General features: G+C 43.4%; 7 protein-coding genes and 1 long non-coding RNA gene across 9 annotated transcripts; 3 read left to right on the top strand and 5 right to left on the bottom strand.

The window, feature by feature from the left end:
• Positions 1-3520: 3520 nt before the first annotated feature.
• On the bottom strand, positions 3521-6082 carry LOC310812851. The gene is made up of 3 exons (XR_014554530.1): positions 5981-6082; positions 5701-5868; positions 3521-3606 (listed from the first exon to the last, which is right to left on the bottom strand). It is a non-coding gene; the product is annotated as an uncharacterized lncRNA (long non-coding RNA).
• Positions 6083-8132: 2050 nt separating this feature from the next.
• LOC310813209 (sodium- and chloride-dependent creatine transporter 1-like) lies at positions 8133-12951 on the bottom strand (the record flags this gene model as incomplete). Its single annotated transcript, XM_083682072.1, has 7 exons — positions 8133-8251; positions 8526-8650; positions 8996-9099; positions 10580-10714; positions 10979-11111; positions 11391-11598; positions 12801-12951. 7 exons carry the CDS (start codon positions 12949-12951, stop codon positions 8133-8135), a joined length of 975 nt encoding a protein of 324 aa, XP_083538198.1.
• A 3515-nt stretch (positions 12952-16466) lies between these two features.
• On the top strand, positions 16467-22946 carry zc3h15 (zinc finger CCCH-type containing 15). Of its 2 annotated transcripts, none has more exons than XR_014554529.1 (10): positions 16467-16614; positions 17291-17392; positions 17710-17818; positions 18010-18162; positions 18330-18427; positions 18538-18723; positions 18925-19071; positions 20197-20334; positions 20718-20881; positions 21732-21748. XR_014554529.1 is itself a non-coding variant. In XM_083681560.1 (10 exons), exons 1-10 carry the CDS (start codon positions 16537-16539, stop codon positions 21893-21895), a joined length of 1308 nt encoding a protein of 435 aa, XP_083537686.1. In that variant the 5' UTR covers positions 16467-16536; the 3' UTR covers positions 21896-22946. The 2 variants fall into 2 exon arrangements, 1 of the variants encoding a protein (XP_083537686.1); XM_083681560.1 differs by having other exon boundaries at positions 20749-20881; positions 21732-22946.
• A 1567-nt stretch (positions 22947-24513) lies between these two features.
• On the top strand, positions 24514-49466 carry itgav (integrin, alpha V). The gene is made up of 30 exons (XM_083681558.1): positions 24514-25000; positions 25186-25316; positions 27896-27987; positions 28415-28529; positions 28788-28849; positions 29091-29136; positions 30097-30219; positions 30497-30541; positions 30652-30695; positions 30945-31001; positions 32894-32946; positions 33430-33635; positions 36114-36305; positions 36770-36815; positions 37395-37502; positions 37877-37932; positions 38712-38866; positions 40008-40145; positions 40366-40433; positions 42262-42409; positions 42679-42771; positions 43162-43241; positions 43972-44052; positions 44630-44735; positions 45053-45211; positions 45337-45468; positions 45672-45785; positions 45969-46076; positions 46474-46596; positions 47615-49466. The coding sequence occupies exons 1-30, from the start codon at positions 24834-24836 to the stop codon at positions 47711-47713; spliced, it is 3147 nt and encodes a 1048-aa protein (XP_083537684.1). The 5' UTR covers positions 24514-24833; the 3' UTR covers positions 47714-49466.
• A 247-nt stretch (positions 49467-49713) lies between these two features.
• LOC310812850 (alpha-aspartyl dipeptidase) lies at positions 49714-52718 on the bottom strand. Its single transcript, XM_083681563.1, has 8 exons — positions 52327-52718; positions 51810-51898; positions 51634-51708; positions 51361-51440; positions 51031-51204; positions 50848-50907; positions 49992-50074; positions 49714-49902 (listed from the first exon to the last, which is right to left on the bottom strand). Exons 1-8 carry the CDS (start codon positions 52419-52421, stop codon positions 49836-49838), a joined length of 723 nt encoding a protein of 240 aa, XP_083537689.1. The 5' UTR covers positions 52422-52718; the 3' UTR covers positions 49714-49835.
• Positions 52719-76368: 23650 nt separating this feature from the next.
• On the top strand, positions 76369-81291 carry ihha (Indian hedgehog signaling molecule a; the record flags this gene model as incomplete). The annotated part of the gene is made up of 3 exons (XM_083681561.1): positions 76369-76668; positions 77660-77921; positions 80588-81291. 3 exons carry the CDS (start codon positions 76369-76371, stop codon positions 81289-81291), a joined length of 1266 nt encoding a protein of 421 aa, XP_083537687.1.
• Positions 81292-82864: 1573 nt separating this feature from the next.
• slc23a3 (solute carrier family 23 member 3) lies at positions 82865-89536 on the bottom strand (the record flags this gene model as incomplete). The annotated part of the gene is made up of 11 exons (XM_083682071.1): positions 82865-83067; positions 85112-85207; positions 85407-85574; positions 85892-85997; positions 86137-86390; positions 86635-86818; positions 87551-87650; positions 87815-87996; positions 88305-88375; positions 88914-88981; positions 89355-89536. The coding sequence occupies 11 exons, from the start codon at positions 89534-89536 to the stop codon at positions 82865-82867; spliced, it is 1614 nt and encodes a 537-aa protein (XP_083538197.1).
• A 4934-nt stretch (positions 89537-94470) lies between these two features.
• Positions 94471-105702, bottom strand: bin1a (bridging integrator 1a; the record flags this gene model as incomplete). The annotated part of the gene is made up of 19 exons (XM_083682070.1): positions 94471-94592; positions 94818-94913; positions 95166-95249; positions 95425-95481; positions 95832-96188; positions 97191-97214; positions 97904-97987; positions 98720-98842; positions 99102-99171; positions 100458-100513; positions 100687-100762; positions 101231-101316; positions 101600-101692; positions 102109-102231; positions 102383-102478; positions 103161-103255; positions 103480-103534; positions 104266-104346; positions 105616-105702. The coding sequence occupies 19 exons, from the start codon at positions 105700-105702 to the stop codon at positions 94491-94493; spliced, it is 1845 nt and encodes a 614-aa protein (XP_083538196.1). The 3' UTR covers positions 94471-94490.
• Positions 105703-112500: the final 6798 nt, after the last annotated feature.

Raw genomic sequence — 112500 nt, 5'->3', positions numbered from 1 at the left:
TTTCAACGCAAAACTGACATTGCTGTCAACATCCGCCAAACCTCCTCTTCAGTCATGGAAGCTGTTTATAGAGAACATTTCGTTCCGCTTCCTCAACTGACAGCCACATCATTAGATTAGCATGCTAACAGCTGTGCATTAAAACTGTAATAAACAAGTTCAATATAATTCCATCAGAGCAACGCTTTTGCTGCCTCCTACGCAAAAGTGTTGACATTTTATTTTATAGAAGTTGAGCTAGGAACATGTGTGCTGCTAAATACTGGTGTTAGAGAACTTGGGTAAGTGGATTAGGGGGCAGGAGAGACATCGGTGTACGTCTGGCACATCTGTCATGGCTAAGAGGGGCTAGGTTTGTAAACTCCTCTAAGTGCTTGTTGTAGTGAAGACAGCCTGGGAGCTCAGCACATCAGGTAGGCGACAGCAGCCTCATTTAATTTAGAATAGCTCTGCCCTTGACTGCAGCTCTGCAAAAGCAAACTGCACACCCAAAACAATGTGCTGTGTGCACATGAAACCCTGCCCAAATACCTTTGCCTTTGGATTCTTGCTTCATTATTCAGAGTGCATCAATATTTCCTGGTCAGCCATGGGCTATTTACAGTATTTTCAGTTTCCTTTCAACATCACAATAATTCCCCTCAACATTTTGATGTGTGCAAGGACAAATATCCACCAAAAGAAAGATTTATTTTCTCTCTCTTTGACCATTCCCTGTAGGTTATTGCAAGCTCTAAAAGCAGAGGGTGATTGTCAGCAACGGGGTGATGCTCTGTTATAACATTAGATATGTCACTGCACCCCTGTAATGGTGTAGTGGCAGCCAGATCACAGGGGGACGTAAACACTGATGGCCATTGACTGCTATGCCACTATGTGTCAACGGCCCGGACAAGCTGTCTGTGTGTCAGGGGGGAAAAAAAGATTGTAGCCTATGTGATTTTGTCTGTCAGTCCCTTAATGAAAACAAGCATTTACACCCCATAGGTCTCCATCATGTGTGAAAGGATAATGTTTAAAGGGTCACGCATGTCCTTAAATTTCACAATGTCTTAACTGAGCACTATTATGTGATGGGAATGACTCAACTGCACGACTCGGAGACAAAAACTTAAATCCAAAACTTGAATTCCAAAGGGTTCGATACACAGGTTGGCAGTCAAAGAGTATGCAGATAATCCAGTAAGGGGTAGGCAAAAAAAAGTCAGAAAACCAATCGTAGATCAAAAACCAGGAATACTTCATCAAATTGCTGGGACGTATGACACGAAGGTACAAACACGAACTGGCACAGAGACAGGGGAACACACAGACTAAATACACAGGGAAGGATGATGAGGAACAGGTGAAGCCAATCAGGGCGGGGTCGACGATCACACAGGTGGGAAACACACAAGGGCAGGTGGTGAAGTGTCTAAAACGAGAGACAAGGTGAAGAACACAAAACAAACAGGAAACAAAAAATGAATAACAGGAAACAAAAATAACATAAACTAAGACACAGGGCAAGACGTTACAGGGAATAGTGATTTTGGTTGGTTGAATAGTGATTCTGGTTGGTTGAAGTTACAAGATGCATTAGTATTATGGTTGTCAGATTAATTATAGGCTGCTCGATGAGGCCCTCGTCTCTGACCACAGAAGGATTTGTTTTGTTTTAGGCCAAGCTACTGGTCCAATTCCCTTATTCAGCATTGTAACCACAACGACCTCGATGGGCACCGGCTACCCATGTAAGACAGAGAGAAAGAGGGGGGTTGAGTGAGGTCAATAGATTTGCTGTCTCTGGTACTTTTCCACTGTGGTGGAGGTTAAAACCTTGGTCTCCTCAGAGGTCCTTCCTACGTTGCTGTACACTGTATCTCTCCATTGTGCACATTGTATACAATTATTGAAAAACACCTGTGATCTCATCTCATCTCTGGACGCCACACATCACACCTGAATCCAAGAATACCTAACACATGTAAGAACATAACAATCTAGGATTTAGGTGTTTATAAATGCTCACAGAGGGTAATATAAATGGAATTAAAATATTGTAATGTAACACATTAGCTACCATGTAGTAGTAATGTGGAAATATATCACTACAAACAGGCCCATGTTCAGTGGAGGGACTGCTATATTTGGTAGTTCACGGCGATGTGAGATTATTTTAGATCATAAGAAAACGGAATGTTTTACCCCCGTGATGACACAGTCGTTTTGCCTCACTGGAAAAAAGCTATCAGGTTTGACAGCATGTCATACTGTAAGCCTCTGGATTTTGTCGGAAATATTTTAAAATATATAACGGAAATATTAAAATAGAAAGTGTATAGTGAGAATCTGATGTATTAGATAGATAGATAGATAGATAGATAGATAGATAGATAGATAGATAGAAATTCAGGCATTTTATATGTCTTGTGTCAACATGATGACACCTTGTCACATAATAGTCACTTATTTATTATTTGACTATACTGTCAAAAAGTAGTTCATATAAAAGTCTCTTTCCTCCTCTGTCTCAGGTGGATGGCCCAATGACTCACAATACACTCACTCTCATTCTCCATAGGCACTGCTACATTTCAAAAGAAATGTGACATGTATGATAGTCAGTTATGCCTAACATTTCAGAATTGTCATAACAAATCTTGGTGACACTTTAAGTAAACAGTAATAATGCATTATAATGTGGCCATAAAACTTTAATTATAATTTGTCATAAGCACATATGGCCTTTTTATGATGTCTTACTGCCGTCATTTGTAAATGATCCTGGGATGTCATCAGCCATTTAGAGGCAGTCTAAAATGGCCACATTGAAAATCATACAGTAGCTTTTATGACTGTGATAATAACAATTTGTTAAGCCTTATATATACTTATTATAACATTCAGCATTTCAGAGTGACAGTGATGAAAAACTTTTTTTTTGGGATTGTAGAGCCAAAAGAAGAATATGGCTCTATTTTAATTTAATATTAAATTTAATTTAATATCACATTTAATATGGCTCTATTTGACATTTTTGCTTTTGTTGTTGTTGTTTTCCAATTAGCGAAGGGAAGGCTGGAGCTGACAGATATGTGAGCAGGTACAGATTGGATAAAGTAGTTTGTAGATAACTCAGGAAAGTGCTTAGCCAAAGCCAGACCCTAGTCAATGCCATTTAACAAGATGTGCAGCTAAATCGAATCACTAGTCTACAAAGGCACAGCTACGAGTCTTGAAAGTGTACAGCCAGCCGTTACAAAATGAAGGTGACAGCATTGTTAGTTTGTGGAACATTTGTTGTGGAACATTTGAGGATTCATATCAGACCCATTAATCTATTATTAATCTAAGTAAGGGCTCAATAGCCTATTTGTTTGGATAATACAATAATAGTCAAAATATGATGATAATGATGAGGATAATGATGATGAAGATGATGACATTGATAATGATGTGTTATTTATTAATGGCTGCAGCTGGTCCTAGCTGTAAATGCACACAATATAATCTTCAGAGAGATTGTAGCGGCTCAGACTCCACTTCGTCCTCATGTTGGCCTCCATGTGAAGGCCTCCTAGAGTCCTCCAGAGACAGTTGGTGAGTCACTGACGCCTTCAGTCTCTACACCAGGAGAGAAGAACACATTCATAATGTATCCAGCGTCACTGTACACATGCTTACATATACATGTTAGGCCTGGCAGAGGACCAGCAACCACGCAGCTGTGACTTCATTTGTTATAGAGGACTAGGTGCCGTCACTTAAGTGCCGTGTCGAGCATAAATTGAGAGCGTTCATGCATTGGCCGGGAATCGAACCCGGGCCTCCCGCGTGGCAGGCGAGAATTCTACCACTGAACCACCAATGCTTACATGTCAGAAAAGACAGAGAATGAATGGGGAATTTTGAGGGAGTTCAAGCCTTAATTTTAGCTCGAGACCGTGGTTCAATTCCCCAACTGATCAATTAAATCTTGGTTGTATGTCTTTGAACCAAAACAAAAGTTGTATATGTCTGTGCGTCTTTTTCATCTTCACCATCTCACCATTCCAGTACCATGGTGGTTTCTCTCTGTAACCGTAACATTGTTGTACTGAGATGATTGTCTAAAATGAAAACTGTAAATAATGAGTTCAGTTCACGAAACATAGCTAGTTGGCGTTGAAATCTGTTTCCAGAGTTTCCGTAGTGTAGTGGTTATCACGTTCGCCTAACACGCGAAAGGTCCCCGGTTCGAGACCGGGCGGAAACAAATATTTTCCCTTTCACCAGTGGGGTACAGTGCTGTTACTCAGACACATCCCAAAAGTCTTTTTACCAATACCCTTGATTCTTGATACTTGTTGTAAGTCGCTTTGGATGAAAGCGTCTGCTAAATGTCAAAAATGTAAATGTAAATGTATTGCTTTTACAGTTACACAACAAAACCGAGAATTATGACAAGAAAACAATGCTTTAATTTGATGATAGATTGGTCTCAAAACTAGCACTGTTGTCAAGGGAAAGTGATGAACTAATATTATCTTGTTGCTAAGAGGTAGTTTATTATTTTTTTTAAAGAAAATGCTCTGCTATCATCATTTAGATGCATTGCCATATGTCAGACAACACGACAGTTGCCTCTGCACTGATCTGTCTCGTATCTCGTAGGGGCGGCAGGTGGCCTAGAGGTTAGAGAGGCCAGCCAGGTTGCTGGTTCGATCCCCACCCTAGGAGGGAGCCAGATGTGAGCTGGTGACTGGCATCATATCTAAGGCTCCTACCGCTGCCATTGTGTCCTTGAGCAAGGCACTTAACCCCTAACTGCTCCAGCAGAATATGTCTGCCCTGTGCCCAGAGCTCTGTTCTCCCTTGGGGGTGTGGTGTGTGCAGTGTGTGTGTTGTCTCAGGAGGGGTGTGCACGTGTGAAATTCCTACAATTGATGAGAATTGATTGCATGGCCAAATAAGGAGTCTTCTTCTTCTATCTCGCTCATGGGATCAAAGACACATATGGGCTCATTTTCATTGGGGACATTTGTTCGCTAACACGGAAAGATACAGCTAATGAATATTGATTTGTATTCACGGGTGGGAGACAATCAGTGAGCACCCAGGCGAGAGCAATTCATGAACGGTTGACAGGCACAATTCCGATATATAAAGTTGTTTTGCTCAAAGCTAGCGACATAACATACTTGCTAACTCATACCAGTACCTTCTTTACAACCTAGGCATCATTAAAGTGGAGGTCGCTGAACTAAGCCCAACATTATTAATGAACAGTACATATTTTTGTTGACCAAATGCGACATACAGTATCCCATTGACTTCCAGTAAACCAAAAAAATAAAATGATATTGTCGACATAGTTTTTAGCTATTTCAGGGCTCCAAATGTATTGGAAAAAATCCTATCATGTCAAAATAAAGCACTCACGCCAGCCAGCTTGTCTTGGCACCTCATAGCTGCAGTAGGTGCTAGCTCACATGGGTGCTAGCTAACTTGTTGTTCTCTGTTGTTATTGATACTGCACACCTTTTCATTCTGCAGTTCGAGGTCTCACCCAATGAAATAGCAGTTAAGTTTGAACCAATCAGCGCTCAACTATTGAGCCAAGTAGCCCCTCCTCTCCTCTCCTCCCCCTCCTCTCCCCCCTGTCCAGATCACATAGTGCAAAGCATGCTACTGATAGTACCTGGTGATCTGAGTCAGGTAAATATTAATGCACCTTACCGCCAGAAAAGTTCCTTTCCTACAGTGGAGCTCATGTAAGGCTCCAACAGGGATCCACACAACAGACAGCAGAATGATGATCCCTGCCACACAGTCTGCCCATGCTGGATAGCGGTACGTCTTATAACTAAGCGGAGCATTCTGGCCCAGCCTGGTTACCAGTATAATCTGAAGATAGAACAAACTGATGTACATTTTGTCTTCCACGGACAACAATAGCAGAAATTCACTGCAAACAGTAGTAGACGCTGATCAGTGAATTATCTTGTAGTTGACCCACCACAATCAACAGGGGGGAGATCACCAACCAGCATGCCTTGAAGAAGATGTTTGGAGGCTTTCCCACAATCCTCTTCACCATCATAGATAAGCGCTGCACTCCTGCAATTCAGCAGGAAGTGTATTTAGTAAAAGCAAAGAATGCCACATACATTACCCCACATAATAGTGAAGCATTTTTTTCTTCTTTTGGCTCTACACTCCAAAAATTCTACTATTAGGTTAAAGTAGAGATTCTCAACTTTTATTTGATGATATTTGTGTACACATTGGTTTCACTATTCAGAAATTACAATACTTGTATGCATCGTCCCTTTAAGGTTTCTGGTTCGTTATATGTGTTCTGTCACATAATTTATGCAGTCATAACAAAGCTCTCAATGTCTAGTATTGATTTGAGGCATTGATTAGATTAGATTAGTACAGAGACAACGAAATGCAGTTAGCGTCTAACCAGAAGTGCAAAAAAAGCAGAAAAGTGCAGTGTGAACAATATATACAGGTAGTGCAGTATATGAGCAGTATAAGTAGTGCAGTGTAAGCAGTATATATGTATTAACAGTAACATTAAAGCAGAGTAAATAAGCAGAATAAATATGGAATGCAGTATGAACAGTATAAACAGATATGTACAGTATGTACAGATATGTGCAGTGTATTATCAGTAGCATTATTGGGCTTGCTTTTGAAATCTGATATTGGTGCCTGTGAACATGAGGACAAAAGAGACATCAATGAAAGTCAGGGAAGCCACTATGAGGCTGAAATACTGTACATATAAACAAATCTATCAGAAACATCACCAAAACCATAAACCTACCAAAATCAACAGTTTGGAACATCATTAAAAGGGAAAAAAGCACAGGTGAGCTCAGAAATTGGGAACGGCCTGGTAGGCCAAGGAAGACTTTTACAGTGCATGACCGAAGAATGCTCACACGAATCGAAGAGACAGCCACCAGAGACAGAAAGGCATCGTCTGGTGGGGTTAAAGGGTTGCAGACTACAGCAGTTATTGCATGCAAAGCATTGTCGACCAAATACTAAACATGAGTGCTTAATTTGGACATTTAATTTGATCTGTCCCATGACTTTTGGGCACCCTGAAATAGCATAAAAAGTGTTGTAATTTCTGAATGGTGAAAACAATATATACACAAATACCATCAGCTAAAAGATGAGAATCTCTACTTTAACATAGTCACTGTTTGATTTCAAGTCCAAACTTTTGGAGTGTAGAGCCAAAAGAAGAAAATAATATTCAGTGTTCCATTATTTCACAGTGTCTTATACATCACTGTATAATAATTGCACAGGTAAAGCCTCTTGTCTATAAGAAATGTAGAGTGAAGAAAATGTTTCCATTGAGGAAAGGTTCAGCATTGCCAATCTGCAAGCAAGTGTACTTGTTCTGGAGTGAACATCAGTGAGAAATGTCATACAACAGGACATGATCCTTCAGGCCTGGGGCTGAGGACAACAGAAACAGGACATACATTCATGGAGCTTCTAATGCAGCACTTACCAAATATCCAACTAAGGGTAGCTACTTCAAATAAAGCAATAATCATGATTGATATGCCAACAGAATTGTCCAGCAGCTGGAAGATATACACACCACCCTGTAAAGATGCATGACCAGAAGAGCATATTAAGATTTCATGTCCAGAGTACCTGTAGACATATGTACTGTAGTACTGCATGACGTTATAACACATACACTGTTTAACAATCAGCCATGCATGTCATTATGGAACAGACACCAGGCTTTCTCTTACTTTATGATAAATACAGTGGGCCTATAATACATTTTTTATTGTTGTTCCCTATATTACTCATACACACACACACACACACACACACACACACACACACACACACACACACATACCTGTGTAAAGCAGGGGAGGCCAAGCAGGAAGGTCAGGAGGCAGAGTAATAGGGTCAGCAGCTCCCTATGCTTCCGCACATGTCGACTTTTTGAACCAAAGGTGTCCATTATGCAAGTCATAATGAGCTCCATATGTCCAAACTACATGAGAGAGACAGAAAACTCGACATCTTTCAGGAGGAATGGGCTGTTTGATGCTGTTTTGCTGTGTGTATGTGTGTCTGTGTGTCTGTGTGTCTGTGTGTCTGTGTGTGTTTATCTACTAAACCTGACTATCCAGGCCAAGGCATATCAACATGAAAAAGAAGAGGAAGGACCACAGCTGGGCGATGGGCATGGTGGATAAGATCATGGGGTACACCACAAACGCCAGGCCAGGCCCTGGACAAAACAACAACACCCACCAAATCACTCTGGTGGCAGATCATTGGATATGTGGCAGTCTACTTAATAGGTTTTACTTGTTGATTATCATTATGCAGTTATCAACTCTGAAATCTGTCTCTCTGTTGCACCCTTCCAGTGCTGTGTGCACTTTATGTGTCAATAATAATATGCAACATGTTACTGTGTTGAACTGAAAGCATTAATCATAAACTTCAATGTGTCAGTTCCTCACAGTATTGTATCGTACAACCAGTAACCTTTCCTGTACCTCCTACAGTGAGCTGTTCCACCTCAATGCTCAGTACATGTGCCATGTATCCGATAGCAGAGAATGTGACGAAACCTGCAAATATACTGGTTGCAGAGTTGGCCAATGACACGATCATCGCGTCCCTGGAGGGCAAACAATGGAACCCAAGTTACTGGAACATCCCATTCCAGGTGTTTTATGATCTATTGTGACACGTATCCGCAGCACTGAACCACTGTCGATGTTGTGTGCTGTCATTGAAGTGGAATTCTACCCTGTGATCCAATGGACTTGTTGCTACTTTGAAGAATCTAAAACATATTCTGGTTTGTTTAACACTTTTTTTTGTTTACTACATAATTCCATATGTGTTCCTTCATAGTTTTGATGTCTTCAATATTAATCTACAATGTAGAAAATAATTTTAAAAAAATAAAGAAAAACCATTGAATGAGAAGGTGTGTCCAAACTTTTGACTGGAACTGTACCTGAGGATGTTGTTATTAAATTTGTTATGGCTGGCCATAGAGATCATGACACCGAACCCCACTCCTATAGAGTAGAAGATCTGAGAAGTAGCGTCGATCCACACCTGTGAAAACAGGGGAAAGAACTTGAATAACAATGGTGACACTTTAAAGGGATAGTTCACTATTTTACACTTTATTGTCAGATGGTTCCTTCTGTCCGACTATATGTTGTAAAATAGTGAACTATCCCTTTAACAGTAAAAAAAAATATTACAACAGGAGTTAAACACACCTCAATCTGTACATCAAGCAAGGTTTGGCACATATACAGTTAGGTCCATATATTTGGACTCTATTATTTTTGTTATTTTAGCTGTTTATCAAAACATATTTAAGTTACAGTTGAATGTGTGCTTAAAGTGCAGACTCTCAGCTTTAATTTGTGGGTATTCACATCCACATTGGAGGAAGGGTTTAGGAATTACAGCTCTTTTATATGTAGCCCCCTCTTTTTCAAGGGACCAAAGTAATTGGACAATTGACTCAAAAGCTGTTTCATGGACAGGTGTGGGCTATTCCTTTGTTATTTCTTTATCAATTAAGCAGGTAAAAGGTCTGACTTGATTCCAAGTGTGGCATTTGCATTTGGAAGCTGTTGCTGTGAACGCACAACATGCAGTCAAAGGAGCTCTCAATGCAAGTGAAACAGGCCATCCTTAGGCTGCAAAAACAAAAACATCCATCAGACACATAGCGGCAACATTAGGAGTGGCCAAATCAACAGTTTGGTACATTCTGAGAAAAAAATAACGCACTGGTGAGCTCGGCAACACAAAAAGGCCTGGACGTCCACGGAAGACAACAGTGGTGGATGACAGCAGGATCCTTCACAGGTAAAGAAAAACCCCTTCACAACATCCAGCCAAGTGACGAACACTCTCCAGGAGGTAGGCATATCATTATCCAAGTCTACCATAAAGAGAAGACTTCACAAGAGCAAAAACAGAGGGTTCACCACAAGGTGCAAACCACTCATAACGACTGAAGACAGCTGCTGCAAAGGCCTGGCAAAGCATCACAAAGGAGGAAACCCAGCATGTGGTGATGTCCATGGGTTCCAGACTTCAGGCAGTCATTGCCTGAAAATGATTCTCGACAAAGTATTACAAATGAAAATTGTATTTATGATTATGTTAATTTGTCCAATTACATCTGAGCCCCTGAAAATGTGGGACTGTGTATAAAAACGGTTGCAATTCCTAAACATTTCATACAATATTTTTTGTTCAACCCCTTGAATTAAAGCTGAAAGTCTGCCCTTCAATTGCATCTTGATTGTTTCATTTCAAATCCATCGCCAAATCCAAATCCATCAAATTGTGTCACAATCCAAGTATTTCCGGACCAATGTTCATTTTGTTATATAGAACGTTTTGTTGATATCCCCTTAATCATTGTTTCTGCCCACAGTGAGGCCCTGAAATTGAGTGATTCAATGAGTTGTTGAACTTGCGATGAAACGTCTACAGTATACAGTATAATCAATTTAGGAATGAGATCGCTTAAACCAAGTTGTCCTTAGAAGTGGTTAAATCCACCCACTTGTATATCGGCCAGTTTGTGCCATTTTGGGATCAGGTAGAAGCGGATGCCATCCACAGCCCCAGGTAGTCTGACATTGTTGATCAGTAGAACCAAAAGGATCACGTATGGGAACAGCGCTGTGAAGTACACCACCTGTGTGGACATTGAGGGTATCGTGTCGACACTGACATTCAACACACGGCGAACAGACAGGACAGGGAGTGATTCAATGCAACAGTTCTCTCTGACAATGACTTGCATAATTAGTTGTATTGTATCTGTTGGGTTTCTCAGTGCAAAAATAACAACTTAGTCAGACAACAGTTGATTAAGTGCAAATAAACAGATGACATGCATAGCCTACTGGTAAGAGACACAACATGAATTTGAGAATCAAGTTATGGAGAGGAGCACAACCTTTCCTGTGGATCTGACCCCCTTAAAGATGCAGAGGTACATGAGGATCAACAGCAACAGAAAGAGACCAACTAGTTCCCATCGCATGTGGCCCACGGTCTCTATTCCCTCTGAGATCTCCAGGAGGCGACGGCTAAACACACCAGTATTAAGTCAAGCTCATAACATTTTTAAAATCTGTGTATGAAACGAGGACGAACACTAACAATACTTTCAAACTACAGCAAATATTTGTCAACGAATCAAACTTGAGAGTTAGACATCCTCTTGTGGCTGGACGTTACGTTATGTGATTTTCTGAATGTGATTTGTGTGACCTGAATGACACAACGTGACGATAACATTTCAGTCACACAGTCATTTCAGTCATCACATAACAGGCAACGTTGCTGAGGCTCATGAGTGAACTTACTCAAAGAACTGCTGAGTGGCAAACTGTAGGTGGGTGGCGTTATCAGTGACACTGGAGCAGTTCTCCGGGATGTTCCAGGAGGCGTCACACAGCTGCCAAGGCAGAGTCGCTCTGAACGAGTTGAAGAGGTAATATAAAGCCCAGGTCAGGACAGTGTTGATGTAGCAGCATACGATGAAGGACAACACCACAGAAGCAAGCCCCACTCCTGAAAATCAAGCAGGAAAATGGTGCATACTGCATTCTGTTACTTCACATACTGATACTTCACGTTGACTTCTTGTATAAACAGTAAATGTGACTTCGTCAAACTAAACAGTAAATATGCTACATGCTTTACAGTAAAGTTTACATGACCTAACTTGTTTTCAAATAGAAAAAGATTGTTCACATTCTTCACCCACCTTTCATTAAAGGGCATATTTTGACGAAGGCTTCTAGTGGTCCCATTTGCGTGTACTGCCCCAACGAAAATTCCATGAGCACCAGTGGAATAGCACATATACACATTATGGTAAAGTACGGAATGAGGAAGGCACCTTAGGAGAGAGGAGGGTCAGGGTACTTATTCTAAGAAAAGATATAGAAATGCCAGATGATCATGGCGTGACATTCAAGATTCAAGATTCAAGATTCTTTATTTGTCACGCGCATGCAAGTATACAGTGAAATGCAAAAGTGACAGTGCCACAGAGGAGTGCAACAATACATTTAAAAATAAATAGAATATTATTTTTGTGCCGATCAATTTGTGCCGATCATCAAAGAGTGAGTCACTAACAAACATGTAAAAATTGACTAAATGCATCCTGATATTCGGAAGCAAATATTTGTTAACAGTATAGGACACCTTCCTCAGCTGTATGGTTATTAATGCATTAATGCAGATGAATGCATGGCTTGGAATGTGATTTTAGCCATCAAATCACATTTTTCGTCGTTTTATAAGACAGTTTTTACTAATGCCAATGAACTATCTCTAGGAGTCATACTGTAGGCTACACTTCAAAATGAAGTGGTATGTTACATGATTAGAAATTACTGGAAATATAAATCCTATACAGACAGTGGCTTTAATACGTATCTACACTTGTCCCACTAGCTAATAATTTAAAAGTTCTGCAATGACAAGTTCTACAGAGTTTGCTGCCAGCAAGTGACGGCAAAAATAACAATACGCAAATGAATGTTTAAAAACCAACCCATCGGGGGCGCTTAGTGGCGTCGCACAGTAATGCGCTTACCACGTAATCGCAAGGTTCCTGGTTCGATTCCGACCCTCGACCTATCTTGCATGTCATCCCTCCTCTCTCTCACCCATCCTTCCTATCAATCTCTACGGTCTCTATCCCAATAAAGCAGAAATGCCCAAAAAACATATTTAAAACAACAACATTGGAGCTTGCTTACCGCCACCACCTCTGAAGCAGACGTAAGGGAACCGCCAAACGTTTCCCAGACCAACGGCATAACCCACTGACGAAAGGATAAACTCCGCTCGATGGGCCCATACTTCCTTTTCTCTTGAGAGCGTCTGTCCCTTGTCCGTCGATGGTGTCATTCCGACTCCTTTGCCCTGTATCGCCTGTGGACCCTCTGTACAATGGCTTACAAATAGGCCTATTGTTTCAAGAGTGAATGATTGAAAAGAGATAGTTCTAAATCCACCTGCATCCAAATGTGGTCAGTGCTGTCACGACACAGCCATCACCAAATCATTGACCACCGATGGGGATACGGTAGTGATTCTGGTTGAATAATAAGTTACATGACGCATTAGTGTTACAGTTGTCAGATAAGTTCTACGTATAGGCTGCTCGATCAGGCCCTCTTGTTTTGTTTTTTTGCCCTGCTGGTGGTGGCATTCCCATGCAAGGTCATTAGATTTGTTGTCTGGTATTTTTCCACAGCCCAGGGGTGACAACGAATCATAAGACTCATGCAATAAGTGGAAAGGGATGGCACTAGAGGTGGTCCCTGCAGTCAGAAGACCACAGCCACAAACAATAGCATTCTGTGTCACTGTCATTGCTTGTTTTAGATCCGCCAATGTGGATAATTAATGTGTGTCATTATCAGACTATAATTCAAAGAAGTGGTCCTCTGTGGCTCAGTGGGTAGAGCATGGTGCTAACAACGCTTTGGTTGTGGGTTTGATTCCTGCTGGGACCATATATACTGAAATGTATGCACTCACTGCAATGTAAGTCGCTTTGGATATAAGTGTCAACTAAATGGCATATACAGTACCAGTCAAAAGTTTGGACACACCTTCTCATTCAATGGTTTTTCTTTATTTTTATTATTTTCTACATTGTAGATTAATATTGAAGACATCAAAACTATGAAGGAACACATATGGAAATATGTAGTAAACAAAAAAGTGTTAAACAAACCAGAATATGTTTTATATTTTAGATTCTTCAAAGTAGTGATCTCATTAATCATTCGTATGATATTGTACGTATAGTAATGTACCTAGAACCTGTAAAGATGCCGTGTGACCTTTGTATGAAGACATAAAATGTTAATCTTCACCGTTTCCAGGAAGCACGTTAGCAACGACAGGCATGGCGGTTATAGGCAGTATTAGTAGTAGTATATCGGTTGATAGGTTCTCCGGTATTAGACATTAACTTTGAGTGGTTAAGGTAAGGGTTAGGGTTCGGGATGGGCATTCACTTAGGGTTAGGAATAGCTTTGAAGTGGTTAGGGTACGGGTAAGTTGTCAGGGAAAGGTATAAGCAGATATTCACAACAACAATTAGCAAACGAAACCACAAAAAGCACTTTTGTCCAACTTGTCCAACAGCTGATTTGAAGCTGGGACGTTCGTGTTGCAAGTCTTGGTTATACGCTCATTCACCAACCCCCACCTACCAACGAACAAAGCATTTTTCCTTTTGTATCTCCCTGCCAGTTGACGTTGCCTGCTCTGTAAAATGTTTACATCCTACTGACGACCTACACGTAAACATCTTTTCGTCTTCTCGAAAATGACTTTACGCATGATATAGTACGAAATCATTGATGAGACCAGGCTGAAGACACAGACTGCACACTGTACAGACACATGCCCATGTATCGATGACAGGCTGGGAGCCACACGGCGTGAGCCACAGGCGCCAGTGGAGTGGTGCAGGGATAAGTGCCTCGCTCAAGGACACACCAGCGGTGATGGTACCTAAGTTATATGATGCCAGCAACCCTTCAATTACCAGCTCACACCCTGCCATATTTTTACGGTCGAACTGCCCTGCCTCTCTAACCTTGAGTCCGCCCCATACACCAATTTACAGATTAACATTTGTGCCTAGTTGACAATGATTAAGTTTGCTTACTTCTACAAGTGAGAGCACACCTTCAGAGTACTCCTGAGCTGCAGCCTACTCTTGTTCAACAAGTTAAATATTTAGCAAAGTGCAGATTCATTTTAACCCTCCTAAAAGCACTTCTGACTGCTGACTGCTGTTGTTGAGCGTGGAGCAAGATCCCAAAGCATTTCACTGTGTCTATTACAACTATATGCGATACATGTGACAAATTAAATTGTTTTCAAATTTGATTTGATTTCTGTCAAAATTATCCAAAAGCTGATTCAAACCTGGGACATTCGTGTTGCAAGTCCTGGTTATTCGCTCACTCACCAACCCCAACCTACCACCTACTGTATCAATGACAGGCTGGGAGCCACAGCCGCCGCTGGAGTGGTGCAGGGGTGAAGTGCCTTGCTCAAGGGCACAACAGCGGTGCTTCAGAGTTCTACTGACCTGCAACCTGCTCTTGTTCCACAAGTTAAATATTATTGAAACCCACTTTTTAATCTACCCATTTTAGAGTTTGACATCACTGAAATGCTATTTAGCTTGAGCCTGCATGAGCCTTCATCTAATCCTCTCGGTAGGGGTAATTAATTTATGCAACATTTAAAAATAACGTTTTAATAAAAGGGAAAAAAAATTACACTCAGGTTACATAGATGATATTCTGGGTCAGTTTGCCCCGGTAGCTAAAGTGAGTCTTACCCAACCTTCACTCTCTCTGCACAACATAACAGTATGTTCTCTCTTGAAACATGAACAAAGACTTTCAGTCAAGGAGGTGCTAGAAAGCCTCTTTGACCATGACAGTTAGATTGAGGAAAAGGTGTCTGAGACCGGGGAAAATGTAGAAGTGAGCTCTGACAATGACGTCTCATTCTCTGATGAAGAGGAAACTTTCTCACACCCTGAAAGTAAGGTTTTCATGTCAAATAATGGAAAACTACAATGGTCCCTACTCCCCATCCCTCATGAAAGCCAGGGAAGAGTGCCTGCTGAAAACATAGAAAGGTCCCAGGTCCCACAAGATATGCTATCACATATGTCAAAGACATAAAGTCTGTATGGAATAACAATAATAATAATATTATTATTATTATTATTATTATTATTATTATTAGTAATAATAATAATAATAATAATAATAATAATAATAATAATAATAATAACACAAATCTAGTTATTTTGTATAACCATAGGTATGACTTGATGGTCATTAAATTATAAATCATATTTCCTGAGAATTATAGACATAGGCCTATTGTAAAACTGAAGGGTCAAGAGTATTACAACTGTCATGTAGCCTCAGACAAATATGTTGTCATATCATTGGCAGCTCATGGAGGAGGAGGGTACTTGTCTTCGTTCCAGTGGGCAGGGGGCAGTGGGCAGGGGGCAGGGGACCCCTAAACCCCAGCTAGATGCCAGCTGTGACTCCACTCTGATGCATGTGTTGGTCAATGCAAGGGTTTCTGTCATATCAATGCTCATTCAAGCATTTCATGATGGAGGGTTTATGATACTGTGTGATTCAACTTCAAATGTAGATTTTATACTGCCCTGCTGACTGTGACAACTACCACCATGTATCAGAAAAAAAGCTATAATCTTCATAATTAGGCTATTTGAAATAAGTGATGTTTGAAATCAGTATCATTAATGTAAGAACCAAATCACACACGTTGGCGAGGTACGTCTGCACGTCTGTCCACCTCTGACAGCATCTGCAGCTGAGCTAACTAACATTGCTAACTCAACAATTCATCACATTAGCTAGCCAAAAAAACTGAGCTTGGATTAAATTCTTTTTACATTTTTTAAGCGACATGCCTCCGAAGAAACCAGCTCAACCTGCAGCAGGTAGTAAGAAAACCCAAGAGAAGAAAAAGGAAAAGATTATCGAAGTAAGTGAGGATTAGTTGATGGAAGCTCCATTGTTTTGCTAGCTAAGCTAGCTGCTACTACTACTAGCTATCCAGCCAAAGCCAACCAGTTACCTCGCCTAGGTTACTGTACTACTACTTCGATACAAGGCATCTGATAAAATAGATCATCACTTCAGAAAGGTCTCTCAGACTGCATAATATTGCTAGGGTCACCAGCTAGCTAGCTAGCTAGCTAGCACTGTAACTCGCTGCTGCTTGCTAACATTATTATGCCAAACCAGAGTAGCTAGAAAGCTGACATTAACATTATGACAACTTTCTACATGCACTGATTTCATTTAATAAAACATGCTGATATTTCTGCCTAGAAATTCAGATGCTAGCTAGTCTGCTAGCTATCAAGTCAGTTAGCTAGCTAGCTAAATTATGTAACAGCTACTTAGTTAGGTAGTTAGCTTGCCAGGCTACGGATCTTCTGTCTGTTCTCCCATTGAGGAGTGCAGCCAAGTCTCAGTAACCTTGTTGGTGAAGCTATATTGTCCCTGAAAATTAGACTAACTTATCTGTTGTAATGGGTCCCCCACTCAAATTCGTCAGATCATACTGTAAAGCTATATTAATTGATGATGATGATGATGATGATGATGATAGGTATTCATTATACTCCTCCTGTATGTTGTTCCAAATCCACCAGGACAAGACATTTGGACTGAAAAACAAAAAGGGAGCCAAGCAACAGAAGTTCATCAAAACCGTCACTCATCAAGTCAAGTATGGACAGCAAAATGCAAGACAGGTGGGATCACAAACTTTGTGAGCATATTCATTAAAAAATTACCCAAAAAAGGCTTTTGACCTAAAAAAAAAAAAAAAAAAAAAAAAAATATATGCCATTTAGTTGACGCTTTTATCCAAAGCGACTTACATTGCAGTGAGTGCATACATTTCAGTATATATGGTCCCAGCAGGAATCAAACCCACAACCTAAGTGTTGTTAGCGCCATGCTCTACCAACTGAGCCACAGAGGACCAAAAAAAGAAATAAGGCTGTGACCTACCTGTTGGTCTAATGAACTTGCAGCCAATCATGTGGTCTACATCTACTTGTTGTAGGTTGCAGCTGCTGAGGGTGACAAGAATAAGAAGACTGACAAGAAGAAGGAGCTTGAAGAGTTGAATGAGCTTTTCAAACCAGTGGTTGCAGCCCAGAAAGTCAGCAAAGGTATCAGGAGTTATTAGTAAAGTGAATGAGTTCAATGTAGAAGATTTTATTTATAATTTAGAACCAACCTTATGTATAAGCTTGAAACTACTACACAATGACCGTCTCATTCTCATGAAATCAGTGATGCATCATTTCATTCGTAGAGTAAGTTGTTCATTTTCTACCTGCGTCTTTGTTCTTGTTGTCAGGTGTCGACCCCAAGTCGGTGCTCTGTGCCTTCTTCAAGCAAGGCCAGTGCACTAAGGGGGATAAGTGCAAGTTTTCCCATGACTTGACGCTCGAGAGGAAATGTGAAAAGCGTAGTGTGTATGTCGATGGCAGAGATGAGGAACTGGAAAAAGGTAAAGCAATAGTCACTAACCCTTTTTATGTTTGTTGAGCTTTGGCTTGGCTGTAAATCATGTTATGACTGATATACTGTATAAACAGGTTTTTATCTAAATTGCTTTTCTGGACCTTGGTAGTTGCAATGAATTGAATTTCCCATGGTTATAATTCTGCTGTGCAGATACCATGGAGACCTGGGATGAGAAGAAGCTGGAGGAAGTCGTGAACAAGAAACACGGAGAGGCAGAAAAAAAGAAAGCTCAAACTCAAACTCAAATTGTATGCATTAACACTCCAAATGTGTCTACTGGTGCATAGTGTAACAGTATATTTGATTCTTCAAGAGGGGACCCTATACGGTTGACCGAAATGTTACTTTTCCCCCAAAGGTTTGCAAACACTTCCTTGATGCCATAGAGAACAACAAGTATGGCTGGTTTTGGGTGTGTCCTGGTGGAGGAGAGAACTGTATGTACCGCCACGCTCTCCCTGCCGGCTTTGTGCTCAAGAAGGACAAGAACAAGGAAGAGAAGGATGAAGAGGAGATCTCACTGGAGGAGCTGATTGAGAACGAGGTTGACCTAACTTGATTTAGGGTTAATTAACGGAGTTGAAGAAAGGTTGCACTTTGAGTCATAGAATTTTATATTTTATGCAGTGTATTTTTTGTGTGTGTTGTCTGTGTCGTTTTACTTAATTGTCCTAAGGTGATAAGTTAAGTCGTATTGTGTCGTACAGCAACAGTACTTTATCTGTGTTGATAATCTGTTTGGTAGCGATCCGCCCTCGGACCAAATGTGACCCGCATCACTTTGGAAACCTTCTTGGCTTGGAAGAAAAGGAAAAGGCAAGACAGGGTGGCTAAAGACGAGGAGGACATGGAGAGGAAAAAGGCCGATTTCAAAGCGGGCAGGTCGCTGGGGGTGAGTGGTACTGTTTTTTTAATTTTTTTATTTAACAATGAAAAGGTTATTTCATTTGACCTTGAGAGAAAGATCTTGAATGGAGCACAGTGCTTTAATATACAGTGGCCTGCGTAAGTAATGGGACAGTGAAGCATTTTTTCTTCTTTTGGCTCTGTACTCCGAAAGTTCTACTATTAGGTTAAAGTAGAGATTCTCAACTTTTGGATTTGAAATCAAACACTACTACTTTACTACATTACTCTTGAAATCACATAAGGTTAAAATATAGATTCTCAGCTTTTATTTGTGTACATATTGGTTTCACCATCCAGAAATTACGACACACCTGACTAATCAGAAACACCTGTCAAGCCAATTGTCCCATTACTTTTGGGTACCCTAAAATAGGGGGACTATGCATAAAAAGTGGTGTAATTACTGAATGGTGGAAACAATATGTACACAAATACCATCAAATAAAAGCTGAGAATCTCTACTTTAACCTCTACTTTAATGTGATTTCAAGAGCCGAAAGAAGAAAAAATGCTTCACTGTCCCTTTACTTATGCAGCGCACTGTATATATGCGCTGATGCATGAGCAGACCAGAGGGGGGCGACAAAACTCTCCAAATGTATCTGGTTGTTACTATACTTTTACGACAATATTTTACATTTACATTTATGGCATTTAGCAGACGCCTTTATCCAAAGCGATGTACAACAATACATTTGTTTAAGTGAGTGAATCATCTATCCAACAGTCATCATAAGACAAAGTAATCAATGCTCACACCAGCCATTGACAGTCGTAATGCCAGTAGGCAATTATATATATTTTTTTAATATATTTTATTAGCAGGAGAGAACTTGTACAGGGGGGTAGCAGGGGAGAAGAGGTCTTGGGTTTAGGGTTAGTATAGGGGGGGTAGTGAGGGTGAAGCGGTCTTTAGGAGGGACTGTTAAGATGTAGCTTGAAGAATACAATTCTATACTTTTCCTGGGATAGCAGTCAAATGCTAATTTTCTTTTTTAAGATATTCAGCAGGACTGAATATCTTAATATTCACTGCTATGAGATGTTTAAACCGTGCACTTTGTCTTCATAGGTGTTTGAGTTGTGGGTCTTCTTGTGCTTGTTACAGGTCAGTGGTCGTGAAGTATTCGAGTTCCACCCTGAGCTGGTGGATGACGATGATGAAGAGGCAGACGATACGAAATATGCCAAGGCTGATGATGATGATGATGATGATGGCGACTACGACAACAACATCATTCACAAGGTAAGCTTACATAATAAACAAACTTAAAGGTAGACTCAGAAATATGCCAAGAAATAGCAGGACTACTACTGGCAGATATAACTAGCGTGATACACTCGCCAGCCTTTTTGCCACGTGCCTGTCACGTTCCATTGCTGTGCTTGTGCGCCTAAGGCATCAGAACAAGTTAAAACGTCTTGCTGGGGTGAAGCTGAAACATCACTGAAGTCATACTACAGCCCGTGATAACATCATATTTTGAGTCTGCACTTAATTTAAGTACAACTTGTATCAGAAGCTTTGCCTGGTGTAATTAAAAGTATGTCATTAGAAGGGAGTGAATTTGCCGATGAAAATGATTTGTTTTCTAACATCACGCCATCTTCTCTTTTCTCCCTGCCAAGTTTATTCACTGGCTTTTTGCTGCGCTCACAGGTAGCGGATAATGACGATTTCCAGGACGTTGACGTGGCCAGGTTCATACCCAAGGAGGTAGACCATGCTGGAATTACAGTGGCGACAGCAGACCGATTTACAGCCAAACCTCAGCTGGCAAAAAACACTGAAGGTGAGAGGACCTTAATAGCCATTTGCTGTTTTGCTACATTCAAAAGTAGTCTGGTGAACAGGTGCATTGACCAATTCATGGACAGGCTTGCTTATATACAGTAGAGTGGGTAGCGTACTACCTGAAACGGGGCAGAGAAGGAAGTTTATAACGTGGCTCGAGCACTTTCACAAGCACTTTCACAAGCACTTTCACAAGCACTTTCTATGATTAGAAACCCTCTATTCTCAACCCCTGAGAATGGTTGCAAATCCACGGAGGAAACGTATTTTAATTACGAATGACAACGTTGGGTGTGCATATGTTCCAGTTGTTTTAATGAAATAGCCCACAATGTCTTTTCATCCTCATGAGGCACGCTACATAATGGCTACAAAATGTCTAAAAAAATGTTTTGTCAATGAGGCCTGTGGAAATTCATTGGGTTCACAGTGCAGACCGAACCGAGGTCCCCCTACCGGTTCAGTCCCAATACGTGTACACGAGTACACCCTGTGTATGATATTATCTGCTGCAAAGCATGAGGAACTGTTTGGTTCCAAATCAATCTGTTTTTTTTTCTTTCTTTCTCTTTCTTTCTCTGTCCCCCTCTCCCTCTGTTCCTCCCCCTCTCTTCCCCCTATATTCTCTCCCTCTCTCTCTCTCTCTCTCTCTCTCTCTCTCTCTCTCTCTCTCTCTGGGTGAGCATGTTAGGAAGAAGTGGGGACAGTAGAACATAATCTGATCAAATAATTTCCTGTCAAAATCATTGAATGTGACTGCATAGTCATGTGGGGTCTGCTGATTTTAATTATGTTAATCCGCTGATATTGTTAGCATGTGGCCTTGCTCTCTCGTTCCCGCTCCCTAGACAATAAACTGAGCGAGGCGTCGGGCGGGTCAGAGAATGACGAGTACGGCGAGGGGGAGGAGGAGGAGGACACGGACACCGTCCCTGTGGACGAGGACCTCTTCACCGGAGAGGACCTGGACGAGCTTGACGAGGAGCTCAACACACTGGACCTGGAGGAGTGAGAATGAGAGAGAGAGAGAGAGAGAGAGAGAGCGACAGAGCGAGAGAGTGAGTGAGTGAGTGAGAGAGAGAGTGAGTGATAGAGAGAGGGGGGGTGGGGGACTTGAACTGCTCATTTCAAAGACTACACAAGGCTTGAAGTGAAGGACAGTGTTTCACACAATAACATTTCCACAGTGGAACCACACTCCTCCCCCCCTTTTGTCGCCATCCCAAAAGATCCTTGACGCAGCAGACTTAACAAGAGGAGAAGTTGTCGGACAACTTTCCCTCTTTTTTTTCAAATGAATGTACTTTTTTCTCCATTCGTCTGTCCCCTCTGAAAGCACAGTTAATTGCAGGGGTTTCTCCATGTCGGTCTGCCCTTTTCTGTCATACGGCTTCAAACATGATCAGGAGTGGGAATGTATTTAAAATTAAATATTTATTGGAGTTGGTGTTGGATGATTGATTATGGAAATGCTCAATGTGAAGCGAGGTATTTTACTCCTTGTTTTTAGCTAATAAGAAGTTAATGGCCTAAAGTCTCAGAAGTGTTTCATAAATATCGGGTTTTACGATGGCTGAATTGAACTACTACATCAGTATCTGGATTTCGGTTATGCTGAGCTGCCTGATTTTTTTCTTTCTTTTTTTTTAATCTGTCTTTTGTGTCTTTAATGCTTAATGAAATATAAAGCAAGGTGTCAGTGATGTCATTTAACCTCAAATGATGTTAAAACAAAAACATCTGCATGCCTGTATCAGGATGAGAATGTATATGGTGACTATTTGTGTTGTTGACAAGCAAGATTATCACCACAGAAGAGATGGATCTGAATGAACATGGAAGCTTCGGTGCTTTGGTTGGCTAACTTTGCCATGGAAGGACAGATCCAGGATATATGAGTGCCATCATCACTATTCTGGTTTGACTTCTCCATAGAAAGTACAAAGGTAACAAGATGAACCCGTATCTGAAATGTGTGATGAGTCTGTCCTTGTGTATTCAATTGTTTTAACTCCCCCTCTCGCCATTATTTCAAGATGAATTGTAAATAAAAATATATAAAATATCACTTATCTAATTTCCATGGTCTTTTTTTTGTTTGTTTTACTTTGTTTTGGTTCTTCGTAGTTGACCCTGCTAAAATGCATGACTTTTATTTTGAAAGAGAGAAACAGTGGCCCAGTGTGATCCCACCGTTTCCCCATCAGTAAATACTGTACTTCTGACTCTTTCAACATGGTTATTATTTTTGCACTAGGGCCCATCCCAACACCTAGCACCACCTATGGTGTGGAACAGTTTTGAAATAAGCGACTAGTCTTTTGTCATCAGACAATGTGCCAACGCAGCCAGGACCCAGCACATTCATCCAGTCGCATGCTGGGTCACATGGTTACTAAAACCCTTCGACTACATGCATGAGTGGTCTGGTCTGGTTGGTCACAATACAAAAGACAGATTGTTTTCCGATAAAAGGGAAAGCCCACACTCATTTAATCTCTAAATCGTCATTGGTTCACTTGTTCCCGGTTCCCTAGAGTCCTGCAACAATGCTTATGGAAAGAATCTGCCTTTCTAGATTATAACGGCCATTCTCACTCCATAGCCTCCGTAGTGAATATGTCATTATCTGTACTTGTTTGTTGAATAGGTTCATGCCTCACCCATCTGGAACCACTCTAAAATAAATTCAGGCAAGATTGTGACAATTTGAAGGGTTATGACCATATACAGTACTGATGTCATAAGCTCATATTTACTGCATATTACTCATCTTGGGCTCTCAGAAGATTGCATGAAAACATGCTTGTGGTATTAAACTGTAATTAAATGATCTATAAAACCCAGAGGGCAGTGTCCCTCAAGCGAAACACATCAAACATTCTTTCATTTCTTAAACACCTCCTCCTCCTTACACCATGTTTCCCAGTGGGAGTTGTGCCACGCATTCTTTAGAGCCGACTTCATTCAAGACCACGGGTCCAAGACAAAGCCAAATATGAACAAAATATCCCATGTACTGATTACTCATGTGTTATTGTACAACAGTATGGATTAAGTGGATTGTACAGTCTTAGATTGAAAGATGCCTCACAGGAGTGCTCTGAATCTTCTTATTTGAGATGTCCAAAATAAACGATAACACATGAATTAATTATATTTTACAAATGATTGCATTTACGAATAATGAACATGACTGCCAAACGTGCCCTCATCCAACGATTGAACAACCTCTGCTCGAAATCCTTCTCTGAATGTGTGTGCTTTGTGAGTAATAGAGCGCCACTCCTATAAAATCATCTCTGGATATACTGTAGATTTGGATCCATAAATAAAAAAAGGTCCTGGGCGGGTCCACTGAATACTGACAGATGGATGAGCCGTTTCCCAAAGTCACGTGGCTATCCCGATCCATCATTCCCTTTATGATATTAAAAAAAAGAATAACAAGTGAAACTTTTTTTTTGTACAAATGTATGTCCATGTATACATACACATCGTCTCATAGAATAATCCCACCACCACTAGGGAAGCGACATTCCCATGGGGATGTGTGTGACATTACACGGAAGTCAGCTTTTTGATGATGTTACCGCGCACTTCCTGTACAGTTATTTCAGAACAGCCCAGCCGAGCTCCCCGCCGCTGCCTAAGTTCACAAACCCGATGTTACAGGATTTTATAATCACTTAAGATCTGAACTACACAGCTACTGACCCGTTGTGGAATGCTGTACATGTAAATAATGTGTTCGGGCGCGTTATTGACATGGTGGGTTTTTGATGTACCCTTTGACATGGAGTGCGGGATCTCGGTGGTCCATCATTAGTTTAGACGACGGACGGAGACGCTACGAAAGAGAACCTCGTCGCAGATCAGCGCGATAGGCAGAAACTAGGCGCCGTGTTTCTCCCCTGTCGAGGTCCTGTGTTTTTTACCCACTCGCTAAGATGGAGAGACGTCGCCGCACACTTTGTTTATGTTTGGCGTTGATATTACCTTGTTTGGAATTGTCCTCTTCCTTCAATCTGGATGTTGACAAACCGTCTGTGTTTTCTGGACCGCCAGGAAGCTATTTTGGATTTTCTGTGGATTTCTTCAGGCCAGATGACAAGCAGTAAGATTGACGTGTTACACTGTTTTTGCCACACTTATTCAATGTGCCAGTTTTACTATCATTGCTTTGCTCAGGACAGGGCAGGACAGTGGACACTCGACATCAACAGCAGTATCTTTGTTACATGATTGTGATATAATTGCTGCGAGTATATGTCCTCTCAAATCACTTCTGTTCATCTTCAGGTCAAACATTCTAATAGGCGCTCCAAGAGCGAATACAACTTCTGCTTCAACGGTGGTGGAGAGAGGTGCAGTCTACAGCTGCCCATGGCAAAGTAGTGCTGGCTGTCAACAAGTGCAGTTTGACAATTCTGGTGAGTAAATAGCCCTTACAGTTAGAACATTATTGATTTGACCCATTTCTAGATTGATCCCATCCCCACTACAATTAAATCACTGAGTGGGACACACCCAACCATGTTAGATTTGTATGTTGATTTCAAACACGTTCCAAGTTGACCACCTTTTTTCGCAATACATATTGGGAAAGATTTGCAAGCGTTTCAAAAGATTGGAGGGGAGTATTTAGGTTGTAGGACCGACGGGGAAGGGTTGTGTCAGGACCCATCCAGGAATGTAGGGGGTAGGGAGAGATGGTGTGCAGACATGCTCAGTGTTGAGCTAGAGTTACAGGGTTAGAATGAAAGTTTCATCAGTAACGGGCTTCAGGACTGTCTGTTACAATGAAAGATTCGTCAGTAATGGGCTTCCTGACTGTCAATGATGAATCAGTAATCACTCATTTCCTGTCTTGAAGGCAAATCATTCATTACACAGAGATGTACTCTCCTCTATACAAGTCACGACTATGTATAGATATTTGTGTACATTGCACTACTAACAACTCATTACTACTTTAGTACACTACTACTGCATGTCCTCCATGTGAAGAGTTTCACTGCACACACAAACAGACGATTCCCTTCAATGACCACTCATTCAGGCAGCCATTATTGTTATCTGAGGGGAAACTATGCCGCTCCTTTTTGTGTGTCCCAGATCTCATTGACATTCTGTGGCTGTCAGAGCTCAGCCAAACTTAGACGAAGCAGTAGGCCTACAACGCCATGCCAAGATCCTCTCCTGAACCTACCACAAAGAGCCCACCACAAAGACGCTCATTTGGACTACCGCACTCCGCTCCGAGCTCCCATCTAAGCAGACATACAGTAGCCAGCCACCTCTACGTCTGGCAGTATGAGCCCAAGTCTTTATCTCTAGAGCTTTGTTCATTTGTTATGTTTATTACAGTGCGTTCTGTGCAACTGATAAGTAAAATAATGTATTATACAGTTTACTTTGCCATTCTTTTGAAAAAAAAAAAGAAAAAGAAGAGAGCACTTTCCAAGCCTGAATTGCGTGTGTGGTTGAAAGCAATTCCAAAGTGAAAGTCCATAGTTTTTCCCAACTTTTCCCTCCTTTTGCAAGACATTACATGGCATTGTTTCGCCACAGAGTGTGTCCTAGCCTTGTTGTGATACAGCAAATGATTGCCGTGCCCACAATGAGTCCTTTGTGTTTGTTGTGACCTGCAGACTGGGGCGTGCAAGCTGACTCAGGCTAGATTAGTGGTACAGTCCAAGGAGACCGGGGGAGGAAATTACTGGAATTAGTCAGTGTGAGTTCAGTGGAGGGGCTTTTTCCACTTACTCATTCTGTTATTCCTCTCATGGTCTCAAACCTTGTTTTCTTGCTCTGTCAGTCATGGTAGTCATGGTGTACACGCAAAAACCTAAAGAGTTAGGCTTACAGCTTACCAGTCCTGCTTTAGATAACTGTGATTATATCGTTTTGGAGTGAGGGTGTAATAACATGCACTATAATTCTAGCTGGGTAAGGGTGGTAATATGTGATGACCAGGTGCAGGCTTGTAGAGGCCTTGGCCCCTCTGGGGGCAATCCCCTACTCTCCAGGCCAGAGAGGGGGACAGCTGCTGTTACAACAAAAACCCCACCTTCATCTAGTCATGGTGGGGCAGGAAGAGGGCGTTGTTTTTATCATATCAGGGTATATCATCTCACATAGGCTACTGTATGTGTCTGAGACTTGTCTGTCTGTTTCCTGTCCCCCCCCCCCTCCATATCTCTCTTTTTCTTTCTCTGTCCCCCCTCTTTCTTTCTCTGTCCCCCTCTCCCTCTGTTCCTCCCCCTCTCTTCCCCCTATATCCTCTCTCTCTCTCTCTGGGTGTGTTTATTAGGCTTATGACGTTTCTGTTCAAGGTTCAGCTTGTTCCAACTATGAGGTGTTGAGTCACTTTTTTTCTGGATTTATTGGCTTTAATGACATGGTGCCTCAGCATGCTTAAGACTGAGGTAACCTTCCATTTTATGAGCCCTGTAGGCACTTGAATTCTGCCTGTATAGGCCTTAGCCTCTTCATACCAGCTGAGTTGTACCAGCTGTACAAGCAGAGTTGCTTGTATCCAATTTAGCAATGTCTGCTGCAAATGTTGACATATTCTCTGATACATTTATTCAGTTGTTATCTCTTGATTCCAAGGAGAGCTAGGCTAATTTAATCTTTTCACATCATCATGACTACCTTTATCATATGAGAACAAAGGCCGCATAGGCGTTTGCTTGGCGGGTAGGTGTTAATGGGTGTTGGCTTGGACCAATTTCCTCTATATAGAATACCATTTGATCTTCAGGCTGTCACCAGCAGGACGAGGATGAAAGCCCATCCCTGCCGCCTTCCCCCTAGTAATGATTAGGAATGCCACACATCAATGGGATCAAGCTTGGCTATATTTTTATTTATTTTTATTTAACCTTTATTTACCCAGCAAGTCCCCTTGACCTTGCGGATACACCTGTCTGAGGAATCAAACTCCTAGAGATGTGGCACTCCTGAAGTAATACCTGCTTTCAACACTCTAATTTCCATCTTATAGATGACAGAAAGAATGTCGAAGGGATTCAAATGGAGTTCAAGTCCAACCAGTGGTTTGGAGCCACCGTACGCTCGGACGGTGAACACATTCTGGTGAGTCTCGTGATCATTATGCATCAGTTTATATACAGTAGACCTTTTCAAAGACCAAAACACGCTTTACAATAGCGTTTCCCCTCTGTGTGTTAGTCTAGTTAGGAAGTGAGAGTGGGATATTTTCTTTACTGTCTTGGGTTGTTGTTGTCCTAGGCCAGCGATCCTCAGTCCTGGTCCTGGAGAGCCGCAGTTCTCTAGGCTTTTGCTCCAGCTCAGCAGGGACACACCTGATTTGGCTAATCAAGGTTTTGAAGATCACGTGATTGGTTCAATCAGGTGCGATAAGCGCTGGGCTGGGACAAAAACCTGGACCCACTCCGGCCTTCCAGGACCGGGGTTGAGTACCACTGTTCTAGGGGACTGTCAGTCAGCCCTGCTATTGAGTTGGTATTGATGAGGCGATGTATTGTGTATTTCTCCTAAGGCCTGTGCCCCTCTCTACCAATGGAGCACGTACGGGTTCTCCGAACGAGAGCCCGTCGGAACATGCTTCCTCAAGAAGGGAGAAAGCGTGGTGGAGTACTCCCCCTGTCGATCAAGTAAGTGATGCATCCCTGTATTGACTGGTAACCGTCGATGGGCATGTTTCCCAAAAGCTTAATTGATAATTTTTTCGGTCAATTGCCTAGACGCCTGCAGGTTCTGTGGATTAAAGATGAATGTAGTGCTACAATACCTTTGGGAAGCTCACCGGAGAACAGTTTCCATCTTGTTTTTAATGTACCAATCACCTAGACCAGCTAGAGAAGTTTTGATGAGTACTAAAAATCAGTTTGATGTGTTTTTCTCTCCAACAGACGCTAACACCCCAGAGGGTCAAGGCTTCTGTCAAGCCGGGTTCAGTGTTGACTTTGTGAAGGTGTGTACTGTGTAGCGTTCCACTCAACGAAACATCAATCATCCGTGTCTTTTCTTAAGTCTTTGTTTTGTTTTATTCGTTATGTTTTTTTTTTTTCATCTGTCAAGTAAGTTTGAAAGGATTCTGTGAAAAGTATTTGTTTGCTTCTCCTAGACTGGCATTCAGTTGTTGTTGTTTTTATCCTGTATAAACCTAAACTGTCAGTGAGAAATACAGCTTTTCCTTCATTCTCCCCAAACAGAATAAGCGAGTTGTTGTGGGGGGACCTGGGAGCTTTTATTGGCAAGGTAAGTGATGTAATTGTATATACTCAGCTAACAGGTTTGATATTCAAGGGTATGGTCAGGCATACACATTGTTCTCTGTCTGGCTCTCCTGTCAGTAGAAGCAGCGCACTCCAGTGATTTGGGGAATGTGTGTGAGGCTCCGCTGAAGTGTAGCCTTTGTCAAGTTTGCTCTGCAGTTGAACAGTGAGCAGCAGGAGTCTCTTGGTTGTCATGAGCTGACACTCGCCTGCTGTATGTGTAAACAATATGTTTGGTCGATGTTGTAAACAAGTTCAGTAACAAGTTCTTTGATGAATGGAGCATGGATGAGAAACTATTGTAGCACGATAGAAGATTGTTTGGATGACTTGAATCCAGTATTGTGTAATAATCTAGAAGTTTAAAATAGTTTCATTTATGAATATGATTTCTGAAAAAAGTTCTGTTATGGGAAACAGAGGGTGTCAGAAGGATTGTGTGCTGGCAGGTTGCCAGCTCTGTCTCTGGTTGTTGTTGTGAGTAAGTGGGCAACCCTCCGTGGGCAGGTCCACACTGGCACAGCAGATCTCTACAATGCTGCCTTGTCTTACTGGACTAAACCCTACCAGCCGTTCCAATAAGTTAACAGCAGTGTGAGTGTTTCTGCTGAGTCTGTTGTTGGTTTAGTAGTGTTTCCTCTGGGTGTGCTAATTTCTGCATCCGGAAGAGAGTCAAACAGCAAATCCAGGCCTTTTTCAGCAGACAAAGTTGTTTTTATTTTGGCCCTGGGCTGCTCAGCTCTATACAGTGTGAATTGAATAGGCAGGGGTGGAACTGAAAGCCGTCAACACTTGGACGGGTGCCAACGTCTGCCACAGTCTCGTCTTTACACCACATAGCTTCTGCAGACAAACTTTGCCTCTTAGGACCAAGTTTGATTGGATCTCATCATCATCATCTGTCATGTCAATGATTCTGAATACGGTCTGTCCCTTTCCACAGGTCAGCTGATCTCTGACGATATCTCCGAGATCATCACCAGATTCAACAGCAAGTTCTACACCCCTTACAGTAACCAGCTCACCACCAAGTCAGCCAGCGCCCAGTACGATGATAGTTATCTAGGTAAGCCTCGTTCCAGAATGTTTTTAACTATTGACTTTTTTTGTATTGGATCTACGTGTTCCCAAGTGGTATTTAAGCTCTTGGTTTGGCTCTCCTGTGTAAACCTTTTTAATGGTAGTCGTGAGGTGGATGTGGTTGAGGAGTGTAATGTTCACACATGCTCGTGAACTGTTGATGTGCATCGTAAGCTAAAACGGCTCACTCTGCCTGGCACTATACCTTCTGGGCCATGGACTGTATGCATTTCAATCTTTGTGTTTGGGTCTTTTTCTATCAGGTTACTCTGTGGCTGTTGGTGATTTCAATGATGATGGAGAGGATGGTAAGACTTGTTTATTGATCACGATGTTGCTGTTCGCAGTCCTGTATGGCATTTCACATGAACCCTTTCACCTCCTTTTGATTTCTGTTATTTGCATTCCTTCTTTACAGATTACATTACTGGAGTTCCCAGAGGAGATAAGGCCCTTGGCTATGTAAGTGTTGTGTATTCAGTACTCACTCACACACACACATACTCAGACCTGTGTTCAAATAGTATGTGATTCATTTCAAATACTTGTGCTTGATTCAGTGTGCCTGAAACAATTAAACCAATGGGATAGTCCCAAAAGTGCAAACCCCGCCCACCTGGCACTCTAGGCAGGGTCTATGGCACGTACTACGGACATTATACGGATTATGTAAGGCTTAGCATAACTGTGTCTGATATTTTGTCTTGACAGGTGAACATTTTCAATGGAAAGAACATGGAGTCCATGTTGAACTTCACAGGAGTGCAGGTAAGCCATGACCCTCTAGGCCAGTGGTTCCCAAACCTTTAACAGTCATGTACCCCCTGTCGGTTATTTTGTAGCCTAATTGATATTCTATGAACATTATCCCTTACATATTAGACATTGTGATCATATTATTCTGTTGGATAGGGAGCATGCATTTATTTTTGGTACTGAGACTGCAGTCGGCTATTCAACAGGACTGTTTGGGAAGTTAAATCGCAGATTTATTTCGCGTACCCCCTAGATCGATCCATGTACCCTCGGGGTACACGTGCCCCACTTTGACAATAGTGGCTCTAGGCCATGTCCGATCACGTACCCTCATCTCAGTCATGTGATTAGGGTGTCATAGCCCATAGGGAATGTCATGAGGGGGAATATTGGGAATGCCATGCTGCTGTAAGATCAACTGCCCATGTGTGGGACAATAAAGTTTTCTGAATCTGTGACTGAGCAGTGACACATGGCTAAAAGAGAGGCTGTGGTCCTCAGCTTTCTTTGGTATTTGTTTACGAGGCTGCCGTTCCTGTCCAAACCCAACACTACCACATCTGGAACCCACTGTCAGCAACTAGATAGGAAGGGAAATGCAGGGAGTAGGAGGAGGAAGAGGAGGAGGAGGAAGAGGAGGAGGAGGAGGAGGAGGATGAGGAGGTGGAGTAAAGGGGAAAGGGGAAAGGGGAAAGGTTGGGGTGGAAAAGGATGCCCCCGGGGAGGAGAAGCACTCTGTGATAGCAGGGTGCTCTCTCTCTCTCTCCACTCACATCCGTGAACCTCAGTGACACAGAGACACCCAGCTGTGTTAACAACCTGTAAACATCTAGAAGCCTCTCCTCTGATGGGCCTTGTAAAGATGGCGGGCCGTGAGAGTGGCTCAGAGAGTGCTCTATGGAGCAGTTACAGTGGAGCCAGCGGGATTATAGGACTGCTGACATAATTGATATGCTTTTGTTTTTGGGGCATGCCCAGGAAACCGTACACAGCCCGCAGAGAGGCTATTTGGCTGTGTCCAGGCCTTTTGTATAATTGTTGTTCTGCTGTGTTGCTAACTCTGTTTTAGAGGCACCATACTGTAGATTGATTACTCCAATTAAATTAAATTCAAATGCTTTATCGGCATGACTGCCGAGACAATAACAACTTGGTATGCAACAATGGTATGCTCTGTATAAGAGAACACTCACTGGGCACTTTATTAGGAACACTATACTAATACTGGGTAGGGCCTCCCTTTGCTCTCAAAACAGCCTCAATTCTTTGTGGCATTGATTCCACAAGATGTTGGAAACATTCCTTTGAGATTCTGGTCCATGATGACATGATTGTGTCACGCAATTCCTGCAGATTTTTCAGGTGCACTTTCAAGCTGTGATTCTCCCGTTCTACCACATCCCAAAGGTGTTCTTTTGAATTCAGATCCGGTGACTGAGAAGGCCACTGAAGAACACTGAACTCATTGTCATGTTCATGAAACCAGTTTGAGATGACTTTTGCTTTGTGACATGGTGCATTATCATGCTGGAAGTTGGCATTGGAAGATGGGTAAATTGTGGCCATGAAGGGATGCACATGGTCAGCAACAATACTCAATAAGGCTCTAGCATTCAAGCGATGATTGATTGGTATTAACGGGCCCAAAGTGTGCCAAGAAAACATTCCCCACATCATTACACCACCTCCACCATGAGAAGGCGTACAGGTGTTCCTAATAAAGTGTTCAGTGAGTGTATGCTCTGTGTATAGTAATCCACATGATTCAGAAGACGTTTGGCCCACTATCGAAATACTGCAATAACCCATATGCATGACCAGATAACGGTTTCTGTTGGGGAGTAATAGTCCAAAATCTCTCTGTGATCAGACGCTCATTATTTTCCCCTGTTGTTTTCTCCAAGATGGCTGCCTATTTCGGCCATTCCGTGGCAGCATCTGACATCAATAATGATGGGTAAGTTATAATTTGGTACCCTGCCATACCTCAATTCCCAGTTGGCCAAGGCCTCTCTTACTGTCTGCTCCCTTTACTGTGGGATGTTTGTTAATGAGTCTGGCTTAATTAACGGTTGATCTGCTCAAGGCGATGTGGATGTCCTGTGTTGCAGCCCCAGTGGATCTGTAGAATGAACAGTAAAGATACACAGCCAGCAGCTTGTTGTGTACCAACTGTTCTCAAATGCTACTGAATATTGAATGCTATTAAATGTGTCTGTCTGTCTGTCCCTTTTTCTACCCCCCCCCCCCCACCTTCTCTGTATTTCTCTCTTCTCATTCTCTCCCCTCTGCCTCTGTTTCTCCCTCTCCTCCTCTCTTTCTTTCTCTGTCCCCCCTCTCCTTCTGTCCTTCACCCCCTCCCACCCCAATATTGTCCCCCCCCTCCCCCCACCTTTCTCTCTATATATTTCCTCACCCCTTCTCTTTATCTCTCTCTCAGGATGATGGACATGTTCGTGGGCGCCCCCCTCTTCATGGACCGCGGTTCAGACGGGAAGCTGAGGGAGGTGGGCCAGGTGTACGTCTACATGGGGAAGGGAGGCTTCTCCTTCCACCCCCCCCAGAAGCTAACGGGCTCTGAGATCTACTCCCGCTTTGGCAGCTCCATCAGCACCCTGGGAGACCTGGACATGGACGGCTTTCATGGTACCAAGCCTCTACATTTACATTTACATTCATGGCATTTAGCAGACGCCTTTATCCAAAGCGACTTACAGCAATACATTTGTTTAAGTAAGTGAATCATCTATCCATCAGTCATCATAAGACAAAGTAATCAATGCTCCCACCATGGGCCATAGGCAGTCGTAATGCCAGTAGGCTATTTTTTATTTTTTTATTTATTTTATTAGCAGGAGAGAACTTGTACAGGGGGGGTAGCGGGGATGAAGAGGTCTCTAGGGTTGGGGTTAGGGTTAGTATAGGGGGGGTAGGTAACTAGGTAGGCCTAGTTTCTTCCTCTGGAGATTTTTTTTATTCCAGGGAGACTCCATATGTGTCTGAAATAAGGACCATAGGCGTCAGTAATACCCTCATCAGACACAACATGCACCTTCCGATCAGGGGATCAATCGGTCGTCTGGCTGGCACGCCGTAAAAACCTAGTGGCCACTCGTGGTACTGTTGTAGTTCTCACTTGTAGTTCTGCCCAAAAAGACAATTCCCAATGTAATTCCAATGGAGTCATATTGTTCCTGGGCAAATTAGGTCCATTCCAGCATGACTTTCATGTTCTACAATTACTTTCAAATTCATGCCTTGGCCACCATAGTTTCTTTTATAGCCCAAATCTGACGATAGAACCATTTCTCATACTTCTATAAAGCGCTGATGTCATATGGAAGCTTCTGAGCCAGCCCAGGGGTGGGACGAACAAGCCACTAAGAAGGAGCATGGAAACCTTATGAACCATGCTCGACACGAGCGCGTTGCATCCAGAAGTGCCGCAATAATTGAACACGAACACTATAGTACATAAAATCACATTGTGTGTGCAGTATAAGCCAGTACATGCATTATTCTTTTGTATATTCTCAATAGTAGTTGTAACATGGTATTAGCTATTTATATAAGCTATACTGCAAGATGACAATGTAGCGCACAATAAATAGTTTATAATGACAATGAAGACACTGATGTTTGAAAATGATGGGTTAGGGTTAGACTGTTATGATATGCAATATAAATTATGGATTTGCAAAGGACATCATTTGATGGCAATCCATTACTACAGCCTAAGAGGATAGTGAAGTTAAAGGACAGTGACATTGAAGAGATTGTTATGATTTGGCCTACTGAAGTTTTCAAATTAATAAATGATGACAGTGATGATTAGGCTGTGTGAAATTATAATAATTGACCGTGTCCAACTAATATAGTAGTGCTGAAATATTTATAACTACATATATTATTCATTCATTATTATGAATTTACTGCAATTGCTGCAGAATTTGTGATTGGTCTAGATTATAGATTTGCCCCCCAAAAAATGCATGTATAAAGCTTTGAGAATTTATGCACAAATTTCTTTCATGCCATCTTGTTGTGCTTATAATGCTACTAATTGTACTGTTGGATGGGGCCCAAACATTGGGGCCCAAACATTTATTTCATGAAAGTATGACATTGGACATTTTATGGGACAAACTAAGCAACATAGCCTATTGATCTATGGCCTGGCTACTTATAATGCCCAGGTAATTCAACGTGTCAGCATTAGCCTATTGGCAACGTGAGCCTAGTTGGTGTATCGTCTTGCATCTCAAATTGTAGGCATAGGCATATTTACTGTACATTAGCCTACACCTGGTTGAGTGCACCGAAGTTAGCAGCATTGTTTTTCTCTCATGGCTCTCATGAGTTTGCCAGTCTCCAGGTGTGTTATATTCTACGACAGGTTAATTATAATTATATTATTTCTACATCTGTTTGGTGGAAATATGCTTTTAGTTATGCAGTACGTCATGTCTTCAAATAAATCCATAGCATTGACATACCTGTTGACGCAGTTACAGTGAAATGCTAATCAAGGCTTAGAACTGAGGGACGCTGCATGAGCGAACATCATGGGATCAACAACCTGTCAATCGTGGCAAGTAAAGGGCATTAAGAAGGCTTATGTACTGTAGCCATGTACAATTCAGTGATACAGCGCCCTCGGAAAGTATTCAGACCCCTTCACTTTTTTTTTTTTACATTTTGTTGTGTTTTATAGACTCAATTTAAAATTGATTAAATTAAAAGAATTTGCCATCAATCCACACACAATAGAAATTGTGTTTTTAGAAATTTCAGTAAATTTATTAAAATTGAAATACGGAAATACCTCATGTACATAAGTATTCAGACCCTTTGCTATGACACTCTTAAACTTAGCTAAAATGCAAAAATGTCATCAACAAATCACTCAGTAAGTTGAATTGAGTCCATCTTAAAATTATGAAATGTGCTGAGTTGGTAGTGACATCCTAATCTACGCAGTGTGTAATTGATTCCTATGCAAATCAGAGACCCTATAAAAACAAAACATATTAATTCCAAAATTACATGAACTATTATCCTTGCATTAAGATGGACCTGGCAAGAACGTTCAGGCTTGATGATCTTCCCCTCTCCTGTTCTCAGACATTGCCATCGCCGCCCCGTACGGCGGGCTCAAACACCGGGGGATGGTGTACATCCATAACGGGAGGGCGGGGGGTCCTGACCCCATAGCCTCTCAGGTCCTGGAGGGGCGGTGGGCTTCCTCCTACATGCCCCCCAGCTTTGGATATGCCATGCATGGAGCCACCGACATTGACCAGAACGGGTACCCAGGTACAGAGGAGTTTGTATGTCTCTGAGCAGACGAAGCAGCAGTGTGTGAGGGTTTCGGGTGTTTGTGCCCAGCCAGTGTGGTGTGGTATTTCTGTGCATGTTGCAATGTTGTTGAGACAGAAATTGGCACCGTTACTGAGAGAATAAGGTCTGCTCTTCCTGTCTGGTCCTTGTTTGAAGAGAATTTTTTTTATATATATATATATATATACATATATATGTTTTCAACAATATCAATACTATATATCATTTTATTTTTTTCATAACTATAGATAAACAATATTTTCAACCCAGGTTATTCTAATAACAAAACGTAAATTCTGTTACATACTTTAGAGTTCTTTAGGTGTGACCTCTATGCCACGTAAGTAAGGCTTTAGTTGGCTATTGCTGTTGCTGGGTAACCCTGTGTGTTGCCATTTCTAAATGACTGACCTGTGTGTTTTCTCTTCCCTGCACCACAGACCTAATCGTTGGGGTGTTTGGAGCAGACAAAGCTGTTCTGTACAGGTAGGCCTGCCGTGCCGGCCTTTGATCTTACTGTACACATGCATCCAATGTGCTTTTATGACCAGGGCCCACCTCAACCATCAAATGAGTTTTATTTTAATAGAAAGGAATCCCACACAGTTTATATACAATTAGTGGTGTGTTAACCTTAATGAATGTAATACATTCAACATGGACATATCTAACAGTGAACCAGCAGCCACTGTTTTGGATAAAGGCACCCAATACTACAGCATGTAATGCATGCAGGCCATGTTCCAGACTTGTATATTGATTTGACCTACATACAAACCCATTGTATCCACTGGTGAATTGTTCACATGGCTGAACAGTACTGTTGTGGACAATACAGTCTTTGAAATGGCTCTGAATCAGTCTTTGGTAGCTCTGAATATGATCCACGTGATGGACTTTCATATCTATTCAACCTTGATGTACACCATAGGTTTTAGCCATGGACAAACGTGTGACGTAAAGTTCTCTCAGCCTGTGCTATCCACTGCTACTGTAGATCAGATGGCTGAGTGGTGTGGTTGTGACGGGATGTCTGTGTTCATGTTGTGTCCGTCTGACCCTCAGGGCTCGGCCTGTCATCAGTGTCAACGCGACCCTGGACATCAGTCCTCAGATCCTGAACCCTGAGGACAAGAGTTGCAAACTGCCTGACACCAACACCCCTGTTTCCTGGTGAGTCACACACACACACACACACACACACACACACACACACACACACCAATACACACACAGACACCAACACACACACCAATACACACAGACACAGACACACACACACACACCCCAATACACACACAGACACCAAGACACCAGGACACACACACACACACACACACACACACACACACACACACACACACACACACACACACGGAATGCCGGGGTCTGTGAAGCACTTCTGTAACCGTGCAGAGCTTATGTAAGGCACGTATGAGCTGTTCGCTGTAATGTGCTGTGTCCTCCTGCTGAACACGGGCATGATTGACATTTACTGTGGCGTCTTTGAAATGTTAACGCTTGGTCTTATTTCTGTCCCCGCTCAGTTTCAAAGTGAAGTACTGTCTGAAGGCCAGTGGGAGAGGAGCCCCGGCCTTACTGAGTAAGTCCCACATTGCGTTGGATCCCACGGGGGCAGGAAGCTCTACTTTGAGACAGCGTTGCGTCACGTTGCGGTCCTCACCCAAGCTTTACCTCGCCACAGACACCCTGTCGCCACTGTGTTGCGACACATCCACCAACAGACACACACATTGGCTGTGGCGACACACACACACAGACGGACGCACACACACACACACACACACACACACACACACACACACACACACACGCATGTACGTACACGCACAGTGTAGCTGCAGGGTCTCTGTGTGGGTGTGAGGGTTTTTAAAAGGGGCCCATCCGGCTCTTCCATGGCACCACGGGCTGTTTGTAATGGCTACCAGACCCAGGTTCCACTGTTAAGAGACCACCTACGACGCTGCCGCCAATTTATTACCCCTCTCAACCCTTTGAGCTTTACAGCCTCTGTCCCTACTAATGGGTACTCTCAGGAAACCAGAGGGACAGATATTTGTGTTGGTATGATCTATGACTAGAGTTCTCTTGGAAGTTCTCTGGAAGTATAGTATTGACATTTTTCACATCCTGATTCATTGTCTACTGAAAGCACTTTGCGCGCTCACAAAAACCCTCTGTCACATGACTTGAATTGGCACTCACTTTGAATACAGTAGCTTACCGTACAGTTTAGGTTGCTGTGTCCTGTGCTGTGTCCATACGCTACTTCTATGGTGTCCCCATTGTGCTCCAGTCCTTGGAGTTAGCAAGGCCTCATGTGTACAGTGTGTGTGTGTCTGTCTGTCTGTCCCTCCTCAGATTTCCAGGTAGACCTGGTCCTGGACAGACTCAAACACAAGGGGGCGATCAAGCGCGTGCTGTTCCTCCACAGCAGGACGTCTCAGTACTCCAAGAACATGACGGTGGCCAACGGCAAAGGACCAGCCTGCGAGGAGCAGGACGCCTTCCTCATAGTGAGTGTTCACAGCTCCAGACCGTTAGCCACTCTGCTTTGGCGTTGTTGTTCTTTTTAAATCTGGTCTTTATGCTATTGTGTTTAATTTGGTCCGACAATACGTGTCGTTGTGTATCATGCAAGGCCTTTAAGATGAAATTATATATTATATATGTATATATACTTTTAGTCAGTGTACCTTAGGGAAATCATGCTAGCCTCTTGTGTTACCGTCAAGGCTATAGTCAGTGTTAAAATGCTATGGGCTACGTTAATTAAATCCTTGTGTGAGTCCTTGTGTGTCATGAAAAGCATTTCCAATTAAGTGCATTAGAATTTATGTTAGTCAGTGTACCACCACAGGGAGAGTGTGCTAACCTCGTGTAAACTTCAAGGCTTAAAACAGTGTCAATATGCTATAGGCTGCGTTCATGAAATGTTGGTACTCTAACCTGAGGAAGAGCCGGGGTTCTCTTCTCCTGGATTTGCAGCTTTTGCGTTTTGGGATTTAGCCTTTTTTTTTTCTTCTTCTGTATTTCTGTAGTTTTAATATGAGTGAGAAGGTAAATGTAGTCTTTATATTATCTATACGGTAGAGAATGTAAAGTCTACGTAAATAGTCTATACCAGGTCTATACAATGTCCGCTGTTGAGTGTTTTCGTGTGAAGATCCCCCTTGGCCTGAGCTCACAGTAATGGTGTCCCCTCTCTCCTCCTGCCCTGTGCAGGATGACTCTGAGCTCACAGTAATGGTGTCCCCTCTCTCCTCCTGCCCTGTGCAGGATGACTCTGAGCTCACAGTAATGGTGTCACCTCTCTCCTCCTGCCCTGTGCAGGATGACTCTGAGCTCACAGTAATGGTGTCCCCTCTCTCCTCCTGCCCTGTGCAGGACGACTCTGAGCTCACAGTAATGGTGTCCCCTCTCTCCTCCTGCCCTGTGCAGGATGACTCTGAGCTCACAGTAATGGTGTCCCCTCTCTCCTCCTGCCCTGTGCAGGATGACTCTGAGCTCACAGTAATGGTGTCCCCTCTCTCCTCCTGCCCTGTGCAAGACGACTCTGAGCTCACAGTAATGGTGTCCCCTCTCTCCTCCTGCCCTGTGCAGGATGACTCTGAGCTCACAGTAATGGTGTCACCTCTCTCCTCCTGCCCTGTGCAGGATGACTCTGAGTTCAGGGACAAGATCACTCCCATTGCAGTCTTCATGGAGTACAGTCTGGACTACCAACAGTCCTCTGACAAAACTGGGCTGCTGCCAATCCTGGACCAGTCTGCCCCTGCCAACGTCTCCAAACAGGTACTGATGGCCATGCCTGGTTCTAACCCTAACCCTAACCCTCTCCATAAGAGGACTCATTGTGATTGATTCATCGATTCATTTAACTGATTTGATCACGATACAAAACATGTAGTACCCCCCCCCCCCCATCCCAAATCTCAACACTACAGTATCACACACATTGATAAAACTATTGCAAATCACACAAAATAACTCAAATGGCAATAATGTTTCTTAGGCTCACATTTTACTGGATTGTGGGGAAGACAACATCTGCAAGCCAAACCTGAAGCTGACTGTCAAGAGGTGAGTGATTGTTTACACTTTAAGGGGGCACTCTGGGATTCAAACAATCACAGAGCGGTCTCCCTTGGTACTTTCTTTTGGTGAACAGCTGATGGATAGGGGTGGAGAAATGTAACCACTGTCAAATTCATAGACAGAGCTGTGAATGCAAGGACTGACCATCCATGAATTTAAAATCATAGTTTGAACCATGTTTTGAAGCTATACAGTTTAAAATGACATTGTTTACAAACTGGAGTAAAACAAGCTTATATTTTGGGTTCTGATGGGGTAAGATAGTTGAACTGAAGCTCATGAGGCATTGTTAAGTTACATTCTTCAAGAATCAATAGCTATATATAATTATTTTAAAAGTCCAAAAATGTATGTACCAATCCCTTTAACAGTTGACGAACAAAATGCAATTTATTTCTCAGTAATCATGCTGATAGTTTGAAAAAGGGATAAGAACAAGTAAAAGGAGAAATAAGAAAGAAAAAAAGATAAAAGATCTTTTTTGTTGTTGTTGTTGTTGTTGTTGTTGTTGTTCTTTTCAGTCAGGCTCTGTTAATCCTGTAGTACACAAAAGCTGATATACGGGGAGAGAAATCAGATAACATGGGGAGGGAAAACAAGAATGCATTTACTTTGTTCACTTAAACAGTGCTCTCGTATTGCATTTCAGAGTCCATTTTTTTTAAAACCACGTTTCTTTAGTATAACTGTACCATACTGCCACTACATACTTCAAATGCCTCTTCTCTCCCCTCACTCCCTTCTCCCTTCACTCCCTCTCTAAATCATTTCCCTTACCTTGATGTTGTGTTGATCTTTCTAGAAGAGGGACCTCTCCTTCAGTTTTTCTCTCTGCCTTCTTCTGGGCTTTGTTCTTGTCCCACTCCAGCCTGTTGTCCTCAGTTGTCAGTCTCTTCTCCTCTGCCTCCAGCAGCTTCGCTTGATTCCTCTGTTGCTGCTCAGTTTTGGTGATGTTTTTTTCTCAAAGGAAAGTTAATTCATAAACGTACTTACCAAACACCTCTTTCAACACAACTGAACCAAAATGGGATATTCTATACAGTGGAATCACTTGGAGTTATAGAGACTTTTCCTCCATGACAATGCACTGTGATGCCATATTTATTATGACAATAGCATCACATTGCCCTTAGCCTAGGTAACAATAAAGGATACATTAATTAACATAAAATAATGTGATATTCAACATGATTTAATGCACTTTTAAAGCTTGTCCATGCTTAATAAAATCACAAAAATGGTTAATGGAGAAGTTATTCATGCTATTGATGGGGTGAAAGTGAAATTGCTGCAGAGTAACCTGGAATTTTCTGAATTATGCCATTTGGAAGGTTTATCACTGAAGTGTAAAAATGCTATCATTAGACTTTAAAGTTAAGTCCCAGAAGAGAAGTTCAAGATTAATGTACCATCGAGGTCTGTGATCTAACTCCTGACAGACTTACTTTCAGTGTGTCAGTGACTTAGACCTGACTAAATTAGCTCCAGTATGTCAGTGACTTAGACCTGACTAAGTTAGCTCCAGTGTGTCAGTGACTTAGACCTGACTAAGTTAGCTCCAGTATGTCAGTGACTTAGACCTGACTAAGTTAGCTCCAGTGTGTCAGTGACTTAGACCTGACTAAGTTAGCTCCAGTGTGTCAGTGACTTAGACCTGACTAAGTTCGCTCCAGTGTGTCAGTGACTTAGACCTGACTAAGTTAGCTCCAGTGTGTCAGTGACTTAGACCTGACTAAGTTAGCTCCAGTGTGTCAGTGTTCTGCCGTAGCTGTGATGTGTTACTGATGTGTTTTGACTCGCCTCTGTCCACCAGCGACCAGAAGCAGATCAACATCGGTGACGACAACCCCCTGACCCTGGAGGTGACAGCAGAGAACGGAGGGGAGGGGGCGTACGAGGCGGAGCTCCACGTCTTCCTGCCCCCCCAGGCTGATTTCACCGGGGTGGTCCGCAACAGTGAGGTACACTGCTCCCACATTCCAAATCCCTAATCCTAATCCCAATCCTGCTCCAAATCCCATCCTTATCCCAATCCTGCTCCTAATCCCATATATGTTCTGTTATAGAGAATATGTGAGAGGAGAAAGATGTTTGGAATGAGGTGGGACTGGGGTTGGATCCAGTGCTCACATGTATTCATGTTACCAGGCTGCAGCGGTGACCATTGGACCCATCCTCTGGCCCATAATGATGAGAGAAGTGACTTGATGTCTGTATTTTTCATGTTCAGACTTTGTCCAAACTGTCCTGTGCCTACAAGAGAGAGAACCAGACCAGGGTGGTGGTGTGTGACCTGGGAAACCCCATGAAAGGAGGAACTAAAGTAGGTCATGGGAGTGAAAGTGAACGAGCTCATTTAATGGAATAAGAAGCTACTGTGTTAGACCCCCTTGGGTGATGAAGTGCTTTGCATAGTAATGACACTTCAGAATAAGTGAAAATGAGGATCTAGGATTTATTCATTTAAGTGAAATGTTCACAGTGTTGCAGATAGATGTGTAATGTATTATTGAGGTGACGTGACACCCTCGTCGGCATAACAGACATTGATGCCTGTTTGACACGACTTTTCCGGATGAACATTCTGTAACATTGCAACCCCCCTGAGCAGGCCCCAGCTGTTGGTTTGAGGTCTGTTTTCTCCTCTGCATGATCCAAATGCTTTGTTCTGATTGGGCGTAGTTGTTCCTAATATTGTGGTCTGATTGGCTAGGTGTTGGCGGGGCTGCGCTTCAGTGTCCACCAGCTCTCGGAACAAGACACGTCTGTCAAGTTTGATCTGCAGATACAGAGGTAACATCATTCTAGCTCTGCTGCAGTGGCTTTAAAGGAGGACTTTGCTCAAAAATAAATTTTCAAGTATATCTCTCATCAGTCCACTGTTGATATGGTTCCAACGTATAATTACTTTTTTGCATTACAAGTCTCTTAGATATCCGCATGACAAGCTTATATTTACTTCCTGGAATTGTGAGCTAACAATGCATTTTGTGTGACATTTGAGTGAGCCAATGTTCTTTAATGGTAGGTTAGAACAATCATTCATCATTTAGATCCTTTCTTCATTTGAATAAAGCAGAGCCCGTCTCTCTCCACAAATGTCCACAATGGAAGACTAAGTGGCACTGTGCTCCCTGCTTGTATTGAGATTGGCATGTAAATGACAGCCCGTTGTTCTAAGGAGACCATTCTTCTCCAAACATATTGTTTACTCTACCAACCCCCAAGCTCACACGGCACTTCTCTACAGGGTTATTTTGTTTACCAAAGTAATTGTTGAATGGCTGAGACTAGTTTAGCGCATGTGTCTTGTGGTTAAATTCTCTGGAGGGAGTTTATGAGGCTTTGGCAGGAGTTCAAACTCCTCATTGTCAGACATGAAGCAATAGCACCACCATGTGGACATTTGTAGTATAACACCAACCTCTGCTAAGTCGGGACATGCCGAATGCTTAGTACTGTTGCTTTCTGATGTGTTGGGTTTGTGTTACTCCCTAATTTTCTTGGTACACTTTCCTTGCAGTTCCAATCAGTTCAACAACACCAGCAATTTGGCCTCCAGTATCACCAAACTAGCTGTTCTGGCCAAGGTGGATATTAGAGGGTAATTTCTATTTCATTCACTTTGATACCATTTTTCTGCACATTGTACTATAGAATACAGAGTGATAATTGTAGAATAATATTGTAGATTATTCTTATATTCTTGAAATAGTCCATTTATCAGAGCAGCTAATGAGTTCCTGCTGCCTCAACTCCCAGGTGGGACATTCAGCCAGCCTGCCATCTGTCCCTGGAAGCTGGGTGTTTAGCCTGATTCTCTTTAGTAAACATCCTGACTGAGAAATGGAAGATGCATACAATCTGTGCATCTTCTTTCATAAAAGTCTGCTTAGCACTTAACGATAATAACAATTAAATATTGTTCTAAAATGTTCATGAAAACAACAAATAGACACTGCTGCAATGATAATGGATTTGATTTGTATCGTGCTTTGGCTTTTCCGCCAGGTGCTCAAATCTCTGTACATGTGCCAGGTGCTTATGGGTGAACTCACCTCATCCACTACAAATGTTTAGCACCTACTTGGGTTAGAAAGTGTTTATGACCTAACTCTACGATCCCCTATGGTCAAGTATAACCCGGAAGTGACCCTAACCCTTCGCTCTCTGTCCTGTAGAGTATCAGCCCCGGACCAGATCTTCCTGCCCATCGCTAACTGGCAACCCAAGGACAACCCTGTCATAGCCGATGACATCGGCCCACTGATCCAGCACATCTACGAGGTCGGCCTTGTTTCATCACATGACCTGGTGTCAAAACCTTACACTGACCTTGTCATCAATCTGTATCTGTACATGAATACAAACTGCCAGCACAATTTTCTTTTGCTATTTGCTGGCTTCTTGGAACAGGTCTCCCTTGTAAAACAGATTTTTTTTTTTTTCATCTCAATGGGATCACCTTTAGAAATGAGGAATTAAAGAAATCATAATATTCATACATTCACATCAGTATATTATCATCGTCATTATCATCGTCATCATCAATAAAGCCCTCTTCCCCTTGTGCTGTTGAGTAACCTGTATCGTTTCCCTTTCAGCTGCGTAACCACGGTCCCAGTACGTTCAGTAAGGCCGTCCTGGACATCGACTGGCCGTACAGGTTCAACAACGGCTCTCTGCTCTACATCACCAAGTACGAGGTGGAGGGGGCCATGAACTGCAGCACAGACATGCAGATCAACCCTCTCAATGTCTCAGTAAGTCATTCAACCAGAAATGGCTTCTAAAATGTGAATCATCTCCAAAAAAAACAAGAAAGTGTCTCTCTATGAAGAGCAATAGAGCCTTGGTCTAAGGGAGCGCCGTCTGCTGTCTACTCTAGAACCCTGTGTCAGTAGAGAAGAACAGCACTTCTTCAGGGACCAGTGGAGACAGGAACGAGGGCAGCAACCGGAACCACGTTCACCGCCGAGACCTGGAGGGCAAAGAGGTGGAGGAAGACCTGCAGACACTGGTACTGTACCATCCAATATGGAACACTCTTAGTATTCTAAGAGTATTCCTATTACAGTTCTTTGGGACGGTCATTATTGCCTACTGCTCCACACCCAACCGAAGCACCCAGGCATTCTCACCTATTCCTGTATTAATGATCCGTATGAAAGAAGCAACCGGAAATAGTGAATCATTTTAAACGTGGTGTTTGTGTGTCCTCAGGACTGCTCCAAGGCCAAGTGTCTGAAGATCAGGTGTCAGGTGGGACGTCTGGAGAGGGGTCAGAACGCCATCGTGTACATCCATGCCCGCCTAGGCGTGGCCACCTTCCAGAAGGTGAGGTGGCGCTTCCCTATTGGTGTAGCACGACACTGTTACACCCCCTAGAGGCTAGACAAAACATCTGTAGAACTGTGTGTGTGTGTGTATGTTTGTACGTGTACTCTAGGACATTTAGGTCATTGTAATGTTTTATTGCAAATCCAAATGAATATTGTGTGTGTGTCTTTTTCCATCCAGACCGACAGCCAGAATCATTCGTTCCTTGTGAGATCTTCTGCCTCCTTCAGCGTGATTGAGATGCCCTACAAAAACCTTGTGTCTGAGCTGCCCTCCAACAGTACTACCGTGAGTGTGTTTTCCTCATGATGTATGACGCCCGCTAGACTCCAAATTGGCACTTAGCCACGCTAGGTCTGAGAGTTGTCAATAGATGGAAATAATACAAGTCATATTTCCAGCCCGCCATTCAGAAGCCAAGGTGAGGCTGTTCCCTTATTGCTCAAACCTATCCAATCCTCTCAGATCTATAGGATTGCCTTGAAGGTAGGCAATACTGTAGGTCCCTTAGAAGGGGCTAAGGGGGCGATTTGGAATGCTTTAACCTCTGGTTCTCTTCTCTGTAGGTCTGAGTGGGAAATGTTGGTCCATCAATCTGTTAAACGGAGTGTGGCTGTGATGACCTAAGGTGTCACCTGTACTCAGGGTAAACACGCCCCCCTTGGTGTGATGTTCCTCTCCTTAGGTGAGCCTGACGGTGATCTGGGTGAAGTCTGACTACATCACGCCCGTCCCCGGGTGGGTGGTGGCCCTGGCCGTGCTGTCCGGTCTGCTGCTGTTGGCCCTGCTCATCTTTGTCATGTACAAGGTGAGGCTTTTCCTCCATCTCTCTTCTCTTCCTCTTCTTTACCGACAGTACCAGTCAAAAGTCCGGACACACCATCTCATTTAATGGTTTTTCTTTATTTTTATTGTTTTCTACATTGTAGATTAATATTGAAGACATCAAAACAATGACGGAACACATATGGAATTATGTAGTAAACAAAAAAGCGTTAAACAAACCAGAATATGTTTTATATTTTAGATAAGTAGCCACCTTTTGCTTTGATGACAGCTTTGCACACTCTTGGCAAGGTGTGTCCAAACCTTTGACTGGTACTGCAGACTATCCCGTCTTCTTCTTCTCTTTGACTGGTACTGCAGACTATCCCGTCTTCTTCTTCTCTTTGACTGGTACTGCAGACTATCCCGTCTTCTTCTCTTTGACTGGTACTGCAGACTATCCCTTCTTCTTCTCTTTGACTGGTACTGCAGACTATCCCGTCTTCTTCTTCTCTTTGACTGGTACTGCAGACTATCCCGTCTTCTTCTTCTCTTTGACTGGTACTGCAGACTATCCCGTCTTCTTCTCTTTGACTGGTACTGCAGACTATCCCTTCTTCTTCTCTTTGACTGGTACTGCAGACTATCCCGTCTTCTTCTCTTTGACTGGTACTGCAGACTATCCCGTCTTCTTCTCTTTGACTGGTACTGCAGACTATCCCGTCTTCTTCTTCTTGTCTTTACTCTACCTGTTATTTCCCTCCGTCTCCTCCTGTACTTATTAAAGTGCCTGGGTCATTACTGAAGCGGGAGTCCTATGTTTGTTTGTTCCCGATCCATCCATAGTTGACCCTCAAGGTTTGGTTCATCCCATTTTTGGTTCTAGCCCAGCACTAACACACCTCACTCTCCCAAGTCCTCAATCCCTTAAATCAGGGATGAGTTACCGAAAATCTAACACACACCTATGTCAGGTATGTCAGTACTGGGCTTGGGAACAAATGTGCACACATTGAGGAGCCCCTACTTTAACCAGCTACCCCTCCCCCTTCTATCCACAGCTGGGTTTCTTCAAGCGCGTGCGTCCCCCTCAGGAGGACTGTACGGAGAAGGAGCAGCTGCAGCCGCAGGAGAACGGAGACAGGAACACGGACGCCTAGCGAGGCCTGCTGTGACCCCCCCCCCCCCCCCCCGGCCCTAGAACGTGGCTGCAAGAGCATACAGTGGAGGCCTACAATGGCTGTGTGGGCTATGGCGAGCCATTGACGACTGGTAGCTCTAGCAACAGCCAATTCCAAATTGGCTGAATTCCAAATTGGCCCCTAGCTCCTAGCAACTGCTGTAGATATGAGATGATTTTGACGGTAGTTATACAAGAACAGTATTAACAATATATTTGAGGTATAAACAATATTAATGTATTTCGCGCGAACAAAACAGATGTTTGCCATTTATTCGTACCTCCCCACTCTCTCAGATGTACAGGAGTGCCGATTGGGTCAGGGCTAGGGGGCACAGAGACAGATATAATCCCCCTTTACACTCTTGCTAGTCAAGTTCACAATGTATATTTACCGTTACACACACCTGAGGCCTGGCTCCATATATTTACCATTACACACACCTGAGGCCTGGCTCCATATATTTGGACCACACTGCTGTACCACACAGTTCTGATACTGTCGGAAACAAGAGAGATTGATATGAAATGCTGTGTATCTAAATCTACGTTTTAGATGACTGAAACGGGAGAGGCTTGTCCTGGTTCTTTCTCTGCATCTTGTTGCACTGACTTGCAGTTGTGAATACATGCGTTCAGAGAATATAATAACACAGCATTATAAGACAGAAATAATTGCAATATGAGATGTAACTAGGAGCAATAAGAATACTTTGTCTTAAGACTCATACTTTGTCTGATCAGGACTTGACATAGTTGAAGTGTTGCAATGATGTTGCATTTTTTAAATGATAACTGCCAAGTGTGGATGATTGATATACTTTTTTTGATTTTATGGGTTATATTGAATAGTAATTTGTATGAATTGTTTGTTCAAACACAGATGATTTTAAGTCTTTTCGGGTTCAGGTGGTAGGTTTAGAGGATGTTGGGCTTTTTTTTTTGCAAAAAAACGTTTGTGGGTTTTGAAGAATGTCACTAGGGTTTCAACTGTAATATTGCATTTTCACAATGCTTGAGGTAGAGGTAAGCACATTTCACTGGCAATTTAATATTGTTTGTACTGTATGCTGTGGTCTTCAGATTTGATATCTTTAATTAAACTATAACGTTTATGAATTTTCAGATATTTCAAAGTTCTGTCATTTTCAGCTTGCCCTTATGCTGTTGACAATGGAAAAGGCCTTGACAATGGAAAGAGTCCCCATATATCCAAGTACCTAACATAGCTAAATGCATTTTGTAGTTCACAAAATCACAACAAAGTCTGTGTTTGTATATTTGCAATGATTTGTATAAAAGAACTTCAAGATTGAATTGACCCATATTGGGTTGGCATCAGCATGGGACTAACGTTGTTCAATCGTTGTTTATTAGTCAAGAATCACACTAATGATAACAACGTCATTATTTTACTGGAACACAAATTAATTATTCACTAGCCTCTCAGTCACTGCTTTGTTCTGTTTTATTATTTATCTTGGTGTAAGTTTAAAGTTTAAAGTGGTAGATGTTGTTTCTTTGAGAGTGTAGAATGGATTTCTACATTTGCTCTAACTGGGTGATTGGTCATGTTTCATATTGTTACTTCCTTGTTCATATTTCACTTATTGTTTTCAATTAAAATATTTGCAATTGTGTATGTATGTATTCTTTCCCTCCGAAAAACAAATGTTTCTTCTAGAGCTGACTTCTCTCTCTCATAAATGAAATGAATAAATGGGTTTAAAGTATGTTACAGGTTCCTTGTTACTCTGCATTTTATCAAACAATATTTATGGCACTGATAACACTTATCAGATCAAACTGGCCATGGTCTTGGACACGCAATGAAACAGGGGAGCTGATCGCAGAATGATATTGGAAAAAGTGGAGCAAAAGTGGAACATGCGTCAGAGTCTATTTAATTGCTATGAGCTCAAACCTTGTTAAAGGCATCCTCAAATTGACAATTCAGTACACGTTATTGACTGTTAGCTTGTTCTGAAAGCAGGACAACATTTGTAGTAAAATATTTATTTCCATTTCATGGCAGAAGTCCAAAACCACAAAACAAGGCCAGTCTTCGATGTTGACAATCTGTGACTTCCCTTTTTCTCAGGTCAGTGACACTCTGTCAGCAAGAAGCTGAGATCACTACCGGTTTCATACTCTACTGCTGGCTTTCCCCTGAAACACAGACAAAATGTTATGAGACTCCCAAAATCGTGTCTGTGTGCGTGTGCGTGTTGGAGAGTGTGTGTTGGAGAGTGTGTTACCTAATGAACAGGCGTGCCTTGCAGGTCCCCAGCAGAGAAACTTTGTTCCCCTCGACCAGGAGCATGGAGCCCTCTCTCAGGGCCTGGGAATAGACAATAAATACCACCTGATCAATCATAAATAATACACACTGATGAAACACCCATTAAAGCGGAATTTTGCCCTGTAATCCAATGGATTTGTTGTTTTCATCATTCAATAGTAAACACATTACAAAAATGTGTTTTAAAACGACCTCTGAGTCAAGATATCTGGTGTTGAATGCCCTCATCGGTCCTGATGTTCCAAATTGCCCATTTCATTCAATTCCCCTCTGCCTCCCACACAAGGTCCTTCTGAACAGCACAAGAGCTGGCGCGGACTGCTCTCTGGGAACCACTGGCATGGTAGAGCAGGGTCGGAGTGCAAAAACGCTTGTCTGATGTATTATAACACGGTATGAGACCTTTTTTTTTTTTAGGAAGTAAACACAGACCTTGCAGTTCGACAGCTATGGTGCAGCAAAATGAGCATAATTCAAGATAGTATGCATTATGGATTGACCAGAAATACACATGAAAATGGATTTCTGGTAAACTTCCCCTTCAGCTACCAATACCACTAAATCAATCATCAAAACCAGCCTTGGCGACCCACAACAGAACCGAAGTGTGAATTGAGGTGGTGGTCCTTGTCTTTACGTTACTTTCAGGGTAAAGGCAGCTACGTGGTCTCCGTAAATACATGTGGCTATGCCATTTTAGTCACTAAGGAAGCAAATATGTGATTTTGTAATTTGGGCAAACTATCCCTTTAACAATCTATACCACCTGATGAATCATCAATAACCAGCCTATGGTCTCTCAGGTGACGTACCAGCACACAGGGGGTGTCTTGTTCCTCATGGTACTGGGTGATCCTCTGCTCTCTTGTCTCCTGGAGAGGAAGGAACATGACTCTCTCTGTGAATATATAACTGGTGGATACATCTGAGATTGAAACACTGGCTAACCATGTCACGTCGCTCTCACTGGCACTGGCCTTCTACTCTGTACCCACCCCCATGTGCCTGCTGTTGGGGTCGCAGTCCAGGAAGTGGGGGTTGATGTTGAAGGGCACCAGACCAATGGCAGCGAAGGAGGGCGGGTAGACAATGGGCATGTCGTTGGTGGTGTTGATGCTGACAGTGGACACATTGGTGCCCGCGCTGGAGCCCATGTAGGGCACGCCATCCTGGAACACAAGGCTTCCAATCATCACCAGCTGTCTAACACACGCTGTCTAACAGCTGTATCAGCTCACCACAGTACTTTACACATACAGTACTGTGCATAGTATCAGAAGACTTAGCAGAGTGAAATGTGTCACTCTAGGATCAGTGGCTCTCACCTGCAGAACTCGCTTCTTGATCTCAGACACCACGTTGTTGTCGTACAGAGACTTCAGCAAGCGGAAAGTGTTCCCACCACCTGAAGAGCACAGCAAAAGGTGGAGTAATATGACGACAATCACAGTTTATACTGTATACGATCCAAAAAAGGCTTAAATACCAACAATTATCACGAGCTGCTGATAATATGTCAACATACAAGTAACTACCTGACGTAGGACGTATGAGTTATTGGAAATGTATAAGATGATACATTTGTTGGTACCCCTTACCAATAAATATGCCCTGAGCCTTCCTTACTGCCTCCACTGGATCGGAGGCCTCGTGGATGCTGTCCACCTCATAGCCTAGGAGGCAACAATCAGATGAGTGAACTGAGAATCAACCTCAACAGACACAATCAGTAGCCCAGTCAGAGAGTGTGAATAAACTGTTGTAAAAGACATACCCAGACTCTTGAACTTGTCCCTGGCTGTCTTTGCATACCCATCTCTGTCATGCAGCGCATAAGGGATAAACAGAACCCTCTTCACATCCCTGCAAAAGAGTCAATGTACAGTAAATCTTTCATCGTGATCGAAAGAAGAGATGCATTCTATCAGCCTATGATGTACAATAATACAAACAGTACCGGTAACCAACGACACAATATAAACACCAGTATGCAGTAAAACAAAGAAAAGAAGAAAAAAAAGAAAAGAAAAGCAATAATGCTGCAAAATAATGTTATGTTGGAGGTCAATGGTATTGTGAAATATGATGGCAGTGACATATCGCAGAGAGAAAATAGTATTTAGACACCAAATTGTCTAGCCCCAACTGTTACTACCATATTATGTTTTACACATACAACATCCAAATGTGAAAAAAGAATATGGTGCTAACCAGAGTCAATATCCCATCCTAACTCATTTGAAAGACAGTCTGAATAAAAATGAATAGTCATCAAGTGAAAAGCAACTTACTGTCCGAAAAAATCTTGCATTTGTTGCTGACAGTGTTCCAAATATCCTCCCCCGTAGAGGGTTGAGTTGGACACCAGCAGAAGTCTCCTCTTCATCTCTGTCAAGACCCAACTCTGCAACTAACTGTGCTGAAATGACGCCCAAAAAGATTTATTTAGCCGTGCAGCAATTTCAAAGAAGAGTGAGCGGTCAAAGTTCAAAGTTCTGCTTGCAAATTAAACGTCTGTTTCGCTGACAAATATCTTCTAACAACAGTCTATAAATCGCCTTCACTCGGATACATCTGATAAGTCGAGACAGTTGCGAAATCTTTGCAAGTGGCAACGTTGGGAGAACACACCAGTGGCGATTCTTCTCTGTCATCATGGACAGAATGGAAAGTTCAACTTACAAATTACATCACTGAGCTGGATGTTGATACATTGTAAATGTCTATAGATTTGTTATATTATTTTTGATAAAAACATGGTTTGGAAACATTGGTTTGTTTGGAAAGCGCTGGGTCAGCTGATAAGTCACATGACAGCGAAATAGCTGAGGAAGCACGAGGTACTTCCTCACTCCCACTACAACGCGCCAATCTTCACCTGTCCAACTATTTAATATATATATATATATACACGGCGCATTGTCTTAATCCGCTATCAACCAATCATCTCCAACAACACCTTCTCCCTAACACTACCCTGCCTGCTCAGCAACATGGATATTTCAGAATAAGTTGTTGATGCAGTTATGTCATGAGTGTGCAAACTGCATGCTGTAACATCAATAGAAGCCTTTTCAATGTCTAGAATAACCTTTAAAGATCGTCTTTAAACAGTTGTGATATTGTAAAGCATGACACCAGGATTACTAAGTGGTTAAGGCGTTGGACTTAAGATCCAATGGATGTTAGTCCTCGTGGGTTCAAATCCCACTCCTGGTAATAGATTGTCCTTTGTCCTTCCTGGTAGGAAGAGTCTCTTTAGTTTGGATCAACAGATTTCACCGAACCCTTTCATCGATCAGCTGTGCGATATAGAGTTTGCCTGGCACAATGGCACTTATTGGCGGTTCATTAGCACTCTAAACTAGGAAACACGTGACATTTACGACTTGAAAACTAGTTGTACGAAGATGACATCCAAGTGACTTTCCCACTTGGAGAGTGCCAGTATCAACCAAATGCAAGTCTACAAAAATAGTGTATGTTAATTTTAACCGGGAAGTTCTGAGTTTCCGAACGCCACATTATGGAATATTCTCAAACGTGCAAAAGACGTCCGTCTGACACTCCAGACAGGCTTAAGAAAATCCTCAAAATGTTTCAAAAATACTTCTCAACCCACATGTGGCACCGGATGAGACAGTTTCTCTCTGTTGTGAATTTGCTTTCCAACATTTGGTTTCCAATGACATTATTTGGTTATCATTTTGGGCTTTAGCAAAAGAACATTGTATAGTTGTATATCTGACTTATATTTAACTTTTTTTTTTGCTCCATGGAGGCTTACACCATGGCCTGCCTGCTCTCTGAAATAAATGTGGCAGAGTAGAGGATGCAGGCCAAGTGTCGCAAGTCCAATTATAAATGTTTTCTCTCTATGCATCGATTCTGTTTGTGTGTGTGTGTGTCCGTCTGAATCCTGGTTTTGTGTGTCAGTCCTCAGGCCTTTGTGGTGAATGAAGTGGCACATTGTTGTTCTGGAAGGTGTCCTGTCCAGGACTGTAGCCACTGGTCCCTGACCTTCGCCTGACCCTGACCAAGAGCCGTGTCCGAAAAGGGTAGAAGATGTGTGGTCCACTCCGTTCTCAGCTCCATCTAGTGGACAAACCTGTCTGTAAACTGCCTCACCTTTACCACACGGTTTCAGACTCTGTTTACCAGACTGTATTTACCGGACTGTGTTTAGCGGACTATGTTTACCAGACTGTGTTTACCACGACCACATTCTTTGTCCATTGTTAAAGATGGACTCAGCCATTTGACGCAACCCAAATATAGCGAGGCGACTACAGTCTTGGATTTCTCCAGGGATGTTTTCTGTATTCAATGTATCTATCTATCATGGGCTGAAATACAGTATGTATATGAACATGGCCTTAATGTTTGCATTGAGAGTATCGATTGTAACATGAAGAAATTGATTGACTTTCAAAGAAAGTCAATCAGTGACTGGGTGAAGCAGTGACTGGTGAAAGGAAGAAAGGATGATGCTCAGTAGTTGAAGGTTTAGATACATATATGGTTGGAAAGATAGAAGTAGATATATAGTATGTTAGAAGGTCATGTATAGATGGATAGTTGGAATGGTGTGAATAGCTTAAAAGCTGTAGGAGGAGTATCATGTGGAAGAATTGGAATAATAATATTAAGTATGTCGAAGAACAATAGTTGGACTTCCTTAAGCAAGCCCACCTAATAATAAGTATGTCAAAGAACAATAGTTGGACTTGCTTAAGCAAGCCCACCTAATTACCATGAACAACATGGTTGAGCTACAAGGTGATGATTTCTCAGTGTGCCTAGTAGGCCAAGGAAGACTTCTACAGTGGATGACCGAAGAATGTTCACCATATTTAAGAAAAACCCAAAACAACTGTCCCACAGATGAGGAACACTCTCCAGGGCGTGGGCGTGAATGTGTCAGAGACTACTTTTAGAGTATAGAGCCAAAAGAAGAAAAAAATGCTTCACTGTCCCATTACTCATGCAGGGCACTGTAAATAGATAGATATAGATAGAGAGGGGATGAATAGATGACAGAGGGAAAGTATAGGTCGATCAATTAAATGAAGAGGTCATTCAGTATGGGTTTTACTGAGTAAGTAAAGCAGTAGTGACTGGTGATGGGATGAAAGGATGTGGGCTAGGTAGTTGAAAGAAAGTGAGACAGTAGGATGGACAGATGGATACAAGGTCCTGTGAATGCAAAGGTTTCTTTTCCGGTGGCCTTTTGGAATGCTGATTGAAATTGGTAAAATGCTTAGATAAGGTAGCTTATTGTGCCCCTGTCTAATGCAAGGCAATTATTATTATTTTTTTTATTTCCCGAAAATGTCTGCGATGTGAGTTGTTGTTTATCCATCTGCTACCTTTGAAGCTATGTTGCCACGTCCCCTGTGCCCACCAGTCTGTGACTAGACTTCTACATCATCCAAATGTAAAAAGTAGTACATCTAGTCATAAATGGGGCTACAGGTATAACATGCTCTAAAGTGTTACTGTTTTTGTGTTACTGTTTTTGCATTTGCTTAGGTTTATAATTTCAGAGATTTGGTTTGGTACCTTTATCTTCTCCCTTTCTGTGCTCTAAGAGGTTGTTTGTAGGCAAGTGTAGTTGTAGAATGTACAATATAAACTATGCAGGCTATGTTAATTGGCTCTGATTGGTTGATTGGCTGTACGGTCCATGGTTGGCTCTCACACCCATTGAACTTAATAAACCTCCACAATTCCACTCATAGCTGGCCTGTTCATAGTGGGACTGCTATAACCACCAACAACATCTGAACTGAACATGTGAATGAAAAGCCAATGGTTTTTGCCCCAGCAATTTTAACAGGAGAAAAAGAACCATTTTATTTCCTGCGGTGTGGGTGTTGTAGGGCTTTTTAATGTACACGCTTTTTAAGAGAAGGGTGGAGCAGTATTTAGTAAGGAAGCATTTTATAGCAGAGCTGGTTTGAGGGGCGAGATAGAGTGAGAGAGATGGAGGGATGCGGTCTGGACCGCAGCTGCTGGGAAACCTAAAGCCTGCAGTCTGACCAGGACCACGGCAACAGCATAGTTCCCATTCTTCCTCCAAACCTCAGGCTGGCCACGACACTTCCCTTCTCTGCCTGGTTACAGTGTCTTCCTCTGGGACTTGACTGGGTGCCAAGAAGGGCTATAGGTTTGTCCTTCTGCAGTTCTGATGGATGGCAGAGGAATGTAATGAGTTTGAATGTCCATTGACGGTAATATATGTTTAAGATGCATCCTCTGGTTCCACTTGGTTTCAGTGGTATGACCTTCAAATGCAATAGTAAACAACTATAATTCAGACAGACATATATGCAAATCCAACATTATAAATGCCCTTAGATAATAACACCCTTTGTCTTCAAGATGTCCAATGAAATTAAAACTTTGGACCAAACTCTCATGCATGCACACAGGTTTCTGTACTTAGACCTACTGTATTTCTCTTTTTCCCCCCTCTCAGATTAGGTATCACTTGCACCGTTCTATTATCCACCATCATTGTTGACTGAAAACAATTTTCACCTGTAATGAGAAGGTGCAACCACAGGGGGCAATGCAACCCAACATTGTGAGTGTGCTCCTGCCATGACACAGTCCTAGGCCCATGTACGAGTGGATGCCCAGTCTCTCTCTCTCTCTCTCTCTCCCTCAGCTGTGTGCTCCTGTTCCCATGTGAGCTCCCTGCCCTCTGGGGGCCTGGTGTTTTTCCTGGCCGAGGGTGCCACTACTGCCATGCCCACGACAAGCGGCCATGATGAGGAAATGATAACGGACGGCGGTCAGCAAGGAACTGGCTGTCAGAGCCGTTTAGCGGAATGTCATTCCCGACTTCTTTCTTCCTTTTCCTCCCTCCTTTCTTTCCTCAGTGACTCTGGTTTGAACATACTCTTACTTTCCTGCTGCCTCCTTCAGACAGACCTTGTGTACTTGTTGGGATGTAATAGAGCCTTGCTGGGTTTGTTAAGCTTGTATGTCTGTCTTAAGTCTCCGTCCCTCTTGTACTGTCATGGGAATGTCCATCACACACTTGTGATATGTTGGCATTGCAGCTGAGTCAGTCTACTCAGACACACAGTAGCGTGTTGGTCAGTCTACACAGACACACAGTAGCGTGTTGGTCAGTCTACACAGACACACAGTAGCGTGTTGGTCAGTCTACTCAGACACACAGTAGCGTGTTGGTCAGTCTACTCAGACACACAGTAGCGTGTTGGTCAGTCTACTCAGACACACAGTAGCGTGTTGGTCAGTCTACACAGACACACAGTAGCGTGTTGGTCAGTCTACTCAGACACACAGGAGCGTGTTAGGAATGACAGATGTGAGGAACAAGACTGTTCTTCTGTTATTGCCTCCTAATTCACCTGTACCTCTAGACAAAGGACTGTTACCAGTAACTTCATTTACTCCAGTAAAGGGCTTGTTTTTGAGACTTTCCCCAGCTTTGGAGTCAAGGAGAGGGGGAGGTGTGAGGGAATGGCCCAGTCCGAGTGCCAGGGTGACGCAGCCGACCGCAAGAGAGGGCTTATAAAATGTGAATCATCTGGCACCCTGCTTTTAACCAAACCATGAAAACGCTGGAATGAGAGGGCACTTGATTTAGCCTCTCCTCCTTTTTAACCTTCCTGTGGCTCACAAGCCATGCATGGCAGACCGGATCCATGAAGGGGGGGGGGGGGGGGGGGGGGGGGGGTGCATGGCATTGCAGAGGAAAAAAAAAGTTTGACCAGCGGGTGGCAATTTACCGAGCACTCAACTTTGTTGCCTGGCACACAACCTATATGCTTGTGATCCACTTAGGTCGATATCTTAATGACAAGCTTACATTTACTTCCTGGAAAACTGAGATGATGATGCATTTTGACACAAAACTGCCTTGTATGCCAAACGTTGGGACCATATCAACGGTGGACCGATGAGAAATATACCGGAAAATGTTTTTTGACCAAAGCAAGCAGACCAAAAGCTCTTTCAGTACCAAACCTTTGGAAAATGTTCTGGTGAGACCCATCAGAGCACTGCAAGGGCTAGAGGCAGGAGAGCTGGAGGAAATAGCTGATGGGGGCATTCCACCTCCTGTTGAAGCCAGCCACCCACCTAATGTGCTACTTCAACTGGACAAACTGAACTGTTTGATAGGCCGCACACACGTCCTACAATGGAATGAACCGATTTTCATATGATTTCAGAGATCACCCCGCTTTGCCACTGCTCCTTAGCCAGGATTAGGGATAGAAGATTAGGGGAGAATAATCCGTTTGGCAATGAGAGGAGGGTGAAAGGGTGATGGTTTCACTGTGTACTTTACAGTAGTAGATACTGTACATCTAAAGCCGCGGCCACACTAGTCTGTTCTATCCATTCATTACGGATTGAGCCGATGGTTTTTCTATGGGAGTCGTCCGTTGACGGACAACGGAGATGACAACGGTCTGTGTCCATTTCGTACGTTTTGTCCGTTTTTTTTACTGTTTACTGAAGGACTTGAGCTTTTCTCAGTCCGTTCGTCAGTTTAGCCAATTAGAAACAAGATTGTGTATTGAGTTGCTAGGATGCATTGTTCAGTTGCTAGGCTGTTTCATTGCCCCAATTTCACGCATCAAGTCGTATATTGATTTTATAGGTATGCTTTTTTATCAGTTTTTCTCAACGGACTGCTGTGGCCGGAGCTCCTCTACATTGGATCAACAGGGTTCCTCTACATTGCTGTTGAACTGTTGCCATTCGCAGAGAGGAGAATGGCAGATTCAGACATTCTCCTGTAGGAAACAAAGTCCTCATCAAATGTAGAGCATACCATCACTGAAAACCATTGTGAGCACACTCTTTCTTTCTCTCTCTCTCTCTCTCTCTCTCTCTCTCTCTCTCCCTTGTTTTCTGTCCAAGAGGAGGTTGTTGACAAATTAAGATGTGTCATTTCAATTTCAAGTTTGCTGCATGGCTGCGAGAGCATTCCAGGAACACATCGAGTCACACATACACACACACACTCTTCCAGTGTATAATAAGCAGCGTCCCGACTGTGTGGTTTGTGTTTCCCCATGTGCAATCGTGGAGAAGCCACATGAAAGGACCTCGGTATTAAAGGACAAGTCTTGGTTGGGAGGGATTCTGTCATGCAACAAGAGTGCGTTTTTCACTTTTTTTTCTCCCCTTCTCAGAGAAAATAAGCCACTTCTGTATTAGACAGGGTGACCGCGTTGCACCAGCTTAGATGGTTCTGACCACTGGAATGTTCTGGAGAAGAGGGGCTGAGTCGGGGGAGGGACAGACCAACCAAGTCCAATTAGGGGGAAATTGAGGCAAGACAGGCATTTTTGTCAAGGGAACACAATTCACTGATGGTGTAGAATAAGACTGGTATTGACTAAGCACAAAATGTTGTCATTATATATGTTAATGTTTTGTTTCTGGATTAGCCTATTATGTAAACCACAAAAGATGTTGGTGTGAATTAAGATATTTATTGTTATATCCCCAATTATCTAGTTTTCTAAAAAAATTTTAGGGTTATGTCATTTTGTTAAAAATGTTACTCTCGGGACCTGGAGCCAGGACCAGATCCACATCTTAATGGCTAGTTTATACTATCTTTCACCTGTTATAATCATTACTGTTACCAGTTGTCTGTTGATTGTTGCGCAGTTCAAGTTGAGGTTGGACTATTTCACAGCCATGGTTGCTGCATCTCTCAACCATCAGTGTATCCCCCCCATCCATCCATCCATCCATCCATCCATCCATCCATCCATCCATCCATCCATCCATCCTTCTATCCATCTTTCCCTCCTTCGCTCCATCCATCCATCCATCCATCCATCCATCCATCCATCAATCAGTCTAACCATCCTTCCATCCCTCCATCTGTCCCTCTCTCTCCCCCTCTCTCCATCCATCCAACCATCCATCCATCCATCCACCACCTGTTCACTCTCCCCCTCGGACAAGGGAATCAGATAGACATGCATGGATCTAACAAGAGGAGGAAGAGAGGAGGCCATTATTACAGAGAATCCCAGAATAGAGCTCTTTTTATTACAAGCCGGTCTGGTGGTGGCGGTGGGGGAAATTACAGGGAACGCTTCTCACACATAAAAAAGGTTGCACTGCCGAAACCAGGAACCTCAATAAAGGCTGGATTAGAAAATCCTTAGCTTTTCCCCCTTTTTGAAAAAAAAAATCAGTCCTTTTTTTCTTTTTTCTTTAGGAGTTTTGTTTTATGTCGGGCTGCTGCAGGCTGTTTGGTGGTTTTTCTTCTCGACCCTGCGGCTGGAAAATACGCTCACTTGTGGCATTCTGGGATGCCACTCCTGGACTTTACATCTGCTCAGAGGGAGATGTTGAAAGGCAGAGGAATACCCCATGAAAAAAGCTGCTAATCTAACAGTACAGCTCAGATCAGAGGCCGAGGTCCTCTGTTTCATATCATAATATCACATGTTCTCTAGCGAGGACGCAAACAAGACACTGTGTCTGTGTAGTTTACATACAGTACACAACTTCTCAACTCCAACTCTCAATCTCATATCCAATAGTCTACTATCTTGTTGTATTTGTTTGTTCATTATTGTCTTCTTGGTGCTGTAATGGCGACAGGTGGTGTGGATAGTGCTGACCCTTGTTTGAAGCCTACCTTGCTTATCACCCATACTGTACGTGATGAGACTGTGCATAGTGCTGTTATGATAGTCATATTGGTACGATGGACATAGTATTGATTCATAGGTAACACCTTTGTGTCCCGATAAATGCAGCATATCTAATGTATCTTCTCCATTGAGATACATTGATTATAAATCATGATAATAGGTAATTATCAGCCGGTGAAGGAGATCTGACGACATCATGCCTGGGGTATTCTCCTGGGGTATTCTCCTGGGGTATTCTCCTGGGGTATTCTCCTGGGCAGAGCGAGGCTGGTTGGTGGACATGGTGTGTGTGAGTGGTAAATGGTTAGGAGTCAGACAGTCACAGCGATAGTTCCGGGCATTGCGGGCCCCTCCCTACACGCTGCTAATTGTTGTAATCAGTGCAGTAATGAAGTCTGGCGGTTTTTCCTGCTGTTATTACAGGTCCTGGGCTCCTAAAGGAAATGAGGGGTTGGGGAACGGGAAGAATTCTCTGTGATATGGGGTGTTGCAGTGATTTTACAGGACGTGTGAGGCATGTGCCCTTGTTTTGTGTTGTTTTGACACTGTCGCTAGCTGTTGTTTGCAGTCCAGTGGCGAGCGTGTCCTTGTGGAGTAAACAACACGCTTTGAGGTGATACCTAAATGATTTTGATGATGTCTGAGGGGTAGCTGCTGTACTCTTGACGCTGCTTATATTGTGTCTGGTGTCTGATATAGTACATACACCAACAACACCAACTCTACAATTGTCCAATATCTTCTCTCACCTGTTCACACCTCAGCTCGCACAACATCAAAGCCTCCACATTCAAGACACCTCACTGTCATTGTTTTTATTTGTATTTAAGTGGCTTTCTGTGTTAACTCTGGGCTGAACTTACCTGTTACATAAAGAGTTCTCATGAGCACCTTATTTTACAGTACAGACTTGTTCAAGTATTTACTTTGGAATTACATGGTTATAACTAAAGAAGTACTTGTTTATTTATTTTCTTAGCAAGCACCACAAGACATTCATTTGGTACGAGGAAATAAGAGTGTTATGAATTATTTGAATTTAGTACCAGAAAGTACCCATTATTACCACATATTGTTATTGTAAATACCAGATGAATGCCAGACACGGTATCACTAAAATAAAGTTTACTGAGTGTGACGCACACACACAAACATATTCTATTTTGAATGGTGAACCCTCGTGCTTTAGTCTGGACTAAATGAATGATTCCTCTAAATGCCTCCAAACATCTGCCCTGTGGTGTCCTGTTGATCTATCAACACATTGTTCATTCTCCCGGTCTGAGGCTCTGTGGTGAGTACTGGGTTGCTACTGACGTGGTGTTGATGGTGTGACCCCCGTTCTACTGACCATCATGTAAATAGACAGCCACATTTAGCCAAGCATATTGCTAAATGTCTTTATTCATGGGTGAATTTGTTTTGAAATGAAACATTCACCATCATAGTCAAGCGTGGGAGGAGTATTTTTGGGGATGAATTTCCGTCGTGAAACGATAGATGGTAAATGCAGGCCTGTTTTATCAAGGTTTTACACGGTTGGTTCCAGTCCCCTGTATGGTCAGAAACCCAGTTGAACCTACAGTACCTCACTCTCATCTCACCTGTAAAACCCAACCAACCTACCCTCTCCTATATCCTAACCCTAATTCACACTACAGAGCTTAACTGAGCTAAGCTGTACTGGTCTGGCCTGGTTACGCATCCATCCACCATGGTTTATGTAACAGTGCCGGAAAGGACAATGTGAAAGGAAGACGTAAAAGCCAGCACAGTATGGTTCAGGTCGGCACCGTAGTGTCTGAAGACACGTACTGGCCCCTCATGCATCCCACTGAACTCTGTTGACATGTCTGTTTTAATGACTTATCTGACAAGATACAGGTTAAAGGCCCACTAAAGTGAAAATCGTCGTTTTGGTTTGAATTTTGGCTTCCAGGTCAAATTAGCATCACCCAAATATGGAAAAACAGGTTTCTGTCATTTTCCAGTGCTGTTTATTTAACCATCTAGCCCTGCTACTCTCCCTCAAATTCTCAGTTTTCAATGGGTGTGATTAAAGAGGCTTTGCATTCGTCACAACGACCCGCTCATGTTATACTCAAATAGGATGCATGCTCTGGGTAGTAAAAACTCTATCAAATGAACCAATTTGGTCCCATTTTAGCCGTCACGAGCAGCACACACATTGTCAGCGTCTGGCAGGTACAGATAACAGCCGAGATTAGATGAAACTGGCCCTTTAGAATGTTGTGGTCAAATGCAGCAAGACTCTTCAGAATACGAAGGTAAGAAAATTATGTAGCTAAAGTTAGATCTTGTTGTTAGAGCGAGCACAGTGTTGTATTTGGCAAGCTAGAAAAATTATCTGTTCGCTAACTTATCTTTTTTTTTTTTATTGTATTTATTTTTCGCCAACTTATCTTACTAAAGTTGCTAACATTTTAACGAGTTAGCTTCAAAGGAACTCATCAAAAATGTTATAGCATCCAACTGCAAACAGAAATGCTTTATAAATCCACATAGGAGACATTGTAAGCTGCTAACGAATTGGTTACAGCCAGCAAAAACATTACAGCCAGCAAAAAAAAAAAGGAAAGGCTCATGTCCTGTCAATCAAAATGCAAACTTTCAATCAAAAATGTGAGCAGTCAATCCTGTAGTCTGATGGTTTGAGAAATTGTGATAAGCAAAAAAGCTACTTCTTGCTTCTTTCTGCATTTTAATTGTAAACAATTAAAGTATGTAACCTAACATTTGCCCAGGAATTTGATATGGAACTCAAAGTCACTTTAGTGGGCCTTAAAGTTATAGCCGGCTCATCCCACACCTCTCCCTGTCCCCTGCAACTGTATCCCACTGAGGTTATTACTGGACATATCGTGTCATGTTCTTGGTCAGTTCCTGGTCAGCCTCCCTTTCTCTGAGTCATGTGCTATTGTCTGTTCCTTTCTGAAGCAGGCAGCAGCACACTGCTCTACCTAACCACCACAAGTCAATATTGACCTGGGAGTAATTATGGCTTTCACTGCCACCAGGGCTCTAGTGACCTCTGCAGTGCTTTTTGGGGAAGTGTGCAATTCACATTTTGATTAGAGTTACTCATTGCTTTTACATACATTTACATAAATGTTTCTGTTTTACACTTGACTAGACATTTCTTCATACACGGACATACTGCACTGGCACTTATATACTCATAGACTCCACTATTTAGTGACCCACAAAGAGAGGCAGTAGTCCATGGAATGGTGGTATGTGAAGGAAAGATTCAGGACAGGAACATCCGTTATCATATACCATAACTCAGAGAAGAGTTGAATAGAGTTGTATCGAGCAGTTGTGTAGCTTGTCTCCCTCTGCCTTGTCAATCAGTGGGCAGAAAGTAGTTAAATCTCTCTGTTAGCCATACATGTAATTATAGCTTGCCAAAACGTTACTAAATATGCCCTAGCTGGGTTTCTGGTTTTGTTTTTTCCTCCCCTTTCGCCGTTTGAAGGAGTTCTAATTGGTGGAGCCAGTGTGTTAGGATTAGAGGCTAGGAGTTTGAAACCCCAACACCCCCCGTGACCACACACCCCCACCCCTCCCCTCCCCCTCCACGCAGCATTACTAGAGCCTTTGTGAGAGACGTACACAGCCGTGTACACTACTCTCCTCTCCTCTCCTCTCCTCTCCTCTCCTCTCCTCTCCTCTCCTCTCCTCTCCTCTCCTCTCCTCTCCTCTCCTCTCCTCCACTCTCCTCTCCTCTCCTCTCCTCTCCTCTCCTCTCCTCTCCTCTCCTCTCCTCTCCTCCACTCTGCTCCCCTCTCCTCTCCTCTCCTCTCCTGTCACCATCCATCTGCTCCCCTCCACGCCACATCTCCTCCTTCCCGTAGGTTGTGTTATGTGTATAATCACATCGTTAGGGGGGTTTATGAGGAGCAGTTAAGATGAGGTATATTTGACTGGAGCCAGAGCTGACGACTGTGGCCAACAGCGTTCTCCATTCCTGCCCCCCTCTGATCTGGCATGGCTCTCCTCTCATCCAGGTCCATGTGTGGATGTCTACCTGATTGGTTGATGAGGAGGAGGTAGATAAGAGGAAATAAAGGCCGTTTATGATGTAAAGTATTTTTTGTAAAGGTTGTCATGGTAATGATGTAAAGGCTTTTTGAAGGTTGTTTATGATATAAAGTATTTTTTGTAAAGGTTGTTAAGGTAATGATGTAAAGGCTTTTTGAAGGTTGTTTATAATGTAAAGTATTTTTTGTAAAGGTTGTCAAGGTAATGATGTAAAGGCTTTTTGAAGGTTGTTTATGATGTAAAGTATTTTTTGTAAAGGTTGTCAAGGTAATGATGTAAAGGCTTTTTGAAGGTTGTTTATAATGTAAAAGTTGTATAAGGGAAGTACATGTTTATTATGTAAATGTTGTTCAGATTGTTTATGAATTAAATGTTCTATATGATGTAATAAAGTCTTTTCAAGTTGTTTATGATGTAACAGTTGTTCATGGTGTTAAGGTTTCAGGTTGTTTATGATGTTTAGGGTATTTATGATGTAAAAGTTGTTCATGGTGTTTATGATGTTAAGGTTGCTAAGGGGAAGTAAATATAGTTTATGATATAACGTCTGTTTAGGTTGTTAATGAAGTAATTGTTGTTTATGATGGAAAGATTGCTTACTGTAGGTTGCTTTCTGATGCGAACGTTATTTATGATGTTAAGGTTGTGCATGTTGTTTATAATGTAAATCTTGGAAAAACTATATTTTTGACTGTGTCACTTGTGTGAGGCCACTCTGCCCATGTTTTGACGAGTACCTTTTGGTGTTGACACCCCTCCTCTCCCCCCAGCTGACACAGTAAGGGTGTCTAGTAAAGCTGCCTCAGCCGTAATCCCCCTGAAATCATAGCATAACATTATTCCTCAATATCACAGAGGGACTTATTGCCCAATTAAACTGTGAGGTAAAAGGGAGGCACTGCAGGGCTCTGGGACAGGTGTTTGAGTGCAATCAATCAGATACTTTCAGCACCTCTCCCCTGCTCTCCTCCATAACTAGCGACAGGCCCACTAGGGGGGCAGAGAGCTTCAGAGGCAGGCTGCTGGGTCCGTTATTCTGCCCTCCTGCACTCCACTGGTGGGGCACTTATGGCCCATTCACCTATGCCGCTCTTGCTGAACTGCTAAACAAACAGAGCATTAGAGGACGGACTCACAGGGCCTCTATGAAAGAGCCAAGGTCCTTTTCACCTCTTGAGGCCCCAGCACGGCCCTATGGGAGCTGGGTGATGGGAATTTGCCGTCACGTCACAAGTTTTCCTTTGCTGAATTTGAATAGCAGCAGAATTCAATCGATGAATATGGATTATTCATTCGATAATGGAAGTTTAGTGTCCTTTTGAACTTCCCTCACCAGTGATGCTGGTAAACTATTTGCTATTACTTGGTGGCACGTAGTCACCATTTGTTTTTTTCATGAATTGAATGAATTTTATGAAATCTATTGTTAGCATAAGAACAATTGTGAAAATATGTAGAAAGGCCAATGAATGCACTTGTGTTCATTACTCAATAAACAAATGAACAATAAAATAATGTTTTCATTTCCCAACTGTAAATATTTCTCTGAATATGCCCCCTGCTAGACTCATAGCCCTCCCTGATTAATTTTGTTCTTGCTTTATCAGATATAATTTTTATCAGACTACTTGTCTAATGCCTTTGTGCTTTGCAGCTGAGGTTCTGGAGAGGGCTGTGTACAGTAGCTCCCATGTGCTTACATCTGTATACGTATATCTCTGTGACATTTTTTGACAATGTTAGAGAATGCCACAAAGGACTATTCTCATGTACATGAACGGTGAGAAGATTATTATCTGTTTCTGTGTTCATACAAGACACTGAGGAGAGTGTCCAAACTACCAGGAATCAGTCATTTACAAAGGAAGGAGGTGACATGAGGAGACTCTGAGCAAGGTGACTGTTGACGCATGGCGATGTGAACAGAATGAAGAGATCGATCTCACGTAGATGATCAGCAGCAGCTTTGGCGACTTCAGTACCAATCGGCTGCTGAGACAAGGGGCGACCTTGGAGATGTCAGGAAACAAATTAGTATTTGTGTGAACAAATTATATGGCGACAGGATGAAGGTCTATATATCTATGTCTTTGTTCAGCTTGGGAACAACACTTCAGCTGGACTACTCAGCAAATGAAATACCATAGCTCTGCCAGTACTATGAATGTGACGAAAGAGACAGACAGTTATACAAGTATAGTAAGACCCTGGAGAACAGTCTAAAATAGGGTATCTCTTGTCCACTGAGTTTGCTGAGAGGATATTTCAGAGTTGAGGCGATTGCACATTGGGTTGTAGGGGAGGTCTTGTGAGGCGATTGCAGGGCAGGGTTGGGTTGTAGGGTAGGTCTTGTTGGGGCGATTGCAGGACAGTATTGGCTTGTAGGGTAGGTCTTGTGTAACTGTGTTGCAACAGAGTTCAGTGGACCTGGGGCTGTTTTGAGATCAGCAGTAGAGGACTGAAGGAGGGCAGCTGAGAGGTCGGCCTGGTTGGTTAACTGCCCTCTCCTCTCTTTCTCTCTCTCTCTGCCCCTCCCTCACTCAACAGGTCAAACATTTACACCCTGTCAATGAGTGTTGAAATGGGTTTTCATTGGTATCTGAGTTTTCCATCCTCACACTTGTTATGAATGGGAGCATATTAATGGCTGAATCGACCTAGGTCATCCCTTTCAATCCGCTGCAACAGTTTTGTATTCTTCCTATATTTTTACCTAGGGCATTTGCTGCTATCAGCCCTATTTGTTTGTTTATTGCTATGTGTAGCATTGTTTTGTCTTTGCTCCAATCCCAGACATTAAATTTGATCAGATTGAATCTACTTGTGCATGCCAGGGATTATGTTAGTACTCCAGTTCACCTGTATACAACACTTTATTACATCTATCTGTAACACCTAACATACAGTGCCTTCGGAAAGTATTCAAACCCCTTCACTTTTTCCACATTTTGTTGTGTTATAGACTCAGTTTAAAATGGATTAAATTAACAGAATTTGCCATCAATCCACACACAATACGCTAGAATGACGAAGCGAAAACACGTTTTTAGAAATTTCAGTAAATTTATTCAAATTGACATACAGAAATATCTCATGCACATAAGTATTCAGACCCTTTGCTATGACACTCTTAAAATGAGCTAAAATGCAAAAATGTCATCAACAAATCACTCAATAAGTTGAATTGAGTCCATCTTAATGCAAGGATAATAGTTCATGTAATTTTGGAATTAACATCTTTGTTTTTATAGGGTCTCTGATTTGCATAGACAATGTAAGAGCAACACAATGTTACCCAACATTCTGTCAATCAGTCTATTCACTTCCAATCTAATGTGAAACACCACAGCGCAACAAAGGGTTAACATGCTACATGCCATTATAACACTTCGACTTGGTACAACCCAGAGCCCCTCTCTCACAGCTTATTAATTGGTACTGCCCAGAACCCACCTGCCACAGCAGGACTTGATACCATAGAGATATAATTTTGGTAGTACCCAGAAGAACTCCCCTCTCCCAGCTGATCTTGGTACTGCCCAGAACATTCTCACAGCTGGGTCTAGGAACCACAGTTGGGCCATGGGTGCTTTCACACAGCTGCCCAGCCACCACAGGCCCAGAAACGACGATGTGACACTGCACTAAAAATACTATTGGTAGCAGAATACAAGCATTTTATAAATGCACTTCAATATAAATATTTAAATATAAATGTGTAATGAATTTATTGATATTTGCCTTTTCCAGAGGCTGTGTTTTCTGTAGGGAGTGGTGAACCAGAGTGGCTGTTTTCAAGTGGGTCTCTGGGATGTGGGAATGTGTGCTCTCAGTTAGGGAGCTGACCAATGCCCCATGCAACTGGAGCTTGTTCACAGAAGCTCCCTGATCAATCCCATTCATCTCACCAGCCTTAGTCCCACAACCTTTAAGACTCTATACCCGTCCTCGCTTGGGGTTTCTTTTCCTCTTTGAAAGTGTGTTGTCTGAACGTTTTCATTGGAATGTTCCTTGTGAAGATTTAAGATGGCAATGGTGACATTGAGAAGACGCCCAGAGATAGGACAGTAATTAATCACATCACATACACTTTGCATATTATCTTTGTGGCTGACTCATGTGGACAATGTGGACAATGACAATTACTGAGGCAACATGATTGAAAAACAAATCAGGCCTTTTGGGAGTTTCCAGTATTACTTCCTTTTGATTTCAATCTCCCCTAAAAATAACGTTTGTTCAATGAGATTTTTCCATTTTCCTTCCTCTCCAATAGAATGCAACTCTTATTATCCCGTAGTAGTTGTTCCACCCTCTCAGCCTTTTGGGAGCGTAGACGCAAAGGATCATAATAGTATTTATAGAAAATGGGCTTTTAGATGAGTTGACCATCATTTCAGCCCAAAGCGGCACACTTTTTCATGAGTTACTGGGTGTTTTAAGACATGTAGTGACGAAGAGGGACAAAGCGCATGGAAATCAGAAATCCATAGACGTGAGTGATTTCACCATTGGGCGATGAGACCAGAATAGAAGCAAGCTATATCTTAGACATACAGTGCTCTATAAGTATTGGAAAGAGGAAGCATGTTGTCTTCATTTAGCTCTATACTCCAACAGTTAGTATGGGGTCAAAGTAGAGATTCTCAGTTTTAATTCAATGTTTTTTTTTTCAGATTGGCTTCACCGTTTAGAAAGGACCACCAACTAGTGGTTTGCACCTTGCAGTGAAGCCTCTGTAGTTCGGTTGGTGACATATTCTGCCGAAAGTAGTCTCTGACACATTGACGCCTACCTCCTGGAGAGTGTTCCTGATCTGTGGGATAGTTTTTCTTTTTTTTTTCTTAATTATGGTGAGCATTCTTCGGTCATCCACTGTAGAACTCTTCCTTGGCCTACTAGCCCGTTTGTGATTGCTGAGCTTACCAGACTTTCTTTCTTTTGTAATGATGTTACAAACTGTTGATTTTGGTAAGTCTAAAGTTGTGGCTATCTTTCTGATAGATTTTTCTCATATTTCAGCCTCATAATGGCTTCCTTGACTTTCATTGACATCTCTTTGGTCCTCATGTTGACAGACATCAATCGCAGACTCCAAAGGCAAACGCAAAGGCTAGAATCAATAGCTCTCTTATGCCTGCATAAATGATGTGACGGAACACACCTGACTAACCAGAAACACCTTTCAAGCCAATTTTCCAATACTATTGGTGGCCGGAAATAAGGGGACTGTTAGGGTTATAATTTTAAAAAAAATACATTGAATTAAAGCTGAGAATCTCTACTTTAACCTTATAGTAATTGTTTGATTTCAAATCCAAACTGTTGAAGTATAGAGCTAAAAGAAGACAAAATGCTTCGTCTTTCCAATACTTACGGAGGGCTCTGTATTTTCCCTGCAACCACCAATCGGTGGAGAGAATGTTGAGAGAACACCTAGATTGTGTCACCAAGTAGCAACTTGGTGATGTCAAGAGAGAATATCATTAACAGTGTGAACACACTATTACAGTATCAGAGGGTGCCAGTTTACTATGATTAGTGCTTTGGCTGATGATAAGTCACCTGGACACAGCTCACAGTAGATGTCTCCTGCCTACTATTCCACACCTACCTGATCAGTCAGCCGTGTGAGCTTTGCCTTGACACGCTGACATCACCGCAATAACTACCTAACACGTCAGCAGCTCCCCAAGACCAGTCTAAAGCCATTATGACTATTCCCATCAGCTGTCTTAGAGGCCAGTCTAGAGCCATAGCCGTGGAAGACTGTCCCCATCAGCTAGCCTTGAGGCTAGTCTGTACTCAAGGGGAATGTGTCATCCGTTACCCTAGAAGTCAGTGTCTATATCTTGAAGACTGATAGGACAGAGAGAAAGGGGGGGTGGGGGGGGGGGGTTGATGAGAGGTGGCAGTCCACTGCCCCTCCATTCGTCATATGCGTATGTCAGCCCCGCTGACACTGAAGTGTAGTGTGTGCACTTGCACACAGTTTCCACTTGCTTGTCCCCATGCAGCTCCGAGGCCCTGGACCCTCTAATTAGGGCCGTGGTCAGGCCTGGGGCCTTTGAAGCCTGCAGCAGCACCACAGCAGCACCGCAGAGCCGGGCCACAGCCGGGGTTAGTGTGGCGTCCCGCAGGGGATCAGGAGACAACCAGAGGAACAGGGACACGCAGGGCCCCGGCTCGCTCGCTCTCTCTCTCTCTCTCTCTCTCTCTCTTTCTCTCTCTCTCTCTTTCTGTGTCTCTAGCTCTCCTCTCTCTCTTTCTTCACTTCTCTCTCTCTCGTACTCTCTCTCTCTCTCTCTCAAACACAGACACACACACACACAATTTCCTCTCTCCTCCTCACTCAGTTGCAGACACTTGTCAACATCAGTCCTGTCACTCTCTCCTTCGCACTTCCACCGTCTCGTCCTTCCATGTGTGGATGCAGACAGGCTAAGGGAGATGTCAGCAAAAGCATCCATCTGCAATGTGGAGAGGAGATCCTTTTCTCCTCTCCTTTTCTCTTTTATGGGCTCATTCTTCTCCTCTCCTCTCTCATTGCCTTAAACAGGGAAAAGAGGGGGTGACATTTGACATCTAATTGCTCTTATGCCTGTGTTGTAATGCTGTAATTACGCTAGTAACAACATGCTGTTACATAGTAATTTAGTAGCTGCTTTGTAATTACATACATTATGGAGTTTCGTGGTTTTCACTATAACACATGTGTAATATCAATGTGATTTCTATGGAGTTGTCATTTACGGTGGTCGCAATTGTACTAAATACGATTAAACCAATAACATCATGATACCTGGTCCTAACTGGGCTTAAGAAAGAGTCATTCTTCTCTCTCATCTGCCCCAAATGTATTTATTTCTCACATTCAGTCACTCACTCTCTCACTCTCTCTCTCTCTCTCTCTCACTCTCTCACTCTCTCTCTCTCTCTATCCCTTCTCTCTTTATTCCCTCTCGGCTGCGTCTTTCTTCCTGTATTGACGGAGAACCCAAAGTTCACCATTGTTTGCTCGAGATCTGTACAGCGCTAGGGACGACGCAGAGCTAGCCCGTGTTGATGTTTACCTTTGTTTTCAGCTGGGTAATCATATTGTCACAGCCTATTTAAGGGAGCCAGGCTGTTATCCAGCGTGCAGCTGGCAGAGGCCGCGGTGGTGTAGTAAAATATAAATATAATAAGGACGCTTTTGAGCTGGCGAATCCATTCTGAGCAGTGAAACATCACCGCGGCGACCACAGCCGTGGCACGCGTGCAAGAGGAGAAAAAAAGGACTGGCTTCTCCTCGGCCTGACAGAGGAGCACAGCGTGAGCAATAAACAGGGCAGCAGCGATATAGACGACATGTGTTTCTCCTTCATCCTCATCAACCACCACATCATCGTCTACCCTCACCCGCTTAACACACGGTGTCATTACTGTCTTGTTACCCTCACCTTCCCCATCAGGGCAACGGGAAGTCATACTGTAATACGGTCGAAGAACAGTGGTAGTCGTAGTAGACCTTGAAATTTGTCTACGGTTAAATTATTTTTCTTGTCTGGGAATGTAATGTAATTCACATGTAGATTCATGTAGATCAGCTGACCAATTAACCAACTGTGATCGTTGCTGTTATGGCTAGAATGAATCACAATATATGATTCAGTTAGTTGATACCATAAGACCTATAACACCATTTAGCCAGGTAATATTATATTAATAATCATACTGATTTATCTTCACGGTCACCCCCCTGAATGACAGCCTCCTGGTTCACAGAGGGGAGGAGAAGAGACGGGGGTTAAAGAAGGGGTTAAAGAAAGGGGTTAAGGTGTTAAAGGTGGTGAAGGGAGAGAGAGAGAGAGAGAGAGAGAGTCAGCAAGAGAGAGGGGCCAGGGCAGGACCTCAAGGCTGCTATTGATGCGGTGTTCATTGAGTTATTCAGGGATGCAGGGCCTTTAGGCCTCAATTACAGGCGTTTGGCAGCAGGACGTATGAGAGGAGACGAGGCTGTGGCGAGTCCCATCCACACTGCCCGGCCGTGAGCGAGTCCCCTGGGCAGCGCTTTGTTTTCTTTGCAGGCGGCGAAGCTCAGGCCACTTTTAGCTTCTGCTTTTATACATTTCGGGTATTATTTTTTCCCTGTCTGCTGCTTCAAGCCGGCCTGCCTGCCTGCCTGCCTAAACCACTCACGTCTTCGCTGCGTCTGAAGGGAATGGACTGATATGTCACTGACACTCCACATTTTCATTCATGGATGAAATGTCACTTTCCTCCCTCTGCCAAAACACTGGGACGTCGAAAACTGGATGTGAGAAGGGACTTTTCAGGAAGTGAATTCAGGAGAGTTCTCATCTGACCCAGGACAATAAAAAAAGGTCACACAACAACATTGTTGCCGAGCAAACTGAGGTGTTTATTGTGGTTTAAAGGCTCACCGAAGTTGTCTGGAGGTTAAACTAAAAGGACAGCGGGAAGTGGGCAAAAAAACAGCTGCCATTACCTTGAGGTAGAGCAAATAACTCCACAACACCGATCCCGCCACAACCCACAAAAACGCCATTCCAGAGAAGAAAACAACTAAAAACAGAGTTGTTTACCAGCTAATAGTAGAGGAACATACCAATATGCCATGTCTCTCTCGTTCTCTTCCTCCCCTCTTGCTCTCTCTCTCTCTCTCTCTCTCTCTCTCTTTCTCTCTTTTCCTCCCCCTTTTTTGCTCTCGCCCTGCAACACCCTTTGTTGGTTAGGGCCGTGGGTAGCCCTGGTGCCCATGTGAGCACCCAGTACGCTCACCCCACTGACAGCCAGATGAAAGGCACTCCGGCTGGCATTATTTGAAAGGCACCCATCTCCCTCTGTCTTGGTGCCTAGCGTCCTCTTATTTCACAGGGGCAAATTAATAACTCGGGTATACATCAATGGACTTGTGCTAAAAGGGCCTGGGCCTGGTGTCTGAACCACTGCCATCACGGACGGGCTGACATAGAGGGAGACGCTGGTCTGACGAAGCTTCCCTTTAAAGGTCCGTGGTCCCTTTTCTTGAGGGCAGGAGGGATTTTCTGACTGGATCTGACCACTTCTGAGGCATTGTCAACAGCCAAGTTCAATAGGCAGGCCTGTAGGGAGCGGAGCGCATGGCTTTATTTACAGCCATCAAAGAGAGGAGGACACACTCCGTGGGATCCCATCCACTCTGTAATTGTGTCTCTGTGATCTCCAGGCTCTTCAGAGGGAAAAACATGGTAGTCCATAAAGCACTCTGAGAGCCTGGTTCTGGTTCTGCTGCCTGAACCTCACCTGTAACAGAGTTGGGGTCAATTCAGTTCCCATTCAGTCCATTTAAGGGGATGCGTTGAAGTTTGAAACACACAGGAAAAATAATAGGTAGTTTTCCATTTGTGAATTGAATTCCAATGAATCCCCAGAAGATTTCTTGATTTTTTTCTTGACTGAATTAACCGAAACCTTGATCTGTACTGCCTGCCCTGTGCTGGTTCTGCCCTGTTTAACTGCATCGGTACTGGATGGAATATACAGTAGGCCTACACACCGTAGGATGGAGTAAAGACCCTCATTATTACTGTATTTGCCTACCCAAAGTACTAGACCTAGAGACAAGTGACCTACTTGATACTTCCAACCTCAAGTACATGAAGAGTCCTCCCTGGTTTGAATTACTGTGCAAACCTTGCAAGTACATCATCTATGATTAGGGTATATTTTCAGCATAATGATTTAAGACATGCTGATTCATATTTGACTTTTGGCCGTATCAGGAAAAGTTTAGTAGTGTCAGATGAATTGATATATCTGTTAGTCCACATTCTATTTCGGTGAAGGGTAAATAGAGGCACAGACATCTGTTTTCTCTGTGCTGTGAATCCCTCTCTTTACTACTCTGTTCCAAATGGGGACATGAAAAACTGACTGGGGGCAAAAAAATATGTTATGGTATTTGCATACACAAATAATCAAAAATAAATCAGCTTAACCCCAAACTTTTACAGTTCAGTGCATTCAAAAGTGCCTCCTTTTCAAACAGGCTATAAACCACCCAGTTTTTTCTCAGGCAAATATTTGAGGAGCTAATTTGGAGGATTTTCACTGTGTTAAATAAAGATGGAACAGTATGGGAGTGTCACAGATGTACTGTATCTATTCTCAAGGTTCTCTCTCCTCTGCCAGCAACATAGTCAGCCCTCTGTATCCACAGGCCATTTTTTTCACACTTACACCGAGAGCATCCCGCCTATGGAGCATGTTGTCAATTATAGTCATTCTACACTTCTGGCTACCCCCACTTTCACTCATATGACTGCTAGGTTCACCAGTGGAGTGCTTAGTTCACCAGTGGATGCATAGTATCCCTGTGTGTGGCTCCCCTGGCCATCAATGCTCTGTTGTACAATCTGGAGGTTCCTATATTCTGGTCCTAGCTCCTAGTTGGCTAAATGTGGAAGCAGATGGAGATCTGAAACCAGGTCAGATTATACCTTATATGTGGTGTTCCTTGTGGAGGACATGGTCCAAGAATCAGTGGTTTCATTGTATTGATTGGGGTGCTTTCACTTTCTGACACTCCGCAAATTCCCTTCCCTTGATTTATCGAAGGTATCCATTCTTAACTCTACCTACTTTATAGGCTAATGTTGTCTAGATCAGAATAAATAATGGATAAATAAAAATCAATAATAATGCAGAAAAACAATCTGACAATAAACACAACATTTAGCAGCCTTAGAAGAGATAAGCTCAATAGGCCAAAGTTGCCCTCATTATAATCCTTATTGTAATAACATGGCGGGAATTGTTGTGTTGTGTGTGACATGGGAGGAGGGAGAGGTGATAAAGTGTACATTTCAGATGAGTTAGAGCGCCCTCGGTACACTGTCCGTTAGTTTCCACTGTAGCGGACTGATGTGTGTTGTGTTGGCGCCTGACGGGCAGGCAGGAACTCTGAGGTGGCAGGGGCAGAGCCGGTGGGTAGAAGACGAGGCACCCACTGTGACCCGATGGGCGGAGTGGCAGAGAGGGATAGAAGGGCAGGACTGGCAGGGTGCGGTCTCGAGTGGCAACTGATCCCTGGGATCACTCAAATTCCCAATTCAACTGGAAAGCGTGCGCCACAGGACAGCAGGCAGAGACAACTGGGCAAGCACAAACGCCAGTGCATGTTTGACAGCTCCACAGAGGCAAACCACAGCACCAAGACTATCAGCGAGTGCAACCGCTATTTACTACTCGACTTTGAACCTGTTTGTTTAAATAAACGGACTTTACAACTCATGCACATATCTGCGTTTGGACGAGGAGAAAGAAGTTACGCGACGTTTGGTCAACGGACACCAGAGACATTGAACTCTTCGCCGGGTCCTGTGAAACGCATACGGCTAAATGACAGTATTCTTGGCATTTACGGATTGTTGTTGTGCGCACGGATGATGGGGTGGATAAAGTTGATACAACACTAAACATTTTGTCCCCCACCCCCCATCCTTTACCCCGTGGGGGGAACAAGGAGAATCTAGGGGGAGGGGGTAGCTGAAACGAGCGGCGACCTGTGCCACCTTACCACTCCGTGTCGGAGTGCCCGCCGGTCTGGGTGGGATGCGGCTCTCCGTGATTGTGGGGTTCTTCATCGGCTGCGCCCTGTTTCTCGCACCTGTAACCGAGGGCTGTGGGCCGGGAAGAGGATACGGCAAGCGACGTCCACCAAAGAAGCTGACACCCCTCGCTTATAAGCAGTTCAGCCCAAACGTGCAAGAGAAAACACTCGGAGCAAGCGGCAGGCACGAAGGGAAAATAACGCGAAATTCTGAACGTTTCAAAGACCTCACACCCAACTATAATCCTGACATCATATTCAAAGATGAGGAGAACACGGCGGCGGACCGTCTTATGACCCAGGTGAGAGTCACAGCACAGGAATGGGCTTTAAACGTCATGTTTTTAGCTTGACAGCGATGACACGATGACTGCATTGGGCATGTTAATCGTCCGCTTCGGTACCCTTGTTTGCACTTCGCACAATGTTTATATGCGACCTGACTTTATTGATTCAGAGTGCTTTCATCTGTTTTGGTTAAACAGATTTATGTTGACTGTCCACATTTACACGCAATTTATGGGTTATTACTTGCCCGTCTATTATATCCTAGCTTTTTGTTTTGGTGTGCTCACTCATTTAAGAGACAAATTACGCACTTGGTTTGGAGTTCAAATCATTTAATTGGGCTAAATAATTAAGTGTATTTTTGTCTAGCGGTAGGCTATTCGTCGTTTTAATTTGTTTATTCGTTCACATGATAAACAAGTCTTTATAGTTCATATTCCAACCTCAAATCACCAATTCAAAGCACTTTATTCGTTAGTGGTGGCTGAAATTACGCGTTGCGCGCGTAGATAATGCACGGAATTATCTACAAACTGCAGTTACTGAAAAACAAGACCAGCAGACAACACGGGAAACATACAGATCGCGACATATCTCTAGGCTTATTGGCGCTAAATGAAGCAAACCAACACATACAAACAAAGATCTTATGAATACTTGTCCCTCAGTATAGCGAATATTTAATTGGCATATTGTGGAGATTTTGCGTAATTAATGATACAGTGAATGCTGTACATCCTGTAAACTAGTCCTACGCAGTTTTACCACCTATGACAATTATTTTATGACAATTTGTGTTTTGTACATCTATATCTACTGTGCCATTATTTGCCTGTGACATTGTCCTTTGCCTGTGACATTTGACCTGCTGAGTGTGCCACTGTGCTTTTACCTGTCCTTGTCTTTGTTTACATTGTGTAGGATTACCCCTGTCCCTTTGACAGATGGCAGTTTATGCTCTCACATGGTCCTGTGTCTTAACTGCCTTTGTCTTTGGTCTGACAGCGTTGTAAAGACAAGCTGAACTCTCTGGCTATCTCGGTGATGAACATGTGGCCAGGCGTGAAGCTGAGGGTGACGGAGGGATGGGACGAGGACGGTCACCACTCCGAGGACTCGCTGCACTACGAGGGCCGCGCCGTCGACATCACCACCTCGGACCGAGACCGTAACAAGTACGCCATGCTGGCCCGCCTGGCCGTGGAGGCCGGCTTCGACTGGGTCTACTACGAGTCCAAGGCTCACGTGCACTGCAGTGTCAAATCAGGTAGGATGATGATGATGATGATGATGATGATATGACCGACTGGGTTCGACCCTTGTCTTTTACCTATCCCACCTCCCTTTGACCACCTCCTCATTGCAGACCTCTCGCACCAATGTGCCCGACTTGCTTCAAACCCGGTGCTCCTATCACAGCAGAGGACTGTACAGTATTAGTCCATCGGGCTAAAGCCTAGGCGTTACTTCAGAGAGAAAGCACGAGTCTTCACGTCTCTACAAGCAGTGTTACTCATCGACGAACCACCTCAGCTAAAATGAGACATAGTCTATCGTGAAAAAGTCCAGTGTCTTCTAAGAGTGGCACCTCCTTCCTCCTGGCTTCATACGTGTGACTAGACCAGATCACTGCAGGCTGATGTGAGTGGCTAATGTGGCTAATGGAGTGTGTTAACTTCACCCCCATGTTGACGGGGACAGTACTTCACCCCATGTTGACGGGGACAGTACTTCACCCCATGTTGACGGGGACAGTACTTCACCCCATGTTGACGGGGACAGTACTTCACCCCATGTTGACGGGGACAGTGGGTAAGGGTTTCCTCTCTCCACACTACAACATGTCCTTGGGGTGTCTGTCTGTCATTGTGGTCAGCTATCAGTAGGTGATGTAAGTGCTAGACCTGAGGTTGAGGTGTGTGTGTGTGTGTGTGTGTGTGTGTGTGTGTGTGTGTGTGTGTGTGTGTGTGTGCGTGTGTGTGTGTGTGTGTGTGTGCGTACGCGATGAAGCCGTAGTAGCCCACCTCATTACAGACTAACACCTGTCTGCCTGTGTGTGTCTGTCTGGAGTCTGTAGGGAACCAATTAGACAGAGAGAGTTTGGGCACATGTGTACTCCGTAGTCTCAATCTGTGGTAGAGAAACCAGAGAAAACCACGTACTGCACCCACATCAGGTGTACCTCTGAGGGGATAACTGTGTACTGTTCTAATGATGTCTGTGTGTGACATGTGACTCAGCTGGAAAATCTCCTGTTCCTTACCGAGGCTACTGTACATCAGCTACTGTGATCCTACTTGAACTTCTTGCCGTTTTGCGGACACTGGTATGATACTGGAGATAATGAATTGAGGTTATAAAGTGGTTAAGTGCCCCATTAAGAGATACATTTGTGGATCAGTGTGAAGCATTTGTTATCAAATACATTTTGAGTGAAAGTTGGGACTGTGATAGTTGTTTTTCAAGTTCATTCCTCTGACTCATATCTCAGACTATCTACTCATCTGGGAATGCTCAGAACATTGTATGTCAACTTTATATAGAATAGATGTTCCTTTCATGTTACATGTTAAACACATTCGGCTTTAAACACAGCCAGTGTGGTTGGTAATGAAACTGGAGGTGACTGAGCCACAACCTGTGAACGTAACTTAAAGTTGGTTGTGTCACGTAAGCCGTTGTGTAAACTTAGCTGAGGTGATTTGGAATGATGCTGGGAGACCCGTGTTCGAACCTTCTCTCTCACATACCCATCAGAAGTGTATCTGTTGGTCACTGAATTGTATTTTTCTCTTTCTTAACGATGATCTAGAATCTTTTCCCGTTATTTATTTTGTTTCTTAGAATCTTTTCCCGTAAGTTACCCCTTTTCTCTATGTCCTGTTGCTCTGCATTGCAGTTTAGCAATTATACACATGTTCCGCACTGCACGTGCTATTCATCTGTGTCTCACAGGTAGGAGTGCTGATCTAGGATCAGTTTAAGATCAGAAGGAATAAGATGGCACGGACAGGAGGAAACCTGATTCTAATACAGCACTCGTACTCTGAGATGCCTTATGAATATGGGCCTAGGTGTACACAGACTAGAGGAAGGAGAGGTCAGAGGGCAGAGGTCAGAGGGCAGAGGCAGAGTAGGTTTACCAGAGCGCCGCCCGTCTGTGAGATGATTAACTCCCTCCTTTGTTTCTCTGTCGGCTTTTCCTCCGAAGCCTTCTCTCAGATCTCTTATCTCTCCCGCTCTTATCACCCAGCCTCGGGACTCAACCCTTCCCAAATATTTGTGTTGGGTCCACTGGAGACTTGAGACCCCCAGCCTAGCCTCTGTACCTGCCTCACTTACAATATGACCTCATCCGTTTTACTAGAAGTGGAGATTTAATCATTGGGTTATTCATTAGCTCTTTTTTGCATTCCTGTGAATGCTGAGCAAAGTTAAGTGAAAAGAAAGGTAATCACTAGATGACTAGGGAGAGTCACTAATGGATTTTGAAATGTTTACCCGCTGCCAATCTGGTAGCAGTGGAGGGTTGTGTGTGTGTGTATGTGTCTGTGTGTGTGTGTGTGTTTTTTTTACATGGAACACAACGCTCTTTTACCTTCGTAATGGTGACCACAGACAAACGGTCTCTGTGTTTCGTTTCAAAAGAAGCAGCGGGAAAGTAACTGAGCATGACGAACTGTCAACGCTTTGAAGTTAATCCTACCTATGACCAATAACTACACCACTGACCTGTAAACATGTCAACAACCTCATATCAGTGAGTGTGTCAAAGTCTACTTTGTGTTTGCAGACCCCCTAGTAAGCCTCTCTCTCTCTCTCTCTCTCTCTCTCTCTCTCCTCTCTACCCCTCCCTCTTTCTCTCTCTCTCTTTCTCTCTCTCTCTCTCTCTCTCTCTCTCTCTCTCTCTCTCTGTCTCTCTGTCTCTGACAGAGCACTCAGTGGCGGCTAAGACGGGAGGCTGCTTCCCCAGCAGAGCTCTGGTCACCCTGGAGGACGGGACCGTCAGAGTGGTGTCTGACCTCCGGCCCGGGGACCGCGTCCTGGCCTCCTCCGGGAGCGACGGTGGCGGGGAGCTCGTCTATAGCGACTTCCTCACCTTCCTGGACCGGGAGCCCGCGGCGCGGAAGCACTTCTACGTGATCGGCACAGAGTCCGGAGCCAACCTGATGCTCACTGCAGCGCATCTGGTGTTTGTGTCCGAGGGGAACTGCTCAGGGGGGCCAGGGTCGGTGTCGGGGTCCTCCAGACGGGCCATGAGGACTATATACGCCAGCGACGTGAAGCCTGGACAGTGTGTGCTCACCGCGGGGGGGGGAGGAGCGGGGACAGAGGGCCACCTCTCACCCGTCACCTGGGTAGGGGTGCGGGAGGAGAAGGGGGCGTTTGCCCCCCTGACACGTCATGGCTCCGTGGTGGTGGATGGCGTCTTAGCTTCGTGCTACGCGGCGGTGGACCAGCATTACCTGGCCCACTGGGCGTTCGGCCCACTACGCCTGCTGTACGGCTGGACTGGGCCACTGGGTTCACAGGGTGATGGACTACACTGGTACTCCAGGGTCCTTCATTGGATAGGAACCCTCATATTGGACCCCGAACACTTCCACCCCTGGGGAGTGATGGACTCTGGGAGATAGGAGAGAGAGAAAAGACTAAAAAAAGCTTTTCTTTTCTAAATACAAACTCAGCTTTTGTCAGGGATTTCAACCCCTGGTTTTCTTCAATTCCCATTTATACTCGAGGCAAACCAAGGAAGATACCGGTCGGTGTGAAAGGGGTAACAGAAATGAGAGGACACAGGAAAATGAAGGGAAACTGACAGGAGGAGAAGAATGCAAGGAAAGAGACAGAGCAGCAGGGAAGGGAGGAGAATAATTAAACATAACAGTGAGGCCACGGGAAGATAGAGGGACCAGAGAGGAGGAAAGCCAGTGGTAAGCAAGGTAATGTGTTAATAAGGTGTGGTAATAAGGAATGGAAGGTGAAAGGTAATATGTGAGACTTGGACGTGGATTAAAGTGCAAGGAGCGATATTGAGCAAGGCAAGATACTGTTATTATGAATGCCTTAAAACTTCAAGAACCCTTATTTAACTGTATCAAATGCCTTTTTCAGACTAGTCCTTGACACTCAACACTGGAATATGTACACACACACACACACACGCACACACGCACACGCACACACACACACACACACACACACACACACACACACACACACACACACACACACACTGCCTTCATTGATTGCAGTCCCACTCAGGTAAGGGCATTTGAGAGAGAGGGAGAGGAAGAGTGAGCAGGTGTACAAGTAGGCCAGTTGGTTTAGTGTTTGTGTAACCAACACTTACCACAACTTCATTAACGTATTACAGTAAATGAGTTACTGTAACATATGATTTGGAGAAGTCCTGCGTGTGTCGCTGCTTGGCACTGCTTGGAGTATTGGTCCGCACAGATGTTCGGAGGTCTGTCTGTGTGTCTGTCCATGTGTATCATTCTGTCTATGTCTGTCAGTCTGTCCTGATTTGTCTGTAGCCATGTGTTCTGTTGAGAAAGTGTTCTTGTTTGGCCAAACCTTGTCTTAAACAGTTTGTTACAGTGTGGATTAATAGTATCTACATAAGGTATACATAATGTCCTTCCATTTATTAGTCATCTGTAACATCTATCTAACATCGATCAGCAATGCATTATATTGAATGATTTGCATTGTAATGAGTGGTAGCATGTTCATTGTGAAATCGTGTATGGCTGAAATTATTTCATTTTGTTTTACCTACATGTGTTTCAAAAGTTAAGAGTTGTGTATTCCTTATGTAGTTACTCTGAAATTAACTATGTGATCTATGAAATCTGAGGCATTATTTTCTGTGTGCTGAAATATGTCAAATGTATATTATGTTATGTTTTGAGAAACTATTTAAAGATCTATTTTTAAAATGACTGAAATGTATTTTTGCAATTCTTAATATTATGAATTTGTACTTCCCTCACAAAACATGGACCTTTTGTAAACCAAACATTTAAGCTCTTGGAGAAATTATGTTACACACATGCCTGACACTGCTATATCCCTTCATGGAGTCAAGAATGGATTTATTTATCAAGACAATTATAAAGGGAATACAATACAAACAACAATATTCTACGAACAATAACATCGTTTTATGACAGCAAACTCTGTTGTATTGCAATGTCAATAACTCTATAGTACTTCCCCATGGTCTCGGGTCCTACAGGCATAGCAGAGGACACTAGGACACCCAGGTAGGTCAAACAGTCTTCTCATGAGGTAGGGGGCCTCATATACTACATCCATTTGCTGGTGATATCCTTGTTCACTGTTGACTGGTGTCCAACCGCCCTTCCGCATCTCATCACAGTCAAGTCCCCTCTCTGACTGAGATCCTGAGAGGAGCCAAAAGTTACATTGACTCTGTTACTACACTGTTACTGCACTAACATACAGTGCCCTGTGTAAGTAATGGGACAGTGCCCTGTGTAAGTAATGGGACAGTGCCCTGTGTAAGTAATGGGACAGTGCCCTGTGTAAGTAATGGGACAGTGCCCTGTGTAAGTAATGGGACAGTGCCCTGTGTAAGTAATGGGACAGTGCCCTGTGTAAGTAATGGGACAGTGCCCTGTGTAAGTAATGGGACAGTGCCCTGTGTAAGTAATGGGACAGTGCCCTGTGTAAGTAATGGGACAGTGCCCTGTGTAAGTAATGGGACAGTGCCCTGTGTAAGTAATGGGACAGTGAAGCATGTTTTATTCTTTTGGTTCTATACTCGGGATTTGGATTTGAAATCAAACAATTACTGAGGTTAAAGTAGAGGTTAAAGTAGGGATTATCAGCTTTTATTTGAAGGTATTTGTGTACATATTGTGTACACCATATAGAAATGACAACGCTTTTTACACATAATCACATAATCTTTTTACACATAGTCCCCCTAATTCAGGGCACCAAAAGCAATGGGAAAATTGGCTTGACAGGTGCTTCTGGTAATCAGGGGGATTGGATTACTATGAGGTTAAAGTTGAGATTTAATTTAACGTTTTATTTATTTATTTATTTTATACATAGTCCTCCTATTTCTTGGAAAATTGGCTTGACAGGTGTTTCTAGTTATTTGGGTGTGTTCCGTCACATCATTTGTGCAGGCATAAGAAAGCTGTCAATGTCTAGTATTGATTCTAGGCTTTGCATTTGCCTTTGGAGTTTGCTATTGGTGTCTGTCAACATGAGGACTAAAGAGGTGTCAATGAAAGTCAAGGAAGCCATTATTAAGCTGAAAAACATAGCCTTAGGCTTGCCAAAATCAAACAAAAAGCTAAAGAGCACTGTTGAGCTCAGCAATCGCAAACAGGCTGGTACAGACTTCTACAGTGGATGACAGAAGAAGGCTCACCATAATTAAGAAAAACCCGAAAACAACTGTCCCACCGATCAGGAACACTCTCCAGGAGGTAGGCGTGACTGTGTCAGAGACTACCATCCACAGAATATGTCACCAGCCGAATGACAGAGGCTTCACTGCAAGGTGCAAACCACTAGTTCTCCTCAAAAAGGATGGTCAGGTTACAGTTGATAAAAACCTACCATAGGTCTGGAAAAAGGTCTTGTCGAGAGATAAGATGAATATTATCATGTACCAGAGTGATTGCAAGTGGAAAGTTTGGTAGAAAAAAGGATCTACAGCATATCACCTCATCTGTGATACATGGTTCAGGGGGTGTTATGGTTTGGGCCTGTAGTAGTACTGACCAACTCCGAATGTATTCTGAACTATACAGAAACATCTTGTCTGCTGGAGTACAAGAAAATGCCTACAAATTCATTAGATGGCGCTTCATCATACAGTAAGACAATGACCCAAATATACTATAGCAACTAAAGAGTTTTTCAGGGCCAAGTTATTGACTGGCCAAGTCAATCTTCAGATTTACATCCAATTCAACATGCATTTAATTTCCTGATGATAAGATTTCAGGCAAAAAGACCTCAAAACTAACAACAACTGAAGATGGCTGCAGTACAGGCCTGGCAGAGCATCACCACAGAATATACCCTGCATCTGTGGGGGTCAATGGGACTTCAGGCAGACTTCAGGCAGTTGTTCCATGCAAAGAATTGTTGACCAAATACTAATATATATATAGCATACAAATCCAACTGGGACTGAACCAGGGTCCTCCCGCTAATAAAGAGAGTACACTATTAGAGTCAGCCAATTGAGCAGTGATCATAGTACAACGCTAAGGGTCCTTTACATCCTGGGTAAGGGTCCTGTTAAGGGACAGTTAAGGGACAGTTAAGGGTCCTTTACATCCTGGGTAAGGGTCCTGTTAAGGGACAGTTAAGGGACAGTTAAGGGTCCTTTACATCCTGGTTAAGGGTCCTGTTAAGGGACAGTTAAGGGACAGTTAAGGGTCCTTTACAGTACTTTACCTGATACTGTATTGTCCAAGACGAATGCCATGAGGCCCACCAGTAACACAGGCGAGGTCAGAACAGACTGGAGGAGAACGTTGACGCCAGCCACACCTGCAGGCACGTACAGGAAACATATTTACTATTAGTACGTTGGCGAGTCTTCATTCCGCAAAGGTTCACTCTCTGCCTCTGGCTTTGACTCTCTGCCTCTGGCTTTGACTCTCTGCCTCTGGCTTTGTATTTATTGTTTGTTTGTTTGTTTGGTTATTCTGATCTCACCGTCAGATGACTTACCAGTCACATGACTTACCGGTGTCAATAAAGCCGTTCTGCAGGTTGAACCAGCGGGGTAAGACAAGAGACATAAAGACAGTGAACCCGATGTTGAAAATGTTGCGCCCAGAGTCAATGTCGGTGAACTTGAAATACATGACCCCCGTTGCCACGGCGACGGCGTAGGTCACGCTGAGGATGGCGCCTGTGAGAAAGGGAAAGGGTTGGGGTTGTCACTCAGCTGGAAAAGAACAGGTCATTTGACATTTGTATGCTGAATTATTCGGAATTCCATTTCGAGCCCTAGCCCCCTGACCTGCTAGGCATCTCTGTAGATTCGAGTGGATACCTTTAGGTGTGTAGTAATATGTCGAGATTTCCACCCAGCCAGTCAGAGGGCTAGAGGGTGCCATTACCAGATTGCTATTCAATCCATCAAGATCTACAGGAGTGCCTAGGGGCTAGGGGTGAATGGAGCACCTATGGAGCTCATTTGAAATTGAACAGCACAGACAAGGTCACCATAAATGGCCAATGGGACTGAGGTGAAGAATTGTGTCAGTCTTGGGGACACTCCGAGGATTAGCCCCATGGTGGCTGCCAGCTGCACTGTGAGCCTTGACCCATGCTATGAGGAAGGAGGCAGAGGAACAGAAGTCAAACATACCACCACTCTTAACACCATGGCATACTGGGCAGAACTCAAACGCCACAAGGACTCTCGATAAAGCCGATACAGTGTTTTGCTCCCGTTCGCTAGCGGCTACCTGGCTTAGTCCCAGTGCACATGCATTGGGGACACTGCTGCTGACTGCCAACGGCGCCCCCATCAGGGCAGCGAGCACATTGCCCAGCCCCTCTGCACTCAGCCCCCTATTACAGACTGTGGCAGGGGGAGGGGGGGCCTTCAGGAGCCTGGCCGTCAGCAGGTACACCCCCATGGAGCTGATGGAAGAGGAGAGCGCTGCAACAACACCTGTTGTTATGCCTGGGACTGAGAGCAGAGGGCGTCCTGCCTCTCCTGGGCTCACACACACACACACACGCACACACACACACACACACACACACACACACACACACACACACACACACACACACAACACAGTACATTAGCTACTGTTTTCATTCTATGAAATAGACAGGGAAAAATGGGTTTGAGAGGTATCTCTGCAACTGTCACAAACTGTCATACGCTTAATAGTAACAATTGTGTTAACTCATTGCTGATTGACTGAAACCACAACTGACTCAACTCTGCTTACCTGTCAGTGGTAGACTAAGCCATTGCACATTGACAGAGGTGTTTGGGTATATGACAGGCAGGAGAAGAGACGTGTTGCTCATCCTCACTGTTGGCAACAGCTCAGACACAGAGTACAAATGAATGTACCCAAGATGTTCCAATGTGGCACACACACCCCACACACTCAGCAGTGGGAGCAGAATCTGTACACACATAGAAAGAGTGACACATTTGAAGTCTTATACCTACAGAAGATGTTCTTCAGTACAGAAACGTAGCTCTGGAGCAGTGGCCTAAACCTTAATTTCCGTGAGGAACGTTTTTGAGTTTTAGCACTAACACACCGGATTCAACTGAAAGGTCTCAATTGAGGACCAGGATTAGTTTGTGAGCTCAATCAGGTGTGTTGGTGGTGGTTGGGGCTAGAACAAGAACATACACATTCCATCTAGTCATTGAGTTTGAGACCACTGGTCCTGGAGCAACCTAGTCTCCAAATGAATACGTTCTGAGGGGTTCGTTTGTGCAGATCAAAGAATAATTTCCGTGTCAACGTATTATCTGGCTATACTGGCAGGTAAATATGAAAGGCAGAACGCATTCTTGTTGCTTATGCTAATATTTGCTAATGCCTCCCCCGGACACCTTATCCTTATCTTAACCACAAGTTAATGCCTAACACTACCCAACCGCCACGCAAGTCGTAATTGACATAACTCTCAGTAACGTATCTTGCAATTCACGTAACTGTCACACGATGTGTCTTTTGTTTTTGGCGTATCTTACAGCACCACAGTTGGTCAACACTGGTGTAGCCAGATACTACGTTCACACAGAACATATCCTTTGGTCTGCAGAAGCGATCCCCCAGAACGTATTCCGTCTGAGACTATGTTGCCTGGAGAGTGTGGGAGGCTCCCTGTAAGGACACTCACAGAGAGCATCCTGCAGACAGGGATCTGGGGGAGCCTCAGGCAGACTGGAAACATGTAGGATCGCAGGTGCTGGGACAGGAACACGAGTAGGAGGATTGTCCTGCAGAGAGAAAGACATGGAAGCATGACTACCCTTGGCACACACCCCTCCCCCCCCCCCCATCTCCTATCACCATTTACACATGATCACAAATGAATTCTGTAGTTTATGGAGTGGGGCTTCAACAGTTCCTCAAAACTTAGTCTGATATGATTCAAACCCACAAAGCTGCGATGGCCCAGTGGTCTGAGCAGAGTAGAGCTGAGTCCTTGTAGATGGAGAAGCCCAGCATACACAGCAGAGGAGCCACCACCAGTGGACCGCAGTGTCTCAGAACCAGACCAGGGAAACCGGTCACACCCAGAACCAAATGGACCACACCCACGGTCAGAGTCATACCCTGAAGCTGAGAGAGAAGGAGAGAGGGAGAGAGAGACAGCCAGCCAGACAGACAGACAGACAGAGAGAGAGTTCAGATCAAATATTGCTGTGTAAGCTTTAGGTATTTAGCATGAGAATAGTACAATCACATGGAAATACAGTTCATGTTCAAATATTCTTACATTTTATGATGTTTCTATACTTCCATCCTGTTCTGTGAAGTTTAATATGTGCATTTCAACAAATGTAAGCAAGTTGCAGACACACACAAAGGAAGCTGCAGTATAGGGGGTGGTCTGAGGGTTCAGGACCACGGACAGCGATGGTGAGTACCTCTCTCATGGCTGTGGCATGGAAGTCCTCCTCACTCTCTTCACAGCTCCCCCTGCAGTCTGGTTCAGTCGCTGCAGGAGATAAAACAAATGTATACAGACGTGTGTGTGTGTGTGTGTGTGTGTGTGTGTGTGTGTGTGTGTGTGTGTGTGTGTGTATGACCTTTGTTATATTGATGTAATGTTTTACTGTGAACTCAAATAAAGTATTGAAATGTTTGTGTGTCTGTGTGTTTGTGTGAGTCTGTGTGTGTCAGGGGAGGCTGGTGGAGGCAAAAATCGGAGTGAGGGCTCATTGTAATGCATGGAATGGAATGATTTCTTTCCCTCCAAAAGCCTCACCTGATTTGTGTGTGTGTGTGTGTGTGTGTGTGTGTGTGTGTCTGTGTCTGTGTGTCTGTGTGTCTGTGTGTGTCAGGGGAAGCTGGTGGAGGCAAAAATCGGAGTGAGGGCTCATTGTAATGCATGGAATGGAATGATTTCTTTCCCTCCAAAAGCTTCACCTGGTGTGTGTGTGTGTGTGTGTGTGTGTGTGTGTGTGTGTGTGTGTGTGTGTGTGTGTGTGTGTGTGTGTGTGTGTGTGTGTGAATTAGTGAACTGAGAGACTCACTCATGTGTACTGAGAGCAGTACAGCAGGGATAAGCACCTCCAGAGATGGAGCCTGGACCAGAGGTAAGCTAGATACAACATTATTATAATAACACATAAGAACATTCTTTTCAGTATTGTTGTGTAGAGAGGATTGGATAGGTGTAAGCAATATAGTAATTACCTCAATGTTAGCCCTGATAGGCAAGGTGGAATTATCACAAAATTGCTTACACCATTTCCAAGTAGGGGGTAAGTTACTAGATTACAAGACTATAACTTAGAGAAAATTATTATGATGTAAGCAAATAACATAACATAACTACTGTCCTTTCAAATATGTCATCCATATTTTGTTTATGTCCTGACATTCCTACAACAGCAAGACATTTATAGCAGACAAAGTCAACTTTTTTTTAATGGTGGATAGAGCGTTTCACAATGAAACCCTTCATATCTTACCATGTCCCGAGGCAACTTTGTAACAGGGTGGACAGGCTGGAATAGAACAACATGGAGGCCAGCAGTTTCTCCCTCTCTCCATCCTGCAGTGCTAGATGCTGCTGCAGCAGACCCACTACAAGAACCAGCAAAGAGGACTGCACCAGGACAAGCTTCGTACACACAGAGATGGGAAACACCATGACAGACAAAGTCATTCAAACTGAAAGTAGCCTACAGCTAAATAATGTTGTTGCTCTGCAGCGGAAAGTACAACTAACAAATTGAAAACACAACCATGTGCTATGTAAACATGTGACTCATTCAGTATACAACAAATCCTTTCTCAAGTCATGTTTCAAGTCTAGGAGACATCCTGTACGTGGGCTGCGGTCACCATGGCATGTTTATGTTTAGCTGAGTGTATGTGTAGCTGTTTCTGAGGAAGTTCAAACTTTACTCCAAGCCCATTGTCAATCAATAACAATATCGAGATAAGAAGGGTGAAATGTGATCACACATTACATAACATTGTTCGGATTACAGGACGTATTGTGTGTTTTTGTGTGTTTGTGTGTTTTCCTCCTGTATTCTTCCTGCAAAGCGCTTTGTATTGCATCTGTGTTTGAAATTTGATATTTAAATAAAGGTTGATTTTTGAAATTTGATTTGACATATTCATAACAAACTACTTGTTTGTCTGGTGACACTGTACAATGGTTATACAGTCAGGGCTAGGGTTATTGCCTTTATACTACTGTAAACTCCAGCAATGAGCAATTACACAACAAGGCAGTGCACAGGACTGTGCTCTATGTTATGTTCCCTTAGCCCTAGTTGCTAGCAGGTTAGCTTGAGTTGCTGGCAGGTTAGCTTAAGGTACATACAAACAGATCATTCAAGTACGAGAAACTATGTTATGTAAAGAATTAGAGGAATACCCACCTGCAGTGCAAGAGGCAGGTTGAGAAACCATGGCTGCTGGTTCCCACTGATACCATCTGTCCTGCATGTGCTTTTATTTTCGGAAGAATGCTCAGTGTGAGCAACCTTATTCCAACATACACCCATTTTCACTTTGTTCTTCCCCTCCTCTCAATTCTCTTTACCTGGAGTAAGAGTTCCTCTCTCTCTCTCTCTCTCTCTCTCTCTGTTTCTGTGGGGGGACTCTCCTCATGCAGAGACCCTCATACCCCTGGCTCAGCTGAAGCGCAGTGCCATCCCGTCCTCTCTCAGCTCATGTGCTAACCTTTGCCTTCTACAGTTAAGAGACCTTCAGTTAAGAAATCCTGTAGTTTGTCATTAGCTGTATCTGCCTCCTTTTAATCATTATCTTCATGTTGACCAAAACAATTTGTGAGTGGTTGAGGTCCAGTGGTGGCAATGTGAAAGCCCTGATTGTATGTACCATACAGTATCATTGCTGATTGTATACGTCATACAGTAATGTGGCACTGGAAGCAAAGTCTATGTTGATAGCGAAAGAGGTTATTGATAGGAATTGATCAACATTATCAACCAAACTCAATGAACACATTAATCTATAAATAAATCTATGAATCTATAGATACGTAAATAAATGAATAAATGGGACGCCAGGTGAGCTTCTTAATCATGTTTATTACTCTTGGTCATTTAGGGACAGAACATACTTTTTCCATAGATTATGCACGAACAAGGTCTTTCCCACCCCAATGAATTGAACAAAGAGAATTGCTTATACACAACACATGGGATTTTTGCATGCTCGTCACATTTACTCACGTACACTGATATGAATATGTTTATATAATATGTATTTTCATCATCACAGCTTGGTAAATTACACATATACACAACAAATGCACAACACCTGCAAATGTAATATCATCAAACATAAATTTGTGTTGCGTTGAGGTGGTCTTTTCCAATTACAATGACCCAGTCACCTCAAAGGTAGGGAGGACATCACCCCATAAATAAATCATCTGTTTAGGAGGAACAAAACACACACACATACACACACACACACACACACACACACGCACACACACACGCACACACACACACACGCGCGCGCACACACACACAAACACACACACACACGCACACACACGCGCACACGCACACACGCACACACACACAATAACATTTCAGCAGATCAGAAATCTCTTTTTAGTGTCAATGAATGTTCTACAGCCTATCCTTGCCTGGCAACTAAACATTTGACTAACAGGAGATTATTCATAAACTCAGTTTCATCTACCTATGGAATACAACTACAGCTTCAATGGCAACTCAGACAGCACTAGGATACAAAAAAAAAATCCCCCTAGACATCTTCCCCCCGGGTTGGCAATTCCATTTCCATTAGTTCCACGGTCATTGTTGGACAGCATACAAAAATAAAACGAGTTACTGCAATTTGATATCATATTCTGAACCATAACAAGCCACGGCTGCCCCATCTTTAAAACTATAAAATGCTAGCAACCAAAGAAAGTCCAGAGTTTCTTAGTTTTGCACACAGCAGGGTTAGGGTTCTCAAAATGAACTGCATATCCCTGGGAATACATGAAGATTTCAACAATAGTATTCATTCAACAATCACACCCCCCAAGACCCAAAAACACAACAGCTAGTGTTCTTATGACACAGATAGTCTGCAAATACAGTGCTTGAAAGTATGTGAACCCCTTGTGCAATTATTGATTTTTGTTTGTTTTTACCATGACATCTTTATTTAATCAGAACCAGTCTAGACAACCAGACTATTTTATCTGACATAACAGGTTTATATCACCAATTCCATATGTTGGTTTAGAGGAAATCATGTGTGTAGTAGAAAAACAAAATTATAAAGAAATTAGTGCAGGTGCAAAAATAAGTGAACCCCAAGTTGCACCGATTAAATCAAGTAGGTAAGTAGAATCAGGTAGGTAAATAATTGGGTACCAAATGAACCAATCAAAGGAGAGATCTTTAGGAAAGTGTTTGGGTGGGACTCTGATAAATAGTGATAAGAAACCTGATCAGTTTTGTGTTACCCATACAGGTGAATGCAAAACACACCATGCTGAGAGGAAAGGAGATCTCAGAGGACATCAGGAAGAGGGTAGTGAGAGCACATCAGTCTGGGGAAGGCTATAAAATCATCTCAACAAGATTTGAGCTCCATCAGTCCACTGTGATGCAAATAATTTACAAATGGAGAGCATTTAACATGACAGCAACTCAGCCTAGAAGTGGACCCCCTTCTAAAATATCCACAAGAGCCACAAGAAAAATAATAAATCAAGTAAAAGCCAACCCAAACATAACATCTAGAGATTTGCAGACCTCCCTTGCTGCATCTCAGGTAACTGTGCATGCTTCAACAATAAGAACACTGAATCAAAAAGGCATTCATGGGAGGCCTCTGCTGTCAAAAAAGAACCAAACTGCCCGTCTTAACTTTGCCAGAGACCACCTGGACAAGCCTGAAGGTTTCTGAAAGTCAGTTCTCTGGACAGATGAGTCTAAAATTAACCTTTTTGGTCACAATCAAAACCACTAAGTTTGGTGGTGGGAATGTCAAGATCTGGGCCTGCTTTTCCTCCTCTGGACCTGGATGACTCAGTCATGTCAAGGAGCTAAAGCTGGGCTGAAAATGGGTTTTCCAACAAGACACCGACCCAAAGCATTCAAGCAAATCTACCAAAGAATGACTCAGGAGAAAGAAGACTTGTGTTTTGGATTGGCCAATCAAAGTTCTGACCTAAATCCAATTGAGATGCTGTGGCAGGGCCTGAAGCGGGCAGTTAATGTCAGACACCCCTCAAACCTCACTCAATTGGCTGAGTTCTGTGAGGAGGAGTGGGCAGAAATCCCTCAAGACAGATGTCAGAGACTGATTAGTAGCTATACGAGACGTTTACTCCAAGTTATCACTGCTAATGGAGGTGACACAAGCTATTGACTGAAGAGGTTCACATATTTTTGCACATTTTTGTTAAATAAATGAATATATATATCGTTTTTTTTGCTTGCGTCCTTTATTTGGAATGTCTTTATTATGAATTGGGGTTTAGATAAAGATTTTATAAGTTCATTTTAATATTTGATCCAAAAATAATGACCATAATGACCACCTGTAGGGTTCACAAACTTCCAAGCAGCACTGTACATGGCGGCGTGCAGCGGCGGTTAAACCCCTGGCAACCGTACGTAACACCTTAAGGTAGGATGCAGGGCAAAACAAGACATTATTACATTGTATGTTATGAGACAAGGTAAAGCTTTTCAAGGGGAATTATCATCACAATACCTGGCAACCTGGACACAAACACAGTATTTTGGTGAGAGGTTGGGAGAAAAGCCAACGAGCGTTTTACCATTATCATTATCATTATCATTACATTATCATTATCACAACTACATTAGGGGGCTTCTATCATGCCATAGCCTACTTCTAGTTTCTCAACCTGAGGTACAGTAAAACTCTACAGGGGCTGTTTTACCTAACAAATCTACCTATTTGGGCCGATAAAAATGAGAAAAATGGCAGAGAGCAGAAGAAATCTAGGAAAGATTTCTAAAAACACTACAGCTGCAGACTGAGAGTGAGCATGAATTACTTGAGGAATGAGCGAATGTATATTTGGACCCCATGGCAAAAATGAAATGATCTCGCAAGTTCCATACAGTATACAGATCAGAAAGACAACGCATTGCAGAGCAGACACACAATTTCTGTTAGTATCAATTATCACACACTTTTGTCACATTATCACACACGTTTGTCACATTATCACACACTTTTGTACACATTATCACACACTTTTGTACACACTCACTCAATAATGCTGTGTAAACTTGCTGAGTTACTCGTGTCTTCAACCTTCTCGAGGACGATCAAAGTAAGTGCAAATCAATTCATATGCCCAAAAAAATAAAATAAACAACAGCACAAATGATTTAACATGTGACACATGCTAATAGTCATGGTTACAGTCGACAATGCAATGCTGCTTTCTCTTATGACCAACGACCAACCAGATATAATGAACCAGAGGATTAGAAGTGGAAATGGAATAAAGGGGGGGGGGGGGAGGTCGGGAGGGAGGGAGAGAGAGATAGATAAGGATGTGAAGGAAGAGAATAACAGGAAGAGCAGATACTGGGATAGTCTCTCCTCTCTCACAGCCTTGAGGTGAAGTTCTCTGGGAACACTCCTTTGGCTGCCTTCTCTTTGTTCTTAATCCAGTCTTCCTGCTTCATCCCCTGCAGCCAGCCATCATCCTACATGCAGGTATACACACACACACACACACACACACACACACACACACACACACACACACACACACACACACACAACACACACAGTACAGATTGAGTGGAGCTCGAAATATATCAACAGACATATCATCTAAAGTGATAGAACAGACATGAAATTGAGGTGAACTGGTGTACAGGTGAACAGGTATGTATGTGTGCGTGTGTGTGTGTGCGCTGAGGACTGACCTGTTCGTCGGGGTTCTCGAAGGTCACAACCAGCACCACCTCTCCAGCCTTCATCTCCAGCTCATCTGAGTCATTGGCAACATAGTCATGCATGGTCTGCACCTGAACATGTCACGCAGAGGCACAAGGAAATGACAACGTACACTTTCATACAACCTTCTTGGAAGAAAAATAAGATTTTCACTCGGTTTATTTTGAATAGAACAATAAAGGCATTGACTCAAGGCGTTTTTAAACCATCACTTTAAAAATGCCTTGTGAAGTCTACATAGTTCCCTTACATCTGAAGTTGTGATACTGGATATACAAAAGCCATGCATATGAGAAGCTGGTTTCTCATCATCTCACACTTGCCTTGAAGAGGAACCCTGGGGGCATCTCCACGGCCTCCGTGGTTCCGTTGGTCACCTCCGCCGGCACCGGCGCAGAAGGCTGGACACATGGAGAGAGGAAAATAACACACTTAATACATGGCAAACATGTAGGGATTCCAGGATTCACATTGGAATGAGTGTGTATGAGTGAGTGTTGCAAGTCACTGTGTGCTTGTGTGTGTGTGTCAGTAAGGTTGTACTTGTGTTGGTGTCAGTAGCTAAGTACCACTTACAGCGTCTACCGAAGCACTATCCACAGGAGCTGCAGCTGCAGTTGTAGGTGTGTCAGCCTGTCAGAGGAGGAGAAGGACAGTCACATACCGTACATCACAAGAACCAACCCCGGTCTATGAACACGCCTTTGATCCAGCAGTGTGTATAGACTGGGATCTATTCTGAAGGAGCTGTAGGCGTTGTGTGGTTGACCCTACTGAGCAGAATCGGACTGAGATCTCCACCACAGCTTCACCACATGAGAACTACAGCTCCCATCCTGCCAGTGCTGACGCTCATTGATGTACTGTATATGTACATATACCCCAGGCTTCAGAACCAGCGCCCCCTACCAGCCAGCTATGGTATGTCTATGTAGCCGATGCATCCATCCAGTCCAGATGCATCCTAGTCTGTCCAATCGTACCTGGGGCACCTCATCACCATCATCCCAACCAGCCTGGGCGGCAGAGGTACCGTCATGCCCCCAGGAGGCCTTGACCGGCTGGCTGCCGTCGTCATCCCAGCTCTCCTCCTGGGCCGGGGCAGCAGCAGCCGGGGCAGCAGCAGCCGGGGCAGCCGGGGCAGCAGCAGCCGGGGCAGCCGGGGCAGCAGCAGCCGCCTCAGTGTCCTCGGCCCAATCAGCGCGCACCGGCTGAGAGCCATCATCGTCCCAGCTCTCCTGGGCGGCAGCAATGCCATCATCCCCCCAGGAGGCTCTGACCGGCTGGCTGCCATCATCATCCCAGGTCTGGGGCTCCTCTGAGGCCGGGGTTTCCTCAGGCTACATGGACGAGGGCAGGGGGGCATGGGGGCATGGGCATCGCATGGGCAAAAAAGGGGGCATAAGGAAGTCATGGAGATCCGGTGTTCCATGTCAGGGGTCCGAGGGGAGGGGCCCAATTATCAGGGAATGTGGAAGAGTAAATAAAAAATTCATAATAACAACAATAATATTTTGGATTATCATTGTTATTTGTTATTATTAAATGAAAAGATTGATGAGAGGGGGAGGTGGCAAAAAAAGGTGAAGAGACAGCCGTCAGATCGTTCTAGAAGATTGTTGCTGTTTCTCCTATCAAAGCAAGATATGTTTCTCTGGTGAGTTCCACCATGACCCTGGACAACTAAGAGTACAAGCGTACCACCTGAAAAGATACCCTACGTGACTTCTTGATATTGTGACTTCAAGCAAAGGAGGAACAAACCTTTGAACAGAATACCACCGATAAAGTACAAACCCTGGGTCATCACAGCAAGGTGAAAAGAGAGGGGCCAGTTTAACGCTATGGAGTGTAAAAGCATTTACAGTACAATATACTGTTTGTAAAAAATGTCTCCTATATTCAGATGCTAAGATATTTGTTCCTGTAATTCACAAGAGCACAAACACGTTTATGTGTCTCTTTCAATTGTACAGTACAGTACAAGTATTGCTTTTGTGTTGCAACATGCTTTTGTTTTTTCCACCAAAACACAAATTGATTATATCCTACTTCCGACAATGTACAGCCTGTACTTTGCTGTAGGTGATACTGCATTCATTTTAAAGCTGTGGAGATAAAGATTAGTTAGGGCCAACTTAGTTAGTTAGTTAGGGCCAACTTAGTTAGTTAGTTAGGGTCAACCGGAAAACAGTACTCAGTTATTCTGATTGAAGCATGGCTAACATACGTAGCATGTACAGTAAGTAGGTTGATTTGGACAACTAGGCCCATGTATGCTGAAGAGAAACCCAGGTGCCCCAACACAAGACCAATCTAGAGGACAATGATAAGCTGCTTACCTCCCATGAATCCCATGAAACCGCCTTCAGAGAGCAGAGAAGAGAAAGATTATTCACAGGTAAATAGATAGAATAAATAGATTATTCACAGCTAAATAGATAGAATAAATAGATTATTCACAGGTAAATATCAGATAGAGCATTTAACATTATTAAGGCTCTTTCACCAGGTGCTACAATTTTAACTTAACTTGTTCTTTAACGTGGCAGTAGGCAAGTTTTAATCAAATATTGCCAAATGACCCTGGTATATCTGTAGCAATTCGGCAGTGACATTGGCTGGCCGAAGATCATCCCCTGAGACCATCTCTATCCCATTAAAATTCCTTTCAGAAAAACAGTGGCTCAGCCCAGCCACTTTTGGAGATAATAACGCACTACAATAACCAGTGAGCGGTCCTTGGAAAGTAACTCACTAAGCTACACTGATGAGGAGGAGGATCTGGTGCAAGAGACGACATCAGGGGGGAGGGAGGAGGGAGCAGGGAGGGAGGGAGGGAGGGGGGAGAGTTTGAATTAAGAGGGTACTGCATCTAGGGGGCAGTCTTCTGCAATCCTGTCTTTCTGCCACTTCAATAAGAAATGTTTTAAAAAATGCAAGAGACTATAAAAGATGCATATTGTTGAATGCAGGTGTCAGATATGTTTATCTAACACCAGTTGACTGGCTGACTAACTGACTGATCGAGGAACAGGCAGGCAGCGCCACCCACCTGTGGGGCTGGAGAAACTTTGCTGGGAGCTGACAGGGAGACAAGGTCCATATCCAACAGATTACCCCCTGCCGGAGCGTCAAACTGCCAACAGAGGGTGAAATACTCTTAAAGGGGTAGTTCCCCCAAATTACAGATTTGTTTCTTTAACTTATCAGCAGTCTATGGACAAGGACAGAGTGGAATCCACTCTTTGCATTTGTTTATGAAGCCACTGCCAAAATCAGCTACTATTAGCATTTTCTAACCAAAACCAGTGAAAATCAACGTGCCGTGGATTAAAATGTTATGTTTACATATAAAATGTAATGGCCAAACAATCAGAAAGTCATTTGAACCAACTCATTGAGACTTTTAAGAGATTTTGATGTGATTTTTGGCATGACATTTCAAACATGCTAATTTAGCATGACCTCCATTGGTTTTTGGTTAGGAAATGCTCAAATGTGCAGATTTTTGCAAAGGCTACATTAACAAACCCATGTGGAATGCACATTCTCCTTGTCCATAGACTGCTTTGAGGGTCAGGAAACAAAAATGTGATTTCATAATTTGATTGAACTATCCCTTTAACGGAAAGGCAGGGTGGGGTTTGCCATGTGTTTAGGGGTGGTGAATACATGGCATCCATAGCATACAACAGAAGGGTTAGGGTTAGGGTTAGGGTTAAGGTTAGGGTTAGGTAAGGTAGGTTAGACAATCTATAGGCTGCTATGCTAACAAGCTGTAGAGGTAGATCAGACAATCTATAGGCTGCTATGCTAACAAGCCGTAGAGGTAGGTTAGACAGGACAGGAAGTGTGGAGAGGTCCTAACCTGTGTTGGAGACGTGACACTGATGTCCGGAGTCGCAGCAGCATCAAACAGGTTGATGATGTTTTCTGGTTTCATGTCCTTGCATGGAGTGGCTTTGGGTGGCGGGGGAACTGCTGGCCTCAGCTGTGAGAGGGTACGGTCACAGAGAGGATTAGGAACACAGAGAACAGAAGCTTAAAACCTGGAGAGTGTGTTGGCAAGGCCTCTCTTCATTACAGTAATGGACTAGATGTAGCCAATAGGACTCCAGAGAGTCCAGAGAGTGTGTGTGTGTGTGTGTGTGTGTGTGTGTGTGTGTGTGTGTGTGTGTGTGTGTGTGTGTGCGTGTGTGTGCGTGCGTGTGCGTGTGTGTGTGTGTGTGTGTGACCAAACACTCCAATACCTTGGATGGAGACTTGGGAATGGCTGGTGGTGCCCCTGGACTGAGGGTGTGATTGGCTGCATCTCTGTCGCTGAGGGAGAGAGAGGGAAGAGGGGAGAGAGAGGGAAGAGGGGAGAGAGAGGGAAGAGGAGAGAGAGAGGGATGACAGAGGAGAGGGGGGGGGGGAGAGGGGTGGAAAGGGTTGCTGAATAAGCAGCTAGGTTAGGCCATGCTCTGAGTGGGAGCAAATCTTATCTGGGATGTCATTGCAAGCGCTATCATGCAAGAAGACTCAAAACCCGCTCCTTTCCGTGCAAGCTGGATTTAACGTGCCTGTTAGCTAGCAGTAGTAGCAATCAGTAGTGCAACTTATCTGAAAGCAAAGTCCAGTCTTATTCTTAAAGGGCCAACACGGGTCCAAGCTTTCATTCCAGCCAAACACTGCCACACCTGATTCAACTTATCACTGAGTCTTGATCTGATGACTTGACCCAGGTGTTTATCAGTTTGGTTAGAATGTGCAGGCAAGTCTGGGCCCACAGCGGCCATTTTAGGAGCAAAGACTGGACACCACGGCACCTAAACTCAACGTTCTCTTCACCATGGGAGTTCACGACAAACCAGGCACAGTCCAGAGTCTGAGACGGCAGACGGACACAAACACACATACACACAGGCACACGCACACACAGACACAGACACACACACGCGCATACACACACGCACACACAGAGACACCCACATACACACACCGTCCTCCATCCACGGGCCTCCAGAGACAGACACACAGAGACACAGACACACAGGCAGCATAGTCTGTGCAGAGAATTCTGTGTGGCTTTCGCCGTTACCTCCTCGCGGCTGCCGTTCCCGACGTCACACTGCGGCTACCTGCCTTTCTGTAGGGGGGGGGGGCGGTGGGGAGGGGTTTAATCTAGAGGACACGTCACTACACCCTCCCACTACAAACAAATTACAACTTTAAAGGTTTTAAAGTTTCTTTTCCTACCCTTTATAAGGCCTACAAGAATCATTTCTGCAAGTGTTATGCTGTATAGCGGCCGTCAAAAGGGTTACGCCACATTTGGCAAGGTGCCCCATGTAAGGAACGGATATAACACCCTTTATAACTGTAGAGTGACTGTGCTTATAAATGGTTTGTGAATCATCTACCGTATGTAGGCCGTATAAAGGGTTCATAAGGATTCATGATAGCCTTTATAAGTTGTAATTCACATGACACAACAATCCAACAGCAAAAAGGCTTTGCTGACAACATCAGCTTTATCCTTCTGATGGCTTTTCTACTGTCATCAGGGTGGTGGATCAAGTCACACAGATCATTTGTCACTGTGGTAACTAATAACAGGAACTCACCTGGATGTGTCCCCTCTCTCCAGTTTTACAAGCGTATCGTACAGGTTCTGGTCCAGCTGAGAGAGAGAGAGAGAGAGAGAGAGAGAGAGAGAGAAAGAATGGTGTTTCTAGTATTAATATTCATACAGCTCATGTCACTCCACGACATAAAAGCCAATCAAATTTCAATGGATTTATCATGTTCAGCAACAAGCATGTCATCACTCAACCCATCATCAAGGTAACTCACCTTTCCCATCTCCTTGTGAAACTTCTCCTCGAAGCCAGCCATACTCTGGAAGGTGCTGACGTAGAAGCCTACACGACTACAGAGGGAGAGAGAGAGAGAGAGAGAGAGAGAGAGAGAGAGAGAGGGGGGACGGCAGAGGGAGAGGGGGATGATGAGAGAGAGAATGAGTGGGAGAGGGAGAGACAGACAGAGAGACAGAGAGAGAGAGAGAGAGAGAGAGGGGGGAATGGATAGAAAAAGAGGGGGACATACAGAGGAGTCAGGGGAAAAGGAGAAGAGAAAAGGGTGAGAAAAGACAGAAAGGCGTAAGAAAGACAATTGACATTGTATTATTGTTACTCCACCGAATGTCCATTTTTAGTCATGCCATTCCACACCAACAATGAGTTGAGCAGGTTTAACCACGGGGCAGATGCAGGCAGGTGCAGGTTAATAAGTCATCATATAGAAATACATATTCACAGTACATCAGTACTGTTCTATACATTATTCTATACATTATATAAAGTAGGCCCAGTTGGTAGTGTGTCTGTTTGAGTCTCACCTGTTCCATAGTGAAGGCAGCTCTTCTTGTAGATCAATGTTGATTTCCTCAAACACCTTCTGAGCTCTCTCCAACTCGTCCTCTGCCTGCCACAAACACACACACACACACACACACACACACACACACACACACACACACACACACACACACATAAACACACACTGAGACAGCTCTCAGAGTACGACACACAACATACAGTAGCTAAAAACATGTGTGTGTATGTGTGTGTTGATGGATCAAAGGAGGATCATGCATTAGAGATGTGGATATGGTGTGTGTGTGTGTGTGTGTGTGTGTGTGTGTGTATTGAGTGCCGTGTATTGAGTGCCGATGGAGGTGGAGGAGGTGGAGGAATGCAGGAGAGACCTGGTTCCGTGACAGGTTACTCTGAGCTACGTTGTGGGCCGACAGGATCCCCTGGGCCCAGCCTGGGGTGGCCCTTTCTAGCAGCGAGGCTGGCTGCTCAGGGAAAGACAAGGAGAAGGAATAGATGGAGTGAGAGAGAGGGGATGGAGAGAGAGAGAGAGAGAGAGAGAGAGAGAGAGAGAGAGAGAGAAAGTTTGAGATAGAGGGGATGGAGAGAGAGAGAGAGAGAGAGAGAGAGAGAGAGAGAGAGAGAGAAAGAGAGACAGACAGAGGGGCTTACTAGGGGGTCTGTGAAACAAAGTAGACTTTGACACACAAACTGATATGAGGTTGTTAACCTGTTTACAGTATCTCAATGGGTCAAACACTTTTGGTCAAATGACAAAGTGTCAATTCTTGGCAAAAAAAAAGAAAAAAAAACAGTTTCGTTGAAGAAACAAAACGGAGGTCATAAACCACCAATCACCACTACTGGAAGAGTTCACAATCACCGACACCTGCTACGGTACCTTCGGCATCTTGACTCCTCCTCCTCCTGCTCCCTCCTTCTTCTTTCCCTTGTGGGTCGAAGAATAGTTGTGTCTCGCACTGTCATAGTCCACCAGCTTCCTGTCTCGCTTGGCGATCCGAGCCTGGAGACAACAGCAGGCAAAGTAAGTGTGATAATCATGATAATAAACGTGTAATAAACGTGTAACGAAGGTAGTTATTGACATTGAGTCTTGGTATTACAGTAAACAGGAACGGCAAACAGTAAACAGTAAACAGTAAACAGGATCGTACCTTAATATCAGGGAACTGGCCGAGGTACGTATCCATGGAGATCAGAGCGTGATCCACCAGTTTCTGATGGTAGTCCTCCCACAGGACGTCAGAGTCCTGAAACACAGACAGAACCAAAGCAAGTTAGACTAGCACACGCAAACGCACACATGCCCACACACATTCAGTATGCACGCTACATGTGCTGCTACAGTTGGTCATATTTATCTATCTCACCGCAGTAAGGTATCCCTGAAAATCTGTCGTCTGAACTGTATGTACTGAAAACACAATGGTTGTGAACAAGAGCTGGGGGACTTCTATATGACAGGGACAAAGGGTGTCGAGGAGTTACAGCAGCTGAAAGGGGACTTCCAGGCTCGGGAGTGTAAGGAGCACAAAAAGCTGCGGTTGAACTCCAAACCTTTCTACACAACACACATACAGAACTAGCCTAGATCGATGCTGAATTTTCCTTTGCTTTCCATTTCACTGACTATTACTGACTCTCAGTCTGGACCTCCATAGAGAGGCACTTGAACTGGTTGGAAAATCACCTGCCCACTCAGCATAAATGTCCTGTCATAAACTATGGACCGGTTTAGCCAGACATGTAGGTTATCCAATTGCTGATACATTTGTTATGTATAATCCTCATCTCATTATAGGTATGGGCAAAACAGTTTAGATGAAGGACAGACTGATGTCCAGGAGAGCAAAAATAAGCTAAGCTCAGTCTGGTTCTGAGCTAACACACAGGCGTTCTGTACAATGTGATTTCAGAAGAATGATGTTGAACCTCAACGATGGAGTCCACGTCATCTTTGCCGTACCACTCTGGCTCGTACATGTCAGCCAGACAGGAATTAAGGTTCTTGGAGGACTCGTGCATGGCTGTGAAACATACACACACACACATAGCACATGGCACACACATGCAGGCATACACACACACGCACGCACGCAGGCACGCACGCACACACGCACACACACACACACACACTTTGTGTAAGAAACATGGTGGAAGCTTGCCTCTTTGTAGTGTTTCATGTGAGATGAGGCCTGCAGTCAATCCAGTATCAACAGCTACAGTACAGACATCAATGAGTAAACCTCACCTTTCACTGCTTCTAGGTAGGCTCTCAGGTCCCTTTGAAGTTTGGATCCTTCCACCTGAGAACAGAGGACAAAACTGGTGATTCCTACTGGCTTCATGGCTTTGAGTAGAGAGAGAAGACTGTAAAGTGGTCTATGCTGTAGATTGCTCTCTATCTATATATATATATACAGTCACCGAACACTTTATTAGGAACACCTGTATACCTTCCTATGGTGGAGGTGGTCTAATGGTGTGGGGAATGTTTTCTTGGCACACTTTGGGCCTGTTAATACCAATCAATCATCGTTTGAATGCCACAGCCTATTTGAGTATTGTTGCTGACCATGTGCATCCCTTCATGGCCACAATTTACCCATCTTCTAATGGCTACTTCCAACATAATAATGCACCATGTGACAAAGCAAAAGTCGTCTCAAACTGGTTTCATGAACACGACAATGTCAGCCAGACACACGTGTTCTTCAGTGGCCTTCCCAGTCACCGGATCTGAATCCAATAGAACACCTTTGGGATGTGGTAGAACGGGAGATTCACAGCTTGAAAGTGCACCTGAAAAATCTGCAGGAATTGCATGATGCAATCATGTCATCATGGACCAAAGGAATGTTTCCAACATCTTGTGGATGTTGGAAACATTCACAGCAAAGACAGCAAATTGAATTCAGTATCCAAATGAACACAGAGTTCCTGATAAAGTGTTTGATGAGTGTATATTATAAAAATAACAAAAACAGGACAGAGATAGTAGTGGTTAGGAACTAGATGTTATGTAAGGGGACATTACATGCTGTTTGTTGAAGTTGATAACACCCTCCTCGAATGCAATGTCTCGTGTCTCGTCTGCTTTCCCCAGCTTCTGCATAACCTGGGAATCAAGAACACACAATAAGACATAAACATTTGACAAGTGCAGTTTGGAATAGGGAACCATACAATAGGAAGACACTGATCATATCTGTGCTAATGGTTTGGCTCACCACAATCGTGTTATGATGAGAGGCCGATGACCTAGTCTTTTTGGGGGTCTATGGTTCAGTGTGGTTTCATATTGTTTGTATTGTATGTATTGTTTCTATTGTTTAGTATTGTTCTTGTTGTAAAGCACTTTGAGACATGTGTTTATGTAAAAAGTGCTATACGGACACATTTGATTGATTGATTGATTGATAGTTCAGCGGGCTAACACAGTCTTATGATACACAAACAACTCAGGTTCGACCCCAAGCAGTCACATTCTGTTTTTTTAAATAAGTGGCCAGGTTTGTGGTGTGTGTTGTGATGTGTGTGGTGAGTTTCCATTGAATAGGATTGAGCTGGTGTTTTATCTATGTCGAGTCCAGTGGTTTAAGAAGAGCGCCCCCTGTCTATTATCCAGATCATTGTGCTTACCATTAGCATAACCATAGTGTTAAACGTGTGTAATATGCAATGGGAATATTTAAGCAATATTGGCGGTTAGACTAACATAAAATGTGGGCAAGACGAATTCAATGAATATCATGGAAACCGTTAATTTGATATAACTATTGATTATTTGGACATGTTTACATCGCTGACTTGCTTTCTTTTTTGATTCTGATTTTGAATCCAGGATCTTTAGCCTGGCCTACTGCTTACTCCACCTGACACGGAAGCAGGGAACCCCGAACCTCATCAGGAAATACATCATCGGTTAATACAGAAATCAGAGCATATGTTCATTTTTGAAAGACTTGTTGATATACTGTCAATTTCAAACATTTATCATCCATAATGTTCATATGAATGATCGAGACAGCAAATTGTATTCAGTATCCAAATGGACACTGTAGCCTACCAGGCCATTGCAAGAAACGCATCCTATATATTAAACCGATTCTGAATCAACATGCCATGGCACCCATTTCATTTAAACAGAACGACTATTACACTATTCACATTATTCAATTTGGCAGGAACCGAATGTATAGCATGCAAACGGTTGGCTACATCCCCTGAACAAGCCTCCTACAGTGATGTACGGTGTTACTGACGGACGGTCATCATGCGTCATTGCATCTCTACAATGATGCTGTGACTTTTGGACGAGCCGATGGCAAAGAATCCGATATCATTGGTGAAAACAACAACATATTTATAATAATAAACATCATACCTTTTCTTGAGCCCGTGTTAATTTTTTCTGGACGTTACTGGCGAGTTTCCCAGCAGTAACCCCCTTCCCCAGTCCCATCTCAGCCATCTTGTCTTCCAATAATAACCTTTCGATGCAATATGAATTAAAAAAGCGAAGACCTCCGTGGCAATTGGTCAGAGAAAATACATGAATGTCAAGAAAAAATAACAGCGAAATGGCCTATGTGATGCTACGACCTTTAGGGATACTGATGTGTGTGTGTGTGTGTGTGTGTGTGTGTGTGTGTGAAACACACAACCAAGGTTCTACCGCTGTGCGTCCCTCAGCCTCCGAGTACCAATGTAGGCTCTTAAAGCGACACACACGGATGCTGTTGGCAGGCAATGCAAATAGACACGCTTAGCAAGAGAGAGGATGATATATTGCTACATATATAACAACATCGTCATTTATTTCATCATATTTAAGTAGGCCTAGAATCAAAGGCGTATCGTAAACAGGCTTCATAAAGAAGGTCATGTGTGACTAGCGGATCTTTTTAATCAATGTATCGCATTAAAATGCATTATGCTTGGTGATGGTACTTACCCCTTGATTTCATGTGAGGCCTCTTAAAGGCACAGTCAGTATAACAGGCTACTGTTTCATCATTGTATGGATCATGTCTACTAAAAAATGCGTTAGTCTATTGTTTGATCACATTAAAAAAAATCAGTTATTAGAATTATAGATCAATATTCATTCATTAATTCTTCAACTCAATCTTTACAAACTTCGGCCAGCTTGTGTGTTTGTGGAGTGGGCATAACAAGAGAAGAAAGTTAACCGTATAAGACTACTTCATCACTGACAAACGGTGCTGATTACAAATTCCTGTTTTATTGATAAAATTATGCTTAAACACAAAACTAACACGACTTTAGGTTCGATGTAGGCTACAAGGTCTATCAAATATTTTAAAATGACATTTTCCATACAATCTTTATGCTCTAGGGGGCGATATTGCTTCAGTCAGCTCTCCCGTAAATCATTATTGGATCTATGGGTGACTTAGTTTACGTTTTTACATCCATCTGAAACCTTGAGTATACAAGGAATAATAATATATAATATAGTATTCATAATTCTGATCCTAAAGCTCACAGGCTATTTACATAGCGTCTAAAGCTATGGTGTAAAAAGGTATTGACATAGCATACGGTATTTACAGCGCTAATGTTATTATCATTTGAAAGACAATATATACCAATATTAGTTAATTTAATGTAGTAATTTAGTGTGAAGGCCTATGCATTAATGTGCAATCAGAAAGGCCAACAGATTCGAAGTCATACAAAGCAGCGAGCACAGGATATTTACTGCTTTTTGCTTTTCAAACATTCACTTGAGATCCTAATAAAAACGCCTTACTATATGCCACCTTTATCCAAAGGGACTTACATTGGAGTCAGTACATACATTTTCCAGCATATATGGACCCAGGGGGAAGCGAACCCACAACTTAAGCGTTGTTAGGGCCATGCTCTACCAACTGAGCCGTAGAGGAACACATCCAGGGCAAATCAGAGACAAAAGCCTGTAAGTTTAGAGGTCGGGACACCTGTCGCCTTCCACGCCGTCAGGGCGAGGCTGGCTGGGCATGTGTGCGCTGTCCACGGTGCTGATCTGAAGACGCGGGGCGGTGCTGGATGGAGAGCAGAGTTTGAATATGTTGAGGATGTATGTTGAGGTCCTCTCAAACGGCCAACACATCCTGACAGCACTTCTCCTCAGAATCCTAAAATGAAATGTGCCTTTTTTTTATCTGACGTCTTCACTCCTATATCATCATCTTAAATTCAGACCTTGTTCATAGATGAGTTTACCTCTGATCTGAAGAGGAATTTGTGTTCGCAATCTTATGCTGGCGAAATACTCATGCGGAAGTCCTATTTACTCTGATAACCCTTAAATATCCATGAAGCTTGCTTTATTTTCCATTTCTTTAATTTCCGACAGTAAACAACGATCACAAGCCATACTGTATGTTTAAAAGCAGCCAAACTCTTCACCTACATACAGTACAAGCAGTCACGTTCACTACAGTAGGCTCCATCTGTGCAACCCCTCCGCTGCAGATGGTATCATCCAAGCCTGGCAGGGACCGTAGATTGGAAGCGTCAACACAAAGAAACCACGACGGATCCCTGAGAGGAGCATTGGGAGAAAAACCCAATCTATGTCGAATCGAAAAAAAATCGTATAAACTCGGAGTTTCTTTTCTGTCCTGAATTGGAACATGATTTGCATTGAATAATACATGAGGAGGGGGGAGGGGGGTCACGATACGGCGCCTTTATCCAGGAGAGCGTTAAGAGTGGTGGAGTTGGATGTGTTTGTTTCTCTCAATGGCTTTGGGACTCGGCGCAGTAAACTGGCGTGTGGTTCTGATTGCTGTGTAGTATTTGGACCAGGCTGGGTTCACGGAGATGAGTGTGTTTGATGCAGCCAGCTGACACGGAGGAGAGGCTACACCGGACTCTGGAGAAGAAAACAGTGTAAAAGCTGGGTCCTCACGGAGGTGAGTTAGGTGCAGCTTTCTTTGTTCTTCATCAACTATAACGTTGTCGGACACGGACCGACTCCAGGCTCACTACTGCTTCATTCTTCGCGATGGGAAAAAATGTGGTTATTAACATGACAGACAACATAACGACAAACAAACTGCAAATACTTAGAGAAAAAGAACACAATAGCCTAACGAGAAACCTGTGTTTTTGGGATGTTGTTTTGGACGTGAAAGCACAACGTGTTATTTAACAAATTGACAGAATAAATAAATAAACCCTATCAATAGCTGACATGGTATACTAATTGTATTTCATTGTCATATTTCATACTGGCTTTAAGGTTTTTATTTATTTTTATTTTTAAATACGTAGGATAACTCTGAACAATTGTGAATGTGGACGTCTCAGCCTTTGTTTTTGTTCTTTTGTTTCAGTTTGTCAGGCTGCAATGAACGGTTATATCCTCCCGCAACAGCGTTCATTGCTTCCCTATCCACTATGATGGTATCCCACGATACACACATAATAATTGTAGAATTTGTAAACTGTGGTATTTATTTAATACGACGGTGCCTAATTGAATCAGACAGCATGTAAACAGTAGAACGAGATCGATTCTACGCCTGCCCTGCCTTCACTCCATCACTTGGCGAAAAGTCACGTGTGCAATCTGAGACAGTCAGAATGGGTTCATCGTTGGCAGTCCAGCACGCCCCTGAAATAATTGATCTACCTAGCGGAAAGCTTTGGGCTTTTTTTACATTTGCTTTGCCAAAACGCATTTCTATACTGGAAGAGGATAAATCATCCCTGCAGGAACAGCATGTTGTGTGTATCAAATCCGTAGTCCTCATTTTCTGTAGCTGTATTTCTGTGTTTTCAGATATTGGGCAATTGCCACGTTCACAGAGGATGGTGCAGTGTGTGTGTGTGTGTGTGTGTGTGTGTGTGTGTGTGTGTGTGTGTGTGTGTGTGTGTGTGTGTGTGTGTGTTTGTGTGTACAAGGAGAAGGTGTGACAGTGGTTAGGTAAGGTAGTTGTAGTCACCGCCTGATAGTGTGTACCAATCCCACTCATAGTGTGGAAGACAAAGTGTACATACAGTAGTGTGTATGTGCAATCCACCCCATGCATACATAAATAAGTACTGTAAGCACATCAGTATGGTGGGGCAGCAGGATAAGAAGAAGGGAACATTGGGAAGGCAAAATGGAGACTCTGGAAGAGTAAAATGAAGAGTGTTTAGTGGTGTGAAATGGGGGCGTTGTGTTGTGCTATTTATGTAATAATGGGCAGAGAAGCCAAGCGGCAGCAGCTCCTCTAAGGGGGACTGTGTGTCTAATTGAGTTATGCAGCAACAGGCGAAATGTTTTTGTAATGCAGGGAAAGAGGGAGGGAGAGAGACTACAGCAACGAGAGAGAGAGAGAGAAACAGGGTGAGAGAGAGGGTGCGGAGACTTAAGGGAGAGGGAGAGAGAGAGAGAGGGAGAGTTAGAGAGAGAGAGAGAGAGGGAGAGAGAGAGGGAGAGAGAGAGAGAGAGAGAGAGAGAGAGAGAGAGAGAGAGAAAGTCGATTTTAATCCTATTAATCCACTTCGCTGCTGTCCTTCTCACCAGCTACAGACTGATAGTACATGCAGAGCAGACACTACTTATCTGGGCTGTACAGACCAAGCAGACTGGAACTCTGGCTGAATCAGAGTCTGCCTTCACACAGTATGGAGTGTGTTGTTGATTTATAACGACCAATGTATGGAGCATACCGATTTACCATACGACAATAGTCAGGTTGGTGTCCAGGCCCATCCCTTGAAGTGTCATAGTTTTAAGACATGTTTTTATTTTTCAGGTTGACTATTCTGCAATGGTGTGAATACAAGTCAGAGTTGGTTATGTACTGTAACAATATCTATCCTTTACTTTGGTCGTGATTTTTTTTTTTAAAACCTTTCAAATAGAACGTGGACGTGGATTCGTGATTCCTGACATTTTAGATGTAGCTAACCGACATGGGGACAAGTTGTGCTTTGTGTTAGAACTGAATCATACCAGAGTCACTAACGGCCCCCAGAGGAAGGTCTGTCCTTGGCCCAGTCCTAGTATGTGTACAGAGAGATTTCCCTCAGGGCCTCTTCACACCACAGCCCTGGAAACGTCCCTGAGCTTCTGTCTAGATGACTGGATGGACATACCCTTGGTTGTTATATGTGTTGGATCCTGATATCTCTGGCGCTGGATAAAGATTGGGCAGTAATCTGTAGAAAGCCTCTTTGGGTCACCTCCGCACTACTAACCAGGATTTAGAGGGATTTAGATAGATGCTATCCTCCTGTCCAACTGCTCAGGTGCAGCGTGGCTACAGTAGGTACTAGCCATATGCTAACACAACCTGTACTGTGCTCTACCTCTTTTACAGAGGCTCCACGGGGGGAACGTCTGGTGTACTTTTAGCCAGGTATTTACATGAAAAGTAGTCACGACCTAATCATTTTGGTATAGTCACATAACGTGTTTCAGATTCATTGACACAAGTGCCGTCGGTAACCATTATTTTGGTGCGAGTTAGTTTGTGTTTAATTTTTTTAACTGTCTGGTGAACACAACATAATTACCAGCTAAAAAACAGCACTGTAAAACAAGTATACAGTAAACATGTTGTCCCCCACGAATTATGTTGTGACCCTTCCAATTGTGTGAATTGGTGACTTTTATTCAAACACATGACAGAAAAATTACCGGAATGGGTAGTGCTTATTTGATTCATTATCAGTCTTGCCTCTGACAGCTTTGGGTTTATTTGAAGGCAGTCCATGGATTTGAGGTAGGCTAAAATGTTACCTGGGCTTGTCATGTTTATTTGATTCATTTTCAAGGATTTGACAGTATTATTTGAAAACAGTGTTACCTACTGTAGTGTAGCTACTTACAGCAGTGTACAGTTTAGATTGTCATAGAGGTGCCCAGACTGTTATGCAGGTGGATCTCAAGTTAAGATTCGGTTCTTAGTAGCATGACAGTAGCCTACCTATTGTAGCCAGTTTTAAGGTGTAGACCGAGCTACTGTATATTACTGGAGCAGGTGTTTGAATCTTACTGTGTATCTGCTCTGCTTTGGAAATGATTTGAATGGAGTACACAAAAAAATAAAGAGTTACAAAAAAAACAAAGTCATAAAAGCTGGAGCTATTTATCAGAACTATTATTAAGAATGACAATACCTAGAAAATAAAAACCATTACTCGAGCAAAAGCGCTCGCAAAAAGTCTGTTGAAAATCAAGTTGCCTATAAATGTGAATGAGGAGTGGTAGACATGTCTTCAACATCTCAAGCACCTTCTCTGACCGACGGACCGTTAAACCTTAAGTGATGGAACGTAGATCTTCTGTTCCATACGTCTCCCCACTGCTCCTCCCTTCTCACGTCCAACGGCTCTCTCTCACCGCTGAGGAAGCCCTGCCAAATGTCCATGTCCTGTACCCTGCCCAATGACCACATGGCGCTTGCTTGCTGAAGTTAAGCCTGAATTGACACACCGCCCAGACCCTGTGAATACTCTGTCTGTCTCTGTCTTATCAAGATCTGGCCCTTAAGAATCAGGTTAGGGAGGAATTGGATACAGCCTATTCTAATGTGCTGAGATGTTGAGCTGGTGGTTCTGTCTCTCCCGTTCACACATTCCGGAATCTTTCCCACATCCAAACTGAGATCCAATTAGCAAACCACTGCCATGCCAACTGAGAGTGGAGTCAACTCTTGTAGATCATTGGAGCGATGGATGGATGGGTGGATAGAGAGAAAGAGACAGAGAGAGAGACTCGCTCTCTGCGCTTTGTTGTGGATCACTGTGATGTCAGTGTTTTTGGATCGACTGTATCCAAAAACATTGACATGTAGTCGATAGATATGGATTTGCTGTAGCCCTCTCTCTCTCTCTTTCTCTCTCTCTCTCTCTCTCTCTCTCTCTCTCTCTCTCTCTCTCTCTGACTGCCATGTGTTTATATAGTATGAGTATAACCTAGCATTCTCCCCGTCTTTGCTCTGTCCATGCTGGGTAGCTCTCCCCTCCCCTCCCCTACCCCATCCCTCCGTTCTACCCATTCTCCTGCCATCCTTTCTTTCTGCTCCGCTGAGTGCCAGAGAGGCTCTGGCTGAGGCTGGCATGGGCCAGGAATAGCTCAATGGAGGGTCTGTATTGGCTGCCTGGGAAAAACTACTCGCCCTTTTGATTCGCACACAAAGTCCATGGCGAGAGGTCACCCAGTTCTCTGAATGTGCTCCCAGCCTACGAAGAAAAGAAGGCAACCAGCTTTTGAGCCTCCCTACAAATCTTGTCGTTGCATTTATCTAGGCCTATA

This window comes from Argentina silus, assembly GCF_951799395.1.
Source record: "Argentina silus genome assembly, chromosome: 12".
In the NCBI taxonomy this organism is placed as follows: Eukaryota; Metazoa; Chordata; class Actinopteri; order Argentiniformes; family Argentinidae; genus Argentina; species Argentina silus.
The sequence above is the reverse complement of the archived record's forward strand: the minus strand, read 5'-3'. Positions and strand labels throughout refer to the sequence as shown.

Coding starts and splice junctions, on each gene's coding strand:
- zc3h15 (XM_083681560.1), top strand. CDS start 16,537: ATGCCTCCGAAGAAACCAGCTCAACCTGCAGCAGGTAGTAAGAAAACC. Junction 18,428..18,537: donor CTCAAACTCAAACTCAAATT/GTATGCATTAAC, acceptor TTTCCCCCAAAG/GTTTGCAAACACTTCCTTGA. Junction 18,724..18,924: donor AGGAGCTGATTGAGAACGAG/GTTGACCTAACT, acceptor TCTGTTTGGTAG/CGATCCGCCCTCGGACCAAA.
- itgav (XM_083681558.1), top strand. CDS start 24,834: ATGGAGAGACGTCGCCGCACACTTTGTTTATGTTTGGCGTTGATATTA. Junction 36,306..36,769: donor TGACCAGAACGGGTACCCAG/GTACAGAGGAGT, acceptor CCTGCACCACAG/ACCTAATCGTTGGGGTGTTT. Junction 44,053..44,629: donor GCCAAGGTGGATATTAGAGG/GTAATTTCTATT, acceptor TCTGTCCTGTAG/AGTATCAGCCCCGGACCAGA.
- LOC310812850 (XM_083681563.1), bottom strand. CDS start 52,421: ATGAAGAGGAGACTTCTGCTGGTGTCCAACTCAACCCTCTACGGGGGA. Junction 51,709..51,809: donor GGACAAGTTCAAGAGTCTGG/GTATGTCTTTTA, acceptor GTTGCCTCCTAG/GCTATGAGGTGGACAGCATC. Junction 50,908..51,030: donor CCAACAGCAGGCACATGGGG/GTGGGTACAGAG, acceptor CTTCCTCTCCAG/GAGACAAGAGAGCAGAGGAT.